At 38.6% G+C, this 144,179-nt stretch overlaps 4 protein-coding genes and 1 long non-coding RNA gene across 6 annotated transcripts; 2 read left to right on the top strand and 3 right to left on the bottom strand.

Moving 5' to 3' along the window:
* Positions 1-13,483: 13,483 nt before the first annotated feature.
* Positions 13,484-22,713, bottom strand: LOC107780383 (uncharacterized). Its single transcript, XR_012701782.1, has 3 exons — positions 22,538-22,713; positions 15,184-15,284; positions 13,484-13,860 (listed from the first exon to the last, which is right to left on the bottom strand). It is a non-coding gene; the product is annotated as an uncharacterized LOC107780383 (long non-coding RNA).
* Positions 22,714-75,323: 52,610 nt separating this feature from the next.
* On the top strand, positions 75,324-86,242 carry LOC107830273 (succinate--CoA ligase [ADP-forming] subunit alpha-2, mitochondrial). Of its 2 annotated transcripts, XM_016657788.2 has the most exons (7): positions 75,324-75,852; positions 77,945-78,154; positions 80,315-80,485; positions 82,637-82,760; positions 83,441-83,502; positions 85,150-85,231; positions 85,800-86,242. In XM_016657788.2, the coding sequence occupies exons 1-7, from the start codon at positions 75,622-75,624 to the stop codon at positions 85,934-85,936; spliced, it is 1,017 nt and encodes a 338-aa protein (XP_016513274.1). In that variant the 5' UTR covers positions 75,324-75,621; the 3' UTR covers positions 85,937-86,242. The 2 variants fall into 2 exon arrangements, with proteins under 2 accessions (XP_016513274.1, XP_075093154.1); XM_075237053.1 differs by lacking the exons at positions 83,441-83,502; positions 85,150-85,231; positions 85,800-86,242 and adding an exon at positions 82,985-83,264 and having other exon boundaries at positions 75,389-75,852.
* A 657-nt stretch (positions 86,243-86,899) lies between these two features.
* On the top strand, positions 86,900-93,343 carry LOC107830272 (nicotinamidase 2). Its single transcript, XM_016657787.2, has 2 exons — positions 86,900-87,395; positions 92,910-93,343. Exons 1-2 carry the CDS (start codon positions 87,056-87,058, stop codon positions 93,158-93,160), a joined length of 591 nt encoding a protein of 196 aa, XP_016513273.1. The 5' UTR covers positions 86,900-87,055; the 3' UTR covers positions 93,161-93,343.
* A 13,839-nt stretch (positions 93,344-107,182) lies between these two features.
* Positions 107,183-108,658, bottom strand: LOC107764941 (protein DETOXIFICATION 30-like). Its single transcript, XM_075237052.1, has 2 exons — positions 107,952-108,658; positions 107,183-107,839 (listed from the first exon to the last, which is right to left on the bottom strand). Exons 1-2 carry the CDS (start codon positions 108,036-108,038, stop codon positions 107,294-107,296), a joined length of 633 nt encoding a protein of 210 aa, XP_075093153.1. The 5' UTR covers positions 108,039-108,658; the 3' UTR covers positions 107,183-107,293.
* Positions 108,659-109,115: 457 nt separating this feature from the next.
* LOC107819654 (F-box protein At1g70590-like) lies at positions 109,116-114,616 on the bottom strand. The gene is made up of 4 exons (XM_075237051.1): positions 113,927-114,616; positions 112,792-112,925; positions 109,864-110,046; positions 109,116-109,544 (listed from the first exon to the last, which is right to left on the bottom strand). The coding sequence occupies exons 1-4, from the start codon at positions 114,456-114,458 to the stop codon at positions 109,377-109,379; spliced, it is 1,017 nt and encodes a 338-aa protein (XP_075093152.1). The 5' UTR covers positions 114,459-114,616; the 3' UTR covers positions 109,116-109,376.
* Between the last annotated feature and the right edge of the window lie 29,563 nt (positions 114,617-144,179).

The raw sequence follows: 144,179 nt of genomic DNA, 5'->3' as shown, positions 1-144,179 counted from the left end.
AGTGGTAAGGGCGGCCTCATCTGATTTGACTTACCCCTATATTGAGAAACTGAGGCCCTGAAATTCTGACTAGACCATGAATATAATGAACGATCAAATCTCTTACCGCCAAACTAAGGGGGCGCGCTAGCCAATGGCTGGGCTAGATACCTCGGGTACTGTTACCTCTGACCACCTCGAAACTCACCAGAAGGACCCGAAGACCTCACTCTCTTATTCTAGTCCCTATCATGTTCACGATCGGCCCTCTATTTCTGTTTACACTCATCTACACCCTGAGCGTATGCCTGAACACGAGAAATATCCATGTCTAGTTGAAGTGAGACTGATATACAATCGTTAAGTAAGTAAGACTCTAATCCCATCACGAACCGGTGAACCCAATCCTCTATCTTAGATACAATAGTGGGTGCATACCTAACCAACAAATTAAACGAAAGAATGTACTCTCGAACACTCATGTTACCCTGCCGAATGGTCATGAACCTATCAACTCTGGCCCGTCTAAGCTGTGGTGGCAGATAATAATGAAGAAAAGCTTCCGTAATCTCCTGCCATACTACTGGATGGGTATCCTCACCTCTGGATAATTCCCAAGACTCGTACCAAATAATTGCAACATCTCGGAGTCTATAGGAAGCTAGCTCAACTGACTCAGTCGTAGTGGCCTTCATTACCCGTAACGTCCTCTGCATTCTATCAATAAATTTCTAAAGGTCCTTATTCGGATCTGCCCCAGTGATTACCGGAGGGTCTAAATTAATGAAGTCACAAACCCTCGCACTAACGGACCTATCTGCATGACCAATACCTATTTCCTGACGCTAAGCCTGCGCTGCTACTAAATGGGTTAATAGCTGAATAACATCTCTCATCTCCTAACTCGGTGTATCTAGCTAAGGTGCTAAATGTACAAGGGTGGGCACTGGAGCTGGTGCCCCTCGGAGCTCTTTTGGAAAGGGCGGGGCATGTGAAGTTTGAGATGGAACCTCAGCAGGAGTCCCCGAGCCTTGGTAACTTATGGCACTCGACTAGTTGTCTCACAACCACGGACTTTCCCTTCTGGGTGGCCGTACTCTTTGGAAGCATCGCTGAAAATATAATATATCGTTAGGAACATGAATTCTTGTATCGCACGATTGGAGATAAAAAGAGAGGATAACGTCCTATATGTCCTATAGCCTCTTGTCTATATGTGTGGTGCACAACACACCCATAAACAAGACTCTACTAGACACGTTCTATAGACAACCCTAGGACAGAACTACCTTGATACCACTTTTGACACGACTCAGATCGATGGGCCGCGACGGGTGCCCGAGTCGTACCTGTCAAACACCCCTAAGCATGTGTCTAATATATAAACTTGAATAACATCTGCTAAATTACGAGAATAATATACTTGAAGGAAACCTGCCCAAAAGGCATACATACATATACGTGCAACATACGTAGGGCGAGCCGACAAAGCTGCTATAGGCAACTATATACCTCAAAATTGGAAGCCGGCAAGGCCACATACTATCCAACTAGACATATTATCTACAGACCTCTAATAAAAATATAACTGTATAAATACGGGAGTGAGCCACGTCATACCCATATATATATACAAACATATCGTACCAAAATCAAAAGCAGCTCCAGATCAAGTGGAGCATGCCAACTCTTGCTGATTAGGGATCCTAAGAAGGGGGACCGTCAGCTTGCCTATCTGCACCTACGGGAATGAAACGCAGGCCCTGTAAAATAGGGCATCAATACGAAAAATATACTGAGTATGTAAGGCATGAAAATCTGTATGTAAAAGGCATAGATGAAACATGGAATAAAGAAATCCATCTGTAAATGTGAATAATTTTGTAAATTCTGAAACATTTATAGTGTTATGCGCGTGTATATAAATGTCGTGTCATGCATGGATATAGGTGTACATAACATTATCATGCCACTGAGGGCATCTCATCATATCATCTCGGCCACTATGGGCAACATCATCAATATATACCAACTGATCAAGTGGTGGTGCGTATATAACGCCGCAATCTTTTTCCTATATCCCATATACATAAATATATACATATAAATACATGTATTTAACGTTGTCTGGTTATGGGTCAATGTACATGCATAAATAAATAAAATGCATGAAAATACGTAAAAAATCTCAATATTATTTTCGGATAAACTTTATCAGTTGCGTATTATTTTGAGACCCATGAACAGAAGATATAATAATATGTCACATGGGGAATCAAGAGCACAGAGACCCCTAGTATTTCTATGAATAGAGTTGTTTATGAAAACTTGTATTTGCTCATTTCTTCTGTATAATTGGACCATGCCAAAAAGAAGAAAGGGGTAGCCTTAACATACCTAGAGTAGGGAAAACTCCGTATAATATTCTTAGAGAAGATTGCACCGTACTCTTTTAGAACTGCAAAATTTTACGTTGTTATTATTCCAACAAATTCTCGTTGGAAGCTTTTGTGAATCGAATTTTGCTTCTGCTCCTAACGTATTTGAACTAAGAAAGAATTTCTTCTGCTCCTAACGTATTTGAACTAAGAAGGAATTGCTTCTGCTCCTAACGTATTTGAACTAAGAAGGAATGATAAAACTTATAATCAAGTCTTATTTTGATCCTAATGGACATTCTGAGATAAGACTTATATTCAAGTCTTATTTAAATTTTTATTTAACCATAAGTAGCCACATGGCATAAATGACTAAGAGTCATTCTTAGTCATTGTGGCTTTGTGCCACGTTTTGGGGGAGGTGTAATTTATAAATTTTTTTCCACTTATTAGTTAACTGGGTAATACTCCATTATCCGATAATTAACTAATTACCCGCATAATTTAAAAATTGCCACAAATTACTTAAAATTCTACTTATTTTTAATATATTTTTATAAATTATACTACCGTGGTCATATGGTACCTTGCATATATATATATATATATATATACACACACACACACAACCGTGGTCTTATGGTACCTTGCATGGTACTAGTTCATAATTATCGGGTATTATTGCTCGACCCGTATTTTATCTCAAATTGTCCACTTTCAATGAAACTCATTTTCTTTAATTCGTGTACCCTTTATCCTTTATGACACTTATTTATCGCTTGTCATAAATAGCGTAACTACATTAACCTCAAGATAATCTCACCCCCAGTCTGCGTTAATTAACTAAAGATGAAACTTTTAGCGTACGAGAACGCGAGATATAACAAATCTGAGTTTGGAATGCAGTGCGGTAGGACCATAATGCATCATCCAATTTTCAAGCCCAATCAGTCCTAGTAGCATTTACGGTTCTTGATTTCTCTATTTGACGCCTCCACTTGTCTACTTGTTTGTGGGTGTTACAGAGTGGCAACCTTATGGCAAACACCATATTTCTCCAATAACTTTGCAAAGGCTCGGTTGCACAAGTGGGTGCCTGCATCATTGATGATCTCTCTCGGAGTACCAAATCGGATAAGGATATTTTTTCTTAGAAAATCAATAGCTCCATTTACATCATTTGTTGGGAGTGCCACAGCTTCTACCCATTTCGTGAGCTGACAAATGGTTCCATGAAATCAATTCCTCATACATCAAATGCTTCCACCTCTTTGAATTGGGTTCATGGGCATCTCATGTCAACAGAAAATATTCCCCGTCCGTTAGCACTCATCACAGCTCTTTACCCAAAAGTGTGCATCTTTAAACAATGTCGACCAATAAAAGCCCAACTCCAGCACTTTGGCAGCTGTCCTTACTCCTCCAAAATGGAATCCAAAAGGCGAAACATGACATGCCTGCAAAACAGAAGCTTGGTTTATCTCGGGAATGCATCTCCAGATCATGTTATCAATACAAATCTTAAACAAATATGGTTCATCCCAGAAATACACGTGACAATCACAAAAGAACTTTTTCTTCTGCATAGAGGACAACTTATAAGGAACAATACCGCTCACTAGGTAGTTTGCAATATTTGCATATCATGGCGCTAAGGATTGTGGCTAAAAGATGTTCATCTGGGAAAGTCTCCACAATCTCTTCCACCTCAACCCTTTTTTCAGCTCCTTCAAGCCCGGACAAGTGATCGACAACTTGGTTTTCCATTCCCTTTCGGTCATAGATTTCCAAGTTGAACTCTTGCAGCAGCAACAACACCCATCAAATCAGGCACGACTTTGACTCCTTCTTCCCAATAGGTACCTAAGAGCAGCATGGTCAGTATAAACAATTACCTTTGAGCCTATCAGGTATGACCTAAACTTGTCAAATGCGAATACCACTGCCAATATCTCTTTCTCGGTCACTATGTAATTCAGTTAGGCACCACTCAATGTTCTACTTTCATAGTAGATTGGATGCATGACTTTATCTTTTCTCTGCCCAAGTACTGCTCTCATAGCGTGGTTACTTGCATCACACATCAACTCAAAAGGTTGTTCCCACTCAGGAGCCACTATGATTGGTACAGTCACCAGTCTCTTCTTCAACTCCTCAAAGCTACCATGTAGCCATAAGAAAACACAAAAGGGTGATCTTTTTCAAGCAAGTTACACAAAAGGTTAGCAATTTTGGAAAAATCTATTATAAACTGCATGTACAAGATGGCTTGACCAAGGAAACTTTTTATGGCCTTGACGGAAGTGGGTGGAGGTAACTTCTCAATTACATCAACCTTAGCACGATCTACCTCAATTCCCATTCCTTTACTTGACACTAGGTGTCCTAAGACTATACCTTCCTATATCATGAAATGACACTTTTCCCAGTTCAGTACCAGATTAGTCTCCATACACCTCTTCAATACTCTTTTAAAGTTCATAAGCCAATCATTGAATGAGTTCCAAACTATTGAGAAGTCATCCATGAAAACCTCAATTATTTCATCTACCATATCTGTGAAGATGGCCATCATGCACCTTTGGAATGTGGCGGGTACGTTGCATAGGCCAAATGGCATTCTCCGAAAGGCATAGATGCCATACGGATAGGTGAACGATGTTTTCTCTCTATCCTCCGGGGCAATAGAGATCTGGTTATACCCCGAGAATCCATCCAGGAAGCAAAAGTGGGACCTCCCCGTTAATCTATCTAGCATCTGATCAATGAATGGCAGTGGAAAATGGTCTTTTCGGGTGGCATTGTTCAATATTTTGTAATCCATGCAGATTCGCCATCCCATGACTATTCTAGTTGAGATCAACTCGTTGTTCTCATTTTTCACTACAGTCATTCCGCCCTTCTTTGGCACACACTGAACGGGGCTGACCCAGTTATTGTCAGAGATGTGGAAGATGATTCCCACATCTAACCACCTGATCACTTCTTTCATATTGGGGTTCATCCTTCTTTAATGTTCTCCAGAAGGTTTGTGCCCATCTTCCAGTAGAATCATAAGCAAACAAAATGTTGGGTTGATACCCTTTATATTTGTAATGGTCCACCTAATTGCAGTCTTGCACTCTTTCAGAACCTGCATAAGTTATTCTACATGTACATTTAACAAACCAGATAAGATAATAACACGTAATGTCGAGCTAGGTCCCAAGAAGGCATACCTGAGGTGAGACGGTAACGGCTTTAGCTCCAACTGTGGTGGCTCTTCAAATGAAGGCTTTAGCTGGAGGGGTCTTTCTTTCTTCTAAGTGTAAAGGCTCGAATTTGAGCTCTCTTTTACAGTACCCTTGGCCTTCAAGGTCCAAAACCCACTCCGCGAAGACCTCACCATCTACCTCTTCTGAGTTCATTAGGTAGGCTGCTAAGGGGTCATTTGCATTCAGCGCCTCATCTTCCTCCTCTAGAATCATATCCACAGCTTCGATCAGAGAGAAATTAGCAAACTGACTGGGTCGCCGCATAGACTTACATTAAATGTTATTTCTTCATCGTTTAGTCTCGTCTTTAGATCCTAGCTTCACAATCAATCAAAGCTCTACCTACGGCCAGGAATGGCCTTCCCAAAATTATGGGAATCTCTTCATCAACCTGGCAGTCTAGAATAATAAAATATACCGGAAACACAAACTCTCCAACATGTATAAGTACATCATCAAGTATACATGATGGCCTCTTCATCATTCAGTCGGCTAGTTGTAGTAACATGGATGTGGGTCTTGCCCATCCAATGCCTAACCTTTTATAGATAGACAAGGATATCAAGTATATGCTCGCCCCCAAATCACACAATGCTTTGGCAAAAGCATAGCTCCCGATGGTGCACAAAATTGTGAAACTCCCTGGGTCGGATAGCTTCTCAGCTATAGGTCTTGTCACGACAACACTGCAGGTCTGATTTAGTGTCACAATCGGCAAGTCTTGAAAGTCGAACTTGCGAGACATCAAGTCCTTCATTATTTTTGCATAAGCAGGCATCTTTCTCAAGGCATCAATCAGTGTAATGTTCACCTAAATCTGCTTCATCATCTCCATGAATTTCTTATACCGCTCATCCTTTTGATATTTGGCCAATCTCTGCGAAAAGGGTGCTGGTGGTCGCTTCTTTCCTGTGACTTGAGTTGGATCCTGCTTAGGCATTTTTTTTCTAATGCCTTCTCTTGCACTTTCTCAGTATCATTTGCAACCTCTTTCTCTTTGCTTAGTTCCTCCTCAGCTGGCTGCACTCTTACTTCTGTTAACTTAGTTGATTGATCTACCTTAATTGGTATTTGCACAAGTATCTCAGTTAGTCGGCTTTTGCGAGCAATTTCTTGCTCTAGATCAAGATCTCTAGCATTTCTCAAACTCACAACCATCAACTACTTCGGGTCGTGCTCTTTCTGGTTAACATGTATGTCAGCAGGTAATGTCCCTTGAGGATGATTGTTAAGGGCCATTGAAATTTGCCCTAGTTGAATCTCAATGCCCTTGACAGCTGAGTCGTGTGATACTACATTTTCGTGCATCTGGTGTGCCTTTTCTTGCATCTGGTGGACTTTTTCTTCCATTTTCCATTGGACCCAATGAGTTATTGCAGCATTCCTTTAATTTCAAATAACCCATTATCTCGTCGCACTATTTGTTGCTATTGAGGTTGTTGATAAGCTAGTTGCTGATTCTGCTGATTGTACCTTTGTTGCCTTTGATAAGGCACAACCTGACCTTATGATCGTGCAACTCCAACATTATTATTATTATTGTACTGTTGTTGTACTGGCCTATATTATTGATTCTGCTGTCTCCAAGTCTGACCACCTTGTCTCTGGTCTCCATGGTTGCCCATGTAGTTCATATTCTCTTGATAGTTCTGATTGTCACTCTCACCACTCCACGAGCACATATATGGATGATTAATGCATGGTGTGCATAATCCTCCATTTGTCGTGTCAACTATGTGCACCTGCTTCTAACCAAACTCATCAATTGTTTTGGTTAATATACTCAATTACGTCATCATAATACTTATATTCTCAGCCATAGAGTTGTTTGGTTCTAGAGCTACTGAGTGAACTACAGAAGTGATTGTAGAGTCTCTTGTCATCCATACCGAGTTTTGAGTCATTTTATCAAGTAAGACCTTACATTCTCTTAATTATTTGCTAAAAAATGCTCCACATGCTGAAGCATCATCATTGGCCTTCAAGCTGTCTGCCAATCCCATGTAGAACCTTTGCCAAAACATCTGATCAGGAATGCCATGGTGTGGACACTTAACCAATATCCCCTTGAACCTCTCCTACGTTTCTTGCAGTGTATCAGTTGTTTTCTGGATGAATCTCAATATCTCATCAACTTGCTTGGTAGTCTTATTGGGTAGGTAGAAATTATTCAAAAACTGCTTGACTAAATCCTCCAAAGTAGTGATGGAGTTTATGGGGAGCAAATTGAGCCAAGTCTGAGACTCTCTCGTCACTGAGAATGGAAACAACAACAGTCTTATTGCTTTCGGTGTCACATTCGGTTGCCTTTATGTGACACAAATCGACAGGAAATTTTCAGATTTTGCTGTGGATCTTCAATGTAATACCTCGAGAACATACCCTTGTTCTGCAACAAATGTAGCATGTTGTTTGTAATTTGAAATGACTCCACTTATATCGGAGGGACTGCAATTGCGGTTGCTAGGTTTTCAATGGTGGGTTTCACCCAATCATACAAGGCTGCTTATAGCATAAGAGGTGTCACACCCTGATTGTTCGTGTCATTCAAATTGTTTCTGTTTTTGAGTTGTCTATTACGTCACCCATGTCTAGTTCAATTCGTTCTGTTGAGTTCTGTTGTCGTTGTCTTTCTTATTTACTCGATTTAGTGCCTTGAAAGCTTTCTCATGGTCCGGTAATGCTTCGTAAAATTCACCATTTCTTGAGGAGTTTCTAGGCATGCACCTGTAACACACAAAACTGCAAACGTTAGAGTTTCAGTATAATGAATTTCAAGTCAAGAAAGCTGACTAAACTAAGAATTCTAACAATTCTTTTTGTTGTAATTAATAACACTGTTAATTCCTCGGCAAAGGTGCCAACAGGGGGTGACCTGACTATTATGCGGTATAGTGGTGAGTATTCCCGCCTGTCACGCGGGTGACCCGGGTTCGGTCCCCGACAACAGTGCCAAAATTTGATCATGCTCAACTATGTCTTCCAAGAGGTCTAGCGATCGTTTCAAATATAATTCGGTTTACAAGTTCGGAGTTGAATCTCACAGGGAATTAACTTACTAATTACAACCACTAGTTTTGCACGAATTCAAGTAATCAACCTTCAGAAATATTAAATAATGATTTGAATGTTTACTAAGTAAGATCAAAGTAATTAAAATGCAGTAATTTATAACTAATAAAGCAAATGTTGTGGACAAGATTTCGAAAAGTCTAGGGTTATGATTTCCCTTATTATCGGAATCCTCTTCGTTACGTTTACTATAAATTCGTCTAAGTATTCTCTACCGATCGTGAGTACTTTGGGTGTCGTAATTCTCTTTCGAGTAGCTACCACAATTTACTTGACGTATTCTTCCGTACGACGCTAGCTGACACTAATTTACCGCTCACTATGATCGCACCAAGGTTTCGCTATTCCTAATCCCATCTTTAAACCTTTCATATTGATTCCTCATATACGTTAGGAGTGATGTTGTTCAACAACTACCTAAATATATACCCTTTTTCAAGCAATACACACTAAATAGGTACAGTCAATTGAGAGCTCTTCAATCAACAACAATGAAAACGTAGTTGAACAAGTAGAGAAAAATCAAAGGCTAAATAATATTAAACGTAATAGAAAATCATCCTCCAATAGGTTCCATCAAACCCTAGATTAGAAAGTTTAGCTACTCATAAATGTATCAACAATCATCATTATATTCAAAGATAGTAAACTACAAAGTAAAGAGATAAATGGAGGGAAAACTCATTTGATTCTTGCTCCACAGTGCTTTGTAGCCTTTTTCGTCTCCAAAATATCGTGTCCAAACCCTTCTCACCTCGTTTGGGGAGTATTTATATGTTAAGCCCGAAATACTTGAGTCCAAATCCGGGTTGGAGTGTTTTAACCAACAACTTTTAATCACCGGGCTATAGACCTCGCGAGGCCAGGCTTATAGCGCGGTCAACCTGGCTATAGAGCTGGCTACGCCTGGCCTATAGCGTGGTCAAGCTGGATATATATCTGGCTTTACTCGATCTGTAGCACGGTTAGGCAGGCTATAGAGCTGGCTTTACTTAGTATGTAGCACAGTTTGGGTACTTGATGATTTTGTGCTTTTTTCTTGCATTTTTGTCCTCTTTTCGACAACTTTTATCCAACTCTTTCTCCCGATGTTACTACACATAAAACAACACAATTTAGCTCAAATATCGCACAATTAGTCACTAAACCATCAAAATATGAGGAGAGTAATATACTAAAACTATATTATTTTGGCCAAACATCAAGATCCATAAAGAGATTGTTTTTGGTAGTGAAGATCGTTGAATATGCTAAGTAATGGATAACGTTTTAATGGTCAAGATTGAAGTAGTCGTGCGCGGATAAGAGTTTTCGGCAAGAGAGTAGTGTCCGAGTAGTTTAACAGACACTGACTTTCACAGTGTCTTCTATGTCCATGATTTGAGGTGTGAGGAAATTGAAGGTTTTTTCTGAAAGATCATAAAAAGTTTGTCGAAGAAATATTTTTGTTCAAGCCATCATTCGCTACTTTAGGTGTAGGACAGAGAGGAAAGAAGCAATTAATATGAAAGACGGGTGAAAAGAAAAAAAAGTGGAAGAAATATAATTTGGCATTAGACACGTAATAGGGCGTATAATATACATTTCACCACATAGAAGATTTTCGTATTTTCAAGAGAGTATTAGACTAGCTTAGAACCAGTATAAGGGGTTACACTTACTAGTCATGATTGTTAACACGACCCAAGTCTCAAATAAAATAATTGCCTTGTCATATTACGAAGTTTTTTGTGTTTTTATTTTTTGCTAACATTGGTTAATCTCGGATTTGACCAAAGCATTAGCAACTTATAAAAATCAAAATAAAATTACTTCTGGATTTACATTTAACAATTGTTTTAGTTTAACTCATAAGAAAGCTACCTATTTAAAACGTAGGAAAGGAGAGTCGCAGATCTGAAAATTGATTACTTATTTCATAATTTATTTAGGGAACATTTGGTTGAAAATTTGAAACAATAATCTCAACTTAAACTTTCGCATAAAAAGAAATTATATTTAGATAAATGCATGAGAAAATTAATTATTACATAACTTATACAATGTTTCTGTACTAGGAAAAGAAATTCTTGACATCTTATATTAAGTTATGTGAAAATTTATAAATTATTATATTTTGGGAGTATCCTTAGGTAACTAAGAAGGTAGGTTCTGATGCCTAAAAACTATATGTGTCGTGCAAAGATGGTCGTGACTATTGGTTTGGCTCGAAACAAATTATATTATGAGGGTTATAACCCGTGTATTAAAGGGGGTGGATATTAAGATTTTTTTACAATGCTGATTCATACGGGACGATCGTGAAATGACTTATCCGATTTATTTTGTACCCATATTAGACTTCATACTGTACATATAGTGAATTGAATTTATATCAATCTCTATAAGTGCGCACCCATTAAAGTTATGATACATGTTATATTATGAAAAAAGGCTAAGACCACATGTTTAATTTTTTAAAAATGTTTCAAGTCTTTAAATGTTTTCAAGATTTATGAAATGCCTACTTGGTTTGAATTGCACATCAATTGCATGATATATTTTAAAGTCTTATCACCGTATTAATTTAGGGAGTCAATAATACTTTTTGAGTACGATGCGGATGTACTTAATCTTGCTTGATAACATCCATGCTTTCCATTTATAATTGAGATTGAACATTTAAATAAGAATTTGGGATTTGACTCTTCTAGAAATTTAGGATGAACTCGTTATTATTTCAGTGGGTATCGTTATACTAGTCTCTTTTATATAATTATTCAGTCAATTCGAAGCTCTATACATACTCTGGATTATATATTTATATTCAGAATGGCATCATTTGTACTTTATGTATTGAGTATAAAAAGTTATAAATAATTTTAGGCTATTAAGTCAAATGTTGATGATTTTTACTTATGAGATTTTCTTTATCACGAAGTATATATAGCTTATGAATGTTTAGGAATGTATAGTTGGTTCACTCTGTCACACCTCCTTTTTACCCGCCTGAGGGGTGTAAGAGAATTTTTCTAATTAAAGTGACATTATTTGAAATGAGATTATTTAATTTAATTTTTTCAGAATCGCCACTTTGAATATTTTAATTGGTGTCCCAAGTCACTGGTTTATTTTAAATCCTAAATCGAGAAAAAATCGACTTTCCTTTTGAAGTCTACGAACCAGAAATTTTGAGTAAGGAATTCTGTTAACCCGGGAGAAAGTGTTAGGCATTCCCGGATTTCGTGGTTCTAGCACGGTCGCTTAAACTATTACAATTGGCCTATTATCTGATTTTAAAACATGTTTCAACCTATGGTATATTCTTTTGACTTATTAGCCGCTTTTAATTAATTTTAGGAAAAATCAACATCATCTAAAACACGTCTTGAACTACGTCACATGAAATGTACCCTCGGTCCACGACACATTTTATCTAACGTTGTTGAGGTTTGGATTTGGGTCACATGAAATGCACACCCGAGTTTAGGAAATTAATTTTTAAAAATAGCGCGCCTAAAGCAACTACGCACTTTCAAGTTTGCGAGAGCTATGAAAAAATCAACTAAATGGCACGTCTCGATTTCTAAGGATTAAAATTAATTAAATGAGGGCCATGAGTTTTGATATTTTATTTGGCATGACGCGCCTCGATTATTCTAAAAGGATTGTATTCAATTTAAAGCAAACTACAAATGTTCATGATTATGTTTCTTCCTAAAACTATTTTGAGATTATTGTAAGGTCATGATTTATGAATATGAAATTATTATTGGAGAAATATAAGATTTGAGTTATTATGGACCTAATCATCCATGTCGGTATCAAATTTGCTATTCACTTAACATCCTTTAATTTGGATCCAAGCTATTACATCGTTCTCTCTCTATTTTGAATACATCTTCCTATCTTTCCCTATGAACTACAATCTCATTGAAGAAACTCATTCTGTCTCTCACGAATTCTATTTTTTTTATGCTCTTCCTTCATTTTTTGTTCATATCTTTCAAGTTGGTAGATAAACAAAATATAATATACAAATCAAAAGGAAATCTGGTGAAAGAAAAATAATGGAAACATTGGTTAAGAAAAGAATGAACCATTTATAGATGAAGATCTTATTCAATACATATGGAGCAAAAACCATCAAATTTAATGTGCAAACGAACCACAATCAGAGGCAACGAGCGGAAACCTTTCGAACCGAACTCGACTTCGACCTCTTCGGGCTAGTATTTTGGGATATCTTTTAAATTGAGTTTGAAGCTTTTGGATTTGATTTTTGGTGTGATTTAGCTCCTGTTTTTGAGGTATTTTTTTATGTCTTAAACAAGGTAATGTATGGCTATACTTTTTTTTTTAAAGAAATAGGTAGAAAGAATGAAAATAGTAGAAATTCTATTTTTGCATAGAAGAAGAAAATATGTTTTCTCTCAATTCTCTCTACTCTCCCCACATTTTTTCTTCAAATATTTCTGTAGCAACCCCATTGGGAGGGTACTACTTAGGAAAACAAATCTAATTTCCTACTTACAAAATATTAAAAGAGATATTAATAAAAATATTTAGAATAATTTTAGTAGCGGAAGTAGGCCCATGCGAAAAGGTTCAAAGTGCAATATATATTTCTTTTTTTGGAAATACACCATAATTCTATTTTAAATGAAATACAATGTCAAAATATTAACATATGGTGATATAACCCTTCTGGATTAATCAACAAATTAAAGCAACTTCCTAACAGACTTATACAATCATTCAAAATCACTACAAGTTTATATTGTACATAAATTCCAAACTATCGGGTATATATAAAAAAACAAAGGAAACTAGTTTTCTCCTTTTCTACATATTTACAAAACAAAGTGTAAATTCAGCATATTACAAGACTTGAGTTATTAAAACACCCTAATACAATAAAATAGGTTACAAATTCAAGCTACAAGATTTTGGTCTTTAAAATCCAACAAGCCTCCAAATAACATAAGTGTGACATATATATATATATATATATATATATATATATATATATATATATATATATATATATATATATATATATATGTATATATACTGTATATCATGTACATGTCCCAAAACTATGCAAATCAAGGTGCATATGCAAATGTGATCTCCATAAATTCTCCCAAAGAGACTACTTCACCCTGGCCATCTTCAGATTTCATCATGAACATTTCCTACGATAGAAAACAACTATCGCTAAGCATAAAGCTTAGTGGTGTATAAACTTTAGGCTTGGAGTCATTAAATTCTCCAATTTCCCCTTTTCAGTCATAGTTAGCTCAATTTAACGTAATTTAAAACAAGTGAACAAATATATCAAACATATCAATATCAAACTTTGAAGTGTTTCCAAATATCAATAACAATGTTCAAGAGTCTAGAAAGTGTATACTATCAAGCTAAGAGAGTATACCAAATATCCAATTTTTTTTTCCGCCCAATATGTACGTCATGTCATCACACTAAGCATAATCAGATATCAAGATGGACCGAAGCCCCAAATCAAGTAGGGTCAAAACCCAATAGACAAGAGAATCAAGAACCATATTAAAAATGGCTTCCTAGTTCGTACTTAACACGGACAAGTTTCATAATTCAAGACGAACTACAAATCCAAAGTCAAGATGGCAAAAGATCCGAATCAAGAGGCATGCCAAGTGAGTGACCAAGTCACTGCCACAAGAAGGACAAAGTCCCAACAAGAATGCAAAATGATCAAACAATCCGTACGAATGGGCGATTTAGCAAATTCTTACAAGACTTGATATAATACGAATATAACAATATAATTCGAAGACAAGAAAAATAAAATATCAGGTTATTTCAACATATTTCCAGCAAGCAAAAAGAGTACAAGTTTATACACAAACCTTGGTGTTTTACCACAAAACAGTTCAATCACAACTTGGGGACGTTCGAATCGTCTACGCCGTAAACAAACCAAATCTGTCCACTTCCTCAAACACTTCCCCTTTGATTTTTTTCAAGGGTTTATATACCTTAAATACATAATCAAATATCTAAATAAGTTCAGTGATTTAACAAGTCAACTAAACATGATATTGGTGAAAATTACCCAAAAACGTTTGAAACAGAAATTCTGGACAGTATCACTGTTCCGAGTTGTGACTCAGTTTTGAAGATCTACACTGACAAACTAGACTTTCTGATCTTCACAAAAGTTGTAGATCTATGTCTTTTAGAACATCTTGAATAACCTCCATATCAATTTTGAACAAAAAGTTATGCTAAAATTACTAACAACAGTACATGGAGTATTTCTAAAACTGGAAATCTGGATAGCACCTGCCCTGTATTTTCTGATCCTTTTTCAGGTAAATACCAACAAAACTAGATTTTGGTTCCTTCATAAAAATTATAGATTTATGAAATACCTTTCTAGAAAGTCCTGGATCACTTAAATCGGAGCTCTGTACAAAAAGATATGTAAAACATACTAGTAGGTGTCTAGTATAAAAACGAATTTAGAAACTTACCAAGAGGAGCAACTTGATCTTCACCAAAAACGAATTTTGTGCGTTGATTTAGTAGAAATCCATGAGTTTTTTTTTTTTGATGAAACTTCAGCTTCTTGTTCCTATGGAGGAGAGAGAGAGAGATATAGAGAGATAGAGATAGAAAGAGAGAGAGGTAGATAGTTATTCTTCTTTGTTTCTGAGGAGTAAAAGAATAGGGATTTTATGGACAGATATGAAATAAAATGGTTCCCCAACTACTAAATATTCTTAGATAAATACAAAAGGTTGGAAACCCAAAACTTAATTATATACTATATTTACTAACAACTCGTCAAAATAATATTAAGTGTTACATATAGCAACACCATGGAACTTCATTGCCAATATTAACACAACCTAAAGTAATAAATTTTCATATATTGACTATTCTATATTTAGGAAGTGCAAAGTAAAATATTTCCTCGTTATAAAAAATGCTCAATCAAGAATGCAAATATTGTAAAAAAATTTGGGGTGTTACAACTCTCTCTCCCTTAAAAAAAAATTCGTCTCGAAATTTACCTTGTACTAGTCCCGAAACAAATGTGGATATTGAACTCGCATATCCTCTTCTCGCTCCCAGGTGGCTTCTTTGCCTGAATGATTTCTCCAAAGAACCTTTACTAATGGGATTCTCTTATTTCTAAGCTCTTTTATCTCATGCGCTAAGATTTGGATTGGTTCTTCTTCATATGTCAAATCAGGATTAACCTCAATAGACTCAATAGGAAGAATATGAGATGGATCTGAGCGGTATTTTCGAAGCATAGAAACATGAAAGACGTTGTGGATCTTACCTAATTCAGGTGGCAAAGCTAGCTTATATGCAACCAGACCAATTCTTTCGAGTATTTCATAAGGTCCAATGAATCGAGGACTAAGTTTACCTTTTTGGCCAAATCTCATAATCTTCTTCCATGGAGAAACCTTTAAAAATACCTTATCGCCCACCTGATGCTCAATTTCACACCTTTTAAGATCAGCATAGGACTTTTGTCTGTCTGAAGAAATTTTCAAACGATCCTTGATGATTTTTACCTTATCTTCAGTTTGTTGCACAATCTCAAGACCCACAAATTTTCTTTCACCAACCTCATTCCAACAAAGAGGCGTTCTACATTTTCTCCCATATAAAGCTTCATAAGGAGGCATGCCTATACTTGATTGGTAGCTATTATTGTAAGCAAATTCTATTAGGGCTAAGTGTTTGTCCCAACTACCCTTAAACTCAATAATGCAGGCTCGAAGCATATCCTCCAAGATTTGTATCACCCTTTCAGACTGGCCGTCGGTTTGTGGATGGAAAGCGGTACTAAAATTCAACCTGGAACCCAAAGCTTCTTGCAAGCTAGACCAAAATCTAGATGTAAACCTCGGATCTCTATCAGACACAATAGAAACAGGGATTCCATGCAGCTTCACAATCTCTTTAATGTACAATTCTGCTAAACGTTCAAGTGAGTAGTCCATTATGATTGCTAAGAAATGAGCACTCTTAGTTAGTCTATCTACAATGACCCAAATTGCATCATGATTTTTTTGAGTGTGTGGAAGTCCAGAAACAAAGTCCATCGTTATCCTTTCCCATTTCCATTCAAGTATTGACAAAGGTTGCAGTAGACCAGTTGGGACTTGATGTTCGGCTTTTATTTGTTGACATATCAAGCATTTAGAAATGAACTCTGCAATGTCTTTCTTCATACCACTCCACCAATAGTGCTCCTTAATGGTCCGATACATTTTAGTACCTCCAGGATGCATTGCATAAGGTGAACTATGTGCTTCAATTAAGATCTGCTTTCTCAATTCATCATCATTAGGAACACACAACCTATTTTTATAAAATAAGGTACTATCTTTCCTTAATGAAAAATTTGATTCTCTTCCATTTTGGACTTCTTCAACCCGTTTCACAAGCTTCTCATCTAACTTCTATGCTTCTTGGACTTGCTCAAGTAAGATTGGCTTGACTTGCAAATTAGCAATGATAGAACCATTAGAATTAAATGAAAGACAAACATTCATGGCTCTTAATTCAAGAAGCAAAGGCAATGTACTTAGAGTTAAACTTACAAGGGAATTACGACTCAACGCATCTGCAACCACATTGGCTTTACCAGGATGATAATCAATCGTGCAATCATAATCTTTGATGAGTTCAAGCCATCTACGTTGTCGCAAGTTTAACTATTTTTGTATACCCAAGTACTTCAAACTCTTGTGATCAGTGAATATGCCACACTTCTCTCCGTATAAGTAATGCCTCCAAAATTTTAAGGCAAAAACAATGGCAGCAAGTTCAAGATCGTGAGTGGGATAATTCAACTCATGTGATTTCAACTTTCGAGAGGCATAAGCAATTACTTTCCCTTCTTGCATCAAAACCCAAGCCACAATGAGATGCATCACTGTATACCACATAATCTTTTCCTTCAGCTGGCAAAGAAAGTATTGGAGCTTGTATCAATAAGGATTTGAGCTTTTCAAAGCTCTCTTGACACTTGTCATCCCATACAAATTTGGCGTCTTTCCCCAAAATTTTGGTCAAGGGAGAAGCTATAATAGAGAAGCCCTTCACAAACCTTCTGTAATATCCTGCCAATCCCAAGAAACTTCTTATCTTAGTTGGAGTTTTAGGGAGTTTCCAATCAACAATAGCTTGATACTAGGATCAACCTTCACACCTTCAGATGATACAATGTGCCCTAAAAAAGCCACTTCATTCAGTCAGAATTCACATTTGGAAAGCTTCGTGTAGAGTTGTCTCTCTTTCAGAATTTGCATGACAATTCAGATATGCTTATCATGATCTTCTCTATTCTTGGAATAGACTAAAATGTCATCAATAAACACCACCACAAATTGATAGAGATAAGGCTTGAATACACGGTTCATTAGATCCATAAATGCAGCAGGAGCATTTGTTAAACCAAATGGCATTACCAAAAATTCATAATGGCCATACCTGGTCCTAAAAGCAGTTTTAGGAACATCTTGCTCCCTCACACGCAACTGATAATATCCAGACCTCAAGTCAATTTTTGAGAATAAGCTGGCACCCTTCAGTTGGTCAAACAAGTCATCGATTCTAGGCAGTGGGTATTTGTTCTTGATTGTTACCTTGTTCAGCTGTCGGTAATCAATACAAAGCCTAAGAGTGTCATCTTTCTTTTTCACAAATAAAACAGGAGCTCCCCAAGGTGAAATACTGGGACGGATGAAACCTTTCTCAAGAAGTTCTTGCAATTGAGCCTTCAACTCTTTTAATTCAGCTGGAGCCATTCTATAAGGAGCGATAGAAATAGGAGTAGTTCCAGGGACAAGATCTATAGGAAATTCAATCTCCCTTTCTGGAGGCAACCCAGGAAGATCATCAGGAAATACATCAGGAAAGTCGCACACAGTTGGTATGTCCTTAAGACTTGGACTCCCCAATCGTGTATCGACTATATGAGCAAGATAGGCATCACAACCTTGACAAATCATCTTCCTTGCCAAGACCGCTGAAATAATATTAGATGTCAATGATCTTTCTCCTTGAACTACTATGTGTGAATGTGCAGGAGTTCTAAATGTCACTTGCTTCAACCTACAATCAACCACTGCATGGTGCCTATGGAGCCAATCCATGCCAACAATAACATCATAGTCTTGGAAGGGCACAATCATGAATGGACAATCTCGGTAAATCCTGTTAATAATAGCCTGATGACCTAATGGACTCGTGACCAGCACATTAAAGTCAAGTCTCCCAGATTTAACGGTATCAGGAAATGCAAGTGATGAGCAAACATAAGAGTACGAAGATCCAGGATCAAATAGTGTAACAACAGATATGCCAAATAAGTGAAATTTACCAACAACCACGTCTGGGCCATCCTGGTCATTCTTCTGTCTCATAGCATAAACTCGTGCAGCAGCTCTCGACCCACCAGCCTGATTAGCTACACTCTAGCTCGTTGCTTGCATATTTTGAGGTTTATCACTACTATTAGCTTGAGAATGAGTAGTGATGGGCTTTTGAACTGATCCTTCTGTATGTGTATAAGAAAGAGGATTAGGATTAGGACAATCCTTCACTTTATGATCCATACTTCCACAATTAAAACAAGCACCAGAAGCTCGTCTACATGCACCATAATGATTCTTCCCGCACTGTGCACAAGTAGGTGTATGAGTTTTGCCTTGGCCATAACTTGGAGTACTGGCAGTAGAAAAATTTGACTTATTCTGCTTATGATGTAATGATTTATGTGTACTCTCGGTCTTGGAATAGTCAAACTTTCCCTTTTTGGATGGACCGCCATATTCTGAATTACCCTTCCTAAACTTGTTTTCTCTCCTACTAGCTTCTTCCTTGTCAATTCTTTCCCAAGTAAGTGCAGCTGAAATCAGCTTGGAAAAATCATCAAGTTGTAAGATTGCCACTGATTTTCGAATGTAACCATTCAAACCTTCTTCAAATCTTCTGCACTTGTCTCTTTCACCATCAATAATACCTTTAGCATAACGAGAAAGCCTGAGAAAGTTTTGTTGATACTCTGCAATAGACATACTCCCTTGTCTTAAATTCATAAACTCTTCCTTTTTAGCATCACAATAGACAGGGGGAACATATTTTGCACGAAATGATTTCACAAAGTCATCCCAAGTCAGCACCGGAGGTTTCGCTTTTGCATTTGGCACACTTACCCACCAATCATAGGCATCTTTTTGTAAAAGAGAGATAACATACTTAAATTTGGCAGCATTAGTACACTCCAGTTGTTCAAAGACCCTCTCCATGCGCTCGAGCCATTGTTCAGCTACCGTGGGATCTGTAGTGCCTTCAAATTCAACTCCGCCCATTTTTCTCATCTTCTCAAAATTCATTTCACTAGGTTCTGACATTGTCCCAGCTAAGTGACGAAAGAATTCAGCTATCTGCTGGAATGAGGGAGTCATAAATGGAGTATTATGATTCATTGCTCTTGGATTACTGTCCATTTCATTTCCACTAACACGAGGATGATTTAGGTCAGACAAGGGTTCCTCATTTCCTCCCTGAAGGTGAGGCATGGCATTATACTGGGCATGACTTTCATCAACGGATTCAACAGCTCTATTCGAAGAAGAGACCATATTAAAAATCTTATAAAAGATAAGATTACACTGCACTAGGGACATGTACATGATGCATATGCATACAAAATACAATAAATTGAATTAAACAAGTATGCAAAAATTTATAAACTCCAAGTAATTTTAAAGAAAGAAAATAACAACAAATACTAGATACTATCACAACAAAACAAATCCTAGAATCACAAACCGTGGCTCTCATACCAAAACTTGTAGCAACCCCTTTGGGAGGGTACTACTTAGGAAAACAAATCTAATTTCCTACTTACAAAATATTAAAAGAGATATTAATAAAAATATTTAGAATAATTTTAGTAGCGGAAGTAGGCCCATGCGAAAAGGTTCAAAGTGCAATATATATATTCTTTTTTTTGGAAATACACCATAATTCTATTTTAAATGAAATACAATGTCAAAATATTAACATATGGTGATATAACCCTTCTGGATTAATCAACAAATTAAAGCAACTTCCTAACAGACTTATACAATCATTCAAAATCACTACAAGTTTATATTGTACATAAATTCCAAACTATCGGGTATATATAAAAAAACAAAGGAAACTAGTTTTCTCCTTTTTTACATATTTACAAAACAAAGTGTAAATTCAGCATATTACAAGACTTGAGTTATTAAAACACCCTAATACAATAAAATAGGTTACAAATTCAAGCTACAAGATTTTGGTCTTTAAAATCCAACAAGCCTTTAAAATCCAACAAGCCTCCAAATAACATAAGTGTGACATATATATATCCTGTATATCATGTACATGTCCCAAAACTATGCAAACCAAGGTGCATATGCAAATGTGATCTCCATAAATTCTCCCAAAAAGACTACTTCACCCTGACCATCTTCAGATTTCATCTCGAACATTTCCTACGATAGAAAATAACTATCGCTAAGCATAAAGCTTAGTGGTGTATAAACTTTAGGCTTGGAGTCATTAAATTCTCCAATTTCCCCTTTTCAGTCATAGTTAGCTCAATTTAACGTAATTTAAAACAAGTGAACAAATATATCAAACATATCAATATCAAACTTTGAAGTGTTTCCAAATATCAATAACAATGTTCAAGAGTCTAGAAAGTGTATACTATCAAACTAAGAGAGTATACCAAATATCCTTTTTTTTCCCGCCCAATATGTACGTCATGTCATCACACTAAGCATAATCAGACATCAAGATGGACCGAAGCCCCAAATCAAGTAGGGTCAAAACCCAATAGACAAGAGAATCAAGAACCATATTAAAAATGGCTTCCTAGTTCGTACTTAACACGGACAAGTTCCATAATTCAAGACGAACTACAAATCCAAAGTCAAGATGGCAAAAGATCCGAATCAAGAGGCATGCCAAGTGAGTGACCAAGTCACTGCCACAAGAAGGACAAAGTCCCAACAAGAATGCAAAATGATCAAACAATCCGTACGAATGAGCGATTTAGCAAATTCTTACAAGACTTGGTATAATACGAATATAACAATATAATTCGAAGACAGAAAAATAAAATATCAGGTTATTTCAACATATTTCCAGCAAGCAAAAAGAGTACAAGTTTATACACAAACCTTGGTGTTTTACCACCAAACAGTTCAATCACAACTTGGGGACGTTCGAATCGTCTACGCCGTAAACAAACCAAATCTGTCCACTTCCTCAAACACTTCCCCTTTGATTTTTTTTCAAGGGTTTATATACCTTAAATACATAATCAAATATATAAATAAGTTCAGTGATTTAACAAGTCAACTAAACATGATATTGGTGAAAATTACCCAAAAACGTTTGAAACAGAAATTCTGGACAGTATCACTATTCCGAGTTGTGACTCCGTTTTGAAGATCTACACGGACAAACTAGACTTTCTGGTCTTCACAAAAGTTGTAGATCTATGTCTTACCGTTTCATAACATCTTGAATCACCTCCATATCAATTTTGAACAAAACGTTATGCTAAAATTACTAACAACAGTACATGGAGTATTTCTAAAACTGGAAATCTGGACAGCACCTTCCCTGTACTTTCTGATCCTTTTTCAGATAAATACCAACAAAATTAGATTTTGGTTCCTTCATAAAAATTATAGATTTATGAAATACCTTTCCAGAAGGTCCTGGATTACTTAAATCAGAGCTCTGTACAAAAAGATATGTAGAAAATACTAGTAGGTGTCTAGTATAAAAACGAGTTTAGAAACTTACCAAGAGGAGCAACTTGATCTTCACCAAAAACGAATTTTGTGCGTTGATTTAGTAGAAATCCATGGTTTTTTTTTATGAAACTTCAGCTTCTTGTTCCTACGGAGGAGAGAGAGAGAGAGATAGAGATAGAGATAGAAAGAGAGAGAGGTAGATAGTTATTCTTCTTTGTTTTTGAGGAGTAGAAGAATAGGGAGTTTATGGACAAATATGAAATAAAATGGTTCCCCAACTACTAAATATTCTTAGATAAATACAAAAGGTTAGAAACCCAAACTTAATTATATACTATATTTACTAACAACTCGTCAAAATAATATTAAGTGTTACATATAGCAACACCATGGAACTTCATTGCCAATATTAACACAACCTAAAGTAAGAAATTTTCATATATTGATCATTCTATATTTAGGAAGTGCAAAGTAAAATATTTCCTCGTTATAAAAATGCTCAATCAAGAATGCAAATATTGTAAAAAAAATTGGGGTGTTACAATATCTCTTCTATTTATAGGAGAATTTTCGAAAATTTTCAGATTTTTTTAAAATATTTTATTATTTTTTATTTAAAAGAAATCCCACTTACATTTTGCTTTTCTTTTTTTATAAAAAGAATTCCCACCTTTATTTACTTTATTTTTAAAATTGCAACTTTAATTACTTTTATCTTATTTAAAATTCCACTTTTTTTACTTTTTTAAAAGAGAATTCCACTTATTTTACTTTTCTTAAAAAATAATCCACTTTCTTTTGCTTTTCTTTTTTAAAAATTTTTCTTTATTTTACTTTAAATTTTTTTAATTTTCAGCTACCTTTATATTTATTTTATAATTCCAACTTTCTTTTACTTTTTAATTTTTTTAAATTTCCACAAAACTTTACTTTTATTTTTTTAATTTTCCACTTTCTTTTACTTTTTAAAAGAGAATTCCACCTACTTTTACTTTTATTTTTTTTAATTCCATACTTCCTTTTTTCTTATTTTTTCTCATTAAAATTAAAAAAAAAAATTTTTGGATTTTTTTATTATTTAAAAATAAAAAAATAAAAAAATTAATATTAATAGTAATAATTCACCTTCTAAAATTTTGTATTTTTAACTTATAATAAAAAGTGTAACAAAGCTAAAAATTGTAGGTTAAAACCCCCTAATATATTTACATAGAAGAAGCGACAAAAAAAATTAAATATTGTCAAAAATTAGGTGCTCACAGCTGCCCCTCTTTGCTTGGAAACATGAAAAGTTTTCAAGCAAAGTTAAGGTGAGCCATGTGACTTATTTTTGGACATATCTTTATTCAAAAGAGAAGAAATAAGGATAAAAGAAAAGAGAAAGGGTGCAACTGAGTCTTGGTTTTGGACAGCCTACATATCCCGGGTTATAAGGGAATCAGGTTCGCGTGTAGTTCAAGAAAAAATGATGGAGTGATGAGTTCGAGAGTCGAGTGAGGTCCCGTCGAGGCTCCGATCCGTGGTCCTGTAATTACATCAAAATCAAAAAAGACTAACTAAGCTTATCAGCTACGAGTTAAAAGATTCCTATCTATGAGTCTTCTGAAGCTTGATCTTAAGTCTTGGCTGGTTCTTCATGCAGACTCTGATCTGAATCTCGATGCTCAACAGCTGTAGGTGCTGGTTCTTTCTTCTTCTGATTTTCGGATCAAGGCAGGACATGCGAAGCTTCTAACTTCAATCATATCTTGAGCAACTCGCATCTTTATCCGCTTCCACACCTTGAGTTCACTTCTTCTTCTTTTTTGTTCTTTTTCTTCTTTTCTTTGTTTTGGATTGAGACTCATTCTTTTGGTCATCTTGAACCCTGTGCCTCGAGGTAAAACCTTCTCAGACACCAAAAACAAACAAACGAACGAAATTTTTCTACCCCAGTTTTCACGAGGAAAATTTCGTGAGTTATTGTAACAAACCCTACACTATTTCTCTATTGAAAGCAATAAAACAAGGATCGTGTATCTTTATGAGAAATAGATTAGGGAGTGGAGTCCTATATCTATAAAAACTTAAACAGGGAGTGGAGACCCCGTGTTGGAAGGCGACTAGGGGATTGAGACCCTATGTCTAAAAATAATCTCAACTAGGGAGTGGAGACCCTACGTTGGCAAAAGGCGACTAGGGGATGGAGACCCTATGTCTAAAAATAATCTCAACTAGGGATTGGTGACCCTATGTTGTCAAAAGACGACTAGGGGATGGAGACCATATGTCTAAAAATAATCACAACTAGGGATTAAAGCCCTATGTTGGCAAAAAGCGACTAGGGAATGGAGGCCCTATGTTAGAAAATATCAACTAGGCTCTATGTCTAAAAATCTCAACTAGGGGTTGGAGACCCTAGGTTGGCAAAAAGGCGACTATGGAATGGAGGCCCTATGTCTAAAATCTCAACTTAAGGATTGGAGCCCTAATGTTGGCAAAAGGTGACTAGGGAATGGAAGTCCTATGTCTAAAAATCTCAATTAGGGGTTGGAGACCCTAGGTTGACAAAAAGGCGACTAGGGAATGGAGGCCCTATGTCTAAAATCTCAACTTAGAAATTGGAGCCCTAATGTTGGCAAAAGACGACTAGGGAATGGAGGCCCTATGTCTAAAAATCTCAACTAGGGGTAGAAGACCCTAGGTTGGCAAAAAGTCGACTAGGGAATGGAGGCCCTATGTCTAAAATCTCAACTTAGGGATTGGAGCCCTAATATTGGCAATAAGGCTACTAGGGAATGGAGACCCTATGTCTAAAAATCTCAACTCAGGGATTGAAGCCCTAATGTTGGCAACAAGGCGACTAGGGAATGGATGCCCTATGTCTAAAAATCTCAACTTAGGGATTGTAGCCCTAATATTGGTAACAAGGCGACTAGGGAATGGAGGCCCTATGTCTAAAAATCTCAACTAAGGGATTGGAGCCCTAATGTTGGCAAAAGGCAACTAATTGAGGCCCTATGTATAAAAATCTCAACTTAGGGATTGGAGCCCTAATGTTGGCAACAAGGCGACTAGGGAATGGAGGCCCTATGTCTAAAATCTCAACTTAGGGATTGGAGCCATAATGTTGGCAAAAGGCGACTAGGGAATGGAGGCCCTATGTCTAAAAATCTTAACTTAGGGATTGGAGCCCTAATGTTGGCAAAAGGCAACTAAGGAATGGAGGACCTATGTCTAAAAATCTCAACTCGGGGATTGGAACCCTAATGTTGGCAAAAAGGCGACTAGGGAATAGAGGCCCTATGTCTTAAATCTCAACTTAGGGATTGAGCTGTAATGTTGGCAAAAAGGCGACTAGGGAATGGATGCCCTATGTCTAAAAATCTCAACTTAGGGATTGTAGCCCTAATATTGGCAACAAGGCGACTAGGGAATGGAGGCCCTATGTCTAAAAATCTCAACTCAAGGATTGGAGCCCTAAGTTTGGCAAAAAGGCGACTAGGGAATGGATGCCCTATGTATAAAAATTTCAACTTAGGAATTGGAGCCCTAATATTGGCAACAAAGCGACTAGGGAATGGAAGCCCTATGTCTAAAAATCTCAATTCAGGGATTGGAGCCCTAATGTCGGCAAAAGGCGACTAGGAAATGCAGACCCTATGTCTAAAAATCTCAACTTAGGGATTGGAGCCTAATGTTGGCAAAAGGCGACTAGGGAGTGGAGGCCCTATGTCTAAAAATCTCAACTTAGGGATTGGATCCCTAATGTTGGCAAAAAGGTAAAAGATTGATATTGGGGCTTCTAAACTAACCTTTTTTTTATTTTCTTCTTATTTATTTTCTTTCAGTTCAATTCATTTTTTTAGTAAAAAAAAATGTTGAAAAGAATTTGGAGGAGACTTCCCTTTTGGGTTGATTATTGTTGCAAAGCTATTTCTAGCGCTTGCACATTTCTTTTTCCATTTTGGTTGCACATCTCTCTCCTAAAACTGAGGAACTCAAATTTCTAAACTTTCCATATGACGGTTCAACCACGTGGGGCTTTGGTTTTTTCACCTTATTCTGCCTCTAGGGGTTTTTGACTTTGATTTCTTTTCATTTTCAATGACTTTGATTTCAAAGCATCGGCCATCATGGCCAGTCAGGATCGACTTGATGCACCCGCTGAGGCTGAGTACTTTTCTTTGAACTTGACTTTTGTTAAGCAGAACCCGGTAAGACCAATCTTGCCACCTTTTCTTTATATTAGTTTCAGAACAGAGTTAGACCGAAAGGGATTCAAAGAAAAATAAAATAAAGGACAAGAAAGTGAATTTAAGAAGAAGTGTCCCTTTCAGGGAGGAAAGAAAGACTTATTTGGAGCGCATACGGACTTCAATAGACATGACATGCTTCTTGGACTAGATACATGATCTGCACAACTATATAACTTCTCATAAACCCATTACGACCCGTGTTTTAAAACCAAGAAACTTTGCCAGGACTCTTTCAGTACCAATGGTGGTGAGGGGTTTCTTCTTTTCGATCAACAACGCCCTTTGCGGGTTTTCGCCAATCAACCTTTCTCATTTCTCTTCTCACTGTCGCCTTATAGTGCTCTTTACGAGTTTTCACTGACAAGACTCTTTCATTTTTAATTTCTCTGTTCACCGTCGACTTATGGTGCCCGTGGGTTTTCACCAATAAGACTCTCATTTTATTTCTCTCATCTTGATTGTATCGGATCCAGACAGCTGCGTTCTTCGATTTTGAAAACCTTTCGCCGATTGATAGGAAGGATTGAATAAGGTTTGGGTAAAAAAAAGTTGGATCGAATTACAACTTTGGAATCGTTCAGGCGGGATCATCATCGAACCATTATAACATCTACCCAAGTTTCACTTTTGGGGAAAATTTGATTTTTGTTTTGGTGTGACTGAACCCCAGGAGAGAGGCTGCCTACGTATCCTTTCGGAATCAAGTCAAACGTAGTTCAGGGAACTTTGTTTTTGATTTTCTTTTTTTCGAGTTTTAAAGAGGGTAATGAAAGAAAAGTAACCGGCTCAAAGGGTTAGCAAAAGGATTGGAGTGTTTGGGGTAGCGAGAATGAAAGCCTTCGTCATCCCAATCGGATAGTGCTATTGCTGCAGAAGGACTAGACATAGTATCTTTTGACCGCGTCTGCGTTCACAGCTGCCTCGGGGTCGTTTCTTTCGATATCTTCCAGATATAACGCTCCTCTTAGTAATATCTTTCGGATAATGTATGGGCCTTTCCAGTTAGGAGCAAATTTCCCTTTTGCTTCCTGATGATGAGGAAGAATACGCCTTAAAACAAGTTGTCCCACTTCAAAATTTCTGGGCCGTACTTTCTTGTTGTAAGCACGGGTCATTCTTTGTTGGTAAAACTGCCCATGGCAGACTGCGGCCATTCGCTTTTCATCAATCAGGGTTAACTGTTCCAGACGAGCTTTGACCCACTCACTGTCTTCAATTTCAGTTTCAACAATGATCCAGAGAGAAAGGATTTCAATTTCCGCAGGTATTACGACTTTAGTGCCATAAACCAAAAGGTACGGGGTTGCTCCGACCGACGTGCGCACAGTAATGCGATACCCCAACAATGCAAAAGACAACTTTTCATGCCACTTTTTGGAACTTTGAATCATCTTTCTCAAAATCTTTTTGATGTTCTTGTTTGCTGCTTCGACGACACCATTGGCTTTAGGCCGATAAGGAGTAGAGTTCTGATGCGTTATCTTGAATTGTTCGCATATCTCCCCCATCAAATGACTATTCAAGTTTGCAGCATTGTTTGTGATAATAGTTGCAGGAATGCCAAAATGGCAGATAATATTGGAGTGCACGAAATCTACCACAACTTTCTTGGTGACAGATTTGAGAGTGATTGTTTCAACCCATTTCGTGAAATAGTCGATGGCGACCAATATGAATCTATGCCCATTTGAGGCTTTTGGCTCGATTGGCCCAATGATGTCCATGCCCCAAGCAACAAATGGCCAAGGCGCTGACATGGGATGCAGTTCTGTGGGAGGTGCATGAATCAAATTACCGTGTACCTGACACTGATGACATTTCCGAAAATAATTGAAGCAGTCTTTTTCCATGGCCCAACAGTAATAACCCGCTCGAAGGATTTTCTTTGCCAAAACATACCCGTTCATGTGAGGTCCGCACACTTCTGCGTGCACTTCGTACATGATTCTTCTGGCTTCTTCAGCGTCAACACATCTTAACAAGTTGAGGTCCGGGGTCCTTTTGTACAAGACATCACCACTCAAAAAGAAACCACTTGCATGCCGTCTAATGGTTCTCTTTTGGTCTCCACTAGCTTGCTCGGGGTATCCTTTGTTTTTCAAAAATATTTTGATGTCATGATACCATGGCTGAATATTTGGTTCTGCCTCAACCGTATTACAGTAGCCATGCCTTTCCCTGATTTGGATTTCCAAGGGATCAATATGGGCATTGCCTGTGTATGGCAGCATCGAGGCTAAAGTAGCAAGTGTATCGGTCAGTTCATTGTGACAACGAGGGATGTATCTAAACTCTATTGACTTGAACCGCTTGCTAAGATCTTCTACATATTGCCTATTGGGAATAAGTTTGACATCTTGAGTCTCCCATTCTCCTTGGGCTTGTCAGATAATCAGATCTGAATCTCCCATGATTAACAATTCTTCGATATCTTGGTCAATTGCCATGTTCAAACCCATAATGCATGCTTCATACTCGGCGGTGTTGTTTGTGCAGAAAAACCAAAATTGGGCCGTGGCTGGATAATGCTGACCAGTGGGTGAGATCAAGATTGCCCCGATTCCAACACCTTTTGCGTTTACCGATCCATCAAAGAACATTTTCCAAGTATTAATATCTTCGGATATTGCCTCAACTGAATTTACCTCTTCATCCGGGAAGTAAGTGCTCAAAGGTTGGTATCCATCATCAACTGGGTTTTCAGCCAGGTGATCTGCTAATGCCTGGGCTTTCATTGTTGTGCGAGTGATGTAGACTCTGTCAAATTCTGTGAGCAGGATCTGCCACTTCGCTAACCTCCTAGTGGGCATTGGCTTCTGGAATATGTATTTTAAAGGATCCAACATGATTATGAGGTAAGTGGTGTAGGACTGCAAATAATGCCTCAGCTTCTGAGCGACCCAAGTTAAAGCGCAGCAAGTTCTTTCCAGTAAAGTGACTTGGCTTCATAACTGGTAAACTTCTTGCTCAAATAGTAAATGGCCTGCTCTCTCTTTCCGGTCATATCATGTTGATCGAGGACATAGCCGAAAGAATTTTCCAAGACGGTCAGATACAGGAACAGAGGCCTCTCTGGCTCAGGTGGGACCAACACTGGCGGATTCGACAGATATTCCTTGATTTTATCGAAAGCTTCTTGGCACTCGTTTGTCCATTTGATCGCCGCATCTTTCTTTAACAACTTGAATATGGGTTCACACATGAAGGTCAACTGGGCAATGAACCGGCTGATGTAGTTCAATCTACCCAACCAACTCATAACATCCTTCTTGGTTTTTGGAGGAGGCAAATCCCGAATGGACTTTATCTTTGTTGGGTCTAACTTAATGCCGCTTCGGCTGACTATAAAACCCAAGAGTTTGCCAGTTGGGACTCCAAATACGCACTTGGTAGGGTTTAGCTTCAAATCATATTTGCATAGTCGCTCAAAAAAATTTCTCAAGTCCCGAACATGGTCATCCTGAGTTTTGGATTTGATGATTACATAGTCCACGTATACCTCTATCTCTTGGTGCATCATATCATGAAAAATGGCAGTCATGGCCCTCATGTAGGTTGCCCTGGCATTCTTCAGACCAAATGGCATGAGTCTATAACAGTATGTACCCCAAGGTATGGTAAAAGCTGTCTTTTCTGCATCTTCTTCATCCATCAACACCTGGAGATATCCTACGTAACAATCCACGAAGGACTGTATCTCATGTTTGGCGCAATTATCAACAAGGATGTGGATGTTCGACAAAGGGAAGTTATCTTTGGGACTTTCCTTGTTTAAATCTCTGTAATCCACACACACCCGGGTCTTCCTGTCTTTCTTTGGCACTGGAACTACATTAGCTAGCCATGTGGTATACCGAACTACTCGGATCACCCCCGTTTTCAGCTGTTTCGTGACTTCTTCTTTAATCTTGTCACTGATGTCAGTTTTAAACTTTATTTGCTTTTACTGGACAAGGGGGTAGTCGGGGTAAGTCGGCAACTTATGAACCACCAAATCAACACATAGTCCTGGCATGTCATCATATGACCAAGCAAACACATCTTTGAACTTAAACAAGAGTTGGATTAATGCATCCCGGGTTTTTCCATATGTGTGAATGCTTATCTTGGTTTCCCTGATTTCTTCAGAACTACCCAAATTAACCGGCTCGATATCATTTAAGTTCAGCTTAGGTTTATTCTCAAATTGTTCCAATTCTCGATTTATTTTCCTAAAATCCTCTTCTTCATAGTATTCCGGTTCTTGGTTCATTATTTCACAGTTAGACAGCGTGTTTGGATCTGGGCATGAAGTCCGCAAGCATGTCATGTTATTTAAAGCCGCATTATTAGAACTAAAAGAAGAAATAAAAGAGAAAAATAACCGAATCAGAAATAATAAAGAAAGATGAACGATGAAATATTGATTTCATTTCATTGAATTTGAAGATAACAGGGTTTACATTGGAAATTAAAAGACAGGAAACTAAAGAAAACATCCAAGTTACACCCTGGAATAACTCGTGATGTAGAAAAAGTGGCAGGACAGGTCTACCGGGACTCCCGCTTGATTGGGAATGGCGTGGCCTTCCAATTCTGTAGTTTGGCATTAGGTCCCATATACAGCACCTCAGCGGTGCTTGAGCCTTCCCCTGGTTGAACCATGTGGGCTTCATACAATATCTTCCTCATTGACCCACAGATTTCTTCAATTTCTTCGGTCGTAAAGGCCTTATCTTACTCTTCCTCATTGTATTTCGGCTTGACAAATGTTCTGTACAGATGCGGCACCAGCTGAGGCAAGACCCAGCCATCATTCTTTCTATCATCTGCCCATTTTACATCAGCTAGAGTAGGTCGGAGGCCTACCCCAAAGAACTTTTCACTGGCGGTCAGGGTGATAGGTTCATCTATTCCTTGCAACGATTTCCCAAGCTCTTTCCTAGGTTTGTAGCCGTGCCTAATCATTTCTTTAGCCACCATGATTGATGTATTAGAAAGGAATGGTTGAGGGCAAGGTTTTCATTCTTCACACTGATCAGCGACCACGATTTCAAAGGCCTGATAGACTATGTGCTCGGTCCCCTCTCTTTCTTCAAGACACGGGACTGATGGGTCCCAATAAATTGATTTCTCACCTTCCCCGTGGACCACAATCTCTTGATCCTCGTGCTCGAACTTCACCATCTGGTGAATAGTAGAGGGTACAGCCCCCGCTGCACGGATTCACGGCCTTCCCAAAAGAAAGATGTAGGATGTGTCCATGTCTAGAACCTGGAAGGTTATTTTAATGTCTACTGGGCCGATGGTCAGAATTAGATCAATCTCTTCAATTGTGTCCCTTTTGATAGCATCGAAGGCACGTACACAGACGTTGTTGGGTCGGATTCTTTCGGTACCAATTTCCATACGCTGCAGAGTTGAGAGTGGGCAATTGTCTACCCCAAAGCCTCCGTCCAATATAACCCTTTTCACGTAGTACCCTTCGCATTTGACTGTCGGTGCAGGGCTTTGTTATGTGCGGCCCTTCTGGGGGCAAGTCATTTTTGCTGAAGGAGATCTGGTTGATTGCAAAAAATCTTTCAGCCATTCTCTCCAACTGCTCTACAGAAGTCTCAACAGGCACATATGCTTCGTTAAGGGTCTTGATCAATACCTTTTGATGTTCGGTGAAGTTCATCAACAGAGATAACAAGGAGACTTGTGTGGGAAATTCTCGAAGCTGGTCGATCACCTCATAATCCACCATTTTCATCTTTCGAAAGAAGGCCTCTGCTTATTCGGCACTCACGGGCTTCTTAGATGGGAAGCGCTTTCTAGTGGCATTGTTCACCTCTTCCAAATTGAAATACTTTTCAGCCGGGTTATTTTCTTTAACTTCTCCCGAGATTTCTTTGCCTTTGTGAGTCACCACTGATTTGTTGTAGTTCCAAGGACACAGCGGTAGGATCCATCATGGGCTTTTGTGATGCGCGGCCAATAACCACGGGCTCACTCAGCCTTGGTGGATTAATTGGCCCCCATATCACATAAGCTCCCTTGGGCACATACATTTGGGTTGTCTTATTCAGCTCGAATCTCTTGGGAGGACTCAAAGTCATCTGTTTTTCTTTGCGGCCTCGAGGGGCATAGAGAACAACATCTTTGGGAGGCATTGCCCCAGTTTCAACTTCAACTTTCTTCTCTGACTTTGGAGGGGTGGTTTTGTTCTTTTTCTCCCCTTTGTCTTGCTTCAGGGCAGCTTTTGGTTTCTTTTCTACATCAGCAATGGCAATGATGGCCTTCAAAGCTGGGTCGAATTCCTTGTCCTCACAAATCATTCCAATTACCGGCCCATTGTTGTAGGCCGACAGTGGGTTGTTAGTTACATTGGGAATATCTTTATCCCTTAACACTACCTTCCTTTGTTCTATCAAGTTCTCCACGGCTCTCTTCAGAGTCCAGCAATCATCTGTGTCGTGCCCTTCTTCCCCTAAGTGATAAGCGCATCGGGTACCGGCTCTATAAGCGAGTGATACTGGATTTTGCCTGGTTTGAGGAACAGGTTGTAGCAGACCCATTTGAACAAGCTTTGGTAATAGGCTGGAGTAGGTTTCGCCAATTAGTGTAAAATCTGGCCTCTTGGGTGGTTCACGAGGGTGGAAATTGTTTTGTGGAGACCGGGGGTTGTAGTGGTTTTGGTAAGGAGGCTGGTTTCTAGAGAATGGAGCTTGGTTCCGGTTGGCTTGTTGTTGTGGCCGAATATAAGATTGAGCCTTCATGACCGTGTATGGCTGAGGAGCATATGTTACATCTTGGTGGGGGTAATAGTGTTGCGGGGTCCTCTCTAAGAAAAGGGATCTGGGAGTACGGTGTTTTCTTGCACCCGACCCTGCCATGGATATTTCTTCCTTTTTCTTGCCTTTCGCTACTCCTCCAGACCCACCCTGAATAGCTTGGGAGGTAGCTCTAATGGCGGATTGTCTTAGAATTCTATCCGTTTTCAACCCATTTTCAACCATTTCGCTAATCTTGATGGCTTCAGCGAGCGATTTACCCATTGTGGACATCATATTTTGGAAGTAGTCAGCTTCCTGAGCTTGGAGAAAAATTGTGACCATTTCAATCTCATCCATCGAAGGCTTTACCCTGGAGGCATGTTCACGCCATTTAATTGCGTACTCTCGGAAGCTTTCCGAGGATTTCTTCTTCAAGTTTGTCAATGAGTTCCTATCTAGAGCAATATCAATGTTGTACTGGAACTGCCTGACGAAATCTCTAGCAAGGTCATCCCAGATATACCAGCAGGACATAGCTTGGTCCATGTACCACTCAGATGCGATGCCAATGAGACTTTCTCTGAAATAGGTCATGAGGAGTTCTTCCTTCCCACCGGCTCCTCGCAGCTGGTTGCAATTTCTCTTGAGATGAGCAATAGGATCACCGTATCCATCATACTTCTCAAATTTTGGGGTTTTGAATCCCAATGGCAGATGCACATGAGGGAACATACATAAGTCGGCATAGCATACACTTTTCTGTCCACTCAAGCCTTGTATGCTTTTGAGACTCTGTTTCATACTCCTCATCTTCTTCGAAATCTCTTCTTGCTCAGGGGTTTTGGTGGCTTTCTCTTACCCTGCGGTGAACTCATACCAGGGTGGTTGGGAGTAAGTATAGGTGGGAAACTGTGTAGGTTACAATGGGAAAGATGGTGTTTGGAAGATGAAGGATGATGGGTCAAAGCTGGGTCTGGGCAGTGTAGGTTGTGTTGTAGCCGAGCAAGGCGGAACAGCGAAGATATTCGAAGCTGCACCTGAATCTAACACCTGGGGGCGAGCCTTAGAATGTGTTCCCACAAAGTTGGAGGAAATAGTAGGGTATCCTAGTGGGGTATTTGGATAGTTTATGGGGATGTTGGAGGTCCCACTTGCCCTGGGAAAAAGCTCGGGAAATCTAGGGATTGCACTTGGCAGTTCTCTTCAGTTTGCCCAGGCGTCCCACATTTCTATCATGCGGAGACGCAATAACTTGTTTTCCTCGGCAGCTGCCGATTTTGAAGTTGGGATGCCCAAGATCGGACTCTCATCCGTAATAGGAACTGTTGGCAGAGTCATTTCTGAAGATATTTCAATGCTTCCCTTCGACCTCGTGAAGTATGGATGCGAAGCCAGACTACTACAAAACCAACCACCTTTCTATAAAACCTTGACTTAACAGTATACAATAAACCGGTCAGTTTGAAGCAAATAACACATAGGTAATCGCATGTTGGGGTGTGATGCACCTATACAGCCAAATGTGTTTCTATGTGTATCGCAACGGTTGCATGTTTCATACCGGCTTTACTTATTTTCCCCGATTTTCTCTTCTTTCCACTTCCAATCTTCCATTTTATTCTCTTTTCTCACTCTTTTTTCTCATTTTCCTTTGATTTTCTTCGGCTCTCTTTTCTTCCTTTTTGGGTTTTTCTTCTGGGTCTTTCTTTTCACATCCCTTTCTTATTGGAGTTATTTACAAAATCATGACTGGATCCGATGAGGATTGCCTACGTATCATGACGCTGCGTGAATCAGATCATTACGTAGTTCAAGAAAATAAATGCGAAAAATAAAGATTTTTTTTTGGGAATTTTCGATTTTCATTAATAAAAACTCCTAAACTTTTCTATTACAAAAGACTTCAAACTACTCATTTTCTTGGAACTGCGAACAGACTCAAAATAAACCAAAATACAGACTCGACAACTGAAAAATTAGGAATACATTAAGGCTTCGACTCCTAGGGTCCGTGGGACATCATTCGGTCTCGCCACGAGCCTATATGCGAGATCCCGTTGAAGTTTCTCCAAATCACTCATTATCTGGCAGACAAATATCATCACTACAACGAAGAAAGTGGTTCGAGTCATGTCCTCACATGCTTGGCATTTCATGACAATGTAGTTGGCAATGGCTCTAACCCTCTCTCGGATTCTACCCTTTTTCCTGAAGCAGACGCCCGACCTGCTGAGTCCTGGATTCTAACACTTGAGAGTCGTGAAGGTGTTGATTTTGCAATTGTTGCATTCCTTCCTCCATCCGACCAACAAATCATAACAGTGTTCCTTGTCAGCTTTGAAATCTTTAGCCTGCTTGGCTGTCTCATTCTCAAAAGTAGTTACCTTTCTTCTCAGGTTGGTGATTGTCATATTTTCTCTTCATTTGTTGCATAAACTGTGTCCGACCTTTTGCATTTTCCGCTAATTTAGCCCGGACTTTTGCTAGACTGGACTCAGACTTTTCTAGGTCATCTTGACACTTAAGGGCTTTCTTTTACAGACTGCTTATAAGCCTTTCATCCGGTCGGCTTCTTTCCGGGTTTCTAGTAGCTATTTTCATCTTCCGGATTTGAGCTTTGAGGGCTTCATTTTCTTGAGTTAGTTTTTTTCTTTTCTCCCTCATCTGCGGCGGCTTGCAAACCATTTTCAAACTGAAGGTCCATGACTTGCCTTTCCAACTGGCTTATTTTAGCCCTGTAGCTTTCTTCTTTTGCCAACCAGCCCCATCGCTCATGCGAGTCGCTAGTAAATTGTTGAACGTGGGCTCTCTTAGCAGGTCTCTCAGGAATCTGAAATCTTTTACCGAACCAAACAATGTACTTAGGGTCCACTTCACCTCTAGCTAGATCTTGCACCATGGTCTTAGGTTCAAGAAATCTATATTCATTACACACCTGACGAATTCTCCCTTCTGGAAATACGGCTTTTGGGCCCAATTCAATGACATGTTTACTCAAATCTTCGTCATGGGGGACGGTTTGAAATCTTCCTAATTGGCGCAAAACCCTGTGGGGAGCATACGGCTGGATGCTCCGGATGCCCATCAGAAGGAGATAACACACTTCAGCTGACACGTATACTACTTCGGTGACAAGAAGCCATCCGAATGCCCACTCAATTTTATTGGCAGTCAAGGAGCTCAAATGTGCAAGCCAAGCTTCAGTCCCCTCGGGGAATTCAATACCCACTACTCGGCTTTCAAATTCTTCAATGCAACTTAAACTGGTCATACCGTAATTCATATACCCAACCCGGTGGCAAAGATGTTCATGCATCCATAATTTTAGTAACAGATTGCAGCCTTGGATGAACTTTCCCCTTCCTGACGGATAGTCAAGGCTCGGTAGATTTCAGATAAGATCAGGAGAATCACAGTGCCGTTGGCTTTCTTGATTGCAACATCGATCATTCCTACGAGACCTACCTCTATATTACCATCTTTTCGCGGGCAGACTACAACACCCAAGAATGCTACTATAAAAGCCAAACCCCGCCTTGCCTCCAATTTGTCTTTATTCCCGGCATGGGTCAGACCAGTGTTCGGCTCTTCAAAACCTCGGGAGTTACCATAAGGTTGATACAAGAACTGGAGAGTGCAATAAACTTCCATCCTAGATATCCCGATTAATACTCAGCAGATCCAGAAATCTGTGGGGAGATACCGGTCTTGGTGACACTGGATATCAACTTCTAAGGTTTCCATTAAGGACCGCATAACTCGCAACTTCCTCCAGCGTGGGTGTGAGCTCAAAGTCAGAGAAACGGAACACATTGCGAGTTGGGTCCCAAAAAGGTACTAAAGTTTCAATTATGTCCAACCTTGGCTCGATGTTCAACAGTCCGACGAGGCCTCCCAAAACCTTTACCACAGTTTCTCTACTGCCTTTTTCTAGATCATTCCACCACATGTGGAGCTATAAGGGGATCTCTTTAAGGGCTGTGAAGGGTTCAATTTTATTTGTGCTCATCATGCACATTATTTAAGGTGATTTAATAAATTATTTTGACCCAAAAGAGTAACACCATTTTTTCAAAATTTTACTTAAAAAGAAAACCCGATTTTGCAGATACGACCTTTTAGCACTTCGGGAAAGAAGATTTTAAGGTTGTGCCTACTAATTGGTCGAAAAATAAAAAAAAATGACCAGAGGTGGCTATTCTTGCAAAAACAGCCTTCTAGTGCCCTTTTGGGGACATTCGGCTTATTTTAGACAAGAATGGCTTCACCCTGCTTATTTGTGACAAAAACTAAAATTTTGTTATTTTTTGGCTATTTTTGCAAAAGGGAAGTTGGACCCGATGAAGGTTGCCTACGTATCCCACATCCAGTGAGAATCAAACTGGCGTAGTTCGGGAAGATTGAGAATGGAGTAAAAAAGCTAACTTTTTTTTTCCTTTGGTTACTTTTATAAACTCCAACCATGAAAGCTTAAAGAAAAAGAAAGACATTTTTTTTTTGAAGTTTTCGAAAGTTTGATTTTGATTCCTTTTTTAATTTTGGAAATAAGACTTCTAAAAAAACAAAATATTCTTTTCTCTTGATTTGAACTTTGAGAATTCCAAAAGTAAAAGAAACATTTTTTTTTGAATTTTCATTTGTTTTATCTTTTTCTAATGAAGAAAGAAAATATTTTTGGACCTTTTTATTTATTTGAAAAAGTACTTCAAAAGAAAAGCAAAAATATTTTTGGACTTTAATTTTTCAATTTTTTTTAACATTTACGAAAGGAAGACTTCGAAAGAGAGAAAATAATATTTTTTTTTGGATTTTTGTTTTGACTTGTGGATTTTCGAAAGAATGACTTTTAAGAAAACATCTCGAATTTCTGAGTGTACTTTTAAAGAAAAGCGAAAATATTTTTGGACTTTAATTTTTCAACAATTTTTTTTGACATCTAACGAAAGAAAGACTTTTAAACAAGGAAAATATTTTTTTGAATTCTTTTTTTTTTTGAATTTTGTTTTAATTTTTTTTTTGAAAAAATAAATATTTCAAAATAACGGAAACTCGTATTTTGGATTTTGATTTTGATTTTTTTGATTTTTCTTTTTATTATTTTTTAAGGAAAGATTAAATATTTTTGGATTTTTAAAAATTGGGGTCGGAACCGATGAGGTTTGCCTACGTATCTCACATCCGGTGAGAATCAGACCCGCGTAGTTCGTTCAGTTTTGACAGAACAGGGGAAACATGGCACTTGACAATTTTGGCTCATTTTGAAATGACTTTTTTTTTCCAGAATTTCGGCAGAGTTTCAGAATTTTCTAAATACCTACCTCTCACTCCTATTTTTGATTTTTGTTTTTTTTCTCTTTTTTTTCTCTTTTTTTTTGATTTTCTTTCCCTATTCTAAAAGCCGGCCAACATGCAAGTCGAAACAAACAGATGCGCAAGTAGCACGTAAGATGCATCAGGATGGTCTTTTTAATTCGGGTACACCTGTCCTGGACGGACCCAACCCTTGTGTTAAGTCCCCAAAGTCAAATGCACGTGATGCAAACAAATGTTCCTATTAGGGATCCGACATGAGGTTGTGTTATTATAGGTTTATAAACCTAGGTGTATTGTTCTAGACTTGGCTTACCCGAGCGGACAGCTCGAGCCGAGGGGGGCAGCGTACCGGGAATACAGAAGCTTCACCGGCTTTGCAACTTGTCCGAACCTCGTTCTAAAATTGGGATATGACTCTAACAGAAAAGAAGTCACACGAAGTGCACACTTCCCAGATGATTTAGAAGACTCAAAGAGAAGAGGGTTTCATAATAGTTTTATATACAATTCAAGCAATATCAAAGCGGTAAAAAGCAGCATTTAGCATATTAGGCTCAACACGTAAAATCAGATAACACAAGCCAAGTATAACAGTTATTCTAAGCTCGAATTCTTGAACCCTGAACCAAAAGTTCTGGGTTATGTCCTTAGCAGAGTCACCAGAGCTGTCACGCCTCCTTTTTACCCGCCCGAGGGGGTGTAAGGGAGTTTTTCCAATTAAAGTGACATTATTCGAAATGAGATTATTTAATTTAATTTTTTTAGAGTTTCCACTTGGAATATTTTAATTGGTGTCCCAAGTCACCGGTTTATTTTAAATCCCAAATCGAGGAAAAATCGACTTTCCTTTTGAAGTCTACGAACCAGAAATTCTGAGTAAGGAATTCTGTTAACCCAGGAGAAGGTGTTAGGCATTCCCGGATTTTGTGGTTCTAGCACGGTCGCTTAAACTATTACAATTGGCCGATTATCTGATTTTAAAACATGTTTCAACCTATGGTATATTTTTTTGACTTATTAGCCGCTTTTAATTAATTTTAGGAAAATTCAACGTTATCTAAAACACGTCTTGAACCACGTCACATGAAATGCACCCGCGGTCCACGACACATTTTATCTAACGTTGTTGAGATTTGGATTTGGGTCGCATGAAATGCACACCCGAGTTTAGGAAATTAATTTTTAAAAATAGCGCGCCTAAAGCAACTACGCACTTTCAAGTTTGCGAGGGCCATGGAAAATTCAACTAAATGGCACGTCTCTATTTCTAAGGATTAAAATTAATTAAATGAGGGCCATGAGTTTTGAGATTTTATTTGGCATGGCGCGCCTCGATTATTTTAAAAGGATTGTATTCAATTTAAAGCAAACTACAAATGTTCATGATTATGTTTCTTCCTAAAACTACTTTGAGATTATTGTAAGGTCATGATTTATGGATATGAAATTATTATTGGAGAAAAATATGATTTGAGTTATTATGGACCTAATCATCCATGTCGGTATCAAATTTGCTATTGACTTAACATCCTTTAATTTGGATCCAAGCTATTACATCGTTCTCTCTCCATTTTGAATACATCTTCCTATCTTTCCCTATGAACTACAATCTCATTAAAGAAACTCATTATGTCTCTCACGAATTCTATTTTTTTGATGCTCTTCCTTCATTTTTTGTTCATATCTTTCAAGTTGGTAGATAACCAAAATATAATCTATAAATTAAAAGGAAATCCGGTGAAAGAAAAATAATGGAAATATTGGTTAAGAAAAGAATGAACTATTTATAGATGAAGATCTTATTCAATATATATGGAGTAAAAAACCATCAAATATAATGTGCAAACGAACCACAATCAGAGGCAACGAGCGGAAACCTTTCGAACCGAACTCGACTTCGACCTCTTCGGGCTAGTATTTTGGGCTATCTTTTAAATTGAGTTTGAAGCTTTTGGATTTGATTTTTGGTGTGATTTAGCTCCTGTTTTTGAGGTATTTTTTTTTGTCTTAAACAAGGTAATGAATGGCTATATTTATTTTTTTTGAAAGAAATAGGTAGAAAGAATGAAAATAGTAGAAATTCTATTTTTGCATAGAAGAAGAAAATATTTTTTCTCTCAATTCTCTCTACTCTCCCCTCTTTTTTTCTTCAAATATTTCTCTTCTATTTATAGGAGAATTTTCGAAAATTTTCAGATTTTTTTTAATTATTTTATTATTTTTTATTTAAAAGAAATCTCACTTACATTTTGCTTTTCTTTTTTTATAAAAAGAATTCCCACCTTTCTTTACTTTTATTTTTAAAATTGCAACTTTAATTACTTTTATCTTATTTAAAATCCCACTTATTTTTACTTTTTTAAAAGAGAATTCTTATTTTACTTTTCTTAAAAACAATCCACTTTCTTTTACTTTTCTTTTTAAAAAATTCTACTTTATTTTACTTTAAATTTTTTAAATTTTCAGCTACCTTTATATTTATTTTTTAATTCCAACTTTCTTTTAATTTTTTTTTTAAAATTTTTACAAAACTTTACTTTTATTTTTTTAATTTTCCACTTTATTTTATTTTTAAAAGAGAATTTCACCTACTTTTACTTTTATTTTTTTAATTCCATACTTCCCTTTTTCTTATTTTTTTAATCTCTCCCGAAAATAAAAATAAAAAAATATTTTTCGGATTTTTTTATTATTTAAAAATAAAAATAATAATAAAAAATAATATTAATAGTAATAATTCACCTTCTAAAATTTTGTATTTTTAACCTATAATAAAAAGTGTAACAAAGCTAAAAAATTGTAGGTTAAAACCCCCTAAAATATTTACATAAAAGAAGCGACAAAAAAATTAAATATTGTCAAAAATTAGGTGCCCATACACTCGATCACAAATAACATACTGAGTGTCAATCATACGCTCACTCGAGTGTGACACAATTATAGAAAAATAAGAAAGAATAGAATCAAAATTCTAATGGAGAAGAAAAGGTAAATATGAAGTATTATAAATAGGATGAAGATATGAAATAACAACTACAAAGGAAGAAAAAAGCTCTAACTTTGAAAAGTTCTAAAATTACTTTCTGTGCCATGTGGCGTATCGAGAGTTAAGGCTTTCGTATATCCAAGTAAAGAAAGACAATTAATGTATGTACTGTGTATTGTTACAAATAGGAGTTCTTGTATTGTAGTTAAATACATCAATAATATAAATTTTGGTGTATCATTTCTCACATAGTATTAGAGTATGAGTGAAACACACCAAAAAAAAGTTGGACAATTGTCGTGCATCAAATTCCGGCGACATGCTAGGGGTGATTTACATCAAATTAGTCTCTGTTGGTGTTGTGCAAAAACCAAGACTACCCCAGGGTCCCCAAGCCTTTCGCGACCAAACCCCAAAAAAGATCTCACGCAAATGACCCCTCGCGCTCGGATCAGAAGATAGGAATTTTGGCGAGATCTATTTCGGCTATTTTATGAAAAAATTTCTTTGGAACAATGTGGTAGCCTACCTTTTCCGAGCCTACCCATACTATTTTATTTCACTTTGAAAAATTCTTGGTAGCTACAGTATTTTTTCGACAGTTATACAGTATTTTCTGGCAATTACAATTGATTCTTTGTGTTATTTGGTGATAATTTGCTAGACCTATTTTCAATCCAATGATGTATTTGGGATTTGATGTTTTTGGGTCTAAAAACATAGGTTCTGGAAGTTCCGGTATTATGATTAACTCAACGCCTTTAATGGAAAGTTCAAACTTCCTAACTAGTACTTTATCTGTCGAGTTGTGGTGTAAAGTTCAAGGTATTCAAGTCATTTAACCAAAAAGGCTAGCGAAGGAGATGAAAAGGCCAAAGCACTTTGGGAGAAGATCAATGCTCAATTGTGTAGTATCTTATGGCGATCTATTGATTTCAAGTTGATGTCCTTGTTTTGTCTTTCCACACATGTTATTTTGTCACGACCCAAGTTCGCCCTCCGTGAACTGCCGTGACGGCACCTAGTCTCTACGACTAGGTAAGCCTAAGAATTGTGGAAAAAGAAACAAAATGCGGAAAAACTAATAAAAACTAAAGATAAGCAAATATAGAAGCGTTTAAGATGCCGTTTGGCATACACTAATACAAGATCTCAAAAAAAAACTGAACAACTTCCCAAAACCCGGAATCTCATGAAATCACAAGCTGTTGAATAACTACAAGTGTCTAACTCCAGAATATCTAAACAAAAGTAAATACAGAAGGGCTATAACTATAAGAGAGAATGGAAAGGGACTCTTTGGTCTGCGGACGCGGCAGATATACCTCGAAGTCTCTGGAGAATTGCCTCGCCTCAAGGGTGGTAGGGCTGAGTCGAAGTACCTGGATCTGCACATAAAAAACATGCGCAGAAAGGGCATGAGTACACCACAGTGGTACTTAGTAAGTGCCAAGCCTAACCTCGGTCGAGTAGTGACGAGGAAGGTCAGGGCCCTACTGATTATAGCTGAAAAACGAGGTAAAACAGTATAGAATACACAATATAATTAAATGTTAACAATATGAAGTAACACAGGATAATAAGAATAACAACTACAACATAGACAAAATAATCACAGAAGGAATACAACTCAACACAGAGATAACAACCGGAGATCTCCCAGGATACCGTCATGTAGTCCCCAAATGTAAATATCCAGTGGATCTCCCGGGTGTCGTCCCGTAGTCCAACTCGTAGTGCGTGGGAATATACCAAAATCCCGATCCGTAGTCCCAAATGTAAATACCCAGTATTGGGGGAATCTACCGGGTGTAGTCCCGTAGATCTAATATAAAAGTGCAGTAGGATCTACCGGAATACAAATTCGTAGTCACAAAGTAAACATGCTGGGGAATCTCCCGGGATATCGTCCTGTAGTCCCAAAGTAGATACACAACAACAACACGAAGAATATTCAGTTCAATCCAAATTTCATGCCGAGATAAAACATGTATTTCTAACCTAGCATGCTGCACAGAATTCAAATAAGACAGTTTGAGCAAATAAAGTAATTAAGTCAATCAGACATGCTTCCCTAAGCTAACAGTAGGCGTAAATTGCAAGTGGTATAAACAGGAAAGGAAACACAGTTATAGTTACTTAATGAAAATAGGATTTTCAACAATTAGCACAAGTACGCACTCGTCACCTCACGTATAAGGCATTTCAATTATCAACAATACCAAATCCTAAGGGGATTTCCCCCACACAAGGTTAGGCAAGCTATTTACCTCGAACCGGCTCAAAAATCAACCCGAAACCACGCTCTTGCCACGAGTACTCGACATCAAATGGCCCAAATCTATTAAAATCAATTGCATAATGTAAATATAACTTCAAGTAACTGATTCAGCTAATTAATTCGAAGCTAACACGCGAAATTGAGAAAATTTTCTCAAAAGGTTTCCTGGGCCCACATCTCGGAATTGGGTAAATGTTACGGATTATGAACCCCCATTCACTCACGAGTCTAACCATACCAAAATTATCCAAATCCGATGTCGAATCCCCAATCAAAACTCGAAAATTAGGTCTAAGAACTTTTCCAGAATTTTCCCCAATTTCTCACCCCAAATCCAAAATTAGATGATGAATTCATATTTATGTTAATGGGTTATAAGCAAAAAGGAGATAAGAATCATTACCTGCAAACTCCCTCCGAAAATCTCTCCAAAATTCATCTCCTACCGAGGTCTCAATTCAATTTTGTGATATGAACTCAAAACCCTCGATTTGAACTTTATGTTCTGCCCAAACACAACCTTAATCGCGATCGCGGAAGCTCCCTCGCGATCGTGAAGAGCAACCTCACTGGTCCCTCAGATTTACCCTACGAGAATGCGATACTCCCTACGCGAAAGCGATTGCACTGCTCAGCTCTACGCAATCGCGATTGAGCTCACATGATCACGAAGAGCAACCTCCACTCCTTAGCTGCCTCACTTCTTCCTCTTCGCGAATGCGGCGTAGCCCACGCGTTTGCGATTCAACTTCTGCCAACACTATGCGTTCACACTCCCTTTCCCGTGATCGCGTATAACAAAATCCCATCTGCCTCATCTAAGCCTTCGCGATCGCGAGCCTCCTCACGTGATCGCGGTGAAGAAAAATCTGCAACAAAAACCAGCAAAAAATTGATCCTTCTCCAAGTCCAAAAATGGTTCGTTGAGCATCCGAAACACATCCAAAGCCCCCAGGACCTCAACCAAACATGCCAGCCAATCCTAAAACATCATTCAAACTTGTTCCAACCTTCGGAACATTCAAAACAACATCAAATTACAAATTTAACATCAGATTCAAGCCAAAGAATCCAAAAAGTCTCAAATTACGCTTTCGATCAAAAAGTCTATCAAACCTCATCCGAATGACCTGAAATTTTGTAGGCACATCACATTCAACACTACAGAGCTACTCCAACTTTCGGAATATCATTTTGACCCCGATATCAAAATCTCACTATCGAACCGAAAACTTCAAAAATTCAACTTTCAACATTTCAAGCCTAAATAAGCTACGGACCTCCAAAACACAATCCGAACACGTCCCTAAGCCCGAAATCACCCAACAGAGCTAACGAAACTAACAGAATTCCATTTCGAGGCCATCTTCACACTGCTCTGACTACGGTCCAAGTTCTAAAGCCTATGCTCTCTTTTAGGGACTAAGTGTCCCAAAACACTCTGAAACTCAAAACCAAGCATCCCGACAAATCAAAATAGTGGAAACAAACACGGGGAAAGCAGTTAATAAGGGATCGGGGCATTAATTCTTAAAACAACCGGCCAGGTCGTTACATCCTCCTACACTTAAACATTCGTTCGTCCTCGAACGAGCATAGAGACATACTAAAGTAGTGAAAGATGAGGGTAACGACTGCGCATATCCTGCTCGGTCTCCTAAGTCGCCTCCTCGACCGTCCGACCCCGCCACTGAACCTTCATTGATGCAATGTTCTTTGACTTCAACTTTCAAACCTGCCTGCCCAATATCTCCACTGGCTCCTTAACATAAGATAGATCCTTGTCCAACTGGACTGAACTGAAATCCAACATGTGCGACGGATCACCGTGATACTTCTGGAGCATCGAAACATGAAATACCGGATGAACAGTACTGCCAAGCTGGGAGGTAAGGCAAGCTCATAAGCAACCTCCCCAACATGCTGCAATATCTCAAAGGGACCAATAAACCTCGGACTCAATTTCCCTTTCTTTCCAAATTTCATAACGCCCTTCATAGGCAAAACTCGAAGTAGAACCCGCTCTCCAACTATATAGGAAATATCACGAACCTTTCGGTCCGCGTAACTCTTCTGTCTGGACTGAGCTGTACGGAGTCTATCCTGAATCACCTTAACCTTCTCCAAAGCATCCTAAACCAAGTCTGTGCACAATAATCTAGCCTCACCCGGATCAAACCAACCCATGGGGGATCTGCACCACTTACCATACAAGGCCTCATACGGTGCCATCTGAATGCTAGATTGCTAGCTGTTGTTATAGGCAAACTCTACCAGTGGCAAGAACTGATCCCAAGAACTTCCAAACTCCATCACATACGCACAGAGCATATCCTCGAGAATCTGAATAGTGCGCTCGGACTGTCCGTCCATCTGGGGGTGAAATGTTGTACTCAACTCCACCCGAGTACCCAACTCCTGCTGTACAACCCTCCAGAACCGTGATGTGAACTAAGTACCTCTATCTGAAATGATAGAAACTAGAATACTATGTAGACGAACAATCTCCCGGATATAAATCTCCGCTAAACACTTCGAAGAATAGGTAGTACACATAAGAATGAAGTGCGTGGACTTGGTCAGCCGATCCACAATCACCCAAATGGCATCAAACTTTCTCAAAGTCCGTGGGAGCCCAACTACGAAGTCCATAGTGATCCGCTCCCACTTCCACTCCGAAATCTCTATCTGTTGAAGCAACCCACCCGCTCTCTAGTGTTCATACTTCACCTGCTGACAATTGAGGCAACCGGCTACAAACCCAACTATGTCTTTCTTCATCTGCCTCCACCAATAGTGCTTCCTCAAATCCTGGTACATCTTCGCGGCACCTGGATGAATGGAATACCGCGAACTATGGGCCTCCTCTAGAATCAACTCCCGAAGCCTATCAACATTGGGTACTCATACCCGACCCCGCATCCTCAATAACCCGTCATCACCAATAGTCACATCTTTGGCATCGCCATGCAGAACTTTATCATTGAGGACAAGCAAATGAGGGTCATCAAACTGACACTCTCTGATACGATCAAATAAGGAAGACCTTGAAACCACACAAGCTAGAACCCGATTGGGCTCCGAAAGATCTAATCTCACAAACTGGTTGGCTAAGGCCTGAACATCCATCGCCATGGGCCTCTCTGCTGCTGGTAAATAAGCCAAACTCCCCAAACTCTTCGCCCAGCGACTCAAAGCATCGGCCACCACATTGGCCTTGCTCGGGTGATACAAAATAGTGATATCATAGTCCTTCAGTAGCTCTAACCACCTCATCTGACGCAAAATTAAGGTCCTTCTACTTGAACAGATGCTACAAACTCCGGTAATCAGTATAAATCTCACAAGGCACACCATACAAATAATGACGCCAAATCTTCAAGGTGTGAACACTAGCAGCTAACTCGAGATCATGGACAGGATAATTCTTCTCATGTACCTTCAACTGTATGGATGCGTAGGCAATCACCCTACCGTCCTGCATCAATACCACTCCAAATCCAATCCTCGAGGCATCATAATAGGCAGTATAAAACCCCAAACCTGTAGGCAATATCAAACCTGAGGTCGTAATCAAAGCTGTATTGAGCTTCTGAAAGCTCGCCTCACACTCTTCCTCCACTGGAACGGAGCACCCTTTTGGGTCAGCCTGGTCCTAGGTGTTGCAATAGATGAAAATCCCTCAATAAATCGACGGTAATATCCCGCCAAGCCAAGAAAACTGAGGATCTCTATAGCTGAGGATGGTCTGGGCCAACTCTACACTGCTTCCACTTTCTTCGGATCCACCTAAATACCCTCACTCGATACCATGTGGCCTAAGAATGCCACGGAATCCAACCAAAACTCACATTTCAAGAACTTTGCATATAACTTCTTTTCCTTCAAAGTTTGAAGCATTATCCTCAGGTATTGCTCATGATCTTCCCGACTCCGGAAGTACACCAGAATATCATCAATAAAGACAATGGCGAATGAGTCAAGATATGGCCGGAACACACTGTGCATAAAATGCATAAAGGTTGCTGGGGCATTGGTCAACCCAAATGACATAACAAGGAACTTGTAATGACCATACCGAGTCTTGAAAGTAGTCTTCGGGATATCTGGCTCCCGAATCTTCAACTGATGGTAACCTGAATGCAAGTCAATCTTAGAAAACACTCGTTCACCCTGTAGTTGGTCAAACAAATCATCAATACGAGGCAAAGGATAATGGTTCTTCACTGTAACTTTGTTCAATTGGCGATAATCAATGCACATATGCATAGAACCATCCTTTTTCTTCACAAACAAGACAGGAGCACCCCAAGGTGATACACTGGGCCGAATAAAACCCTTATCAAGCAATTCCTATAACTGATCCTTCAACTCCTTCAAATCAGGAGGGGCCATATGATACGGAGGAATGAAATGGGCTGAGTGCCCGGTAATAGATCAATGCCAAAATCAATATCTCTATCGGGTGGCATGCTCGGAAGATCAGCTGGAAACACATCAGAAAAATCCCATACTACTAGTGTTGAATTAATTATAGGGGTATCAATACTGACATCTCTCACATAAGCTAGATACGCGTCACACCCCTTCTCAACCATACGCTGAGCTTTAAGGAATGAAATAACTCTACTGGAAGTATGATCTAAGGTACCCCTCCACTCTACTCGAGGTACACCTGGCATAGCTAACATCACAATTTTGGCATGACAATCAAGAATAGCATAATGGGGCGACAACCAGTCCATGCCCAAGATAACATCAAAATCTACCATCCTGAGCAATAATAAATCGGCTCTGGTTTCAAAACCACTAAGAGCAACCATACACGACCGATAAACGCAATCCACAACAAGAGAATCTCCCACAAGAGTAGAAAAATAAACAGGGAAAATCAAAGAATCCCGAGATACACCCAAATACGGGGCAAAATAAGAAGAAACATAAGAATAGGTGGAGCCTGGATCGAATAAAACCGATGCATCTCTATGACAAACCAAGACAATACATGTGATGACAGAATTGGAAGCGATAGCATCGGTACGGGCAGGAAAGGCATAATATCTGGCCTGGCCTCCCCCCTCTAGGGCGACCTCTATCTCCTCGACCTCCACCTCTAGTTGGTTGAGCAGGTGGGGTAGCAACTGGTGCTGTAACCATAGCCTGAGAACTCTACGGGGCATACTGTGGCTGAGAAGTCTATGGAGGTGCACCCTTCCTATGTTTGGGGCAATCCCTCACCATATGGCGTGTGTCACCATACTCAAAACAAGTTGTGGAAGGACGTGGCGGCTATGACTAGCTCGGGCCAGGTTTGTTGGACTGACCACTAAAAGCACCCCACACAAGAGGCGCACTAGATACTAGAGGTGCATAATAAGGCTCCTAAGGCCTAGGAGGAGCTGGAATACCACTGGCTGCTGGAAGAGCTGAATGAACGGGGTGACACATATAAGCCCTACCATGACAAACTGCGGCTAGAGCACGGGCACCAGAATAATGGCCCGACTCTCGAGACCTCTTGGCCTCCCTCTCCTCTCTATCCCACGCATGCATACCCTCCACTCTCCTAGCAATGCTCACCACCTGCTGATAAGAAATATCCATCTCCAACTCATGAGCCATGCTAGACCTGATGCTAGGAATGAGCCCCGCAATAAACCAGCGAACCCTCCCGCGAACAGTAGAAACCAAGGCTGGGGCATGTCTAGCCAAGCTAGTATAATGGACAACATACTTTGAGACAGTCATAGCACCCTGGCGCAAATGCTCAAACTCTGCGCGCCATGCGTCCCTGAGGCTCTGAGGAACATACTCTCTCAGGAACATATCTAAAAAATGAGTCCAAGTCAGGGAAGCTGCCTCATCCGAACTTTCTAACTCATAGGTACGCCACCACTCATAGGCGGCTCCTCAAAACTAGAAGGTAGTGAAGGAAACCCCACTCGATCCTGATATACCCATGGTACGGAGGATACGGTAGCACTCATCTAGAAATCCCAGAGCATCATCTGATGCTAGACCACTGAATACAAGAGGCTTGTACTTCTTGAACCTCTCAAGCCTTAGCTGCTCATCCTCGGAAGCCGCTGCTCTGTCCTCGGGCTGATCTGGGGCTGCATGCTGTACAAGAATAATCTCTAGGACCAGATCAACATGCACTCACTACTTAGGAGTGCAGGTGGTGGGAGTCTGTGCTCCTCCCCCAGCCTGAAATGCGGCTGCAGCAATGGGAAGCAACCTTGCCTGAGCCAGAGTGGTATACATGCTCATGAACTGTGCAAGAGTCTCTTGGAGAGCTGGAGTAGTAGTAGCAGTAGGCGTATCGGGTGCCTGGACTCCGACTGGAACTACTGGTGGCACCCCAGTGGCAGTTCGCGCGGGTGCTCTGGCTACACCACGTGCGCGTCCTCGGCCTCTACCCCGACCCCGACCTCTGACGGCTTCAGTAGGGGGCTTGATTATCTGTGGTAGCACATGTCCTCACCATCTGCGAGAGAATAGAAGACAAAAATTTAAAATTGTGATATCAAAATCCCGCACGACAAGGAAATCAAATGAAGTGGAATTTTCCTAAAAGTTACATAGTCTCTCGTAGATAAGTACGGTCGTCTCCGTACCGATCCGCGAGACTCTAATAAATCAGCTTGTGATTCATGACTCCTATGAACCTAGAGCTCTAATACCAACTTGTCACGACCCAAGTTCGCCCTCCATGAACTGTCATGACGGTACCTAGTCTCTACGACTAGGTAAGCCTAACAATTGCGGAAAAAGAAACAAAATGCGAGAAGACTAATAAAAATTGAAGATAAGCAAATATAGAAGCGTTTAAAATGCCGCTCGGCATACACTAATACAAGATCTCAAAAAAACTGAACAACTTCCCAAAACCCGAAATCTCATGAAATCACAAGTTGTTGAATAACTACAAGTGTCTAACTCTAGAATGTTTAAACAAAAGTAAATACAGAAGGTCTATAACTATAAGAGAGAATCGAAAGGGACTCCTCGATCTGCGGACGCGAAAGATATACCTCGAAGTCTCTAGAGAATTGCCTTGCCTCAAGGGTGGTAGGGATGAGTCGAAGTACCTGGATTTGCACATGAAAAACATGCGCAGAAAGGGCATGAGTACACCACAGTGGTACTTAGTAAGTGCCAAGCCTAATCTCGATCGAGTAGTGACGAGGAAGGTCAGAGCCCTACTAATTATAGCTGAAAAACGAGGTAAAACAGTATAGAATACGGCAATATAATTAAATGCTAACAGAGAAGTAGCATAGGATAATAAGAATAACAACAACTATAACAGAGACAAAATAATCATAGAAGGAATACAACTCAATACAGAGATAACAACCGGGGATCTTCCAGGATACCGTCCTGTAGTCCCCAAATGTAAATATCCAGTGGATCTCCCGGGTGTCATCCTGTAGTCCAACTCGTAGTGCACATGGATCTACCAGAATCCCGATCCGTAGTCCCAAATGTAAATACCCAGTATTAGGGAATCTACTAGGTGCAGTACCGTAATTCCAATATAAAAGTGCAGGGGGATCTACCGGAATACAAATCCGTTGTCCCAAAGTAAACATGCAAGGGGATCTCCCGGGATGCCGTCCCATAGTCCTATACACAGCAACAACACGAAGAATATTCAGATCAATCCAAATTTCATACCGAGATAAAACAGGTATTTCTAACCTAGAATGCTGCACAAAATTCAAATAAGGCAGTTTGAGCAAATAAAGCAATTAAGTCAATTAGACATGCTTCCCCAAGCTAACAGTAGGCTTAAATTGCAAGTAGAATAAACAGGAAAGGAAACACAATTATAGTTACTTAATGAAAACAGGATTTTCAACAATTAGCACGAGTACGCACTCGTTACCTCACGTACAACGCATTTTAATTATCAACAATACCAAATCCTAAGGGGAGTTCCCCCCATACAAGGTTAGGCAAGCCACTTATCTCGAACTAACACAAAAATTAACCCGAAACTATGCTCTTGCCATGAGTAATCAATTCCAAATGACCCAAATCTATTCAAATCAATTGCATAATGTAAGTATAATTCAAGTAACTGATTCCACTAATTAATTCGAAGCTAACACGCGAAATTAAGAAAATTGTCCAAAAAGTCCCCCGGGACCACGTCTCGGAATCGGCTAAAAGTTACGGATTATGAACCCCCATTCACTCACGAGTCTAACCATACCAAAATTATCCAAATCTGATGTCAAATTCCCAATCAAAACTCGAAAATTAGGTTAAAGGACTTTTCCAAAATTTCCCCCAATTTCTCACCCCAAATTCGAAATTAGATGATGAATTCATGTGTAGATTAATGGGTTATAAACAAAAAGGAGTTAAGAATCATTACCCGCAAACTCCCTCCAAAAATCTCTCCAAAATTCGTCTCCTATCGAGCTCCCAATTCAATTTTGTGATATGAACTCAAAACCCTCGATTTGAACTTTATGTTCTGCCCAAACACGACCTTAATCGCGATCGCGGAAGCTCCCTCGCGATCTCGAAGAGCAACCTCGTTGGTCTCCCAGATTTACCCTATGCGAACGCGAAACTCCTTACGCAAACGTGATGTTGCACTACTCAGCTCTACGCGATCGCAATTGACCTCACACGATCGCGAAGAGCAACTTCCACTCCCCAGCTGCCTCACTTCTTCCTCTTTGCGGACGCGGCGTATCCCACGCGTTCGCGATTCAACTTATGCCAACACTATGCGTTCACACTCCTTTTCTCGCGATTGTGTAGAACAAAATCCCCTATCCCTCATCTAAGCCTTCACGATCGCGAGCCTCCTCACGCGATCGCGATGAAGAAAAGTCTGCAATAAAACCAGCAAAAATCCGATCCTTCTACAAGTCCAAAAATGGTCTGTTGAGCATCCGAAACACACCCGAGGCCTCCAGGACCCCAACCAAACATGCCAAACAATCCTAAAACATCATTAAAACTTGTTCCAACCTTCGGAACGCTCAAAACAATATCAAAATACCAATTTAACATCGGATTCAAGCCTAAGACTCCAAAAACTCTCAAATTATGCTTTCGATCAAAAAGTCTATCAAACCTCGTCCGAATTACCTGAAATTTTTCATGCACATCACATTCAACACTATAGAGCTACTCCAACTTCCGAAATTTTATTTCGACCCCGATATCAAAATCTCACTATCGAACCGGAAACTTCAAAAATTCAACTTTTGGCATTTCAAGCCTAAATAAGCTACGGACCTCCAAAACACAATCCAAACACGCTCCTAAGCCCAAAATCAACCAACAGAGCTAACGGAACCGATGGAATTCCATTCCGAGGCCATCTTCATACTACTCCGACTATGGTCTAAATTCAAAAGCTTATTCTCTCTTTTAGGGATTAAGTGTCCCAAAACACTCCGAAATGCAAAACCAAACATCCTGGAAAATCAAAATAGCGGAAACAAATACGAGGAAAGCAGTTAATAGGGGATCGGGGCATTAGTTCTTAAAACGACCGTCTGGGTCGTTACATATTTATTTTGGGAAAAGACTCACACTTTATATGCTAATGACATATCTCATTTCTATGATGTGATATCGTGGATGATAAATTTAAAAAAATATGAATTAGATATGTCTACTTACTTGGGACAAGTACAGTTAGTCATGAAGGAATTTGGGAAGTTGATTCCAGTTTCTGCTAGTGTTGAAAAGAAACAAGAGCAACGATAGAAGATATTTCTAGTTCTTATCCTTGTTGGACTTCCTAATTACCTTAATTTAGTGCGCGACCAGATTTTGGCTAGTCTGACTGTCCTTACAATTGATGAATTACTCTCTAGATTACTTTGCCTCGCTGCAACGCCCAGTCACACAGTATTATCATTACAGATAACTAACTCATCTGTTCTCGCATCCTAGGCAGTGCAAAATCAGGCACCTCAGACTATGGAGAATAGACGAGGAGGTCGTGTTAGAAGAACTTGACCAAATTGTTCTTATTGTAATAAGTTTGGGCACACTCGTGAGTTTTGTTACTCTCTACATGGTCGACCACATAGAAATGCTCATGTTGCTCAGATCGAGACTGCAGGTAACCACGAGTTTTCGTTATCTGAAGGGGAGTATAATGAGTTCCTTCAGTATCGAGCAACTTAGCAGACACCTCCACAAATAACCTTTATCGCTCAGATTGATACTTTTACTGTTGGTAATTCCTTTGCTTGTGTTTTTCAGTCTACTACTCTTGGACCATGGGTCATGGACTTAGGCGCCTCCAATCATATTTATTATAATAGGTCATTTTTGTTGAATATTATTTATTCACAGTCCCTTCCAAATACTACTTTAGCTGATTGAGTCCAAACAAAAGTAAACGGAGTTGGATAAGCTAATCCCATGTCTTCTGCCACTTTAGATTATGTTCTTTATGTACCAGTTGTCCTTTTAATCTTGCATCTGTTAGTCATTTCACTCGTGCCCTCCATTGTAGCATATATTTATTGATAATTCTTTTATTATGCAGGACCGTAGTACGGGACAGACAATTGGCACAAGGCGTGAATCACAAGGCCTTTACTACCTTAACTCACCCAATCCCTCTACATCATGTCCTATTACAGAACCTCCAGACCTAATTCACTAACGTTTAGGACATCCAAGTTTATCCAAGCTTTAAAACATTTAGCACATTAGGCTCAAAACATGTAAAAATCAGATAAAGCCAAACATAACAATTTATCTAAGCTCGAATTTCTAACCCTGAACCAGTGGTTCTGGGTCAAAGTATTCCCCAGCAGAGTCGCCAGAGCTGTCACACCTCCTTTTTCCGCACCCGCGAGGGTGCAAGGGAGTTTTTCCAATTAAAGGACAATCGAGACGGGATTGGTTTATTTATTTCAGAGTCGCCACTTGGGAGATTTAGGGTGTCCCAAGTCACCAATTTTAATCCCGAATCGAGGAAAAGAATGACTCCATATTACAGTCTGCGTACCAGAAATCCGGATAAGGAATTCTGTTAACCCGGGAGAAGGTGTTAGGCATTCCCGAGTTTCGTGGTTCTAGCACGGTCGCTCAACTATTATATTCGGCTTGATTATCTGATTTTATACAAATATGAACTTATGTGCAAATTTTATATTTTAACCGCTTTATTATTATTGTTTTTAAAAGAAATATGAACATCGCTTAAAACACGTCTTTGGACTGCGTTACATGAAATGCACCCACAATCCGGAACACGTTTTATTTGATGTTTTGGGATTTGGATTCGGGTCGCATGAAATGCACACCCAGGCTTAAGAAAGTAAAATATTAAACACGCGCCTAAAGAGACTATCGCGTTATTATTTTGGGGAAGACCGTGAAATTCGCTAAACGGTCCTTCCGAATTCTAATTAAATCATACATTTTGTGAGGGCCCCGCAATCTATACGTTTTATTTGGCAAGGCTCGTCTCATTTTTATTTTTAAAGGATAAACCTACAATGACTATATTTTCTATTAAGTTCGTCTCTAAAATAAAAGAAAATCTCTTAATTATTTACATGCTGAAAAACGTAACTTATTAGTTATTAGTTTACGGCTAATGCGAATGGAAAATTGCGATCGAGTTTGTACAAAGAAAAACTGCTTTCATTTTATATTCTGTTATTCAATAATACTAGAACATGAGATTGACCATAATATCAAAACAGATTAATTATTCTCCGTAATTTAAACTAACATTATTAGATGAAGAAAGTATACATATGCAACCTCATTATTCATTAATCATTCAACTACATCTTTATACGAAGAAAGAAAAATTATATTCAACCACAAATCTAAACAGGAGGAATTCAACAGGAACAAAGCCTGATTAATATTTCATTTTTTGCTTCAAGCCGAGATTGTACAAATGTGTACCTGGAAACAGCAGTACAAGAACAAAAGAAGGAGAAGTCAGCAGCAGTAATAACACAGCAACAGCAGATTCAGCAACATCGCAAACCAGTACAGTAGGAATAGCAGAAAACCCAGGAGACTATAAACGACTCCAAGTATAGTGAAGAAGTAAAAGGTAGGAAGGTTCTGACTATTTCAGATCTTAAGCGAGGCAATGAAGCAGTAACTATTCTTTTTCAACTTCAAAACTCTCCAAAATGAATTCTGCCCCTGTATATTCAGTGTATCCAGAATGTATATCGGGTGTATACTTCTCACTCCGCCCCCTCTTTTTTCTTCTCTCTATCTAGTTTTTCCTCTCTTTTTTTCCACACTTCTTCCTAAATTTTCTCTTCTATTTATAGCAAAATTTTCGAAATTTTAAGATTTGTTTTTTATTATTTTATTATTTTTTTAATTAAAAGAAATCCCACTTACAAATTGATTTTATTTTTTTAGAAAAAGAAATCCCACCTTTATTTACTTTTATTTTTAAAATTCCAACTTTAATTACTTTATCTTATTTAAAATCCCACTTTTTATTTTTTTAAAAGAGAATCTCACTTTATTTAACTTTTCTTTAAAAAATAAACCACTATCTTTTCTTTTTCTTTTAAAAATGCTACTTTCAATTACTTTAAATTTTTTAAATTTTCAGATATCTTTATATTTATTTTTTAATTCCAACCTTCTTTTACTTTTAAATTTTTTAAAACTTTTTACTTTTTTTTTTAAATTTTCTACATTCTTTTACATTTTTTTATTTTTTTATTTTTTATTTTTTTAAAATCATTTCCGAAATTACTATATATATATATATATTTTTTTTAAAATAAAAATAATAAATAAAATAAAATATTTTCGGATTTTTTTATATATATAAAAAAACAAAAAATAAAACTATTAATAGTGATAATTCACTTTTTATTTTTTATTTTGGTGGACAAAAATGAAGAAGGGGTGTTGGGTTAATGGACTGGGTCGACCCAGTTCGAAATGGACTGGGTCGTAGGGAAGATTGGGCCATTTTTTGGGCCTATAGCTTGAAATTGAAGAAGAGGCCCAATTCCGACTTTCTTTATATTTTCGCTCTCTTTTCTTCTTTTATTTTTCTAAAACTAAATTATAAAAATACTTAAACTATTATTAAGAACTAAATTAAGTTATAAAGGCGCAAATTAACTCCCAATAACAATTAACGCACAATTAAGTATTAATTAAGCATAAAATTGTATATTTGGACATTAAATGCTAAAAATGCAAACGATGCCTATTTTTGTAATTTTTAATTTTTGTAAAACAATTTTAATTACTAACAATTGTAGAATTAAATCCTACATGCAAAATGCGACATATTTTTGTATTTTTTATTAATTTAGCGAATAAACACGCACAGACAAATACAAATAATTCTTCAAAATATCACAAAATTGTACACCAAAGAAAAATCATTTTATTTTTGAATTTTTTGGGAGTAATTCTCATATAGGGCAAAAATCACGTGCTTACAGCTGCCCCTCTTTGCCCGGAGACACGAAGGGTTTTCGTGCAAAGATAAAGCGAGCGATTTTTGCCCATCCGAGTACTCCGTTGAAGCATTTTTTTGAAAAAGATTTGACCGAACCTTTGCTTCAAAGGTTTCCTACATATCCTGGGCTAAACAGGAATCAGGTCAATGTAGTTCGAGAAATTTTGGTAGCTGGGACTACCGTTGGACTGCAATGTTACTGTTGTTGCATGTTATTACTACTGCTTACCGATCTCCTTGTTACACCGTGCTTAAAAAAAACAAGAAGCTAGGCTAGAGTACAATTTGTTTTTGTTGCCTTGCTTCCTTGTCTGCTTGCATTTCTTTCGGTGCTTTACTTCTTTTGACACATGTACTTGAGTTTGTACTGTGACCTCTTGTTGCAACCTTCTGTTTCCCGGTGCCGGGGAATTTTATTGTTTCCTGCTGGGGATTCCTATTGTAACCCTCTGTTTTATTGTCCTCTGACTTGATTTTGAAATGTATGCCTCTGTTATCTGGGCGGGCTCCCAATTTTAATACTTGAAAATTAAAGACTTGAAATGTATGCCTCTGTTATCTGGGCGGGCTCCCAAGTTCAATGCTTGAAAATTAAAGACTGAAATGTATGCCTCTGTTCTATGGGCGGGCTCCCAACTTCAACAACAACTTTAAAAATGAATGTCATTCCTCTCTTCAACCAATACATCGCCATTCTGTTCTTCAGAGGGGGCTCCTGATTTCAACAACTTTAAAAAATAAAATCCTATTCGAGGGCGGATGAACCCAAAATATCCTATTCGAGGGCGGATGAACCCAAAATATCCTATTCGAGGGCGGATGAACCCAAAATATCCTATTCGAGGGCGGATGAACCCAAAATATCCTATTCGAGGGTGGATGAACCCATATATCCTATTCGAGGGCGGATGAACCCAAAATATCCTATTCGAGGGCGGATGAACCCAAATATCCTGTTCGAGGGCGGATGAACCCAAAATATCCTGTTCGAGGGCGGATGAACCCAAAATATCCTGTTCGAGGGCGGATGAACCCAAATATCCTATTCGAGGGCGGATGAACCCAAATATCCTATTCGAGGGCGGATGAACCCAAATATCCTATTCGAGGGCGGATGAACCCAAATATCCTATTCGAGGGCGGATGAACCCAAAATATCCTATTCGAGGGCGGATGAACCCAAAATATCCTATTCGAGGGCGGATGAACCCAAAATATCCTATTCGAGGGCGGATGAACCCAAATATCCTATTCGAGGGCGGATGAACCCAAATATCCTATTCGAGGGCGGATGAACCCAAATATCCTATTCGATGGCGGATGAACCCAAAATATCCTATTCGAGGGCGGATGAACCCAAAATATCCTATTCGAGGGCGGATGAACCCAAAATATCCTATTCGAGGGCGGATGAACCCAAATATCCTATTCGAGGGCGGATGAACCCAAAATATCCTATTCGAGGGCGGATGAACCCAAAATATCCTATTCGAGGGCGGATGAACCCAAAATATCCTATTCGAGGGTGGATGAACCCAAATATCCTATTCGAGGGCGGATGATCCCATTTTCAACATCTTGGAATTGTCTTACCTCCGACTGTTTTTCTCCAAATCTTGTTGTCTTGCTATCTCTTAAAACTCGAATTGATTTCCTTGTTCTTCTGAGAAAATTTTCGACCATGGCAGAAAATCTTCTGCCCCAGTTTTGATGCTTTTCCTTGTTCTCCAGGTGGACGCCTGACTTCTGATATTTCAACTGTTCTTCCTTGTTCTCCACGTGGACGCCTGACTGTTAATTCAATTCTTCATCCTTGTTCTCCAGATGATTGCTATTTCTTTTCTTCATCCTTGTTCTCCGGGTGGACGCCTGATTGTTGTTTCTTTCATTGCTCTTCCTTGTTCTCCAGGTGGACGCCTGATTTCTGATATTTCATTGCTCTTCCTTGTTCTCCAGGTGGATGCCTGATTACTAATACTTCAACTACTCATCCTTGTTCTCCAGGTGGATGCCTGATTGCTGTTTCTTTCATTGCTCTTCCTTGTTCTCCAGGTGGACGCCTAATTTCTGATATTTCATTGCTCTTCCTTGTTCTCCAGGTGGATGCCTGATTACTAATACTTCAACTACTCATCCTTGTTCTCCAGGTGGATGCCTGATTGCTGGGGATAATACCACTGGGGGAGTCTCCTTTCTTTCCTTCCTTCAAATTCAATTTTTTTTCTTTTTTATTTTTTTTTCTTTCTTAACACTGCTGGGGATAAAAGTGTTATCTTCTTGGGATAACGTTGTTGAGGATAACGCTGCTGGGGAATTTTATCCCTTCAAATCGATGCTTCATTCTTCTGGAAGCTGCTGGGGAGGATAATGGCTCTTTGCTTTTCTGAGCACAAATGTCATCTCTTTGTTTTGTCTGCTGGGGATCAACTTCCTCCATTGGAAGCTTATTATGTTGGGGGAAACCCTGGTTCAAAGACCACTTCCTTGGTGCTATCTTTATTCTTCCCCAAATGGGTACCTGATTTCCAGAAAATTTTCTAACTGAAAAGAAAATTTTCTGCCCCAGTTTGCATTTTCCCTTATGGTCTTCACTGCCATTCCATTTACCTGTTTCAAACCAAACAAAATTTGTTAGTTTAAAAACCCGGTTGGTTATGATACTCCTACTGGGATGGTTTTTTCCCTTTCTCCCTTCCCCACTCTATGTTGTCCGACCCTCTTGGAACTTGGTCGAAAATCTGTTGGGGATGCTCCTACATCTCGATGATCTGTCGGGGGCCCTCTTGGAATTAGGTCCACAATTTTCTCAACTGTTGTTTTCCTGTTTTTCTCCAACTTCCCCTGGAAATTTGGTCCTATTGGGATCTAGGCCCCTTTCATCATTTGGTCTTGCGACCAACTTCTTTTCTCTTTATCGCCTTATCTTTGGCGTGTCCTATTCGCATTTTGCTTTGCATCATTTTGGCAACTGGTAGTAAGCTCTGAAAATCCTTTTCAAAAACAAACTGCTGGGAAGGTAAGTCTTTTAAACCAAGAAATGAAAAAGTGATGATTTCAAAAAATAGAAAAAAGAAGAAGTCTTTCTGAACAAATGCTAGGGAAAAGGAAAGAAAAGAACTTATCTGAATGATATAACCGATTCCAACGATCATGTCGCGCATTCCGGATTAATCAACCCAGTCTATTTGTATCAATCAACCTTCCAGACGGCCTCATGTTGCTGGGGATAAACAGGCACTCAACTCTTTGCGGATCCTTCCCGCCAATCTTGTTTTGTCGCCTCATAGTGCCCTTCGAGGGGTTTTCACTAATAAGACTCTCTCATTTCTCTCAACTCTTGTCGCCTTATGGTGCCTGTGAAGGTTTTCACCGATAAGACTCTCTCATTTTATTTTATTTTTCAGCTGGGAATTGGAGTGTTGCCGATATGACTCTCTCTGTTGGGGATTCTTTCGGCTATCAATTCAGTTCCAGCTTATGATCTTCTTCTTTGCTGGGGATCAGAGTGTTATTCCCGACTTCCATTTGCATTGACTTAGCACTTCTCAGATACTGATCGGGAGGTCTTTTTTGGACATCAATAGGGATTTTTATGTATGGCTGAAAGGAGAAGGGGGTATCAAAAGTTCAAAAATAATTTTTAGGGGTAAAATAGTACAACTCTTGGAATCAAACTTTCTTGCCAAAATTACAAGCGCCAACTTCTGCCCCAGTTTTTCTTGCTTGGGGATTTTTATTTTGTCACAATATGTTACCTTATGCACACTATGTTACACTATGACCGAGCCGTGAGGCACCTACGTATCCTTCTTTGAGGAATCAGGTCAAACGTAGTTCCCATTCCTTTGTTTTTTTTTTCTTGACTTTTCTTTTGTTCTTATTATCATTACTTTTTTCGTTTTCATTACAGATTCCAAAAGAGGGGTATGAAAGAGTAAATAAGGCTCAAAAGGGGAAGCAAAGGTCAAAGTGTTTGGATAGAAGAAAGAATTGCCTCCGTCATTTCATTCTCTGATAAATGCTAAGTACAAACAAACAACAATTACAATTACCAGAAATCATAATATCTTTTAACTGCGTCAGAATTGATAGCCATGTCGACGCATTTCCCTTCGATATCTGTGGATCATAAAGCATCGGGCTTGCTCTGTTTAGATTGCGATGATCAACACATACCTCGGATTTTCCGTTTTTTTTTTTGGCACCACATTAGCCCACCAATCAAGATATCGAGCGGCCCGAATAACCTTAGTATTCAGCTGTTTGGTCACTTCTTCCTTAATCTTCCCACTCACGTTGGTTTTGATCTTCCTGAATTTTGCTGGACGGGGGGTAATGCCGGGTCAGTGGGCAATTTTTGAACCACTAGATTGGTGCTTAAGCCCGGCATGTCGTCGTATGACCATGCAAAATGTTTTGAATTCAGTAAGTGCTTTGATTAGTTCTTCCCTGATGTTTGGTTCCATGTGGATGCTTATCTTAGCTTCCCTGATGTCATCCGCATCCCCTAGATTGACGGCTTCCGTGTCATTTGAGTTGGGCTCTTTTTTTTTTTTTTAAACTTGGCTCAACTCTCTGTTAATTTTTCTGAAGGCTTAGTCCTCATCGTATTCCGACTTATCATCACAATCTTGTACTATAAGTTCGAAATCAGATTGATTGATTTCTTTTTTTAGACTAGGTTGAAGATCCGTCGTGCATGCCATGTCATTAGAATCAGTAGAAAGAGAACTGTTCAGAAGACAAAAATAAGAAGAAAAATTAAAACAAATAAGGAATGAGGGAAAAAAACTTTCACTTTATTAAAATACGGGATAGCAAGGTTTCACACTTTGGCGAGCACAAGAAAGATTTGGATTACAACCCTGGAATAATCCAGACAACAAAAAAGAAAATCAGAGCCCACTACCAAGACTCCCTTCGTATAGGAAGAGGAGTAGCCATTCAATTGTTGATTTTTGCTTTCAACCCCACAAACTGTACATCTGCCTCATTGGACCCTTTTCCCAACACCATAACTGGCTTGTTATCCACCTTTTCCAACTATACCACCGTTTTCCCACTGGTTAACATTTATTTTGAACCGACACGGATTATCATCACTGTTTGTGAGGGTTTCTTTAGCTTCCCTCCTTCGTGCATTAGCTCAATCATGTGGGTTTCAAGTTGTGCCGGCAACGGGTTCTGATTGATGTTGGGTGCCTCTGGTGTCTGAACCTCAATCTTGTTGGTGTCAATAAGATTTTGTACTGCATGTTTCAACTTCCAACATTTCTCGGTATCATGACCGAGAGCCCCCGAACAATACTCACAGCTTACCGAGTGGTCCATATTTTTGGGAAAGGGATTTGGCAATCTGGGCTCAACAGGACTCAACAAGCCTAACTGCCTTAATTTGTGGAACACGGCAGTATAGGTTTCCCCTAACTCAGTGAATGTTCTTTGTATTTTTTCATTTCTGAAAGCCTGATTTCCCCGGAAACCTACCCCTGGAGGGTTCTTGTAGGCTCTTGGTGGTGAATAGGTGTTTTGTAGTGGTGTATGTGTGTTCTGGGGAGCCGGTGCGCGCCATTGCGAGCGAACCGGAGGCTGAGTATATGTTTGGGCTTGGTTAATGGAAGAATGGGGCTCTGTAAGGTGATAGTAGTGTTGGGATGAATTGTGGTGGTAAGTTGATTGGCGAGGTCGTTGTTGATTATAGTAAGGCGGTGAACCTCTGGGTCCCGACCAAATTCCTGAACCAACTACCGCTGCTTCCTCTCTCTTCTTTCTTCCGATTTCTCCTACCCTGCCTTGAATAGCTTGAGTAGCTGCCTTAATTGCTGAATAGCTCATAATTTTATTTGTCTTGAGGCCTTCTTCCACCATACCTCCCATCTTCACTACCTCGTTGAATGATTTCCCTACCGCTGAAACCAAATGGGCATAGTAAGTTGGTTCCAAGGCTTGGAGGAAGTAGTCTACCATTTCACTCTCCTTCATAGGAGGATCCACTCTTGCTGCCTGTTCTCTCCACCGAAAACCATACTCTCTGAAACTTTCATTATGTTTCTTCTCAAATTTTGTCAAAGATAATCTATCTGGGATGATTTCCAGATTGTATTGGAAATGGTATGTGAATGCCTGTGCCAGGTCATCCCAGGTGTACCATCTCCCATGGTCCTGGCGTGTATACCACTCCAAAGCTGATCCGCTTAGACTTTGACTGAAGTAAGCCATCAATAATTCATCCTTTCCCCCAGCTCCTCGCATCTTGCTACAGAAACCCCTTAAGTGGGCTACTGGGTCGCCGTGCCCATCGTATAGGTCAAATTTAGGCATCTTGAAACCAACTGGTAATTGTACATTTGGGAACAAGCACAAATCCTTGTAAGCTACACTGACTTGCCCACCTAATCCCTGCATGTCTCGGAATGATTGTTCTAGACTTTTGACCTTCCTGAACATTTTTTCTTGTTCAGCATTTTTGGCTGGCTTGTCAATTTCGGTTGGGATATCAAAACGAGGAGCAGTTGAATGGATTTCGGAGGCTTTGAGGGTGGGCTCCGGGGGTAATATTGGTTGTCCTGGGCCTGGAATGTAGGCTCACTAGGAGATTTGTGGAATGTAGCCGGGGGAGGTGCTACGAAAACAGGAGTCACAGGTGGAGGAAAGTATGAAACTGGTTTTGGAGGTGGAGACTGCGGTGTTTGAGAGGTGCTTCCTCGGTAGTGTTGGTAAATGGGGAAATTTGGGGATAATTCAGTGGTAATATTATCCTGAGTTTGGGTCATTGATGGAGCGGGGTTAGTTGGGTAAGATAGGGGTAACTGCCCTGTAGACCAAGCCTGGTACATTTCAGCCATTTGTTGTTTGAGTTTAAACATCTCTTCTTTCATTTTCCCGACATCCATCTCCTCTAGCTCAATACCTGTGTCAACATCTGGGATAGACATACTTTCGGGTATTCGTCCTTTTGATCTCGTGTGATAATGATAATATGCCAGTATACTCTTTAGAGAAACTAACTGCTTGAATTCTGGAAATGAACAAACTTGTTAGTTTTGAGAATTTAACACATATATAATTACACGTTGAGATGCAATGCTCCTAGACAAATATTCCCTTTCTATTATGCATTTGCTCGACTGCTTGTGTCGTCCCAGTTTTCTTGAAAATTTTATTCACTTATATTTTATTTTATTTTATTATATATATTTTATTGTGGTGGTCGAATCTTATAGAGATTGCCTACGTATTATGCCCCTGCATGAATCAGACCTTGCGTAGTTCGGACCAATAAAAGATAAGCAATACTAATCATTTTTTTTTCAATTTTCATATTGGGTTTCAAAGGTTTAAAAATGACCTACAAACTAGAAAATCAAACGACCCACATATTATAATCAAAAGTTTTACAAACTCCAAAACAAACGGCCAGCTTCCTTTCTCCGTTTGACAAATGCAACCAAACGGTTATTTTTGCAAATGTGGCCCCGTCCAAATTTTGAGGCCGGAGGATTATTTTATGACACTTTACACACTTGTCCGTTCTTTTATGAAAATAGCCTTTCGACAACTGAAAGATACTCTGAGGTTATTTCGGCAAGAACGGTTTAAGACGCGGCCGAAGCTGGCTCGGCTTATTATGACAAAATTCAAACGGTATTCACCTGACCGCCGACTATTTTTTTTATTTTTTTTTAAATTACAATAAAAACCTGGTGTTGCAAACACGGCCCTTCAGCGCCTCGGGGACGAAGATTTTTAAGGCTGTGTGGGTCAACTAGACCAAAATCCTAAACATGACCCAAAAGGTGGTTGTTTATGCAAAGTCGGCCTTCTGGCGTCCCATTCGGGAACATTCGGCTATGTCTTGATAAAACAACGTCACCCGACTTCTTTATGACTCTTAAAATTCGACATATTTTTTTTTGGCTATTTTGTTTTAGCAAAAAGTGGAGGCTGGACACTGCCCGACTTATTTATGAAAAAAAATTAAAATTTTGACATGTTTTTTATTTATTTATTGGTTTTTGGCTATTTTAGCAAAAATGGGGGTTGGACCCGATGAGGGTTGCCTACGTATCTCACATCCGGTGAGAATCAAACCCGCGTAGTTCGGGCCGGTCATGAATAAAGTAAATAAACTGATTTTAAATTATGATTTTTTTTTGTAAAAGAACTGCTTTAAAAGAAGAAAGGAAGTATTTTTATATTTTTTTTGGATTTTTGATTGATTTTCTTTTTGAAAGAAAGATTTCTAAGAATTCCTTTTCTTTTGATTTGAACTTTGAGAATTTCAAAAGTAAAAGGAAGATATTTTTTTTTCTTATTCTAAGAAGAAAGAAAATATTTTTTTTTTGGAATTTTACATTTAATAAAAGAAACGCTTTCTAAAAAAAATATTTTTTGAATTTTGAATTTTCTTTTCAATTTTTAAAGAAGAAGGAAAATATTTTCGAATTTATTTTATTTTATTATATATATATATATTTTTTAATAATTAAAAAGACTTTCTAAAGAAGTCAATAACGGAAAAAAAAATTTTGGATTTTTTTTTTGTTTTGAAAATTGAGAGTCTAAAAAAAACTTTTCTAGACTTTTGGCACGACAAATATTTTTGCAACAAATAAAGATATATATACATTTTTTGGAAATAAAGAACAACTTTTTTGGATTTTTTTATATATACATATTTGCAACAAATAATAAAACCACTTTCGACGCGACTCTTTTTATTTTATTAGTTATTTTTATTTTGGTATCTAAACAAATAAATAAATAAAAACTCATTTTAAAACAAGACTTTTTTTCATTTTCATTTTTTTTATGGCAAGACAAACTATTTTTTTTCTAATTTGTTTTTTAAAAACAAGACAGAACAACGACTCTTTTTTTTTCTTTCTATTTTTCCTTTGCTTTTAATAAAATAAACTAATAAAATATTTTTTTTTTCATTTTCTCAAAATTTCGGCAGAGTTTTGACAGTTATTTGGGCATTGTTTTTTTTTTCAAAAATAAACAATCAATTCCCTAACCGCTATTTTTTTCAATTTCAAATATTATTCCTGATATTCAAAAGTCAGTCAACACAAAAGTCCGAATCAAATAAATGCGCAAATAGCAGCAAGTAAGATGCATCAGGATGGTCATTTTCATTTTTTGGTACACCTGTCCTAGACAGACCCAACCCCTGTGTTGAGCCTCCAAAGTCAAATGCACGTGATGCAAACAAACGTTCCTACTAGGGATCCGGCATGAAACTGAGTTATTCTAAGTGAAAAAAAACTGAGGCATATTGTTCTAGCCCTGGCTTACCCAAGTGGACAGCTTGAGCCGAAATGGGGGCAACGTACCGGGAGCACGAAAGTCTGCCCGGCCTAGTTACTTGTCCCAACTTCGTCTTATTTGGTATGACTTCTAACAGAAAGGTGGGTCACGCGCACGTGTACACCATAAATTTAGAAGACTCAGAAAGAAGAAGAGTTTCGTAGCAGTTTTATACACAATTCAGATAATATTAAAGCGGTAAAAGCATCATTTAGCATATTAAGCATAAACATGTAAAAATCAGATAATAAATAAAGCCAACTATAACAGTTATTTTAAGCTCGAATTTCTAACCCTGAACCAGTGGTTCTGGGCCAAGTCCCCAGCAGAGTCGCCAGAGCTGTCACACCTCCTTTTTCCGCACCCGCGAGGGTGCAAGGGAGTTTTTCCAATTAAAGGACAATCGAGACGGGATTGGTTTATTTATTTCAGAGTCGCCACTTGGGAGATTTAGGGTGTCCCAAGTCACCAATTTTAATCCCGAATCGAGGAAAAGAATGACTCCATATTACAGTCTGCGTACCAGAAATCCGGATAAGGAATTCTGTTAACCCGGGAGAAGGTGTTAGGCATTCCCGAGTTTCGTGGTTCTAGCACGGTCGCTCAACTATTATATTCGGCTTGATTATCTGATTTTATACAAATATGAACTTATGTGCAAATTTTATATTTTAACCGCTTTATTATTATTGTTTTTAAAAGAAATATGAACATCGCTTAAAACACGTCTTTGGACTGCGTTACATGAAATGCACCCACAATCCGGAACACGTTTTATTTGATGTTTTGGGATTTGGATTCGGGTCGCATGAAATGCACACCCAGGCTTAAGAAAGTAAAATATTAAACACGCGCCTAAAGAGACTATCGCGTTATTATTTTGGGGAAGACCGTGAAATTCGCTAAACGGTCCTTCCGAATTCTAATTAAACCATACATTTTGTGAGGGCCCCGCAATCTATACGTTTTATTTGGCAAGGCTCGTCTCATTTTTATTTTTAAAGGATAAACCTACAATGACTATATTTTCTATTAAGTTCGTCTCTAAAATAAAAGAAAATCTCTTAATTATTTACATGCTGAAAAACGTAACTTATTAGTTATTAGTTTACGGCTAATGCGAATGGAAAATTGCGATCGAGTTTGTACAAAGAAAAACTGCTTTCATTTTATATTCTGTTATTCAATAATACTAGAACATGAGATTGACCATAATATCAAAACAGATTAATTATTCTCCGTAATTTAAACTAACATTATTAGATGAAGAAAGTATACATATGCAACCTCATTATTCATTAATCATTCAACTACATCTTTATACGAAGAAAGAAAAATTATATTCAACCACAAATCTAAACAGGAGGAATTCAACAGGAACAAAGCCTGATTAATATTTCATTTTTTGCTTCAAGCCGAGATTGTACAAATGTGTACCTGGAAACAGCAGTACAAGAACAAAAGAAGGAGAAGTCAGCAGCAGTAATAACACAGCAACAGCAGATTCAGCAACATCGCAAACCAGTACAGTAGGAATAGCAGAAAACCCAGGAGACTATAAACGACTCCAAGTATAGTGAAGAAGTAAAAGGTAGGAAGGTTCTGACTATTTCAGATCTTAAGCGAGGCAATGAAGCAGTAACTATTCTTTTTCAACTTCAAAACTCTCCAAAATGAATTCTGCCCCTGTATATTCAGTGTATCCAGAATGTATATCGGGTGTATACTTCTCACTCCGCCCCCTCTTTTTTTCTTCTCTCTATCTAGTTTTTCCTCTCTTTTTTTTCCACACTTCTTCCTAAATTTTCTCTTCTATTTATAGCAAAATTTTCGAAATTTTAAGATTTGTTTTTTATTATTTTTTTATTTTTTATTTTTTTAAAATCATTTCCGAAATTACTAAAATAAATATATATATATTTTTTAAAATAAAAATAATAAATAAAATAAAATATTTTCGGATTTTTTTATATATATAAAAAAACAAAAAATAAAACTATTAATAGTGATAATTCACTTTTTATTTTTTATTTTTTTGGTGGACAAAAATGAAGAAGGGGTGTTGGGTTAATGGACTGGGTCGACCCAGTTCGAAATGGACTGGGTCGTAGGGAAGATTGGGCCATTTTTTGGGCCTATAGCTTGAAATTGAAGAAGAGGCCCAATTCCGACTTTCTTTATATTTTCGCTCTCTTTTCTTCTTTTATTTTTCTAAAACTAAATTATAAAAATACTTAAACTATTATTAAGAACTAAATTAAGTTATAAAGGCGCAAATTAACTCCCAATAACAATTAACGCACAATTAAGTATTAATTAAGCATAAAATTGTATATTTGGACATTAAATGCTAAAAATGCAAACGATGCCTATTTTTGTAATTTTTAATTTTTGTAAAACAATTTTAATTACTAACAATTGTAGAATTAAATCCTACATGCAAAATGCGACATATTTTTGTATTTTTTATTAATTTAGCGAATAAACACGCACAGACAAATACAAATAATTCTTCAAAATATCACAAAATTGTACACCAAAGAAAAATCATTTTATTTTTGAATTTTTTGGGAGTAATTCTCATATAGGGCAAAAATCACGTGCTTACAATAGGGTCTTAGTAGAGTTAGTTACACATTAGGTTTTGTTATTTTGTTAGTTTCTTTGATGATTACTCAAGAAGTACAAGGATTTTCCTAATGAAAGATCGTTCTGAGTTATTTTCTATACTCCAGAGTTTTTGTGCTGAAATTAAAACTCAGTTTGGTGTTTCTGTTTGCAATTTTTGTAGTTATAATGCCTTAGAATATTTATCCTCTTAGTTTCAGCAGTTTATGAATTCTCAAGGAATTATCCATCAGATATCTTGTCTGTATAATCCTCAATAGAATGGGTTATCAGATAGAAAGAATAAGCATCTCATTAAGACTGCTCTCACACTTCTCATTGAGTCCCATGTTCCACTCCATTTTTTGGGCGATGTAGTTCGTACAACTTGTTACTTAATTCATCAAATGCCTTCATCTTCCATTCAAAATCAGATTCTACATCCAGTATTGTTCGCTAAGTCATCCTTATATTCCCTTCCTTATCGTATTTTTGGGCGTACATGTTTTGCTCATGACTTAGCTCCCAAAAAAGATAAATAGCTCCCTGTGCTCTCAAATGTGTCTTCCTTGGCTATTCTTTGGTTTAAAATGGGTATCATTGCTACTCACCTGATCTTCATAGGTATTTTATGCCAATCTATGTCACGTTCTTTGAGTCTCAACCTTAATTTACTTCATTTAATCATATAGATATATTTGAGGCCTTACATGTACCTACTTGTGAGGAATCTATTGTTCCTTCTCTTACATCCCCATCGACGTCCAAAATACTACCACAACCACTCCTACCTATACCAAGTTACCAACTTCATAAGAGTCTATAGTTGCTCCTCCTACATCTCCAGCCATAAAGCCACCACTTTTGACTTAGCATCGTCGTCCACGTCCAACATCAGACCCATATGATTCAGCTTCTGCACCTACTGCGGACTTATCTCCTCCTAGTCCACTAATTACACTTCGGAAAGGTGTATTATCCACACTTAATCCTAACCTCCATTATTTTGGTTTAAGTTATCACCGTCTGTCATATTCCCATTATAATTTTTTATCATCTTTGTCCATTGTTTTCATTCCTAAGTATGTAGGTGAGGCACTATCTCATCCATGATGGCAACAGACAATGATTAACGAGATGTATGCTTTACATGCGAGTGGTACTTGGGAGCTTGTTCCTCTTCCTTCAGGTACGTCTACTGTTGGTTGTCGTTGGGTTTATGCTGTCAAAGTTGGTTCGGATGGCTAGGTTGATCGGCTTAAAGCTTGTCTGGATGCAAAAGGTCATACTTAGATATTTGAGCTTGATTATAGTGACATCTTCTCTCCCATGAATAAAGTCGCATATGTTCATCTTTTTCTGTCCATGGTTGTTGTTCGTCATTAGCCTCTTTATCAGTGGACATTAAGAATGTCGTTCTCTACGATGATCTTGAGGATGAAGTTTATATATAACAACCACCTAATTTTATTGCTCAGAGGGAGTCTAGTGGTCTTGTATGTCGTTTACACATGTAACTTTATGGTTAGAAATAATCTCCTCGAGCCTAGTTTGGAAAGTTCAGCATAGTTATTCAGAAGCTCGGCATGACTCGTATTGAAGCTGATCACTCAGTATTTTATCGGCATTCTGCTCCTAATCTGGTTATCTGGTGGTTTATGTTGGTGATATTGTTATCACTAGCAATGATCATGATGGTATTACTAATTTGAAGCAACATCTCTTTCAACACTTCCAAACTAAGGATCTAGGCAGATTGAAGTACTTTCTAGGTATTGAGGTTGCTCAGTCTAGCTCAGGTATTGTTATTTCACGAAGAAAATTTGCTTTAGACAGTATTGAAGAGACATGAATGATCGGTTGCAGACCTGTTGGCACTCATATTAATCCAAATGCTAAATTTCTATCAGGACATGGGGAGCCTATTAGCGATCATGCATGATATAGGCGGCTGGTTGGAAAATTGAATTACCTCATTGTGATTAGACCTAACATTTCATTTTCTGTGAGTGTTGTAAGTCAGTTTATGGACTCTCCCTGCAATAGTCATTGGAATGCAGTTATTCGCATTCTTCAATATATAGAATCAGCTCCAAGCAAATGACTGCTATTCGAGGATCGAAGTCATGAGCAGATTGTTGGGGTACATAGATGCTGATTGGGCAGGATCACCTTCTGATGGAGGTTCTACGTCTGGATATTGTGTTTTATATGAGGTAATTTGGTCTCTTGGAAAAGCAAGAAACAGAATGTAGTTACTCGATATAATATAGAAATAGAATATCAAGCGATGGCTATGGTAATATGTGAGCTAGTTTGGATCAAACAGTTGCTCAAAAAGTTAAAATTTAAAAAAAATCAGCCAAATGGAACTTGTATGTGATAATCAAGATACCCTTTATATTGCATCAAATTTAATGTTCTATGAGAGGACTAAACACATTGAGATTGGCTGTCACTTCATTAAAGAAAAGATTCTCTCAGGAGATATTGTTACAAAGTTTGTAAAATCAAATGATCAACTTGCAGATATTTTTACCAAGTCCCTCACTGGTTCTCGTATTAGTTATATATGTAACAAGCTCGGTACATTTAATTTATATGCATCATCTTGAGGGGGAGTGTTAGAGTAAGTTCATGTAAATAGTCATAGTCCTATATGGAATAGGAGTGATGTATGTATTATGTATTGGTATAAATAGGGGTCCTTGTATTATAGTTAAAACACATCAATAATATAGTTTTTCGGTGTGTTATTTCTCACAAGGATTTCACATAATTTAAAGAGAATTAATAATCCAAGCCAAATTTTGGAGAATTTTTGTGAATTCTGCCCCTTTTTGCTTTGAGTAAACATTATTCTAGCATCTAGATGAGCTAAAGGAGTAATCTTTTTAGACTTGTAGTCAAAGACCTTAGGGGAGAAAAATTAATATTTGTATTAGCTATGGTATTATTAATCTCTTGTTTGGTAGTGTTTTATAACCTATTATAACAAATAACTTGTATTAGTTATATACCATTGATGATAGGCTATAATTACGTATTTTAGTCAATTATTACACTCTAATTTACTGCACTTTAGTTGAGTTTGCGCTTTAATCGCTACTGTTTTGCACTAATTGTGTGTTTTATGCCGTGTAGGTGTGATTCCGAGCTATATAGATGTTATGGAATAAATTTAAGTGGTTTGGAGCTTTGAAGTCTGAGTAAGAGCTCAAGGAATTAAGCCGGGATCGCGTTCGGGGATCAACGAATGATAAAACAACAAAACGAAAGCTCGAAGAGGCATATTGTGCACTGTCTAGTAAAATAGACATAACGTTTTACTCAGAACTCCATTTGGGCTCCACAATATATGGTTGGAAAGTTAACTCAAAGGGATACAACTTTCATGTTTTACATTTTTCCAAATTACAAACTAAACAGGGTCAAAAACCGCGACCGCGGCATAACCACGGCAGAGGGCAGTCGCGGACAACTGAAGAATCTGAGATGGTGTTTGGCCGCGGTTCCGGCGTGACCGCGGTGGAACCGCGGCAGGATGCGTAAATTTCAGGGATCAAGGTGAAAAACACAGGATTTTAAGCCCTAAACCCTATATTAAACCAAGGAAGCCAGCCAAGAAAAGGATTGGACATATTTTTTACATAGGTTTGACCTAAGGAGGCAGAGACACAATAGGAGCAAGGCTTGGGAATTCTTCTACAAGTTTTTTCTTTCCTCTTCCTATTTTTCGTTGTTGGTTATGACTTTTAGTATTGTAGTTTTACATACTATTATGAATAGCTAATTTGTTATCTAGAGTTTTGATAGAACCTTTTGTAGGATAAATTCTTGTTATGTTTTTATATAATTGAGCCGTAGTATAATCTCTATTTGTTCAACTACGTTCTTATTGTAGTTAATTGAAGAGCTCTCAATTAGCTGTGCCTATTTAGTATGCATAATTCGGGAGAGAGTGCATATTTAGGTAATTGTTGAACAACACCACTCCCAGAGTATATGAGGGATCAATAACCGAGGGTTTAAAGGCGGGATTAGGGATAACGAAGCCTTGGGTGCGATCTGAAGTGAGCTATATCAAAAGCCAGCTAGCGTAGCTCGGGAGAGTGCGTCTAGTAAATTGTCGTGATTACTCGGGAGAGATTTATGGTAATAAGAGTGCTCATGATCGGTAGAGAATACTTAGGCAAAATTATAGAAGATATAGCGGGAAGGATTCCGACAATTGGGGAAATCATAACTCTAGACCTCCTTAATCTTATCTCTAACTCTTAGTATCTTTAGTTGTTAATTTATTATTTTAATTTGTTAATCAATTAGTTAAACACAAGAATCTAAATATCTATAAGTTAGGAACTGTTCAAGCTTGTCTTCTTGGTGATAGTGAACAGCTGTAGCTAAGTCTTAGTTCTCTGTGGGATTCGACTCCGGACTTGTAAACCGGGTTATATTTGCAACGACCACATTGTACTTTTTATAAGGCATAGTTGGGCGTGATCAACCATATTCAGTACTATTCTTATACACAGTAAACTATGACATTAACAATACCATAATTTATAGCACATGGATAAGCATGTATAAAATCAAAACTGCCCTTTCAAAAACCTTTTCTAAAATCCTTTCCAGTATTTTTTCAAGTTTGCGAAGAGTTTTTTTGTAAACAAATAAAATGATGCAATGCATATTTTTTTAAATACATCAAATCAAACAATCAGATAACAAATAATTCTAACATAACTAATTACAATATTACTAAAACCATAATACATTCGTTTTTTTTTGTTTTTATATTTTTATCTTTTGGGAAGCATCAATACAACAACAACATAACCAATATTATCCTACACTGTGGGGTCTGGGAGGGTAGTGTGTACGTAGACCTTACCCTTACCTTGTGAGAATAAAGAGAATGTCTCCAATAAACCCTCGGCTCAGGAAGTCATAAGCATCACATTAATGAAAATATAGCCAAGAAGGGACAGTACGAAAAAACCATATAAAAGTAGAATAATAACAAGATAGTAAGGTGATCAACAATGAAAGCAAACAACAGTTAGTCATAAAAACCTACTACCAACAGAAAGCGAGACTACGTGTCAATACTACTGTTATGAACACTCTAGACTACTTACTCTACTACCCTAATCCTCGACCTCCATACCTTCCTATAAGGGTCATATCCTCGGTCAACTGAAATTGCGTCATGTCTTGCCTAATCACCTCTCTCCACCTCTTCTTTGGCCTACCTCTACCTCTCCGTAGGCCCTCCAATATCAACCTCTCACACATCCTCACCAGGGCGTCTGTGCTCCTCCTCCTCACATGACCAAACCACCTAACCCGTGCTTAGCGCATCTTGTCCTCAATAGGGGCCTCACTTACGTTGTTGCGAATAACCTCATTTCTGATCCTATCTAACCTGGTGTGCTCGCACATCCATCTCAACATCATCATCTCTGTTACTTTCATCTTCTGGACATGAACGATCTTGACTGGCCAACACTCAGCCCTATACAACATCATTGGTCTGACCACCACTCTGTAGAACTTACCCTTAAGTTTTGGTGACACCTTCTTGTCACACAAAACACACACCGGAAGCGAGTCTCTATTTCATCCATCCCGCCCCAATACGATGTGTGACATCTTCATCAATCTCCCCATCCCCTGAATAATAGACTCAAGGTACTTAAAACTTTGTCTCCTAGGATGACGTGCGAGTCGAGCCTCACCTTCCCTTCCCCTCCCAGAGTTTCACCACTGAACTTACACTCCAAGTATTCAGTCTTGGTACTGTTCAACTTGAAACCTTTAGATTCCAAAGTCTTGCCTTCGTACCTCTAATTGCATGTTGACACCGTTTCATCATTAAATACAATATCATGTGCAAATATCATGCACCACGATGCCTCTCCTGGATATATGTGACGCGTCAGTACGTCTATTATCATAGCAAACAAAAAAGGGCTCAATCAAGGAAACAAAGGCAAGACCCGATTCGAAATTGGGTGACAAGTGAGACCCATCACTTTCGCCCCGAAGAATATTCCTCGGTCGCCTTTTCAAGTTCAACTTTTCCGATTGAGAAGACTTTCACTACTTTTGCCGCTCCATTACATATACAGAACGCCACCAAAAAACGCCACCGTAAATCGCAGAAAAGAGAAGGTTTACAAGTAAGAGCATCCATGGCTCGCCAAGCCACCAGAGTGATTGCAAATCTGTCAACAAAGCTGAACTCTAGCAGCCCCACACCCTCTGCATCTTCGTCCTTGTGGCAGCAGTACAGATTCTTTGGATCGCCACTGCCTCCGCCGGCTGTATTCGTTGATAAGAACACACGTGTCATCTGTCAAGGCATCACCGGCAAGAACGGAACTTTCCATACCGAACAGGCCATTGAATATGGCACCAAAATGGTACTCCTCCCCTCTTTCATTTTATCTGTAACGTGTCTACACATTACAGTTTTGTTTGTGTAACAGAGGTGGATCTTAAATTTTAGACCAGTGAATGCATTAGTACCATAACATCACAATTTTAGTATAATTTTATACTATGTTTTTACAGAAACTCAGTTATATATTTATAGTTTGAGCTGAAAGCAGCGGGTGTACCCGCACCTGCTACATGCTGGGTAACATGACGTTTTTGTTATTCCTTTTTTGATCCATGTAAGAGGACATAATAGTGAAATGAAGAAATATGATTTACTGTTTCGAATTTCTTTGAAGTCCAATTTTGACGATCTCACGCACCCACTGTTCTATCAAATGAGGGCATAACGGATCTCATATTGCTGATGATTAGTTGAACTTGGTTTACTGCTTGTTCATGCTTCAGATAAGCCTTATCATTTTTTTTTGGAAAATTGAATAGAATATGACCTTTTTCTTAGTTACATTTGAGAATGATCTAAAATTTCAGTAATTATTCTTCAGTTTATATTTAAAGGATCATGTAAGTAGTTTTTATCTTATCCTCAGTCATGATGGTCAAGTCTCTTTCAATATTGATGTACAAGTGGCTGCTGGTTCGTTTGTTTAAAGTTCTCACTATCTGGGGTCGGCAACCTTGTAAAGTCTGGATTCCTGGACTACAGTAGTCTGGAGTTATATTTTACTGAAATGGGAATTGTTATATCAACTTCAATGTCTTTCAATTTATATGGTCATATAATTCACTGGGAAGATACCTGCAACTATTTGACCTTGGGATATTGACAAGATCCTAAATTGGATAAAGTATCTTAAGACTGAGCTCTCTTTCATTCCACCGAGTGTAGTATTAAATATTAATTGTATAATTCTGTTAAACTGTGATTTTGTGTGGATAATGCTACAATTTCAGTCAATTGATTCTGTTTTTTCTTTCAAGATGAAACAAGTTGTTTTTTAACATTGTCTATTTCTTATGTGCACATTAGAGTCCATTAATGTTATACCTGCTTAGGTTACTGATAATGTCTGAATATTTCATTTGAAAGCACTTTTAGGTGCTACGCTCGCATTAGGGAAATGCAGAAACGCGGACAGCCAAAAGCAAAACGTTTTCCAAGTTGAAGCTCTTTCAAAAAGTTGCATAAGGCGTATGATTATTAGAGATTATCCTTGAGACGTCCCAATCTGTTCCGAGGATTAGTTTTCCAATAAGCAGTTGCATCTCATGTCATCCTTTCTGGCACATTCTTGTGATAGACAGCCTAGCCATAATAGTGTTAGCTTAGCCCTTTCTTCTGGCTTATTTGTTAGCAGTTCTTTAAGGATGTCTATAATAGTGCTTTCTTCCTTTGGAAATGATTCGTATTGTAAGCATCATAGTTCTTTCACTCATACTCATATCAAAAGTTCATGTATGATGCACATCTAAGGGTGTGACCTAGTGGTTAATGAATAGCCTAATTGTCAATTAAGTGAGATGAAAACCATGGGAGACTAGGACTCATATCCCAGTAGAGTCAAAAGATGCTGAGTGATTTCTTTTCATCTGCTTAAGCCTTGGTAGGCAGAATTACTCGGTACCTCTGCTGGTGGGAGGTAATAGGTGTCCAGTTAAATAGTCAAAGTGCGCGCAAGTTGGCCCAAACACCATCGTTATCCAAAACAAAAGTTCTTATGATGTTTTAAACTCCTTGTGTCTTCAAGTTCTTCTCTTCGTTTTTGTTTTCTAATGTTTCCTTGGGATTGTCACTGTTAGTAATGCTGCTAACTTGTTTAAGTTAGTTGGTATTATTTGCAGCCTTCAGATTGATGTCATTTGAGCAAGTATTTAAATTCCTTTCTATTATTGAGCTCCTTATTGATTTCTATCCCATGAAGAAAATGTGATTTTTTTTGTATGATCTGCGCCTATTGTAGACAGTTCGTTCTTTAATGAAATTATTTGGAAAGTTTGTTGTTTAATCATAATGGATATCCGCCCCCCTCCCCCCAGTCTTCTCACTCTCTTTTTAGAGACTTTGGAAAGAGATAGTTCTGTAGTGCTCATTTTGACTTTCCTGTGCTTAAATAGGTTGGTGGAGTGACACCCAAAAAGGGTGGTACAGAACATTTGGGGCTTCCTGTTTTCAATACTGTTGCAGAGGCAAAAGCAGAAACAAAAGCTAATGCTTCAGTGGTCTATGTTCCTCCACCATTTGCTGCAGCAGCTATTATGGAGGCCATGGAGGCTGAATTGGACTTAGTTGTCTGCATCACAGAGGGAATTCCTCAGCATGATATGGTAAGATACAAATCCATTCTACTGGAACTCTCCTTTTTTTTTTCTGATTGAAGATAAGTGAATTGTCTTTAAATTATAGCTGGAGACTAGAGCTGGTGAATGCATTCTACTCTACCCTTGCACAAGAATTTGGAGATCTACAATTCAATGATTTAGAGACATACAAAATCTTTTTGGAGAAATATACCACAATGCAGTAATACATAGTTTTTCTTCTTTTTACATTTCACTCTTCGGAAAGGAAGCTGCCTCGATATTATATAGAAGGAAGTTGTCTTGAAAAACTTACAATCATTTGAAATCACTAGACTTAACGAAAGATAGGGCACAATGGAAGAACAACATTTATGTAGGCGATACCAATTAGTTGAAAATATATTTTAGTCATGTTAATATATTTCTTTGATAACCTAGTCATGTTACTATGTTTACTTTAGGTCCTATGCTTTTTAGGAGTCTTTTAGGGTGATACCTTAGTGGCCCAACATTCATTGTATCTAATGACTTAGGAGTGATGAAGTGTTCTTTTAATGCAATGGCGTTTGTCGTTCTGGCATTGATCATGTAATGCATTTCTTAGGAAGATGTGGTCTTAGACCGTTCAGAGGGTCCTAACTACGGATTCAAGTTAAAGTGTGTAATAGGTTGCCGGAAGGAAAATTTTTGTGAAAGGAATTTTAGTGCTAGTTGGAGGGGATAGTATCTATTGAGCCATTAATGTTCCGCATATACTATAAACCATGGGACTTAATCCTGTTTGTTGTTATTTACCTCATCCATAACTAGGGGAAACAAGTACTAGCCTAATGCCAATCTCTTGTGTAAACTCACGGATATGGGAACCTTATTTGTATCTCCCACCACTGTTCTCACACTACTAATAACTCCTTAGTACATATTTTTTGTGACATTTATATATTTGATATGTATTTTTTTCTTTTTTAGTATGTATGTCTTTTTTGCCAACATCCCAAAGGCACCTTATCATACACTTTCTCTAGGTTAATGAACCTTCTCCTTTGCCCGCTCACTATATAATTTCACCATCTTAGTAAGAATAGCGACTTCAGTATAGATCTACCAGGCATGAGGTTAATCAGGTTCGTACTGTACTTAGGTCTATGCTCGATCATTCTTAGTTTTTATTTGGCTCATAAGTTTAGGCCCAGAAGAAGTTCAGGAATAAATTATCTGAGGAAGAAAAGACCCATATATGAGCAAAATGTAAGAAGTTTAGGAAGATAGAAGGCAGGAATAATTTCTTTGCTGGTGACTAAATAGTAAATACACAATGCCCAAAACTAAACTGTTCATCTACAAAGCGTGACAAGGGGTTAAGAATGCGGAACTAGACAACTGCAGCAACTTTAAAGATTGACAACAAAGATTATCAACGAAGGCTGAAATCTAAAACTTTTTGTCATGATGGATGTGTTAAGATGCGCAAATGGGCTGACTGATCCCCAAAAAAGAGCAAATGGGCTGAAATTGTGTTAAAATGGAAAGGAACATCTCACGTTAACATTTTTGTTCACCCTTCGTCATTTTTATTTGTTCAGCTTTAGTCATTTTGCTCGTGTATTTTATGTGTCAAACATTGGTGCCATTCTTGTTGATTTATGTATTATTATAGTCATTAGGGGCAACATCGATATTTTTCTTCATCATGCAGGAGATGAAATGGTGAAAGGGGTTTGATCCCTTTCAATGTCCATTTAGAAACGTAAAGAATGTTTTTGCCATAAGGCATTTATAACATTTGTTTCACTACTACTTGGATTAGCTTTGAAGCTGCAGTCCTAAGTATTGAATGCATTAAGATGGGTTCTTGACAACTAGATTGGACAGGGTTTCTCAGAACTGAATGCTCAACTTTAAGGTTTAAATTCTAGTTTCCAGCTGCTCGACTCAACAAGAAAATACGAGTAAAGGGAGATTACAATAAGCTAATTTGATTGCAAGTAATAATCCCTTAGATGAGTTTATTTTCAGGGTTATATAAATTGTTTTTGGGGGTTATGATCCTTTGTTTTTGGGTTGATTCAGTAAATGTTATAATTGGGATTAGCTTGTTAATTGAGCTTGCACCTTTTTGTTTTTTCACTCTGTTATTCTCTCACTGGCTTGTTTTCTTTGCCTGGGTTTCCCATGCAATTACAGGTTCGTGTAAAAGCAGCTCTCAAGAAGCAATCTAAAACTCGGCTGATTGGTCCGAATTGTCCAGGTATTATAAAACCAGGAGAGTGCAAAATCGGTATTATGCCTGGATACATTCACAAACCAGGACGTATCGGAATTGTTTCTCGATCTGGTACGCTGACATATGAAGCGGTAAGATTTATTCTCTGTAAAAATTGTCTATTAAACTTGTCTAAACTGTACGTATTATGTTGCACCCCTCATATTCATGATGAGCCGCTAAAGATTTGGAGGCTTAGAAGATTCTGCCATATTTCCAAAAAATAAAGAATCTCTCAGATATTTGCTTTTTCTAAAATCCTACCTGTTTTCGAAAACCCTCACTCGTAGGATTTGAAGGCGAGAAATATGCGAACGCTTGAAGGTATAGGAACAGCTTCATGTTTTTAGTGATTTTTGGTGTACACATGAGGTTCTCGTTAGACAAAAGATTGATGTTTTCCATAGTGGCCATTTTTTGTGTGTAGCTTTTTTACTTCATGCTTGTATACAGGAGCTTTTTCCACATCAATAAAATTATATACCTTATTCAAAAGAAAAAAAAGGTTTTAAAGCTGAGAGGGGAACGGGGGACACTACCTGTCGCTGTGAGAGTGGTAGGGAATCTATGAGCAATTCTTCTGGTGCCAAGAGAACATAGTTGTGGTTAAAATGTTAAAAGAATCTAGCTGAATGCAAACTTTGTGAAACATGAATAGGATATTATTTTTATTTGGTGTTCTATTATTGATCCATAAATCCCAGTCTCATTGCTGCTTCTAGAAGACATTGTGCTAATAGGTCATTGTTTAAACACTTGATGGAGTTGTTTCTGCCGCTTAATTTTGAATGTATATCTAGCAAGACTGTGCCTTGAAGAGAAGAATTGAGAGAATTCAGATTCCCTTTATGGTTCTCAAAGAGAGAGGGGTTGTTGGGTGCATTAACTGTTGCAGCAAAAGAAAAACCAAGTCTTGAAATAGTATCACTTTTGGCACCATTTAGAGGGGCAAAAAACTCTATTTGATTGAATTTTTGGCACCATCACTAGAGGGGACAATAAATGTAGTTGGCTAAAGATGTTTTGGTGGTCTGAAAAGATCCAGTGTCATTTATGTCTAGGGCATAATTTTATCAGTAGTTTATTAGCTAAAAAGTTAAAACCTTATTTCGAGTTTCTTTTTCCTCTTACTTTTACAATTATTTCTATGGGAAAAAGTAAGTCTCTTGATAAATATGATCTTAAACCTTTTAATATTTAGTGATGGTTATCGGTTTGAAGTGTCTATATTAACATTGTTAAAAGTGCGCTTAAGCTTGGAATCTGGTGCAATGGAAGCGAGGTGTTTTGCCTGGCTTATGTGTGTGCTAGGCACACTTCACGAGTTTGAATCCTATCTAGTGCACACGCTCTTGGTATTTAAATGGAAAAGGGTAGAGGGGTGGACCATTAACCATGGAGTTTCGAAGTTGGAACAATGGATTTCTTGGTTATAAAGAAATGAATGTGTTATGTCTAGTCATTGAATCTGAATTAAAAATTAAAGCTGTATCTTTGCATCTGAATTTTTAAATTTAAGTGGATGATATTGTTTTTACTTCATATATTTCACATTGCAGCTTTTCTCTATTATTTTGTCCATATAATTAGTGCTTGTATTTGTAGTTATTTTTCTTGTTTTACATATACTTTTTTCTCATTTTTTTCTTTTTTCAATCTGCTTTTTACTGAAACTGCACGATCTTTTATGGCGCTTTGCTTATAAAGTCCAGCAGACTTGATGTATTTCTGTGCCTTTCCCCTTTGACCATGTTATTCACTAAACATTTATGTGTTGGAATGTTAATAGGACTGGCTATATCTAGGAAGTCATCGGTCCTTGAAATAAATTTTCCAAGTCAATAATGCTGTTATTGCATGCTTTATCAAAAATAAAATAAAATGCGGTTATTGCATGTTTTAACCAGACAGAGGTCGATCTGTTTGTTTTCTATGGTTTTCTCATTGATGAGATTTAAGGTTCTCATCATTGAATTCTCTATGTGTAAATGTGCCCTGTCATTGTGAATGTTGGGAAGACAAAGGGATAATAAAATGTAGGAAGCGGTACCTAAAGAAGTCAAAACGATCCAGTTTCAAAAAATCTAGTCCCTGCTTGTGAGATAATTTGGACATTTTTCTCTTAGAAAATGACATTGGGAATCATCTGATCTTCCTGGGGAATAGTAATCTACTGTATATATATGCTCTTTTTTATAAGCATTTTTTTTCCTGAACTATTCTTTTTGATATTTGTTTTTCAGGTTTTTCAAACAACTGCTGTTGGCCTTGGGCAATCATCCTGTGTAGGGATTGGTGGGGATCCTTTCAATGGTACAAACTTTGTTGATTGCTTAGAGAAATTTGTTGCTGATCCACAGACAGAAGGTAAACCTTATTGAAGGATTAATTAATCCAAGTATTACAGATGATGGCCAGGAATGACATGTTTTTCTTCTGTGTGGTAGTGTTATATGCATATCTTAGCAGAGAGTAGATGACAAAATAAGATGGTTACTTATATTTTCCAGAATTATCAGATTTCTTGATTAAACTTAACATCTGTTACAACCAGAGTGCAATAGTGTACGGTAAGCAACACGATTTTGTAGGGGAAAATTTGCTAAAGGGCTTTTATAAATGGAGGTGGGCCAGCCCCAGATTGCGGGAAGAAGAAAATTTTCTTACTATTTACCTTGACGACCATCACCAAGCGCCCAACCCAGGGAAAGAACTCTTTTTAATCCTTTATCACATTTATTGTCTCTAGAAATGGTACTTCTTTTTCTTTTCCATAGTGTTGTTAGACCTTAGGATTATTCATTTACTTTACTATCTTTTCTTAATTAAAATTTGATGGGTTGCGAATGTTTTTTACTTTTCCCAGACTTCTCTGCTGCCTTTACCTATTGTTCCATTTATAAGGAACTGACAATGACTCACTTATCAAAAAAGAAAAAGTATGGAACTGAGAATTAGATGATAAACGGAAGTTAGAAGATCTATGCATTATCCTGAAGGGAGATTAGGATCATTCGATCTAATTATAAGTGCCCGTCGTATGACAGGTATTGTTCTTATTGGTGAGATTGGTGGCACAGCAGAAGAAGATGCTGCAGCCTTCATAAAGGTTCGTGATGATTGAAATATTTATGTCAGAGTAAAGTATCCCAATGTCAGGATTATACTTTTGTATATGCTGGCTCATTCAGCATTTTTATGGAATAAATCATATGCTCTTTCATGGTAGTCCTGTGGTGATGTGAATTTCTGTCCACCTTGATTTGGAAAGTTATTTATGATAGAGTCCTAGCCATATTTATGAGTGCCAAGCTGTTACTGCGATACTGTCAAGAGTAACAGTTTTCTTATGGTAAGCTATGTTGCGCGGACTCTCCAAAATGTAGCCGCACCCGTGTCGGATCCTTCAAAAATGCACTACTTTTGGAGGATCCTACACGTATCCGGCCACACTTTCGGAGAGTCCGAGCAACATAAGTGGTAAGTACCAAGGATTTCCTTCATATCCAGCACTATAAAATTTTAATGAGATGTATTTGGTATTTAGGAACTGTATCATTCAAGGTATGCAGTATAGTGTTTATACTGCATCTCCATTGAAGTTCACTGAAATAATTTTTAGTGATGATTGATTTATCAATATTCCAGAATTTTGTCAGATTTAGGTAATATATGTAAATGCGGTTCTTCTTTCTTCAGAAATATTTCTATACCACTTAAGTCTCATGGAATAGTAGGAGTAAACTGTATCACTCACATTCAAGTTATTCAATCTCTAGATTTTATTTCAAAAGAAAACATCTTGATAAAAAATACCAGAAATCCTATCCATGTTGAGGGTGCACCCCACCTGGTAACATTCAGCGTTATAAGAAACTATGCAAGATGGTATTTGTTCCAATAGGTACAAAATTCCTTCCAGCAGAGGATGTTCTTCTTTGCCAGCTGTCAAGGTAAAAGAAGTAAAATAACGCTACCTCTTGATCATGCTTCTTGATCTCTTGTCTTAGTCCGACAACCATATCAGAGATTTAACATCTTGCCATACACCAAAAGTACACACTTCTTTCTATTATCTTTTCAACTGTGGTTTAAATAAAAATATCCCCTCGTTTTAGGTGTCCCTTGCACAACTTGGAATACCTTACCAGTGAACTCATTTATCTTGTGACTGAAGATTTGCTATCTCACTTCCGATTGGAATCTCCACGTTTCTATCTGCTTCCTTTTTATTGTGCTTTTTGAAAGGCCTAAAGTACCTCCAGACCCACACCATTATGTTTTTGGATTCAACCTGTGCAAAGAGAACATTCTTAAGCCCAGATGTATTTGTGCCTTCTTTGACTGGCTCTTTTGTTGAATAACTTTTCTTGGTTCATCATTTTGATTTCCTTTCCACGTATAAGCTTATGGTTCAATCCTCTACACCCTTAATTTGCCCTAGATTGTCTAACAGGGATCAAACCAATAATTTTAAGCTTTTGATCCTGCAACTGTATGCACTGCTCTATCATTCCCTTGTATGAGAATTACGAGAAAGTTAATGATGTGGCTGCTGGAGCATAAGAAGAAGATACTCTGTTAGCTTCTCGTATTTTAGAGAGGATGTTCAGAATCTTTGGCTGATTATTATGCTAGAATTTCTTAACATCCAGTTCTTGCCATGTCTCTGGGTTTAATAGCATTTTAAGCTGAGCTGAATAATATTTGTATTCATAGGATTTGTGCGGTTTTATGTATTTTGCTCCTGAAACAGGAAAGTGGAACTCAAAAGCCTGTAGTTGCTTTTATTGCTGGATTGACAGCTCCTCCTGGACGGCGAATGGGTCATGCTGGAGGTACTTTGTTGGCCAACAACTTGCATGCATTAAATATTTTGACTCTGTAACCTTTGATATTGATAGTTACATTGATCTGGGAACTGATTAAATTTGATTTTGGTTACATACAAAACAGTCTTATGGGAGAATTCCTCATTGGTCAAAATCGTATAATGGGTTGATTCTATGTTAATTCTGAACTATGCCTTCCATTCCCATGCCCCTTAAACCAAAAAATAATGGGAGAAAATTAAAAAATAGATCCAAACTGTTTCTTGTCGATACTCGTGAGAACAATCTGTTGGTTATTGATATTCGGAAGTACTAGGGATACTATTGCACAACCTGGCTCTGCTCTCTTTTTATCTGCCCATTCAAGCTAGTCTTTTTCTTATCTCTTGAGTTTATTAGGAACGGGTATGGCCGCTTTTCTGCTGTGTTATTCTGATCTATACTGAGTTTGCTTTGCTGCATTATCATGAATCATGATGATGAATGAAATTGCATGAGCTATAAAAAGATGTGTCATATTACCTGCTGTCATGCCTAGAGTAATTGTTTAATTCTGATCTTTTTGGAAGTGCAGCTATTGTATCAGGGGGAAAGGGAACAGCCCAAGACAAAATCAAGGCACTAAAGGAAGCTGGTGTTACAGTGTGCGAATCTCCTGCAAAAATTGGAGCCTCAATGCTCGATGTGTTCAAACAGAGGGGTCTTGTGTAGGCCTGTGGCATGACATTTTCATTTGGAAACTTTTTTGTTTGCTTGTTCGTGGACATGCTAAATGATGTCCGGTTATCCACCATTACCCATGGAAGATAATAACAAAGAGAAATTTGATGGATATACTTGTTTATCCAGGAACGGAGAAGAAACTGCAGAAGGGTTTATAATGTTGACATTTTAGAATTCACTGTTATTAGGTCCTAATTTTCATGTTATGACAGGACGTTGCAGTAATGCAATTTATGTTAACAGCATGTTTTTGGACCAAAGCAAACTCACAATCCAAATCTGTGATATTCCCTATCATTGCTCCTTTTGTATTGCTATAGCAATTTTTTTGTGTAAACCAAATGGCTAATAATCTGCCCGTCCGTGGGATCCTTTCATTTTCCCATTAATTGTCACATTTCTATAATGTCATCTTGCACAAATATTTCCCCCTGTTCTGGGTGTGATTTTGGTTCACTACCTCTGTCGTGCGTCGAGTATTATTACGTGGGTAGTAGTTTTTTTCTTCCAAGCGAAGCGTTGAGAGTATTGGTTACCAACATTCAGGGATGATTACAATGTTAAACAATTACAGAGCAAATATTGAAAGGGTTTACGTATCGATGAAAGAGACAATGCTATTCGTATTTGAAGAAGTGTAATAGCGCCATTGACCTTGTTAGCATAACAAGTCATTCCAGTTACTTCATCGTTTAGACTGCTACAATAATCTTGTGCGCGAAATCAAAGGATTCACGATCAATAACATTTCTTTTCACCTTGAGCAAAGAATGTATAAATGCTAGTATTTCCTGTTTGTTTAACCATTTTGAGTTAACACTAATTCGCTAAATTTATCCATTATTGGCTACTACTATAACAATTACCTTCAGTTCAATGAATGATTAGAAGACATGAAATTACCATGATTTCGAGTCACAAAAACAATATTTAACTACGTACTATTTTTCCAGCAATCCTAGGGCCAAGGTCGTACCAGTGTCTCAACTAGTTGGTGAGTGGTCACAATCACAAGGTCCAAAATTTACTCCTACTGTTGTGATAGAAAACGACTAATAACAGGTGGAATCTCGTAATCTCTATTCCCGTCACTCTGCATCTTTATCCATGGCTTCCTCATCATACAGGAAATATGAAACCCGAAAGCGAAATCCAGACCCGAAATCTGCGGTTCTTTTAGTGATAGACATACAGAACCACTTCTACTCCATGGCCAAGCCTATTCTCCCCGCTATCAACACCACCATCGACCTCTGCCGACAGGCTTCCGTGCCTGTGATATTCACGCGCCACCGTCACAAGTCACCGGATGACTACGGCATGCTCTACGAGTGGTGGAACGGAGACGTCATCAGAGATGGCACCATTGAAGCTGAACTCATACCGGAGTTGAACCGGAGAGATGCTGACTTGGTGGTAGAAAAGCACACTTATAGTGCCTTCAGAGGTAATTTCCTACCCCTTCCATTTCCATTTCAGCTTATGTGAGGGCGTTTTTTCGTGTACAGAATGGTCCAACACAAATCACATATATTTGTGTAGCTATAAATAATAAATTAGAGTAAAATGAACAATTTAAAATTATAATTGATGAAGGCAAGAAAAAGGAGAACTAAGGATCGTGAAGAGTCTTGGACTAGTGGAGAATATTATTTAGGAGATTACAAATAAAAAAGGATAAAGGGCAGCCCGGTGCACTAAGCTCCCGCTATGCGCGGCGTCCGAGGAAGCGCTCGACCACAGATACTAAGCTCACACGCATAGTGGGAGCCTGCCCTTTATCCTTTTTTATTTATAATCTCCTAAATGATATTCTCCCCTAGTCCAAGACTCTTACTTCACAATCCTTAGTTCTCCTTTTTCTTGCCTTTCTCCTAAAATAATAGTTCATGTATTATTTCATGGAGTAACAAACATATATAGTTGTACAGGGAGTCCTAACTATGGAAAGGAATAAAGAGGCTATACAAAGAATTCTAACTATGGAAAGAAATAAAGAGGAACATCTTACAGATTTATAATCAATCCCTATGATTGATTATGCTATCTATATATAGTACAAGGAATATGACTACATTCATTCTTTAACACTCCCCTCAAGCTGGAGCATAGACATTGATCATGCCCAGCTTGTTGCAAAGATAATCTACTCGAGTTCCATTCAACGCCTTTGTGAACAAATCAGCTGGTTGCTCTCCTGTCTTCACATAGCCAGTGGAGATCAAGTTTTCCTGAATCTTCTCACGAATAGAATGACAGTCAACTTCAATATGCTTAGTTCTTTCATGATACACCGGATTGACGCAATATGGAGGGCAGCTTGATTGTCGCACCAGAGTTTTGCTGGTATTGGATGCTCCAACCCAATTTCAGTCATAAGATGATGTATCCACATAATCTCACACGTAGACTGTGACATAGCTCTGTATTCAGATTCTGCTAGGGATGTCAATGGATATATAAAAATCGATTAAACCGACCGAACCGTACTGAATCGATTTTTAGGTTTCTTCTAATAAAATTGTAGATTTTTATATAAATATATAACCGTATCGATAATTAGGATAAGTTTTTATTTTATGAAAATAAACCGAAAAAATACCGAACCATACCGAATAAATTTACATGTGAAAAATATATTTATATATTAAGTTTAAATGTCAGTAAGGCATTAAATATTTCTTTGGGTCTTGGAATTATGAAAACAGTTACAAGCCAACAAGTAATTAAACTCAAAATCTTAATTCTCAAACCTATTATGCTACTCCTATTTAAACTAAATTATTTCCAGCATATTCACTAGCAAACTAAGACACAAGGTATTGTAGCAATTATGAGTAGTAAACTACAATGTATTGAATATGTTTCCTTTCGTATGATTTAGATTTATCTTTTTGAATATTCAATTTTCTATAGATTTTATTCTTGAGTCCCAGTCGCGGCTTGGTTAATATCTTTCCACTCGTGTGATTTATATTCAATTTTCAAGGAACGCATTCTTGATATCTAGCTGATGTAATTCTTGGAAGCAACTAAAGAAATAAATAAGCAGATAGAAGTGAGTTTGGCAACCGGGGAGAAGGTGTCTGAATAATCAACCCCATAAGTTTGAGCATACCCTTTAGCCATAAGTCTAGCCTTAAGTCTTGTCACAGAACCATATGGATTAACTTTAACGGTGAAGACCCACTTACATCCCACTAGTTTCTTTCCCTTGGGTAAATCCACCAAATCTCACGTGTGGTTACCCTCTAAGGCATGTATTTCCTCAAGCATTGCATCAGATCATTCAGGATGGTTCAAAGCCTCCTTCACTGTTTTAGGTGCCAAGATGGAGTCTAAAGAAGCAATCATAGATCTAGACGTAGAGGATAAACGAGAAACGAAATTAGCAATAGAATATGTGAATTTGCAAGTACGTATACCTTTGCGAAGAGTAATAGGAAGGTCAAGGTTTTCTGTAGGATCAAGTGGAGGACAGTCTAATGACGAAGGAATTGTTGCAGGACATATATCATTCGTCTCTCGCCTCCGCGAGTAAACTTGAACAATGGCAGTCTTTCTAACACAGTTGGAGCAGGTGCTGAAGGCACAATAGTCAATTGGTGCTCAATAGAAGAACTAGGAAAAGGAGGAACATCATCTGGTTGTTCTGTCAAAGCACGGGTAACCTGATATACTAGCCACTCATCTTCCTCACCTTGACTTGTAGAATTGGGAGTTGCATAGAAGAATGGTGTCGTCTTTGAAAATACCACATCGGTTGACACCAGATATTTGCTAAGTTTAGTAGAATAACACCGGAACCCCTTCTGGAGGCGAGAATAGCCCAAGAAAACACACTTCAATGCCTTGGGATCCAACTTGGTAATAGATGGTCGAACATCTCGAACATAACATGTGCATCCAAACACCTTAAGTTCTAGCGGAAATAATGACTTGTTTGGGAAGAGAACACTGTAAGGCACATCACCACCAAGCATAGTAGATAGTGTGCGATTAATGAGAAAACAAGCTATAGAGACTGCATCAGCCTATAATTGTTTAGGAACTTTCATTTGGAACAAAAGTGCTCGAGCTGTCTCAAGTAAATGCCTATTCTTCCTCTCAACAACTCCATTTTGAGAGGGTGTATCAACACATGAAGACTGATGTAATATACCATGTTGTCTCATGTAGGACTGAAATAACTCTAACATGTATTCTTTAGTGTTATCACTCCTTAGAATATGTACGGAAGCATTGAATTGAGTTTTAACTTCAGCATAGAAGACAAAAAAGTGAGTAAACACTTCAGAGCGACTCTTCATAAAGTAAATCCAAGTCATTCGAGAAAAATCATGTACAAAAGTGACAAAATGCTTATGCTCAATTTTGGAAACAATAGAATATTGTCCCCAAACATCAGAATGACCTAACTCAAAAGCTGACTCAACTCACTTATTAACCCTTGGACCTAACGAGATGCGATGGTATTTTGCAAATCGACATGACTCACAATCCAATGAAGAAATATTCTAAAACTGAGGACAGAGCTTCTTCAACAAAGGTAGAGAGGGATGTCCTAATCGACAATGTGCTTCAAAAGGAGATACAACACTGGAGCATGCAGCAGGCCATGGCTCCCACTCATCAAGGATGTAGAGATCACTAGATAAATATCTTTACCAATAACCTGCTTGTTGTAAGATCTAGAAACAGACAATGATTGGGAAAGAACGCGACACAACAATTAAGGTCTTTAGTGATTTTACTAACAAAAATCAAATTAAAGGCTAAGTTAGGTAGACTTAATACAGATGACAGAGTAATAGAAGAAGTTGCTTTAACAGTTCCAGATCCAACATTACTAGTAGTTGATTCATCAGTTACAGTAACTAGAGAGCGTGCTTTGTGTGACCAAAAGCTAGAAAAAATCTTTGGATTACCTGTTATGTGATTTGTGGCACCTGAATCAATCACCCATTTATTTGAAGAGCTGATAATACATGTTTTATCTGACCCAACAAACTCAGTGACTGAAGATTCCATAATTGATTATGATATTGAAGAAATTTCAGAAACTCATTTGAAATCAATATTGTTGGACTAGGAGCTGTACAAATATTAGCCGTGAGTTAACTATCCAACAGTAAATTGACAAAACCAACAGAATCCCAGCAGCCTCACCAATAATAATAGTCCACGAAATCAGTGCACAAAAGTAGTTTCACAAATCTGACCACAACCAGAAAAAACAGAAGCACCACTCTAACCAAGAAGTCCAATATACAGAAGTCCCAACACACTATCAACAACAACTACCCAGTAAAATCCCACATAGTGGGGTCTGGGGAGGTAATGTGTACGCAGACATAGGGGCAGAGATACTGTTTCCGATAGACCCTCGGCTCAGAAAGACGAAAATAAAATAAAAAACAAGAAAAAAAACAAAAAAAAAAAACAAGAAAAGAGAATTCATTAGTAACTCCAGTAGAAACCGTAATAGTAACAGAAGTATAAAAACCAAAATTTATCGAGCCTCAAAATTTAACAGAACTGAAATGACAAATTTGAGGTACTTAAATTTGGTCAAAGTAAATTGCGGATAGAAATGGAAGGACAAAACTTGGTATAGGCCGACATAAAGGAGCCACAGATCTCTCCCAATAACTGAGTTACCAGAATAATACCAAGAATTGTCGAAATGGAGAAGATGAATCTACACTGTTGAACAAGCTTTGTTGCTGCCAGTTCATGTGCTTCCACAAGCCGGTGTTTGGTGAACAATCGCTAACTTCAAGTGGCGCGTGAGATCACGCTCTGGCAACACAGTCCCCGGAGATGCTGTCTCTAGACCGAAAATCTTCTTCCACCTCCTTATATGGTGAATGTGAGACAAACCAATCACTCCCAGGGGTGACCCAAAACGAGACTGAACCCTCTCTCCTAATACAGATAAGGGACTTGATTTTCCCAGCAAAGTTTTGAGCTATAGTGGCTCTGATACCATGTAATAAACAAGGTATAGGAGAATAGTTGATGTATTATTCCATGGAGTAACAAACATATATAGTTGCACAGGGAGTCCTAACTATGGAAAGGAATAAAGAGGCTATACAGAGAATCCTAACTATGGAAAGAAATAAAGAGGAAAATCCTACAGATTTATTATCAATCCCTATGATTGTGCTATCTATGTATAGTACAAGAAATATGACTATTCATTCTTTAACAAAAATTAAATGATTTCTAAATATACAATATGTCTTTTTTTGGGAACAATACGATTCAGAGTGTTATGCGGAAGGTTTTTTGGGGCTCCGAGGTTCCTTTTTGTTCAATTTAACCATTTGTTACGGGTGATGAACTGAACTGACATTATAACTTATGGTATTTAGTAAGGTTGTTATTATAGTATGGAACTTATCAATGTAACTAAATTATGTGACATGGACAAAAGTTAATCTGATGGTTTTGTGTTGAGCAATTATACACTCTTTTCCTATCAACTAATTAACAGTCAATTCTGCTTTAATTTCAAATTATATATATATATTCGCAATATTTGTTTACTCTGCTGGTGGGAGACAACAAGTATCCAAGTGAAATAACATCATTCTTTTATATAATAAAGAACAGGGAACATGCAAGATTGGGGCTGCTTCAAGTGGCACGGCCACTTTCACCCCACTCCCTACTTCCCCCCAGAAAGTTAATATGAAGAACAACCCCCCTGGGATTAGTCTCATGGTAACAGTGCAAAACGTTCAAACCCCACAGACAAACCGTGGAATTCAAGTGGAGAAAGGTAGAGGGTCAGACCCGTTTATCCACCGAATTTCGAACCGTGCGCCACTAATCCTAGGAGATTTCTTGGTTATGAAAAAATTAATATCGAGAACGGATCCTTAAGAATCACTTCTTTTTTGTTCCTGAAACTATAGTAATGCTACTAATTTCTAGTGACAAACATTTTCAGATACAAGCCTAGAGGAGAAACTGTTGGAGATGGGGATAACGGAGGTAATAGTGAGTGGAGTAATGACCAACTTGTGTTGTGAGACTACAGCCAGAGAGGCCTTTGTGAGAGGGTTCAGAGTCTTCTTTTCCACAGATGCTACTGCTACTTCCTCAGCAGAATTGCATGATGCTACACTGAAGAACTTAGCTTATGGTTTCACTTATTTGGTTGACTGCAAAAGGATTCAAGATGCGTTTTCAAATTCCTGAGCACTCAGGTATCATATAACTATGACAAAATATTGTGAATTAGGTGATATTGTAACTAAAAGATACTAGCGGGTGAGGACCGTGGAGAAGCACTAGCGAGTAAAGATTTTGGAATAAGTAGATGTAAGAATAAATGCATGACAAGTTTATTCCCCCAGATGAAAGTGAAGTTAGATTCCGCAATTGTGGTGTATAAATCTAAACAATTAAAATATTTACATTCAGTGTTTTAATTAAGGAGAATGCATAGTAGATTAATTAAGAGGTAGCGCTGAATTAGAATAGGATGGTCGAAATAAACTAGTGTTAACAGAAACTATGTGAAAAGGAGATACTAATTAAGTGAAATGTAAGTTGAGACCAATAACGCTATTTGAAATATTGTGCATTTGTTGGACAAAATTAGAAATGATAACACTTAATAAAGGATGCTCGTAAAATGGCGTCTGAGGTTATTTGATCATATGCTGCATACAGCACAAGGTGCACTTTTTGACTTGTTTTGTTGTTTGACAAATACCAAAAATGTTTAAAAACATTTGCTATTAAAAAAAAACAAGTAAAAAATCTAAAATTGGGAGTTTTCAGCCTGGAAGCACTTGAAAATCTATAATTGGGAGTTTTCAGCTTAGAAACACTTGTGATTTGATCTAGTATTTTATCTAGTACTAGAGCCATGGAAATAGCCTCTAATAGAAATGCAGGGTAAAGCTGCGTACAATAGATTCTTGTGGTCCAGCGCTTCCCCGGACCCCACGCATAGCGGAAGCTTAGTGCACCAGGCTGCCCTTTATCCTTTTTTATTTGTAATCTCCTAAATAATATTCTCCACTAGTCCAAGACTCTTACTTCGCGATCCTTAGTTCTCCTTTTTCTTGCCTTTTTCCGGTAAACTTTTGCATATTGTTTCAGTGATAGTGATCCATTGCCTTGACTTGAGTCTCCACCACATCTATTTCCTGCCCGCTTGTAGCGGTTGGTTAGGCTAGGCCGGTTAGAACCTCTCCGCAGTTCTCGATTCTGATTGAACTAGGTCCTTGAACATAGAACATGAAGTACATTACTCATATGTTTACTTACCTATCCAGATTTATCTAGTAAAATCATGTTTCTTATGTTTGTAATGTAAAATTCACTTATCTATGAATATATCAATTAAAAAGTCACTTGGCTAGATTTTTCAAACTTGCGGTGATCAAATACCTATTTTCCTGCATAGCTTCTATCACTTTGTTGATAAACTTAAAAGCTTCTTCTTCATTACCCTAATCGAAGAATGGTACTACAAGTGCAGATTGTATTATGTTTCCCAATAAAGATTCAGGCAGTGGTGGATCAGTTTGTCTTATATATCGTCTATGTAAGTTCACTGAATATGTCACTGCGTAAATCTTGTTTGGATCCTTTTCAGCATGAACCGTCTCCCTGAAACGGCTCCATATAAAAGCCGATAAAGCTAGAATCCTATAAAAAGAGCATCTTGTACTGTCGAATTACGGATCATCATCTCCTCGTGAAACATGACACAGCATCAGCTAGCTTGTGAGAAATAACTATACCAATAGCCATTCCTCCGCATTCGAAAAAGTTTGCTTGTACTACTAAGCCAAGATCTTTGACACCATCCAACTCGCAAGGAATGAACTTGTTGAATTCTTTAGTAATTGGATTTTTAGTGATATAAGAGGGCTTACATTTGAACGCCCTCGTTGTTGCAGTTGACATAAAGGTTGTTCACGACACGCCCTGCTAGAGGGTAAAATTTGGTGAAGGCCTTGGATAAGGATTTCTTTTTACCCGGTGTAAACCTTCTATGTTTGAATACTGGTGGCTGGCAGGGTAAAAATACACTAGGGGTATGAAAATTGATCAAGATATGAAAGGCTAGAATGCCAAACTTCATCTGGGGTTGGAGAACATGGCTTCATTGTTTCCTTGGATATTACCTCTATTTCAACCTTCGCCCCCCCCCCCCCCCAAAAAAAAAAAAAAAAAACAACCTTTTTTTTAATTTAATTTCAAGCAAAAAAATAAGTCTAATTGTTGGAAAACTAATTCAAATTTGTAGTAGGAAACTTCATTTGTTTAGGATTTGGTATTTGCAAGTTTATTTGACTCATACCTAAATAGAATTTGTAGTCAGAATTACTATAGGAATAGACTTTCATTTTTTGTAGTTGAAATATGTTTTGTACATGTTTGCAATAAATTTTCAGCATACGAAAAATAAACTAAGTCACAAAAGAATAAAGCGATTTTATTGATAAATATTGCGGGTTACAACTCTGTGTATCCCTTGATTCTTCCTCCGAATTGTTCTCCGAGATTCGAGGGCTGGATCATCGTATTCTCAAACATAGGATAATAGAGACCTCTCTGGATTATTTAATCTCCATGAAAGTCGATCATTGTACGAATATTCTTCTTGAAGTATTTGATTATCAAGAAGAACATCTATTGATCACGACATTATTTTATGCCTTGATCCCTTTGTGAATATCCCGAGAATTTATGGGATTTTTTTTTGAGACGCCTCTTCAAGGGAATATGTATACCTTTATATAGGTGTGCATTAGGGTTTAGGGTAGAGTAACCTCCAAGAAACCCTGATAGACTCCTAGGATTTCAAGAGTCTTGTAGGATCTTGAATTTTTGATTTAGCTTGATCTGTTAAAATTTCGATGTCTACAAATGCCCCCTACTTCAAGGTTTGTCAGGGTGTAGGCTTGCCGAAACTTGAAGACGAGACTTGAAGTACTCGACCATCGCAACAAATGATTTTGAAACTTGGAGTTTTTGATTTACAGGAGGAAGAGATGAAGGGCAGAACTGGTCTCACTGAGCATGCCAATTTATTTGCAACAAATTATTTGTGATACAAAAATGAATTGCAACCACAATATAAATATGAAGAAACATAATTTTATTGATAAAATGACGCGGGTACAATTTTGTTTGTTCCCTTGATTCTTTTCTCTAGATCGTGCTCTGTGATTCGAGGGCTTAACCAGGGTATTTCTTGAACGTAGGATGATGCGAACTTTCTTAGGATGTATTTGATCCCCAGGAAAAGGAAGAACATCCATTGATCACTTTTGGGGGTTTTGAGAAAGACAATATTTGATGTCTTTGTGAATATTCCATGAATTTTTATGGAATTTCGAGATGTTTTCAAAGTGAATATGTAGCCCCCATTTTATAGGTATAGCTTGGGTTTTGGGTAGAGTACCTTCCAAGCTAGAGTTTCAGGTAGCCAAGTTAGGGTTTCAAATAGAGTAGCCTCCAAGAAACCTCGATGGACTCTACTTGTAGTATCTTAAATTTAGGATTTTATCCAAATTTCATATGGATTTGTCCGATAAAATTTTGTTGTCTACAAATGCCCCTTACTTCAAGGCTTGTCGGAGCGTAGATTTACAAGATCGTCGTAGACGAGGCTTGAAGTACTAGCAAAGAAGACACCACATTCTATTCACTGTGAGAGAAGAAATGAAGGGCAGATTTGGTCCCATTAGGCGTGCCAATTTGTTTGTAATAAATTTGGGCAGAAAAATAAAACTGCAATCACAAACAACTATAAAGAAAAAAGGATTTTATTGATAAACATTGCAAGTTACAACTCCATTTATACCTTGTTTCTTCCCTCTGATTTATTCTACGTGATTCGAGGGCCTTAACGGCGTATTTCTCGAACGTAGGACTTTAAGCAAGACATATTTGACATGTCTTTGATCTCTTAATGAATGTTCCAAGAGTTTCATGGAATTTCAGAGATTACATATTTGATTTCTTTGTGCATATTCCGAGAGTTTATGGAATTGCTGAGATCCTCTTTGAAGGACATATGTAGCCTTATTTATAAGCATGGCTTAGGCTTTGGGTGGAGTAGCCACCAAGTAACCCTAATAAACTCTTAATAAAATAGTTGTCTTGAATTTAGGATTTATCTTGATCTGTTAAAATTTCAGTGTCTACAAATGAATTTGTTTGCAATAAATTTTCAGCATACGAAAATAAACTGCAATCACAAAAGAATAAAGTGATTTTATTGATAAATATTGCGAGTTACAACTCTGTTTATCCCTTGATTCTTCCTTCGAATTGTTCTCCGAGATTCGAGGGCTGGATCAACGTATTCTCGAACATAGGATGATACGAACCTCCCCAGACCCCACTTGTGGGATTTTACTGGGTTGTTGTTGTTGTTGTTGTAGGATGATACGGACCTCTCTGGATTATTTAATCTCCATGAAAGTCGATCATTGTATGAATATTCTTCTTGAAGTATTTGATTATCAAGAAGAACATCTATTGATCACGACATTATTTTATACCTTGATCCCTTTGTGAATATTCCGAGAATTTATGGGATTTTTTTTGAGACGCCTCTTCAAGGGAATATGTATCCCTTTATATAGGTGTGCATTAAGGTTTAGGGTAGACTAACTTCCAAGAAACCCTGATAGACTCCTATGATTTCAGGAATCTTGTAAGATCTTGAATTTATGATTTAGCTTGATCCGTTAAAATTTTGATGTCTACAGTACTATTATAAATAGGGGTATTAGTAACTTATTTTGTGTGCGAAGAAGTGTGGAGATTTGGGATCTAATAAAATACTTTTCCTTCACTAACCAAGTTGCAGAAAGATGGTGATCTTGAGCATTTAAATAGGCTAGGGAATTGAGAAACACAAAATATAACTGTTTCTCTGTATGGTGAAAATTTACGTTTGTGTTGGTATATTTGAACTTAGTAAGAAGAAAGCTCTGTCCGCTTGGAAGCTAAATATGGTAATGCTCGTTGAACAATTTTGTCTTAACAATTAAACGACAAGCATTGTGATCCCTGGCCATCAAATACTTAACAAAATAGAAAGGCAGACAAAATGGAAAACAAGAAACAAGATTCTTAGAACAACAGTATTGACTAACCAAAAGTGCCACGCCGAAAGGTTGAGTAGAAACTATTTGAACTCGGCATTTAATTGCTTAAATGGATTTAGTATTCCATTCCCCTAGTTTATATACTTTACCCTTCTCAATTATAATATTAAATGGATTTAGTATTCCATTCCCCTAGTTTTTTACCCTTCTCAATTATAGTATCGTTAATCCCAAAAATCTACTCGATTAATGTTTAAGATAAACGTATTAAAGATTCATTAAGTTTTTGAATGGCTTCCAAGGGATAGGTGATCCTTCGATTTATCCAACCTCATGGAAGTTCAAACAATCACAATTGTAGAAGAGCTAGTCCTTTTCTTTTTCTCCTCCTTGTTAATCTGTCTGACTTGGGTCGTTTCTTGTCTGGTTAATTTGGGGTAATCACCTTCTGTTAATTGTTTCCAATTCTATTTTGAATTCCTTTGTTTTTCTTTTTTCGTTCTGTTGTTCTTGCTATTTCCATTAAGTTGGAGTTGCACTTCATTGACATTCTGTATCTGGAAGTCAAACTTAAAATCAGTTCTGAAAACGAAAAATAAAGGTTTTTTTTCATTTTTATCCTGACGGCTGAAAATAATTAGAGGCGTTAGTTCAAATATACAAAATATATACAATAATTATGTATATTTATACTTAATATACAAAACATATATATTTGCATGCTATTTTTTTTGGACGGCCAAAAATGTAATTATCCCAAAAATAAAACCAAATCGAAATAGGCTTTACAGTTAACTTAGAAATGGCCAATATTGAAAGAAATTAAAATAGGACATAACCAGGCGTTAACATTAAGCTGCAACATGGTACTAACAAGGATTAACTTGCATCAATTGCTTTAGCCAACGAGTCTCCTCCCCATTGTTTTATCCTGTCTCCAGCAAGGGAAGCCTGTAATTTGACAGACGAATTCAATGTCTTAATTAGTATCAATTTTGCTGGATGTGTTATATGGGTTCATTTAATTTCTACAAGCTTGAATTGAGGTTATTACTAAGTATTGGAATCTAATAGTTTATGCAAAAAGTTTTGATCATCCTCTTTGAGAAAGTAGTGGAGTTAGTATTTTCACTAAAACTTAAAGAAATAAATACACGAGGAAATCAAATGGATTCAACAGTGTATTTTTTGACGAAGCCCTTGGAGCTATGTGGCTCCGCCACTGCTTTGAGAAAGCAATATTCTGAAGTGTGTGTGCGCCTTTGAGCAGACAATAATGGGAGAAATTAAAAAATAACCAGATTTACAAGTGGTCATTCAAAAATAGCCACAACTTCAAAAGTAATCGAAATTTAGTCACTTTTCATGTAAAGATAAATCTGAACGAAAATACTGTTCAAAATCTGAAAATATACTCCAGTATGGAGTTCCAGCATATTATGCTGGAACAACAATACGCGGAAAGTTCCAGCATAATATGCTGCAAGTTCATACACAGGGACACCAATCTCCAGTATATTATGCTGGAACTTTCCGTGCAGCAAAATAGTGGTTATTTTTCAATGACTTTGCAAACGCCGACTATTTTTGAATGAGCAGCCCGAAAACTAGCTAGCCCGTGCTATTTTTACAATAATAATGGAGTACCTCCTTATTCCAGTTTGTTCTGAGGACCATCGCGATTAGGACAGCAGTCTGAAGACTGGTACCTCCCAGCATTCCAAACCAAATGCCCTACAAAATACAGCACAATAGCAGTGTCACTGAAGCTTTTGTACTTGTTGCTGTCTTGAAACTCAATACCAAAAGGATTTCTTTTTCTGGTATAGAAAGGTTAGACCACTATATGAGAATCTTACACGAGAAAAAGGTGAAGAATATAGAAGCAAAGAAAATAAATGAAATAAGATTCATTTATGTGAATTTGTTTGACTGCCACGAAGTTTAAGAAAAAAAGAAAAAAAGACTCTGGAACTTATGATCTTAAACATACCAAGATATTTGTATAGCTATAGAACCATGTCATTAAGGATTAAATAACTAACTATAAGAAAATATCATTCTTTTTTTTTAAATAAGAAGGAAATAGCGTCGCATAAACTGGAACAAAGGAAACAAAATCTTACATTGACGCCCATGTTGAAGAGGAAGCCAAGGATGAGACCAATGATGATGTCCATCTCATTGAAGAAGTATTAGACATGTGCCTAATAAGAGTTTTCTTTGGTTTGGTAGCCAACCTTGTTGACTTGGTTTGGTTGGTAGCCAACCTTGTTGAATTAGTTTGGTTTGATAGCCAACCTTGTTGAATTTCTTTGGTTTGGTAGCCAACTTTGTTGAATTGTGAAAAATGCGTGTAAATTGTCAAATATTGTAGGCTTTAGAGGGTGAAACATTGGCTATAAAAGGAGAGCTTCAACTCTCATTTCTTCACACCAACAAAGAGAGAAAGAAAGAGTGAGGTTTCACAGACAAGGTATAAGAAAATAGTCTGTGAGGAAAATAGAGAGTGAGCGATATTGTAGTGAGGTGGGAATATCAAAAGAGGGTTATTTCTTTTGAGTGTTGTAGTGGTCTTTGGAGTATTTATCTCCAACCTACAAAGTGTAAAATTCCTTACTATAGTGATATCAGTTGCTCCTCTCGGGGTCGTGATTTTTTCCCTTATTCAGAAGGGTTTTCCACGTAAAAATCTTGGTGTCATTGTTACTCTTTTATTCTTGTTAATTACCGTATCTCGGTGCTACATTATTATTCCGCTTTATTACCGTGAATATTATTTTGGTAAGGGGTTTATTCCCAACAACTGGTATCAGAGCACAGGTTCTGCTCGTTCACTGAAATACTATTCACTGTCGGTAGTACTATACTTGGTGAAAAATAAAAATGTCCGGAGTAAAGTACGAGGTAGCAAAATTCAACGGAGATAACGGTTTCTCAACATGACAAAGAAGAATGAGAGATCTGCTCATCCAACAAGGATTACATAAGGTTCTAGATGTTGATTCCAAAAAGCCTGATACCATGAAAGCTGAGGATTGGGCTGACTTGGATGAAAGAGCTGCTAGTGCAATCAGGTTGCACTTATCAGATGATGTGGTAAATAACATCATTGATGAAGACACTGCACGTGGAATTTGGACAAGGTTGGAAAGCCTATACATGTCCAAAACGCTGACAAATAAATTGTACCTGAAGAAGCAGTTATACGCCCTACACATGAGTGAAGGTACGAATTTTTTGTCACATTTAAATGTGTTTAACGGACTAATCACACAGCTTGCCAACCTCGGAGTGAAAATCGAGGAAGAAGATAAAGCCATCTTGCTATTGAACTCGTTGCCATCTTCGTACGATAATTTGGCAACAACCATCCTGCACGGTAAGACTACTATTGAGTTGAAAGATGTCACATCGGCTCTTCTACTCAATGAGAAGATGAGAAAGAAGCCTGAAAATCAAGGACAGACTCTCATCACAGAAGGTAGAGGCAGGAGTTATCAAAGGAGTTCGAACAACTATGGTAGATCCGGAGCTCGTGGGAAGTCAAAGAACCGATCCAAATCAAGAGTCAGAAATTGCTACAACTGTGATCAACCAGGTCATTTCAAAAGAGATTGCCCAAATCCAAGGAAGGGCAAAGGTGAAACCAGTGGCCAGAAGAATGACGACAACACAACCGCCATGGTGCAAAACAATGATAATGTTGTCCTCTTTATAAATGAGGAAGAGGAATGCATGCACCTGTCAGGTCCAGAGTCGGAATGGGTGGTTGACACAGCGGCATCTCACCATGCCACACCGGTAAGAGATCTTTTTTGCAGATATGTAGCAGGTGATTTCGGCACAGTGAAAATGGGTAACACAAGTTACTCAAAGATTGCGGGGATTGGTGACATTTGTATCAAGACAAATGTCGGATGCACATTGGTTCTAAAGGATGTGCGGCATGTACCTGATTTGCGGATGAACTTGATCTCGGGAATTGCTTTAGACCGAGATGGATACGAGAGTTATTTTGCAAATCAAAAGTGGAGACTCACTAAGGGATCATTGGTGATTGCAAAGGGAGTTGCTCGTGGCACGTTGTACAGGACAAATGCAGAAATATACCAAGGTGAATTGAACGCGGCACAAGATGAGATTTCTGTAGATTTATGGCACAAAAGAATGAGTCATATGAGCGAGGAGGGATTGCAGATTCTTGCCAAGAAATCACTCATTTCTTATGCCAAAGGTACAACTGTAAAACCTTGTGACTACTGTTTATTTGGTAAGCAGTATAGAGTCTCATTTCAGACATCGTCTGAAAGAAAATTGAATATACTTGATTTAGTATATTCTGATGTTTGCGGCCCAATGGAAATTGAATCAATGGGCGGTAACAAATATTTTGTTACTTTTATTGATGATGCTTCATGAAAATTATGGGTTTATATTTTGAAAACCAAAGATCAGGTGTTTCAAGTTTTCCAGAAATTTCATGCTCTAGTAGAAAGGGAGACGGGTCGAAAGCTAAAGCGCCTCCGAAGTGACAATGGAGGTGAGTACACTTCAAGGGAATTTGAAGAGTATTGTTCAAGTCATGGGATCAGACATGAAAAGACAGTTCCTGGAACCCCACAACACAATGGTGTAGCCGAGAGGATGAACCGCACCATTGTGGAGAAGGTGAGAAGCATGCTCAGAATGGCTAAACTGCCTAAGTCATTCTGGGGTGAAGCAGTTCAGACAACCTGTTACCTGATCAATAGGAGTCCATCAGTTCCGTTGGCGTTTGAAATCCCAGAGAGAGTTTGGACCAACAAGGAGGTGTCTTACTCGCATCTGAAGGTGTTCGGTTGCAGAGCTTTTGCACATGTACCAAAAGAGCAGAGAACAAAGCTGGATGATAAATCTGTTCCCTGCATATTTATCGGATATGGAGATGAAGAGTTCGGGTACAGACTGTGGGATCCTGTAAAGAAGAAGGTCATCAGAAGCAGAGATGTAATCTTCCGAGAAAGTGAAGTTGGAACTGCTGCTGATATGTTAGAAAAGGCGAAGAATGGTATAATTCCTAACTTTGTTACTATTCCTTCTACTTCTAACAATCCCACAAGTGCAGAAAGTACAACCGACGAGGTTGCCGAGCAGGTGGAGCAACCTGGTGAGGTTATTGAGCAGGGGCAGCAACTTGATGAAGGTGTCGAGGAAGTGGAGCACCCCACTCAGGGAGAAGAACAACCTCAACCTCTGAGGAGATCAGAGAGGCCAAGGGTAGAGTCATGCAGGTACCCTTCCACAGAGTATGTCCTCATCAGTGATGAGGGGGAGCCAGAAAGTCTTAAGGAGGTGTTGTCCCATCCAGAAAAGAACCAGTGGATGAAAGCTATGCAAGAAGAGATGGTTCTCTACAGAAAAATGACACATACAAGCTGGTTGAACTTCCAAAGGGTAAAAGACCACTCAAATGCAAATGGGTCTTTAAACTCAAGAAAGATGGAAATGGCAAGCTGGTCAGATACAAAGCTCGATTGGTGGTTAAAGGCTTCGAACAAAAGAAAGGTATTGATTTTGACGAAATTTTCTCACCTGTTGTCAAAATGACTTCTATTCGAACAATTTTGAGCTTAGCAGCTAGCCTAGATCTTGAAGTGGAGCAGTTGGATGTGAAAACTGCATTTCTTCATGGAGATTTGGAAGAGGAGATTTATATGGAGCAGCCAGAAGGATTTGAAGTAGCTGAAAAGAAACACATGGTGTGCAAATTGAATAAGAGTCTTTATGGATTGAAGTAGGCACCAAGGCAGTGGTACATGAAGTTTGACTCATTCATGAAAAGTCAAACATACCTAAAGACCTATTCTGATCCATGTGTATACTTCAAAAGATTTTCTGAGAATAACTTTATTATATTGTTGTTGTATGTGGATGACATGTTAATTGTAGGAAAAGACAAGGGGTTGATAGCAAAGTTGAAAGGAGATCTGTCCAAGTCATTTGATATGAAGGACTTGGGCCCAACACAACAAATTCTAGGGATGAAGATAGTTCGAGAGAGAACAAGTAGAAAGTTGTGGCTATCTCAGGAGAAGTACATTGAACGTGTACTAGAACGCTTCAACATGAAGAATGTTAAGCCAGTCAGCACACCTCTTGCTGGTCATCTAAAGTTGAGTAAGAAGATGTGTCCTACAACAATGGAGGAGAAAGGGAACATGGCTAAAGTTCCTTATTTTTCAGCAGTCGGAAGCTTGATGTATGCAATGGTATGTACTAGACTGATATTGCTCACGCAGTTGGTGTTGTCAGCAGGTTTCTTGAAAATCCTGGAAAGGAACATTGGGAAGCAGTCAAGTGGATACTCAGGTACCTGAGAGGTACCACGGGAGATTGTTTGTGCTTTGGAGGATCTGATCCAATCTTGAAGGGCTATACAGATGCTGATATGGCGGGTGACATTGACAACAGAAAATCCACTACTGGATATTTGTTTACATTTTCAGGGGGAGCTATATCATGGCAGTCTAAGTTGCAGAAGTGCGTTGCACTTTCAACAACTGAAGCAGAGTACATTGCCGCTACAGAAACTGGCAAGGAGATGATATGGCTCAAGCGATTCCTTCAAGAGCTTGGATTGCATCAGAAGGAGTATGTCGTCTATTGTGACAGTCAAAGTGCAATAGACCTTAGCAAGAACTCTATGTACCATGCAAGGACCAAACACATTGATGTGAGATATCATTGGATTCGAGAAATGGTAGATGATGAATCTCTAAAAGTCTTGAAGATTTCTACAAATGAGAATCCCGCAGATATGCTGACCAAGGTGGTACCAAGGAACAAGTTCGAGCTATGCAAAGAACTTGTCGGCATGCACTCAAACTAGAAGACAATGCTACCTCCTCTGGATGAATGAGACTGGAGGGGGAGATTGATGATGTCCATCTCATTGAAGAAGTATTAGGCATGTGCCTAATAAGAGTTTTCTTTGGTTTGGTAGCCAACCTTGTTGACTTGGTTTGGTTGGTAGCCAACCTTGTTGAATTAGTTTGGTTTGGTAGCCAACCTTGTTGAATTTCTTTGGTTTGGTAGCCAACTTTGTTGAATTGTGAAAAGTGTGTGTAAATTGTCAAATATTGTAGGCTTTAGAGGGTGAAACTTTGGCTATAAAAGGAGAGCTTCAACTCTCATTTCTTCACACCAACAAAGAGAGAAAGAAAGAGTGAGGTTTCACAGACAAGGTATAAGAAAATAGTCTGTGAGGAAAATAGAGAGTGAGCGATATTGTAGTGAGGTGGGAATATCAAAAGAGGGTTATTTCTTTTGAGTGTTGTAGTGGTCTTTGGAGTATTTATCCCCGACCTACAAAGTGTAAAATTCCTTACTATAGTGATATCAGTTGCTCCTCTCGGGGTCGTGGTTTTTTCCCTTATTCAAAAGGGTTTTCCACGTAAAAATTTTGGTGTCATTGTTACTCTTTTATTCTTGTTAATTACCGTATCTCGGTGCTACATTATTATTCCGCTTTATTACCGTGAATATTATTTTGGTAAAGGGTTTATTCCCAACAACCAATAGGAAGGCCAAATAAATAGTAGCATGCTATGTTCACATATGCAACATAAGCTTGCCATCCTGCTCCAATGGCCACTCCTGCAATTTCAATAATTCTACCCAGTCAAAAACCATCACTACTCCTAATGAGTCCAGGAATTGAGCAACAAATTAAAATCAGCACCAAGATTTTAAAGAGGCAGTGAATATACCAGAAAGAGTAGGTTGAAGACTGTTTATGAACACGGTGACGGCTAACAAAGGTGTAAGTTCATGTACAACCGTCTGGACTTCCTTACTGTTTGTAAATAACGGGGGAAACTTGCTTCGAAAAACAAGCAGAACCAGTGCCAGGAACATACCGAGCAGAAGAGAAGTGAACGAGGCTACTATCATTGACATTTTCGCGGTTCTTGGATGCCCTGCCCCTAGTTCATTTGATACCCTTATGCTGCCATATGAACGTCCTTCCTTTCATATTGTACTTATTGATCTGAGAGTTGTGGGATATAACGAATATTTAAAATCTAAATGATATCATACCTTACTGCCACATTCAATCCAAAAGACACCATGAATGTCCACGCACAAATGTTCGAGCTGCAATAGAATATAACTGGGTGAATCAGAAAGAGAGCGAACGCCTTCTGCATGCACGTGCTGGACATTTTGTTTTCGTATATGAATGTACTTTTTGTCGGAACTGTACAAGTTTACCAAATTAGCAATATGTTCTGCTACCCTTTTTGGAGTAGCTAATCAGAAACACTTAGAATACTGATTCTTATGTTCTAAAAAATTCCTTTTGGAACAAAAAGTTTAATTAATCATACTTTAGTGAATAATCAATAGGAGATTAAACACGGATCATTATAGTCCAAAAGGAAATGACATTTTTAAATGACGTTTAAGCTCCATGTGGCCATCTAATAAAGGCATTTTGATGTGATCTCTCACCATATAGCAATTGCATCGACAGCTATTTCCGCATTCTTGAGATACCCAGTAAAGAGAATCAGCGCCATGTAATACCACATCTCTAAGCTGCACAAATCTTGAAAATTAGTTAACATCTAAGCCACTTGATTTGAAGCCTAATCATAACGAAGCAATACAAAAATAGGAAGAGTGAAGTGCTGATGAAGGAGAATGTGCAGGTATAAGATTATTTATGATGAGTTTTCAATGTCTTTGCCTTATGTTTCTTATGTTTTGATGATCTAACAAACTTACTGTAAAGAACCAGATAGGGAACCTGACTCACTTGGTACACATTTCAAATGAACGAAGTTCAGCCTGAGCTCCAGCTGAGATGGTCGTAACAATCTCAGGTTGTCTAAAATAACTTCGTGGTTGTTTGAACTATTAAACAACCTGATCTCGTGTTACTTAAACAATTCTCAGGGTTGCATGATTGGGATCATGGATGCCTTGACTAGAGCATGCACCGGAAAAGATCACAAAGATAAAAAAAAAGGGCAACCCGGTGTACTAAGCTCTCACTATGCGCGGGGTCTGGGGAAGGGTCGGACCACAAGGATCTACTATACGCAACCGTACCATACATTTCTGTAAGAGGCTGTTTCCACGGCTCAAACTCGTGACTTTTTGGTCACATGGCAACAACTTTATCCGCTATGCTAAGGCTCCCCTTCGGAAAGATCACAAAGATGAATAACTTAAAAAAGGCTTCAATTATCAAAGAAGCTTACCAGATCATGACTGCAGATGCAAAAGACAATTGGACAAATCCCCATAGATTTTGAAAAGCCTTGCAAGAAAAACCAGACCAAGCTCGACCACATGTCCCACTAAATATATACGCGAGATTGGCCACCACCATGAACCACGAGGATGCATTCAGCGCCAATGCAGCACCCGCCAGTCCCCATCCCATCTTGAGCATCAACAGCCAGCTAAACAAAGTATGCCCAACTACTGTAACCCCTGCTATAGCGGCCATCACCACGACCTTGCTCTGAGCTTGCAAAAACTTCCTGATGGGAAAGTTGATTGCATTGGCAAAGAGCTGCGGAATCATCCAAACTGCGAACTTCCCTGCCCATTTTGATATCTCAGGATCTTGACCGATGAGTTTTAGGAGAGGCGTGGCGAATATGTAAGGAAACATTAGCACCAGGGCTGTGGTACCTACAATAATCCAAGATCTCTGCATGTAAATCCCCAGCATTTCGAGCTGTTTTGCTCCATATGCTTGCCCACAAAGCGTCTCTAATGCACTTCCCATCCCGAACTGTACATTGTCACAAAAATGTTAATGTCATCATCAAAATATATATCACTCCATCACAAGACATACTATATATAAACAGTTAGCTAGATAGATGGGGGATAAATGATTATACCATGATTCCAAAGGCAAAACCGGCAATAACAGAGTTTTGAACGGAGATGGCAGCGAGTTGGACGGTTCCGACATGGCCAGCGAACATTTGAGTAATGCCACTAATTGAATACTGGCAAACCAAAGTAAAAACTGCTGGAGCAGCAAGGTACCACAGCTTCTTGGTCTCCCTCGAAAACTCACGGATCCGGCTAATGAAAATAGCAACAGAACAGAAAGACAAGACTCACACAAACAGAATGGAGGGATAGAAGGGTTTGACTAAATAAAACAAATAAAATCTGGATCACAACCCTGAAATAACCTAGATAATAGAAAAAACATCAAAACAAGCTACCAAGATTCCTTCCTACTGAGGAGGGAATGACTTTTCAATTGCTAGGCTTGACATTTAGCCACAAATTTGCTCATCAGAATTAGCAGAGCCTTCTCCAATTTCAACATCATTAACTTCAGTTAGCAAGTTCCCGAGAGGATTCTCATACTCCATGTCACTAGGCATCATCCCCACAAAGCTTGCACCATGATGTGCAGGTAAAGGATTCTGCGCCCATGGTTAGGTAATTCGATGTCATCTGCATCAGAATTACTTGATGTCAAAAGTGACACATTCGCTTCCTCCATTGATGCCCTGAGCAAGGCTTGGTGGAGGGAATCTGAGATAGCTACAAGTTTTGCTCCGTTTCTTATTCATCATCTAATCATGTTCACGACATCTTTTATTTTAAAATCTTCCTCTGGCAAAAAATATTCCGTTAACTTTTGCACGATGCTTTAAATATTTAAGGAATTTTACAAGTGATCTCATCATACTAATATTATTACGTGAGGGGCATTTGCTAGTATACCAGTTTATTTGATAAGAGGAAAATGTTTCCAGAGTTCTATTTGTCTCGTTGACTAATATTTGACAAATCATATTCTCAGTAAAAATGTTATCCTTTAGCTCTATCTATTTCCATAATTGTCACGTCGAAAATAACATTCGACGACATTTATACAGGATGAAACATGAATATAAATATATACAAACGACGATCGGCCCACGTGGCATGTTGTGCCGCAAGAAACTTAAGAGGGCGACAAACTTGATGATGTAGCAAGCAACCACACAGCCACATCGAAAGCACAGCGGTCTTGATGATGTAGCAGTCATACAACCACGTAAGAAATTACGAGCTTATGTCGTGTTGAGTTAACAACTATGGCGTTTTCTACAAGCGACATCAATATCTATTTAACTCTAAGCCATTGTTAATAGGGATGCATTGGCTCAAACCCTCTTATAGTATTAGTTATTGCAGTCTCACACAACGAACTAAGGAACATGCAAATGCGGGAAAAAAATCTTATAGTATTACACTTAAACTTCAAGAAGTTTAGTGAGACATTGATTAGGCTGTAGGAAGCTGACAATAGCAGCGTATCAGTGGGATGAAGGTAAAGCACGCCAATTATTGGCAAGAAGCACAACTCGATCACGAGAAGAATTGGACATCTGTTGAAATATAACGTTCTTCACGGGATCAGCTGCTGCCTGGCCAGCACGGCTGGCAAGTTCCAAGTACACCACAGCTTTCATCATTTCCCCTTCCTGTTGAATGTGCAGCATGAGTTATTAAAAGTTCACAAGCTGACGAGGAGAAAAAAAGGAAGGGATCTTTACACAAATAGTAGGCCGGATTCACTTTTTACTTTTCCTAGCATGTATACAATTATAAACAATAATACACATATTATAACATGAATTATACATATATTTTACTCTGCCGACTATTTTTAGTTTAAGGGGGGGGGGGGGGCCTTTTTTTGTATGCACCACACAGATGCATGGAATTATATGCTTCTTTAAACTTAGATATGGATATTGTTGCAAGAGAGAAGGGGAGGAGGAATATTTAGGCACTACTTACAGAAAACAGACTAAGCCCATGCTCAAGCTGGGCTTTGCTATGACCTCGATCAGCTGCTCTCTTCATCCATTTCCTTGCTAATTTGTGAGACTGCATTAAACCTTCTCCAACCGAGTAGCATAATGCAGTGTTATACATAGCACGGACATATCCACCTTCTGCTGCCCTCAAATACCACTTCGCCTATGCAATGATAGAATCCTTTAAGTGAAGGTCTCATTAGAACTACATCTGTAATGTATACAGGAAGCTGAAAAAAGAACAAGATTGTATGCACCATACAATTCTCAAGACCTATATCTGCAATTTATACAGAGAGTTGAAAACTTACGTGCCATAATGGTGCACTTAACTTTTGAATTTAACATCCCTATCCAAATTCAAACCACCCCCTTTCATTTGAAGATAAAACTTTTGCGAATTCTTCAAGTCTGGATAGGATCAGCAATCACTTCTCCAATAATCTATATATACATAATAGATTATTTACATAATATCCGACCATATTTATTGTTTACTTTTTATAGCTAATATAAATAGATGATATACCGACAACATACGATTATACACATATTATATATGTATTATATATAAATTACACATCATTCAATTTTTTAATTTAAGTGGCCGGATGAGCACCTATTTAGGCTGATTAGATAAAGCCAAAAGAAATATGAAATAATTTCAACCAAAGACTAAAAATATAATTAAAGTTCATATGTAGAAAAAATTTATTAAAACTCATCCTTTTTAAGTGAAATAAATTAATTTTTTGTAACAAAAGAAATAATGACATGAAAAATAAGATAAAAGAAAATAAATATTGAAAAAAATGTTAGACAAATCTAAAAACGAGAAATAAAAGATGACAACAAATTTCTTCTTATGTTTCATCTTTGTTGAGTATAAAAATTTTAAAAGTTAATCTCATCGATTTCAAGTATTTTTTTTCAACTCAAATACATAGATGATAAGATAAGGATATCTTAGAATATTTTTTTTAATTTACATTATGTGTCGTTTTTAAAATATCACTATTACTAACAAACTGATATGATATTTGAATTTGAATTGGAATGCAATTTGAGTAGTTTGCATTGAGGTTAAGCCAAGTATGGAGTCGAAAAATAAACAACTTGACAATTTTAAGACAATATATGCTATAATAATAATAATAATAATCAACAAATTTAACATTTAATGATTCAAAGAACAAATTTTTTGTATATATAGGGTATTAAAAATTTAAATTCTTGGGCTAGAGATATCGATAAACTTAAAGTGGAGTCATACTGAAATAAATTCGGCCAAAGAATCATTTAAATTTTTAGATAGCCGATTAAAGTGAATTTTAAATTAAGGATAATATCTTCACTTGCATCATTATAAAGATAATCATAATTATAATACATATAAAAGTTTTAGAAATTAAAATTTCAAAATAGAAATATTTTTTGAAAGATAAAATCATATCAAATAAGAGTGCAAGTCGTAGTATAAGAGTCACGTCGTAATCAAAGAATCGTTTATATCGTGTCAACCTTTGTGCTTTGCCATAAATATGAGTTATTATTTCACTTTGTGGCTATTTTTAGGTTCCAATGACACCTATGAGAATAGTGAAAAAATAAAATTATCACTACGAGAATTGAGAAAATGTTAGTCTTTTTTCATGTAGTGTTTCTTAATTAATATCTGACGATTATCTATAATTATTTAGATGGTTAAAATATTAAGGTTATTTACATATAATTCAAATAACTCATATATTTAACATGATTAATGTCAAATATCAAAATGGAGTAAAAAAAAATTCACTAGCTAAAGAATTTTTTATATTTTTAGATAGCCAAATAAGAGCTCAAGTAGTGGTAAAAGAGTTAAGTCTTATCCAAAGAATCATTCATTGTCTCAACATTTGATTATTTTGCCATAAATATGAGTTATTATTTTGCTTCCTGACTATTTTTAGGATCCAATGACACTGGCAAGAATGGTATCAAAAAAGAAAAATAGAAGAAATAGTTAATTTTTTCCATGTAGTTAATATCCAATGATTATCTATATTTACTGAGAAAGTGTAAATTTTAAGATTATTTAAATACAATCCAAATAACTTAAATATTTGGCATGATTAGTGTCCTCGCATCTGCGTGGGTACTAATACTAGTTAATTATTCTAACAAGCAACAACTCTAAAATTATCTTATACTAAATCTTGAAATATACTTGCCTCTTCACAATTTTAAAATAATGAATTCTGTTACAAACAACAGGTCCATCAACTTCAGAAACTAGAGCATCTGGACCTAAATTTTGAAATATATTAATTCAACTGAAAATGGAGCAGCAGGCATATGTTCTCTGCATACCTACAAGAAAACTAAAGCACCATTCAAATGCCTAGCAGTATATGTTTTTGACATAAGTATCTTTTCCAGTCCTACCATGAGAAGTATCCCTCAATATTCTTCATAATAGGCCTGTCCAGTTCAAAAAAACAAAAAAATGGACTCAAGGACCTTTTCCCCACTTCTTTCTATGTATGTAATTGAATATTTAAGGACTATACGTCCTGTTCTGTCCAAAGACACTTGTTAAGATGAACAAAACACTATCGAACTTATCATCTTCTACTACTACTTCTGTTAATCGAAATCCTCCTTCAACGCCTTTTAGAAACTAGGTAGGTACAAGAGGAATTTGTTAAAATAGATGTTAATCGTGATTTTTTTTATAGGTGTTTAAGCAGATTAATCTAAAATAATTTTCTTCTTAGATAGAGGTTGCAAAATCTCCTATTGCATGTTGTAATTTATAAAACAACAAGGAGATATAATTTACAATTGACATGGGAAATTCCAGTAATCCTGTGAAAGCTTTTTTTAAATATAAAGTAAATAACTTAAAGCAGGTAAAATCTCATACCGGTTCCTGGAGATTACTATTCAGGCCATGACCTTTATGTAAAGAAAGTGCTAGTTGGTATTGAGCTCGAACATGGCCAGCAACGGAGGCTTTAAACAGCCATTTAACAGCTTCCTCATGATCCGAAGGATTATCTACATAGAGTAAGAACTAAGAAGAGATCAAAAACACAATGAAATAGTAAACTAGTTACGCACTAATGAAAATTAAAGGTAAATGTTGTCAATGGAAAATGAAACTTTAACCATTTTCAGTCAGAAAGCTTAACCTAAAACTCTACAAAGTGCATATCAAAGGCAAATTTTCTGCGTGACGCTCTTTAATAACGCTCACATGTACAACGTAGGAGCAAGTTAACAACTGAGATCAGTGACTTCACTGGAGCCATGTTGACTATGTATATCTCTTTTTTTTTGGAGCCATGGTAACATTTATGTTTTGGAAAGTCCCAATGTATAAATTTTTATCAATTTTGGTAGGAGCCATGTCAACAATTGAACGCGAGGCAACAAGGTTCTAGAAAACAATTTATTTACAATACCGCCAACAAGAAGAACAAAAAGAATAATAACATCAATGAAAATTAATATTTTGACTAAACCTTTCAATTCCTGTATCAAACACATTTTAGTAATTAGCTCACGCGATTAAAGTTGCTAACATTCATTTATTCAGCTTAGTTTGATACAAATATCAATTAAGCATAATATAAAAGTTTGCTAACACACTTTCACCTTCTGAACCACAAGCTTACATTATTCTCAATGCTTCAGAATTCCTAGGACCTAGACTTAAATTGAATGTAAATAACTCAGTGATCATAGATGAAGAATCCAGAAAATATGATACTATCAACATTGCAAGCTAGTTCTTCCACTTAACCTGGGGAAGACACAGCATACAAGTCATGGGTTCATCCAAATCCAGTAACTTTGTCCTCGACTATGTTTGTGTTAAAAGATCCACTAAATAAGTATAAATAATAGATTTCAAACGCAATAAATCAAATGGGCGGTGGTAGTATTTCGAACTCACTAACCCATGAAGTTCAAATCCCACTTAACTACTAACAACTACAATAATAAACAAGCAATATTCACCCAATCTCAATAAAGTAATGCAACAATCTCAATACCTTGTAAGAGGGAAATCCCCAAATTGCATTGAGCAGCAGGGTCACCAAGTTCAGCAGCCTTTCTATACAAAGCAATCCCTTCTTCTCTTCTCCCCATCTCCCAATAAACCAAGCCAGCATCGACCATAGCTAGTGTGGACCCACGCGCGGCGCCTTTAAGGAAAGAATCAAGCGCTTTAGTTAAGTTGGGTTTAACCCCTCCACGGCCATGCTTAAATCTCTTGCCCCATCTCAGAAAAAGCATAGCTTCTCTTAAAGGTCGAAGTGCATCACACCAAGATTTGCACACTAGTGAAGATGCACGTAAGTTCGGCAGCGTAAAATTGGCCGCAATTTTCAAGAGAACATCGTATGGAAGTTGAGAAAAGTCGTGATGGTATTGATTAGGCTTGGACGATGATGATGAACTTGGACTGACTTGGAAATGAAAAATGGAGCGATTTTTGGTGGGACGAGTCTGTTTTTTGGCGAAAGGGAAAGCGGTGAAACGAGGTTGACCGTCCGATTTGGACGGCCATGTTCTCTGTTTCATTCAATTGGGGTTTAGGACTGGAGTAGGAGCGGAGGTGAACGGTAGGCAGTGGAGCAGGAGCAGGAGCAGGAGCAGCAGCTGTGTGCTCTTTTTGTATGTCGCTTGAACCGCATCGTTCACGCGTAACATCGGAGGAGTCGTGAATTGACCGACTGGGGATTGTTTTTTTTTCTTTTGCTGTTTGTTATTTGGATATCCTGTGGTCGGTTTTTTTTTTTTTTGGTTTATGAATATGTAAATGTGAATAATAAAAATAATAATAACAACAACAACAACAGCAATAATAATAACAATAATAATAATAATAATAATTGTCCATATTACAGCATCTGCATGCTAGGAGCTTGAGCAATAACGGTCTGTGCACCCCTCCCGCCTGAGATGTGGATGGGTCCGGTGGAAATCAACCAGCCTGGGTCATGGAATTCATGAACTGTAGCATACGACCCATAATCTCCTAAAAGCCTGGTGCTGACATGAAATCGACTGGGGCTGGCTCTGCTGCAGGCACCTCGCCCTGCTCCTCAATAATAAGATCCTCTACTGGATCCACTGATGGTATAACTGGAGCAACTCTGGGACCCTCGTCCCCTACCTCGGGCTGGTGCCCTCCCCCGGCCTCTGCCTCTGCCTCTAGCAATAGGGGAAGTATCCCCTCCCAGGTCTGGAACGTCCCCTGTGTGCGTTCTCACCATCTGTGAGAGAATAAGAGAAGAAACTTAGTACACCATCAACTGCATGATAAGAGATGAACAAAGAGTAGTTTTCTAACACCCTATAACCTCTCAAAGATAAGTACGGACGTCTCCGCACCAATCCGCTTGACTCCATTAGGCTTGCCCATAACTTGTGAGACCTATGTGAACCTAGTGCTCTGATACCATGTTGTCACGACCCAATTCTATTATAGACCGTGATGGCGCCTAGTACCGTTGCTAGGCAAGCCAACAATGAACAATCTTTTGATTTCCCTTTTTAATAGGTTTTCTAAGTAAATAACTTTCCTTAATCTAAAAGATTTAATGAATAACAGATTTAAGATAATTGAAACGAAAGCAGCTGAGTGCAATCATAGCCATAGAAATAAACTAAAACCACAAGTCTACTAGTGTATGTCAAGACCTGGTGTCACAAGTATATGGGCTACTAATAGAATATATAAAAGATTACCATTCTACTGTCTGAAATGAAATAGATAGAAAAATATGCAAAAGGAAGACTCCAGCTGCTGCAGGACGGGCTCGAAAGGCAGCTCACCGTGTAGTCTCGTAGGAGTGATCAAGTGTGCACGTCGGACTGATATCCAGATGCACTTGCCTCAGATCCTGCACGTTAAGTGTAGAAGTATAGCGTGAGTACATAAACAACATGTACCCAATAAGTATTCGTCTAACCTCGAAGAAGTAGTGATGATGGGTCGACTTTGACACTTACTATGGGATAATAATAAAATGTCAAGAATTATAACTAAACATGGATTACATAAATATAGTTGAAAACTCCATAACAGGAAACAATAACTTATCCTCTCACTAATAATAAATTTCAAGTTTATTTCCATCATTTAACAATTTATATATCAAGTCAATGAAGCAATATCATTTATAATTAGTTCCAAAGATTCAATATACACAATTATGCCGAGGTCGTACGGCTCGATCCAACATAAAAATATTTAAACTGTACGCTACAGGGGGTCTAACGGCACGAACCATAGATGCATCTATCTGCTACCGAGCCGTTTGGCCCACTTCACAAAAGAAAATACTTTAAAGAAACACAAATTCTCAACAACAGTAGTGTCACATTCACAACTTCAAATAAGTGAAATTTAACCTTTTACGTTTCTTTTATCAAATTTCATGTGACTTAAGCAATTAAGTTAACCGGTAAAGTACGAACATTTGCAAGTATAGCATGATATGGGTCCTAGACCACCCGGACAATAACATAATTAGTAGCTACGTACGGACTCTCGTCACCTTGTGCATATGTAGCCCCCACAAATAGGAGCACATATTAGTCAAATTTATCTATGGGGTTAATTCCCTCTTACAAGGTTAGAAAAAAGACTTACCTTGTCTCAAAGCCTACTTTCTCATCCAAGATTGCGCTCAGACCCTTAATTTGGTGCCAAACGACTCGAAACTAGTCAAATATTATATAAAATAGTCAATTTATATATGCTCAAAAGTTCATATCCTAATTATTAAAGTGATTACCCAACCCCAATTGAACAACTCCCAAAATTCACCCCGGGTCCACGTGCCCGAATTCCGGAAATTTTCGAAGGAAATTGTTACCCATAACCTCATGAAGTCAAATATATGATTTTCACCAAATTCCATAACCATTTTCGAGGTCAAGTCCCATTTTAATCCAAAACCTAGATTTTTCATCTAACCCTTAATTTCACCAAATTTTATATGTTAATCTACCCATAATCTATACATTTAACTTATGTTGTGTAGAAATTACTTACCTCAAAGTGCTAGGTGAAAATCCTCTTTCAAGAGCTCCAAAAAATTGCCCAAGAGATGAAAGAAAATGAGCTAAAGCCTAAGTCCCGCACTTAATAAAGTTGTGCACAGGTCGCAGATGTCGCATTCGCAACACCTGGTTCGCAAATGCGAACCTGGGCTCTCACTGCAGAAGTCGTAAATGCGACCAAAGAGTTGCAAATGCGAACACTATCAAGGTCACAGATGCGACCAAAGAGTCACAAATGCGAACACTTTCCAGCTCAAGCTTCTTCGCAATTGCGAAGCCTTCCTTGCAAATGGAAACAAATTCTCGCATTTGCGATACCTGCAACACCAGCAAAGAAACACCATAAAATCGAAGTTTTCTCAACCTTCCAATCATGTTCGAAACTCACCCGAGCCCTCTGGGCTCCACACCAAATATCTACACCAGTCTAAAAATATCATACGGACTCGCTCGCACGGTCGAAACACTGAAATAACATCAAAAACCACGAATCGGATGCCAAGACGCATGGATTAACTCATGAATGCAAAAACTTTTAAAATACTTCCGCACGTCCGATTCCTATCAAATCAACTCGGAATGATGCCAAATTTTGCGTGCAAGTTTTAAATCACATTACGGAGCTACTCCAATTTTCGAAACTAGAATACGAATTCGATATCAAAAAGTCCACCCTCGGTCAAACTTTCCAAAAACTTTAAATTTCAAACTTTCGCCAAATGACCTCGAAACGGCCTAGGGACCTCCAAATCCACTTCCGGACATGCTCCTAAGTCCATAATCACCATACGGAGCTATTCCCAGGCTCCGAATCCTAAACGGACGTCTATAATGCAAAAAATCCACTTAAATCCAAACTTATGAAATTCACCCAAAATGCCAATTTTGCTATTAGGCGCCGAAACGCTTCCGGGTCATCCAAAATCCGATTTGAGCATACGCCTAAGTCTGAAATCATCGTACGAACCTATTAAACCATCAAATCCCAATTTCGAGGTCGTTTACTCAAAATATTGGCCGAAATCAAACTTAATATTTTAAGCCAACCTTAAGGAACCAAGTGTTCCGATTTCAACCCAAGCCCTTCCAAATACCGAACTAACCATCCCTGCAAGTCATAAAACAGTAAAAGCACGTACGAGGAGTCTTATTTAGAGGAACGAGGTTCTAGAAAGCAAAAATGACCGATCGGGTCGTTATATTCTCCACCTCTTAAACAAACGTTCATCCTCGAACGGGTTTAGAATCATACATGGAGTGTTGAATAAGTGCGGATATCTTCTCCGCTTGTCCTTTCGGACTCCCAGGTCGCCTCCTCGATTGGTTGGCCCTTCCACTGAACCTTTATTGCGAAAATCCTCTTGGATCTCAACTGGTGAACCTGCCCATTAATAATGGCAACTGGCTCCTCCTCATAACCCATGCTCTCATCTAACTGAATCATGCTGAAGTCTAACACATGTGACAAGTCGACATGATACCTCCGAAGCATAGACACGTGGAGAACTGGATGAAATCCCATAGACTGGGAGGTAAAGCAAGCTCATAAGCAACCTCTCCAACTCATATTAATACCTCAAATGGGCCTATAAACCTTGGGCTCAACTTGCCCTTCTTCCCGAACCTCATGATCTCCTTTATTGGCGAGACTTTCAATAGAACCTTCTCGCCCACCATAAATGATAAATCATGCGTCTTCTAATCTGCGTAACTCTTCTATCTGGATTGTGCTATGGAAGTCACTCCTGAATCAACTTTACCTTTTCCAAGGCATTCTTCACCAAATCAGTACCATATAACTTGGCCTCGCCAAGCTCAAACCACCCAATGGGAGAACGACATCACCGACTATATAAAGCCTCAAATGGAGCCATCTCGATGCTGGACTGATAACTATTGTTGTAAGCAAACTCTGCCAAAGGTAAGAATTGATCCCACTGCCCTCCAAATACAATCACACATGCTCTGAGCATGTCCTCTAAGATCTGAACTGTCCACTCTGACTGCCCGTCGGTCTGTGGATGAAATACTGTGCTGAGCTCTACACGGGTCCCCAACTTGCCTTGTACTGCTCTCCAAAAATGTGAAGTAAACTGGGGGCCTCTATCTGATATGATGGAAACAGGCACACCATGCAACCGAACTATCTCCTGAATATAAATCTGGGCCAACCTCTCTGAAGTATATGTAATCACAACCGGAATAAAGTGGGCCGACTTGGTCAACCTGTCGACAATGACCCAAACTGAATCAAGCTTTCGCAAGGTCCGCGCCAACCCAACTACGAAGTCAATATTAATGCGCTCCCATTTTCATTTCGGTATAGTCATCTGCCGGAGTAGGCCACCTGGCCTCTGATGCTCATAAACTCTGTGCCTCCTCTAGAATCCTCTCCCTCAAACCATCGACATTAGGAACACATAGATGACCCTTGAGTCATAGAACACCATCATCGCTGATAGAAACCTCCTTGGCACTACCCTGTAGTACCGTCTCTCTGAGAACCATCAAATGCGGATCATCAAACTGTCGAGCCTTGATTTGCTCCAATAGTGAAGACTGGGCAACAACGCATGCAAGAACTCAGCTGGGCTCTGAAATATCCAACCTTACAAGGCTGTTAGCCAAGGACTGAATGTCCAAAGCTAGTGGCCTCTACTTTTCTGAAATGAATGCCAAGCTACCCATACTCTTTGTCTTTCTGCTCAAGGCATCCGCAACTACATTCGCTTTGCCCGGATGATAAAGAATGGTGATATCATAATCCTTCAATAACTCAAGCCATCTGCGCTGCCTCAAATGATCCCTTTGCTTGAACAAATGCTGCAAGCTGCGTTGATCAGTGTAAACCTCACAGGACACCCATAAAGATAATGCCTCCAGATCTTAAGAGCATGAACAATCGCGGCTAACTTTAAATCGTGCATAGGGTAATTCTTCTCAAGGATCTTAAACTGATGTGAAGTATATATAATAACTCGCCCCTCATGCATCAGTACACAACCCAAGCCAATCCGTGAAGCGTCGCAATACACCATATACATCCCCAAACCGGAAGACAACACTAGAATCAGTGTTGTAGTCAAAGTTGTCTTTGAGTTTCTAAAAGCTCGCCTCACAACCAGTGGACCAACAGAACGGAGCACCCTTCTGGGTCAATCTAGTCAAAGATGCTGCAATAGATGAGAAGCCCTCCACAAATCGATTATAATAACATGCTAACCCCAAGAAGCTCCTGATCTCGGTCGCCGAAGTGGGACGGGGCTAACTTTGAACTGCCTCAATCTTCTTGGTATCCACCTTAATACGTTCGCCTGATACAACATGCCCCAAGAATGCTACATAATCTAGACAAAACTCACACTTGGAGAACTTAGTATATAGCTTCTGTTTCCGCAAGGTCTGAAGCATCACTCTCAAATGCTGCTCGTGCTCCTCCATGCTACGTGAGTAGATCAAAGTGTCATCAATGAAGACAATAACAAATGAATCAATGTATGTCCTGAACACCATGTTTAGTAAATCCATAAATGCCGCTCAGGTGTTAGTTAAGCTAAAGGACTTCACTAGAAACTCATAATAGTCGTATTTAGAGGTTAGTGCGGCAAATTCACTATCACTAGCACGCTCATATTCTTTCAAGAATGAATATGTATTCTTAAATCACATGTTGACACATTTACATCATGAATGAACCATAATAAATCTATATGTGCTTTTACAAAATCTCATATCAAATCGATGACAAATATTACTTTCACTAAGTGAAGGATTATTTTGAGAATCCTTATTATTCTCATTATTGCAATGATGACGATTATAATTTCGTCTATTGTCACGTCCACATCTATTGATACCTCTACGGTAATAGTTTTTTTTTCTTTCAGACTTATTACGTATTGCTACCATATTCTCTTAAGAGAACGAGAGTGAAGCAATTCAATGGGATGAGTCTTCACTTCTTGTGCTCATAATCATACTTGAATTTGATCATGGCAAGATATAGAAATTTTACCATTTCGGGTGGTTATAATTTTTCACAAACTCTATTAGCGTTATAATCAAAATTTATTGTCATTGCTTGTATTTAAAATCAAATTACAGAATTTCAGGAATTTAAAAGAGAAAAATAAGGTAAAATACTTACCTTAAATCCAAAATTTATTCCCGGAGGAAGTTCATGGAGCAATTAACAATCATTATGTATAAGTTGAGCACTACACACGTATACCAAAGCCTCTACTCAATTGGTTGAAGTTTCGTGCTATAACGTGTTATGAAATAATAAAAGAAGAAAAGTATTGCAGAGAAAATAGGGAGAGCGAATTCTTATTGATTTGGGATTAATTATAATGGAATAGAACCACTCTATTTATAAGAGAAAAGTGACTTAGCCACAAAGTAACAAATCCTAAAATCTCTCTAAAATATAAACATTCACCTTAAATACAATTCTATTTATAACACCTTTAATGTACATATTGGCGAAGAAACTATAAATATTTTAGGTAGAAAAGCCAAATATGTTAAGTGCCCATCTGACTTAGTACTCCTTGAGAATAAAAACCAAAAAAAAAAAAAAAAAAAAAAGAAAAAGAGAAAAGATAGTAGTACTGAAAAATATTGGGTAGATAAACGTGAGATGCCTCCGGCATTTCTCCTTCTTCTAATGTCTTCTCTTTCAAAATTTTCTTTTAAAGCAAGGTTGACAGTCTTTATTTTCTGTCAAATTATTTTTTAAGAAAAAAACTAAAAAGGAAAGGAAACAAAACAAAAAATCAACTATATTTAATCGTTTTTGTACTATATTTGCATAATAAAAAATGACACTACTTACTCTTCCTATTTATGCCATAGTGTGATACATCATTCAGAAGATCATTTTTCGTGTACCGCAATTCTATTAATTAGCACTTCCCTTCTATAGTCACGTATTCCTCCCGCGGAAAGAAAACTATGGTGCTTGCCGGCAACCCTTTAATAAAGTCATCCAAGAGATAGATTTGTGGCAAAGATTTGGAATCTTTCAGAGGTATAGTATTTGCATTAGATAGAACTGGATATGCATATAACAAACACCAAAGAAAATTTAGGAGTTTGGGACATGAAAATTACATAATTATTGTCTTTCATAAACAACAATTATAACAACCTAATATAACCTCAAGACTTGTAAGGAAATTCTGCAGTAATGTATTAATAAATAATGAAATAATGTGAAGAACCTTGCTGTTACCTAGGTAGGTGTCTCTTCAACTTCTGCACATCTCATAGAAAAGAGGCGAAGGTTTGTAACTGTTGGAGTATAGAAGGTTGTAACGGTTGAAAGTAATGGTATTCCTTTCTGGTCTTAGCTTTTTGAATTTACAAATGGATATTGTATTGAGTTGGTAGAGGAAAAAACAAAAAAATTGACAAAGTAGATAAATACATTTCCTTGTCTATGAGACATGCCATGTCAGCACTCTTGTCCCTCTTGTATACATACATATATATATATACCCGCTGTCACACCTCCTTTTTGCGCTCCTACCCCGAAGGGTTAAAATGCGCGAGGGAGTTTTTCCTATTTAAGTGACAATATTCGAAATGAGATTATTTATTTAATTCAGAATCGCCATTTGGGAAAGGTTTGGCTTTTGGTGTCCCAAGTCACCGGTTTATCTTGAATCCCAAATCGAGGAAATTTTTCGACTTTTCCAAATGAAGTCTGCGAACCAGAAATTCTAAGTAAGGAATTCTGTTGACCCGAGGGAAGGTATTAGGCACCCTCGAATCCCGTCGTTCTAGCACGGTCGCTTAAATTGTTATAATGGCTAAATATCTGATTTAAATACATGTTATGACTTACGTGCTTTTATTAAGTTTAAACCGCTTTTATTACTATCATTTATTTTATAGAATTGCAACGTCGCGAAAACGCATCGCGAACCACGTCACAATCAATGCACCCGTAGTTGTTAACGCATTTCGACTCCGTTGAGATTTGGATTTGGGTCACATCAATGTGCACCCGAATTTAAGAATATAGTTTAATTAAGCCGCGCCTAAAGAGTCTAATGCGTTATTATTTTTGGAGAAGGCCATGAAATTCACTAAACGGCCTATCCTGAATTCTAAATATTTATTATGGTTAATTATTGAGGGCCCCGCAATTTGCATTTTTATTTGGCGAGGCTCGTCTCATTATTTTAGAAAAGGATATCCTAAAGCGACTACATTCCTATTATATTTGTCTCTAAAAATAAAAGAGAAAGACCAAACTTACTTGTTTAAGCAACTATATACTAAATATCTACTATATTTGACGAATCCGAATTTTGTTTGATTACCTAATTAGTTGTTTATGAAATGAGAATTACCTCAGGCCTTGTCTTCAAGGAGTGAATGAACTTTGTTAATTTGCTAAGGGGGATTGCAAGCAAACTAATAACGTACACTAAATTTACATTAAAACGACCTTCCGGTTTGAATTTCAAAATTAGCTCATTTGGGCTTGATAAATGAAATCAGTTGTTTATTAGGAAAACTACTGTTAATTGAACTCAAAAAGTAGTCGCATTATTTCGAAACAGTGAATCTATATCGAAACCCATATCGAACCTATATAGGAACAAGTAATCTAACAAGAGGGTTGGCATACATGGTCATCCTATCAACATAACACCACATGAGAATTAGCTTGGGGTACGTTTATCTTGAAATTAAATGGAACCAAATATAACAAATTTGACAGTTCAAAAGTCTAGACAAAATACGTACAGATGCTAGCCACGATTCTATATTATACTGTCATAGCTAAATCGAAACCTAATGGTTATACACATTGAAAATACGTCTGATCTAACAAACAATATTATCTGATATGTCAATCAAAATGTGCATAATTCATACAGAGCAATCGTGGTCGGAACTAACTTAAACAAATACAGACCAAGCTACCATTCAAACTATTTTTGAACACAAGGATTGTAAAGTAAACAGATGTTCATTTCTTTATTTCAGCTTCAAACTTCAAGCTTTCAGCCAACAAGGTTTCAGGAGTGTGTACCTGGGAATGCTTACAATCGAAGAAGAAAGGAAGTCAGTAGAATGACAATGGCAACAGAAACAGCAGCAGTAACAGCAGGTAACAAATAGAACAGCTCCCAGTGCAAGATACAGTTAGAGCCGATGGAAAAATGGCAGAAAGACAGCAGCAAACAATGCAGTAGAAACAAAACTCCCAGACAGACCAAATCCAGGAGAAACAAACAATGTGAATCAACCAATGAACTCAGCTGATACTTGGAAGAAAACAGAGTTGATTGAACAAGTTGAAACAAACTGAGGATCAACAAACAAGGAAGAAACAGTTGCTGATTTTTGTGATATCCCTCTCACTATCTCCTTTCTTTTCAAAATCCAATGTCGATTTTCAGTCTTGAAATCTATTTGAGCTATCAAAAGAATTCTTTTCCAGTTTTTCTGTTTTTCAGAACTTTAGTTCTCAAATATTTAGTCTGAGTTCTGTCTATCTCTCTGTGTGTTATTATCAAAAATGTCCTCCCTAAACTGATGGAAGTTCTCCCTTTTATAAACCTAAAATCAGCCCTTTATCAGCCTGTTAGACAATCAGAACACCCCTCCCATGTGCTATCTTCTTTTCAGTTTCCACTTACTATTTAAATAAAAACACAACCCCATGATATTCCCTGACAGACTTACCTTTTGAGTAAGGTTTATTATTTCTGAAACTAAAGCAGAATATGGGTAACAGAATGTAATCTGACAGCATATGCTGTCAAATTATTTTAATTCAAAAAGGGCCTTTATGCACATGTTGTGCACAAGTGCACATGCCATCAATTCAGATTGCAATTACAGACCAAACCTTAGATTTCTGAAATCAAATTAACAACTATAAGTAACTAAACTCAGTTCCTAATTGATTCAGGCAATGCTTAACAGAAGCAGGTCAATTGGTTATTGTTCGGACAACTGAAACTAATTGACGACATATGTCCGACTCGACTATACTAATCATAACATGTATCATCGAAACCATGATCAGACATTTAACAGTATCGAACACATGATTCGAATTGTACTGACTAAGCAAAATTGTACTCGAGGAATCAGTTAATCAGTCAAATTTGAAGTTCAACCAATTGCACAGCACATGCACATCTACACATTGTCAATGAATAGAAGAAAAACCCGATCAAACAACAGAGGTTCAGGCAAAGTGGACAGGACACAGTTGGTAAAAATTCAAAACACGAATTAAACAAGACATTTGGCCAACGAACAGATCTTTAATCAGCTCATGGATTAAAATAAAAAAAAAGGAAAACAAAAACTCACCTTAAATCCCGAAAAATCAAAAGTCTTAGCTTGGATTCGAACAGACCCTTCTTGGGGTTGAAAGGACTTTAATCAAAGTGTTTCTCAAATGAGAAACACTTAGATTAAGGTCCATTAGACCCTAATCACTCGGCTCAAACGGACACGGACCAGGCTTGGGGTTTCTAGGGTTCGTGGATGATAGATTTGGGACTTGGGCTTCCATGGTTAGATTCGGACCAAACCAAGCATGGTTTGGTCACGAGGGAGGTCCGGGGACTATCTGGTATGAAACTGGAGTGCATCAGTGTGGATCGAGTTTTGCTCGAATCTTCAAATGAAGATTCGAGAACCTAAGGGATGATTCGAACTAAACGGTCAACAGATCCATGTTCAGGGGGGTGAGGCGGTCCTATGGTGTTAAGGTGAAGGCCACCGGCGTTCATGCCGCCGGGATTAATGGTGAGGAATAAGGGGGCGGCTAGGGTTTCGTGGGGAAAGGGATGAGGACGACCTAAGGCAGAGGAGGGGGGGGGGGGTTTGGTTTAGGCGCGGGGTGAAGGGGGAAGGGTTTATATACGGGGTAGATAGTTGGGTCTGGGCCGTTAGATCACTCGAGATCAACGGCCTGGATCTAAAGATTAATCCAAACGGTGCCGTTTGGTTTAGTACCGTGGTCGGGTTGGTCCGGGTGTAATGGGTCGGGTTTATGGGCGTGTCCTAAGGCCGTAGGATGAGTAATGGATTAACGGATGGGATTAGAAGGCCTCATACGACGTCGTTTAAGTAAAGGATTGGCCAGATCTGGGCCGTTCCTTTGAATCTATCAACGGCTCACAGAGATGGTGCCTGTACGGCGTCGTTTGGGCGTCTTGCAGAGGGCCTGGTTGGACTGGGTCGTTTGTATTGGTTTTGGGCCTGATTTCATTTGAAATTATGGCCCAAATCCAATGTTTCCCTTCTTTCAACTTAAAAATAAAATTCCTAAAAAATAAAAAATAAAAAAAATCATACCAATATTAATTAATACTCAAAATAACAATTATCACTTGCATTGACATTTAATTATACTAAACACTTAATGACAAAATACAATGAAGGATGCACACATTTTATTATATTTATTTTTCTTTTAATAAACGGATTACGGTTCACACGACATATAGACATATATATTTTTTTTGTTTAAATAAAACAATCATGGGAAAATCACAAATAACTAGCAAAAAATGCCACGTAAAAATCCAACAAATGTACAGCAAGACCAATTGCTATTATTTTGTTTCTTTTGGAGCGATTGTTGCGCAAAACAAAAATCACGTGCTCACAGCTGTCCCTCTTTGTTCGGAAACACGAAGAGTTTTCGTGCAAAGATAAAGTGAGCGGATATGAGTGATTTTTGCCTATGGACTACTCCGTGTGAAGCATGTTTTGAAAGTTTTGACCGAATCTTGCTTCAAAGATTTCCTACATATCTTGGGCTAAATAGGAATCAGGTCAATGTAGTTCGGGAAGTTTCGGCAGCTGGGACTACCATGGGATTGCAACGCTTGCTGTTACTGCTGTTGCTGTTGTCACTGTTACTTTACTGACCGCCTTATTACAACCAAAGAAAAATTGAAACTGAACTAAATACTTATATGCATGTCAACTGCTAGTTACAAGATCCCTATCTATGATTCTTTTGCGACTTGATCTTGGGTCTTAGCTGATTGTGCTTGGAGACTTCGATCCGAATCTTGATGCTTGCGAGTTGCAGCGACTTGTTTAATCTCTGGGATACTGAGTGAGACGCGACTGGCGGAGTTCGGGACCTTAATCAAATCTTGGAGCGATCCGCCTTCCATTTTCTCCGGTGTCTCGGGACATCTTTTTTTTTGTCTTGTTCTTCTTAGATTCTGAGTTGAGACTCATCTCGTGGGTCGTTTCGATCCGTGTGGCTCGAGGTTAGACCTGCGGGAAAAACAAACGAACGAAATTTTCTGCCCCAGTTTCACTAGGAAAATTTCGTGAATTATTCGCCAGGAAGTTCATAAAATTGATGAAAGAAGATATGAATGCTTAGTTCAGGGTTGGGGCCCTACTACCGACTAGCTGGGGAGAAGTTCAGTTTTAGAGTTGAAACTCTAATACTGACCAACTGGGGAAAAGTTCAGTTTAGAGTTGAAACTCTAATACTGACCAACTGGGGAAAAGTTCAGTTTAGGGTTTAAAACCCTAATGCTAACTGAGAGGCAAAGTTCAGTTTAGGGTTTAAAACCCTAATGCTGATTAAAGGAAAAAGTTCAGTTTAGGGTTTAACACCCTAATGCTGACTAAAGGGAAAAGTTTAGTTTAGGGTTTAAAACCCTAATGCTGACTAAAGGAAAGAGTTCAGTTTAGGGTTTAAAACCCTAATGCTGACTGAATGGAAAAGTTCAGTTTAGGGTTTAAAACCCTAATGCTGACTGAAAGGAAAAGTTCAGTTTATGGTTTAAAACGCTAATGCTGACTGAATGGAAAAGTTCAGTTTAGGGTTTAAAACCCTAATGCTGACTGAATAGAAAAGTTCAGTTTAGGGTTTAAAACCCTAATGCTGACTAAAGGAAAGAGTTCAGTTCAGGGTTTAAAACCCTGATGCTGACTAAATGGAAAAGTTCAGTTTAGGGTTTAAAACCCTAATGCTGACTAAAGGAAAGAGTTCAGTTCAGGGTTTAAAACCCTAATGCTGATTAAAGGAAAAATTCAGTTTAGGGTTTAAAACCCTAATACTGACTGAATGGAAAAGATCAGTTTAGGGTTTAAAACCCTAATGCTGACTGAAAGGAAAAGTTCAGTTTAGGGTTTAAAACCCTAATGCTGACTGAATGGAAAAGTTCAGTTTAGGGTTTAAAACCCTAATGCTGACTGAATGGAAAAAGTTCAGTTTAGGGTTTAAAACCCTAATGCTGACTAAAGGAAAAAGTTCAGTTTAGGGTTTAAAACCTTAATGCTGACCAAAGGAAAAAGTTCAGTTTAGGGTTTAAAACCCTAATGCTGACTAAAGGAAAAAGTTCAGTTTAAGGTTTAAAACCCTAATGCTGATCAAAGGAAAAAGTTCAGTTTAGGGTTTAAAACCCTAATGCTGACTGAAGGAAAAAGTTCAGTTTAGGGTTTAAAACCCTAATGCTGATCAAAGGAAAAAGTTCAGTTTAAGGTTTAAAACCCTAATGCTGATCAAAGGAAAAAGTTCAGTTTAGGGTTTAAAACCCTAATGCTGATTGAAGGAAAAAGTTCAGTTTAGGGTTTAAAACCCTAATGCTGACTGCATGGAAAAGCTCAGTTTAGGGTTTAAAACCCTAGTGCTGACTGAATGGAAAAGTTCAGTTTAGGGTTTAAAACCCTAATGCTGACTGCATGGAAAAGCTCAGTTTAGGATTTAAAACCCTAATGCTGGCTGAATGGAAAAGTTCAGTTTAGGGTTTAAAACCCTAATGCTGACTGAATGGAAAAGTTCAGTTTAGGGTTTAAAACCCTAATGCTGATCAAAGGAAAAAGTTCAGTTTAGGGTTTAAAACCCTAATGCTGACTGAAGGAAAAAGTTCAGTTTAGGGTTTAAAACCCTAATGCTGACTGCATGGAAAAGCTCAGTTTAGGATTTAAAACCCTAATGCTGGCTGAATGGAAAAGTTCAGTTTAGGGTTTAAAACCCTAATGCTGACTGAATGGAAAAGTTCAGTTTAGGGTTTAAAACCCTAATGCTGATCAAAGGAAAAAGTTCAGTTTAGGGTTTAAAACCCTAATGCTGACTGAAGGAAAAAGTTCAGTTTAGGGTTTAAAACCCTAATGCTGACTGCATGGAAAAGCTTTAGGGTTTAAAACCCTAATGCTAGCTGAATGGAAAAGTTCAGTTTATGGTTTAAAACCCTAATGCTGACTGAAGGAAAAAGTTCAGTTTAGGGTTTAAAACCCTAAGGCTGATTAAAGGAAAAAGTTCAGTTTGGGGTTTAAAACCCTAATGCTGACCAAAGGAAAAAGTTCAGTTTAGGGTTTAAAACCCTAATGCTGACTGAAGGAAAAAGTTCAGTTTAGGGTTTAAAACCCTAATGCTGACTGCATGGAAAAGCTCAGTTTAGGGTTTAAAACCCTAATGCTGGATGAATGGAAAAGTTCAGTTTAGGGTTTAAAACCCTAATGCTGACTGAAGGAAAAAGTTCAGTTTAGGGTTTAAAACCCTAAGGCTGATTAAAGGAAAAAGTTCAGTTTAGGGTTTAAAACCCTAATGCTGACTGAATGGAAAAGTTCAGTTTAGGGTTTAAAACCCTAATGCTGACTAAAGGAAAAAGTTCAGTTTAGGGTTTAAAACCCTAATGCTGATTACATGAAAAAGCTCAGTTTAGGGTTTAAAACCCTAATGCTGGCTGAATGGAAAAAGTTCAGTTTAGGGTTTAAAACCCTAATGCTGACTGGCTGGGGACAAAATTCGAGAATACTAACTGACCTATTTTTTTGAATTTTCTTGTTTTAGTAGAAGATAAAAGGGAGTCTCGTGGAAACTTACCTTTCGAGTGAATTCTTTATTGCCAAAATATTTCTTGTATCCACGTACCTTCTGCTTTGGGCGACACCTGCTTCTTGCACGGTTGTCTTGGATTATACCTGTTTCAACTTTTCAGACAAAGAACAATTGTTAGTTCGGAAATGACGGTCGGTTTGGTGACCTTGATCGTTCCCGTTGCTTCAGTGCGTCCTTATTTCTGTCGCGAAGTCCTGTCATTGATTTGATTCAAATGGCGAAACCCTTTAGACTGCTCAGGCTTGTATTTCCAGATTCTGTGATGATTTGCCTCATAAGGCTCTTTTTTTCTTTTTTTTTGTATCCCATTTTGCTTGGAGATTCTCAACGGGGATTTTATTGGAGGTATTCTGTGGGGATTCGTACAAAAGGAAACTCTGTGGGGGGAATATTTGCAAAGTGGATTCTTTGTGTGGGTGTTTGTACAACGGGGCATGTTGGGGATTTGTTTCAAAGCGTGCTTTCTAGGATTTGTTGGGGAAAGCTTGTTGGGGAATTTTACAAAGGGACTCGCTGGGGACGTGCTGGGGAAATTCCATTATTATTATTTTTTTTTGTAACAAAGGGAGGAACCTGGGGGATCTGTACAAGGGAAAATCTATGTGGATTTCGCTGGAGCAGACCTTTTGGGGAATATTTACAAAGTGGATTCTTTGTGCGGATTCGTACAAAGGGAAGCCCTGTGGGGATTTGTCCGAGGCGGACTTGCTGGGGGAAATTTCTCTCGTTCCTCTTTACTTCGAACGCCATCAAACATCATGACTCATCAAGTTTGGACAGACGTACCAACGAAACGGGGGGTTTTCCTTCATGAAACGGAATTCCGTGAAACCAAACCTGCCACCTGCCCTTTCCGGTGTATCTGGAACTTGGGGTTAAACATAAAAGGGATTCGAAGAAAAACAAAGAAAGGAGAAAACAAATTTCAGGAAAGGAGTGTCCCTTTAGGGACGAGAAAGACTTATTTGAGGAAGATAATGATGGTTTTAAATGACATGACATGCTCTTTGGACTGGACGCCTGACCTTCCATGAACTTGCGTTTCCCTAAACCAAAATGGATCTGTGATTCCAAACCGGTGGAACTTTGTCGAGACCTTCTTGGGTGGAGTCATTCCTTCGGCCAACAGCGCCCTTTGCGGGTTTTCGCTGGCTGACCTCTCTCATTTCTCTTCCTGTCATCGCTTGATAGCACTCTTTGTGAGTTTTTACTAAACAAGCTCTCTTATTTCGGTCTCTCTACTCCCGTCGCCTCGCGGTGCCCGAAGGTTTTCACCGACGAGACTCTCTCATTTTATCTCTCTCAATTCAGAGTGTGCCGGTCTCCATTTGTGACGCTTATTGGCTTCCCACTGTCTTTGGTAATTGATTTGAAGGCTTGTGCTTGGTAAAGAGAGGTAGATGATACTAACTTCTAAACCGCTCGACGTGCCTCGATTTCAATTTCAAGGTGAATGGGATTTTATTGTTGGTGTGACTGAACCTCAGGGAGAGACTGCCTACGTATCCTTTCGGAATCAAGTCAAACGTAGTTCAGGCCTCAATCAATGTTTTGTTTCATTTTTTTTTAATTGATCGCCGAAGGGATGTGACCGGCTCAAATGGCTTGTAGAGAGAGTTGGTAGTGTTTGGGAGTAGTGGGGAATAAAACCTTCGTCATTTCAAATGTGTCAAGACCACTGGAGTATAATTAAAACGTAGTATCTCTTGACTGCATCTGCATTTACTGCTGTTTCGGGGTCATTTCCTTCGATATCCCCTAGATACAATGCTCCTCTCGGCAATATCTTCCTTATGATGTATGAGCCTTTCCAATTTGGAGCAAACTTCCCTTTTGTTTCCTGGTGATGTGGCAGAATACGCCTCAGTACCAGCTGACCTACTTCGAAATTCCTGGGTCGGACTTTCTTGTTGTAAGCACGGGCCATTCTTCGTTGGTACAACTGTCCGTGACAAACCGCGGCCATTCGCTTTTCATCGATCAAAGTCAACTGCTCCAATCGAGTCTTGACCCACTCGATGTCTTCGATTTCTACTTCAACAATGGTTCGAAGAGAAGGAATTTCTACTTCTACTGGTATCACAGCTTCAGTCCCATAAACCAATAGATAAGGGGTTGCCCCTACTGATGTGCGTACCGTAGTGCGATATCCCAATAATGCAAATGGTAGCTGTTCATGCCACTGTCGGGAACTCTGGATCGTCTTCCTCAGAATCTTCTTGATGTTCTTGTTTGCCGCTTCCACTGCGCCATTGGCCTTCGGCCGATAAGGAGTAGAATTCCTATGCGTTATTTTGAATTGTTCGCATACATCTCCCATCAAGCGACTGTTTAAGTTTGATGCGTTATCTGTAATGATAGTCGCAGGAATACCAAAACGACAAATAAGATTTGAGTGTACAAAATCCACTACAGCTTTTTTAGTGACCGACTTGATAGTGACAGCCTCTACCCATTTTGTGAAGTAGTCGATGGCAACCAGTATAAATCTGTGTCCATTTGAAGCCTTTGGCTCGATTGGTCCAATGACGTCCATGCCCAAGCGACGAATGGCCAAGGCGCAGACATGGGATACAGTTCTGTGGGAGGTGCATGAATCAAATCACCGTGCACCTGACACTGATGACATTTCCGAACGAAGCTAAAACAGTCCTTTTCCATGGTCATCCAGTAATAACCTGCTCGAAGGATTTTCTTTGCTAAGACATACCCGTTCATGTGAGGTCCGCACACACTTGCGTGTACTTCGTGCATGATCTTTCTCGCCTCCTCGGCATCGACACATCTTAGTAGGTTGAGGTCCGGGGTCCTTTTATACAGCAATTCACCGCTCAGAAAGAAACCACTTGCATGCCGCCTAATGGTTCTCTTTTGATCTCTAGTAGCATGCTCGGGGTATTCTTGCGTCTTCAAGAACCTCTTGATGTCATGGTACCAAGGCTGCGTATTTGATCCCGCCTCGATTACATTGCAGTAACCGTGTCTTTCCCTGATTTGGATTTCCAAAGGATCGACGTGGGCGTTGCCCGGGTAGGGTAGCATTGAAGCCAGAGTAGCAAGTGCATCTGCCAGTTCATTGTGACACCTCGGGATATACCTGAACTCTATTGATGTAAAGCGCTTGCCGAGGTCCTCCACATGCTGTCGGTAAGGGATAAGCTTGACATCCCGAGTTTCCTATTCGCCTTGGACTTGCCGGATAATCAGGTCGGAATCTCCCATAATCAGTAAATCTTCGACATCCTGATCGATTGCCATATGCATGCCCATGATGCAGGCTTCATACTCAGCTGTATTGTTTGTGCAAAAGAAACGCAGTCTAGCTGTGGCGGGATAATGCTGACCAGAAGGCGAAATCAAAATTGCCCCAATCCCTACACCTTTGGCATTCACGGCTCCATCAAAGAACATCTTCCAAACATGAGCGTCCTCCGAGACCACTTCTACGGTGTTTACTTCTTCATCGGGAAAGTAAGTACTCAATGGATGGTATTCCTCATCGACCGGATTTTCGGCCAAGTGATCTGCTAGCGCCTGGGCTTTCATTGCCGTGCGAGTGACATAGACTATGTCGAATTCAGTAAGCAAGATTTGCCACTTAGCCAGTCTTCCAGTAGGCATTGGTTTCTGAAATATATACTTCAAAGGATCCAACCTGCTTATGAGGAAAGTAGTGTGGGCTTGGAGATAATGTCTCAGCTTTTGAGCAACCCACGTCAGAGCGCAACATGTTCTCTCCAGCAGAGTGTACTTGGCCTCGTAGCCGGTGAATTTCTTGCTCAAGTAGTAGATTGCTTGCTCCTTCTTTCCGGTTATGTCGTGTTGCCCGAGGACGCAACCGAAAGAGTTCTCCAAGACTGTCAGATACAAGAACAGTGGTCTCCCTGGCTCTGGAGGGACCAAAACTGGGGGATTCGAAAGGTATTCTTTGACTTTATCAAAGGCTTCTTGACACTCAGTTGTCCATTTGATCGCCGCATCTTTCCTTAACAGCTTGAATATGGGCTCGCACGTGCTTGTCAGCTGGGCAATAAATCGACTGATGTAGTTCAACCTGCCCAACAAACTCATCACGTCTTTCTTCGTTCTCGGAGCTCCGAAAGCACATTTGACTGGGTTCAACTTCAAGTCGTACTTCCTTAGTCTCTCGAAGAACTTCCTCAAGTCTTGGATGTGATTATCCTGCGTCCTGGATTTGACTATCACGTCATCCACGTACACCTCTATTTCCTGATGCATCATGTCATGAAAAATGGCAGTCATGGCCCTCATGTAAGTAGCCCCATCATTCTTCAAACCAAATGGCATGACCCGATAACAGTAGGTGCCCCAAGGCGTGGTGAAGGCAGTTTTCTCGGCGTCCTCTTCATCCATCAATACCTGATGATACCCAGCGTAACAATCTACGAAAGACTGTATCTCATGTTTGGCGCAATTATCAACGAGGATGTGGATGTTGGGAAGTGGGAAATTATCTTTGGGACTTGCTCTATTCAAATCTCGGTAATCTACACATACCCGAGTCTTCCCGTCCTTTTTCGGTACTGGAACCACATTTGCCAACCATGTTGTATATTGGACTACCCGAATCACTCCCGTTTTCAGTTGTTTGGTGATCTCCTCTTTAATCTTGTCACTGACCTCAGTTTTGAACTTTCGTTGCTTTTGTTGAACTGGAGGACAATCAGGATGAATCGGCAATTTATGAACCACTAGATCAACACCTAATCCCGGCATGTCATCATACGACCAAGCAAACACGTCTTTAAATTCAAAAAGAAGTTGAATTATTGCATCTCACGTTTTCTTGTCCGTGTGAATGCTTATTTTGGTCTCCCGGATTTCTTCAGGAGTTCCTAAATTAACCGGTTCAGTGTCATTCAGATTTGGCTTAGGTTTATTCTCAAAATGTTCCAACTCTCGGTTTATTTCCCTAAAAGCCTCTTCTTCATCATATTCTGGTTCTGGGTTAACTAATTCACAGTTAAATAGCTCGTTGCGGTCTGGGCGTGAAGTCCGCAAGCATGTCATATTTAAAGCCGCATTATTATAACTGAAAGGAAAGATAAAAGAAAAAAATAACAAAAATCAGAACAAAAGAAAAAATGGGAAAGCAATGATTGATTTTTTTTCTTTATTTTTCTTTGGGAAGTTGGAAGACAACAATGTTTACAACTCAGGAATTCAAAACAACAATTGAAAGGAAGAAAACGTTCAAGTTATGTCCTGGAGATAACTTGTGACACAGGAAAGGTGGCAGGACAGGTCTACCCGGACTTCCGTCTAGTCGGGAATGGCGTGGCCTCCCAGTTTCGAAGTTTGGCGTTCGGCCCCACGTACAGCATCTCAGCAGTGCTTGTGTCTTCACCTGGTTGAACCATGTGAGTCTCGTAGAGCATTTCTCTCATTGCCCCACATATCTCCTCGATTTCCTCAGCCGTGAAGACCTCGTCGTCCTCTTCTTCGGTGTATCTTGGCCTGATGAAGGTTTTATATAAATCCGGCAATGGTTGAGGTAACTTCCAACCCTCATTTCTCCTTTTCTTTGCCCACTCTTCGTCTCCTAGAGTGGGTTTGAAACCGAGTCCAAAAGGTTTCTTGGTGACTGGCAAGGTGATGGGTTCTGTTATTCCCTGAAGGGTTCGTCCAAGCCCTTTCCCTGGCCTAAATCCGTGCCGGATCATCTCTTTGGCCACCATAACCGAGGCGTTAGACAAGAAAGGCTGGGGGCAGGGTATTCCCTCTTCGTGCTGCTCTGCCAGTACAATCTCGAAAGCTTGATAGACCGTATGTTCGCTCTCTTCTCTTGGTTCAAGATATGGGATGGATGGGTCCCGATAAATAGCATGCTCATCTTCTCCATGGACCACGATCTCTCGGTCTTCGTACTCAAACTTCCCCATCTAGTGAAGAGTGGAAGGCACAGCTCCTGCCGTATGGATCCAAGGTCTGCCGAGGAGAAAATTGTAGGATGTATCCATGTCGAGCACCTGGAAGGTTACTTCAAACTCGACTGGTCCTATGACCAACAAAAGGTCTATTTCCCCCATGGTATCTCTCTTGATGCCGTCGAAAGCCCTTACGCAGACATTATTGGGTCGGATTCTTCCGGTCCCAATTTTCATTCTTTGTAGCGTGGAGAGCGGGCAAATGTCAACACCTGAGCCCCCATCCAACATTACCCGCTTGACATAGTAGTCCTCGCATTTAACTGTTAGATGCAAGGCTTTGTTGTGTGCCGCTCCTTCTGGGGGTAAATCGTTCTTGCTGAAAGAGATTTGGTTGATGGCGAAGAATCTTTCTGTCATCCGCTCCAGTTGTTCTACAGAGGTTTCAACTGGCACATATGCTTCATTCAGGGTCTTCAGTAAGATCTTTTGATGTTCGGTCGACCTCATCAACAATGACAGCATGGACACTTGCTCGGGGCACTTGCGCAGTTGATCTATCACTTCGTAATCCGGCATTTTCATTTGTTGGAAGAACACTTCCGCTTCTTCAACGCTCACAGGCTTCTTTGGTGGGAAGCGCCTTTGTGTGGCATTGTTCAGCTCTTGGGTATTTGAATACCTTCCAATGAAAGTATTTTCTGGAAGTTCTCCCATGACCTCTTTACCTTTGTACATTACCAAAGTCTTTTGATAATTCCACGGCACTGTGGACGGGTTGGTCATCGGCTTTTGTGGCACGCGTCCGATAACCACTGGCTCATTCAGCCGAGGTGGTTGAATCGTCCCCCGGACCACATAGGCCCCTTTTGGCACGTACATAGGTTTTGCCTTTTTGATCCCGAAGTTCTGCGGCTTCTCAGCTCGACCTCGTGGTATGTAAAGAACTCCATCCTTTACCGGTACCACTTTCTTCTCCACCTTCTTTTCAGGCTCGCTCTTTATAGCATTGGCCTCCTCCCCCTTTTCTCGTTTCTGGTCTGTCTCAGGCCTTTTCCCCACGTCGACAATGGCGATTATAGCTTTCAGAGCAGGGTCGAATTCTTTGTCTTCGCAAATCATTCCGATCAGCGGCCCATTATTGTGAGCAGGCAATGGATTGTTAGTCACATTTGGGATCTCCTCGTCCCTTAGCACTATTTTCCCTTGCTCTATCAAATTCTCGACCACTCTTTTCAATGACCAGCAGTCATTCGTATCGTGTCCCTCGGCTCCTGAATGATAGGTGCATCTGACTCCAGCTTTGTAAGAAGGTGACGTCGGGTTTTGCCTCGTTTGAGGGATTGGTTGTAAGAACCCCAACTGGACTAGCTTCGGGAACAAAGTAGAGTATGGTTCACCGATGAGCGTGAAAGTCCGCCTTCTAGGTGGCTCCTGAGGGCGGAAGTTATTCTGCGGGGGTTGTGGGTTATAGTGGTTGCAGTAAGGAGGCTAATTTCTGGGAGGTGGAGCTGGGCCTCGGTTGGCTTGTTGCGGCGGATGGGCATAAGGCTGGGCATTCATGACCATATAGGGTTGATGAGCATATGCCAGATTTGAGTGGGGGTAGTAGTGTTGTGGGGTTCTTTCCGGAAAACGGGGCCTGGGATGACGATATTCCCTTGCTTCCGAGGCTGCCATGGTCGTTTCTTCCTTTTTCTTCCCTCTTGCCATTCCTCCGGACCCGCTTTGGACGGCTTGGGAGGTCGCCCTTATGGCTGCTTGACTCAGAATCCTACCTGTTTTTAGACCATTCTCCACCATCTCTCCAATCGTAATCGCTTCCGCGAATGGCTTTCCCATGGCTGACATCATGTTTTGGAAATAGTCAGACTCTTGAGCCTGGAGAAAGGTAGTGACCATTTCCACTTCATCCATGGGAGGCTTCACCCTTGACGCCTGCTCACGCCACTTAATAGCATATTCTCTGAAGCTTTCTGAAGGTTTCTTCTTCAAATTCGACAGAGAATTTCGGTCTGGTGCAATGTCGATGTTATACTGGAATTGTTTCACAAAATCTCTGGTGAGATCATCCCATATATGTCATCGGGACATTTCCTGGTCCATATACCATTCCGAGTCTATCCCTACTAGACTTTCCCCAAAATATGCCATTAACAGTTCTTCTTTTCCGTCGGCTCCCCGCAATTGGTTGCAATATTTCTTAAGATGTGCAATGGGGTCACCGTGCCCATCGTATTTCTCAAACTTTGGGGTCTTGAAACCTACTGGCAGGTGCACGTGAGGGAACATGCATAGGTCGGCGTAAGAGACGCTCTTCTGTCCGCTCAAACCTTGCATATTCTTCAAACTTTGTTCAAGGCTTCTCATTCTTTTGGCCATCTCATTTTGTTCTGCAATTCTAGGGTTCTGATCCTGCCCGGGTGCAAGCTCGCACTGAGGCGGTGGAGGAGTAGTGCTGGTAGTGAACCTATTTGGTTCCATTGAGAACGAGGGTGCTTGGAATGTAAAAGAGGATGAGTCAAAGCTTGGCTTATATGTAGCAGGCTGTGCCGTAATCGGGCAGGGCAGTGCAGTAAAGATGTTCATGCTTGCATCGGTGGCTGACATTCGGGGATGAGGCTCAGAAGGCAATCCAGCAGAGAAGGCTGAAGTGGCTGGGTACCCGAATGGGGTAGCGGGATAATTTATGGGGACACTAGAAGTCCCGCTTGATCTGGAGAATAACTCAGGGAATCCGGGGACGACACTTGGCGGTTCTTTTCCGTTATTCCAGTCGTCCAGCATTTCCAACATGCAGAGTCGTAGGATTCTATTTTCTTCCGCAGTTGCGGATTCAGGTGTGAGGACGGTTGAGATCGAGCTCTCTTCGGAAACAGGGATTGTTTGCAACGGAATTTCTGAAGACATTTCCACACTTTCTTTTGACCTGGTGAAGTAAGTGTGAGTACTGCTTCCGGTCTTAACAACAGGTAGTTGAACACTTCTCTTTGACCTCGTGAAGTATGAGTGCGAGGCCAGACTTTCACCAAACCAACCGTCTTTTCCAAAAACCTGGGAAAACTCAACGACAAACGAACGGTTAATTCGAAATAAATAACAGATAGGCAACCTCAGGTTGAGCATGATGCACCTATATAGTTAAGTGAATTCTACATGTTTGCGACGAAAGCATGCGTTATTCCGGCATTCTTTTTTAGGCTTCCCTTTTCTTATCATTTTTACTTCTCTTTGTTTTTTTTTCTTTTATGTTTTTTTATTTTGCGGTAAAAATGCGACCGGATCCGATGAGGATTGCCTACGTATCACGACGCCACGTGAATCAGATCATTACGCAGTTCAAAAACATAAATGAGCATAAAAGAAACAACCTTTTATTGTTGAAACGGTCTATTACAAACTACATTTTGCAAAAGAAAGAGCAAACTTTGAAAATAAACCTAGACTCAAAATGGACTAAAAATCACCCTGATGGGAAAAGCAGGCAGAAGATGCTAAGATACAGACATGACTTATGAGTACATTATGGTTTTGAAAATTTGTGTCCGCGGGGCATCGTTCGACCTCGCCGCGGTCCTAGGTGTGAGATCCCTCTCAAGTCGCTCCAGCTCATGCATGGTCTGCTTGACATAACTCATCACTGCCGAGAGGACGGTAACGCTGGTCATGTTCTCACATCGTAGACATCGTCTAGTGATGGCATGGGCAATGGCCTTGATCCTATCTCTGGTTTGCTTCTTCTATATGAGTAGGCGTTTTATCCGATCGCTACATATCTTGAATACCTGAGCATCCTGTATATTCTGATGCTTCAGTTGCCGTACTTCTAACTTCATCTGGGCCAACAAATCGTACCAGTATCTGCTCTCAATTTCGAAATCCTTGGCCTGATTAGCTTCTTTGATCTCAAGTGTAGCCATCTCTCTCTTTATTTTAGCAACAGTTTTCTCGTGGTCGCCTTCCAATTGATTCAAGTATCGGCGATGCTTATCTGCTCTTGTATCCCACTGTGCCCTGAGCTCTGCTATGACGTTTTTAGATTTCTCTAAATCCTCTTGCCATTCCCTGACTTTGCTTTTTAGCCTTTTTATCAACTGCTCATCTGATCGACGCCTTGGCTGTTTATCCGCATCCATCCTTATCTGTTTGATCTGGGCTCTGAGCATTTCGTTTTCCTGAATCAACCTGTTCCGTTCTCCCAGATCGGTAGCAACTTGCACGTTGTGATCATATTTCAGGCTTTCCACTTGTTGCTTTAACCTGCTGATTTCGGCGCAATAGCCTCTTTCTTTTGCTAGCCAATCCCACTGCTTTTGCGATGATTCGGCGAAATTCAGGATGTGGGGTCTCTTAGCCGGCCTTTCATGCTCAAGTTCCCTTCTATACCATGCAAGGTAACCTGGCGCCGTCTCACCTTTGGCTTGATCTCGCACGCAAGTATCTGATTTCAAATATTGACACTCACTCCAGATTTGGCGAATTTTCGCTTCTGGAAACTGTCCGTTAGGACTTATCTCAACTGCTTGAGTGCTAAGATCTTCCTCATGAGGTACTGTCTAGCATCTTCCGAGCTGTCTCAACACTCGGCATGGCGCGTAAGGTTGAATGCTCTTAAGCCCCATCAGTAAGAAATGATTTCTAGCTGCTGACATATATATGACCTCATCAACATGCAACCATCCCAGTGTCCACTGTATTTGGCTGGCAGTAAGAGCTTGAAAGAACGAGGTCCATGCCAGGACTCCTTTGGGCAAACTGATCTCTTTGGTTCTCGTGTAAAATTCTTCTATGCAAGTCTTTTCCGGGGAACCATGGCAGAGGTGCTCGGTCATCCACATTTGTAGGAGCAAGTTACAGCCTTCGAAGAAATTTCCCCCAGCTTTACAAGCTGTGAGAGCTCGAAAAATGTCAGATACCACCATAGGCGCAAGAGTGATGTCGCTTTGCGTGAGTAAAGTGCTGACGATCCCGGATATCTTCAAATCAATGTTTCCGTCTTTCCTTAGAAATACCAGTAGGCCCAGGAACATCATCATGAAGGCTACCCGTCTATGTTTGTCCCACTTCTGACGAATACCTTTGCTGCACAGTTTGTTGATTGGAATATTGAATCCCTCTTCATGACCGTACCTATCATATATGAAGCATGGAGTACAAAAACTGGCAGCCAGATCCGGGTTGTGGACCGTTCTAGGTATCTTCAGTGAATCTAGGAACCGATGTACCGTGACAGCTCTTGGGGCGACCAAGTATTTTTGCTTTAACGGAAGTTCAACATTTCCGATGTACCCAGCCATTTCTTCCAAAGTCGGGGTGAGTTCAAAATCAGAGAAATGGAAAACATTGTGCGCCGGGTCCCAGTAGGTAACCAAAGCTCTTATGATATCTCCCCGAGGCTGGATTTCCAACAAACCCACGAGACCTTTAAGATATTTCTTGACCTCATTTTGTCCTTCAGCACCTAGATCATTCCACCATAGCCGTAACTTGACAGGGATTTTGGTCAGAAAAATGTTCATTTTGCATCGTGCTCATCCTGCACATTTATTAAGGTGATTTTAACAAAAATAACTTGACTCAAAATATTTTACAAGGAGGATCAAGTTTTTGAACACGGCCTTTCAGTACTTCGGGGACGAAGATTTTGAGGTTGTGCGGGTCAATTGGATAAAAATCCCTAAAAAAAAAAGACCCGAAGGTGGTTGTTTATGCAAAGTCAGCCTTCCGGCGTCCCTTTCGGGAACATTCGACTATTTATGACAAAACAACATTACCTGATTTATTCGTGACAGAATTAAAATTTGACACATTTTTTTTAATTATTATTATTACTATTTGTTCCCTTTTTTAGTAAAAGGTGGGGTTGAACCCGATGGGGGCTGCCTACGTATCTCACATCCGGTGATAATCAAACCGACGTAGTTCGGTAACATCGTGAATAGAGAAAATCAATTAAACCCAGAAAGCAAGAAAATTTTTTTTTATTATTTTTTTTAAATAAAGAGATAAGGACTAAAGAAAATATTTATTTATATTTTTTTTAGGAAATATTTGGACTATTAGTCTGAATTTATAACGGAGGTATTAGGAAAGAAACAACATTTTTTTTGAATTATGAATTTTCCCTTTTTTTTACTTTTAAATAAATACCTTTTTTTTTTGATTTTGAAAGTGATAAAAAGAAAATTTTTACATATTTTTTTTATAATCAAACAAGAAGACTAATTTTGTTCTTATTTATTTTTAGAAAAAACTCCGGCGAGGTTTTGACACTACTTGGACATTAGTTTTATTTTTCCAAAATAAGTAATTATCTCCCTACGCTGCTATTTTCCCTTTTTAGAAACCGGTCAGCATGCGGATCCGAAGCAAATAAATGCGCAAAACAAATAGGATGCAGCAGGATGGTCTTTTCATTTCAGGTTGCCTGTCCTAGACAGACCCAACCCCTGTGTTGAGTCCCCTAAGTCAAATGCAACATGATGCAAATAAGCGTTCCTACTAGGGATACGGCATGAAATTTCGTTATACTAGGTTTATAACCTGGGTATTTGTTCTAGACTGTGCGCCCGAGCGGACAACTCGAGTCGAGGAGGGGGTTACGTACCGGGGACCCGCAAGATCGTCCGACTTTGTAACTTGTCCGCCCTCTTTCTTATTTCAGATATTGACACTAACAGAATAGGGAGTCTCGACCAGCGAGCTTCTCCCCGGAGGTAAGAAGACAAGGGTTTCGGCACAGTTTATATACAGTTCAGATAATATCAAAGCGGTAAAAGACAACATTTAGCACGTTACGCAAAAACATGTAATAAAGATCAGATAATAAAGCCAAATATAACAATTATTCTAAGCTCGAATTCTTGAACCCTGAACCAGTGGTTCTGGGTTACTTCCCCAGCAGAGTCGCCAGAGCTGTCACACCTCCTTTTTGCGCGCCCGCCCCGAAGGGTTAAAATGCGCGAGGGAGTTTTTCCAATTTAAGTGACAATATTCGAAATGAGATTATTTATTTAATTCAGAGTCGCCACTTGGGAAAGGTTTGGCTTTTGGTGTCCCAAGTCACCGGTTTATCTTGAATCCCAAATCGAGGAAATTTTTCGACTTTTCCAAATGAAGTCTGCGAACCAGAAATTCTAAGTAAGGAATTTTGTTGACCCGAGGGAAGGTATTAGGTACCCTCGAATCCCGTGGTTCTAGCACGGTCGCTTAAATTGTTGTAATGGCTAAATATCTGATTTAAATACATGTTATGACTTGCGTGCTTTTATTAAGTTTAAACCGCTTTTATTACTATCATTTATTTTATAGAATTGCAACATTGCGAAAACGCATCGCGAACCACGTCACAATCAATGCACCCGTAGTTGTTAACGCATTTCGACTCCGTTGAGATTTGGATTTGGGTCACATCAATGTGCACCTGAATTTAAGAATATAGTTTAATTAAGCCGCGCCTAAAGAGTCTAATGCGTTATTATTTTTGGAGAAGGCCATGAAATTCACTAAACGGCCTATCCTGAATTTTAAATATTTATTATGGTTAATTATTGAGGGCCCCGCAATTTGCATTTTTATTTGGCGAGGCTCGTCTCATTATTTTAGAAAAGGATATCCTAAAGCGACTACATTCCTATTATATTTGTCTTTAAAAATAAAAGAGAAAGACCAAACTTACTTGTTTAAGCAACTATATACTAAATATCTACTATATTTGACGAATCCGAATTTTGTTTGATTACCTAATTGGTTGTTTATGAAATGAGAATTACCTCAGGCCTTGTCTTCAAGGAGTGAACGAGCTTTGTTAATTTGCTAAGGGGGATTGCAAGCAAACTAATAACGTACACTAAATTTACATTAAAACGACCTTCCAGTTTGAATTTCAAAATTAGCTCATTTGGGCTTGATAAATGAAATCAGTTGTTTATTAGGAAAACTACTGTTAATTGAACTCAAAAAGTAGTCGCATTATTTCGAAACAGTGAATCTATATCGAAACCCATATCGAACCTATATAGGAACAAGTAATCTAACAAGAGGGTTGGCATACATGGTCATCCTATCAACGTAACACCACATGAGAATTAGCTTGGGGTACATTTATCTTGAAATTAAATGGAACCAAATATAACAAATTTGACAGTTCAAAAGTCTAGACAAAATACGTACAGATGCTAGCCACGATTCTATATTATACTGTCATAGCTAAATCGAAACCTAATGGTTATACACATTGAAAATACGTCTGATCTAACAAACAATATTATCTGATATGTCAATCAAGATGTGCATAATTCATACAGAGCAATCGTGGTCGGAACTAACTTAAAAAAATACAGACCAAGCTACCATTCAAACTATTTTTGAACACAAGGATTGTAAAGTAAACAGATGTTCATTTCTTTATTTCAGCTTCAAACTTCAAACTTTCAGCCAACAAGGTTTCAGGAGTGTGTACCTGGGAATGCTTACAATCGAAGA

Source organism: Nicotiana tabacum, chromosome 18 (genome assembly GCF_000715075.1).
Source record: "Nicotiana tabacum cultivar K326 chromosome 18, ASM71507v2, whole genome shotgun sequence".
NCBI classification, from domain to species: domain Eukaryota; kingdom Viridiplantae; phylum Streptophyta; class Magnoliopsida; order Solanales; family Solanaceae; genus Nicotiana; species Nicotiana tabacum.
The sequence above is the reverse complement of the archived record's forward strand: the minus strand, read 5'-3'. Positions and strand labels throughout refer to the sequence as shown.

Coding starts and splice junctions, on each gene's coding strand:
- LOC107830273 (XM_016657788.2), top strand. CDS start 75,622: ATGGCTCGCCAAGCCACCAGAGTGATTGCAAATCTGTCAACAAAGCTG. Junction 82,761..83,440: donor TGCTGATCCACAGACAGAAG/GTAAACCTTATT, acceptor GTCGTATGACAG/GTATTGTTCTTATTGGTGAG. Junction 85,232..85,799: donor GCGAATGGGTCATGCTGGAG/GTACTTTGTTGG, acceptor TTGGAAGTGCAG/CTATTGTATCAGGGGGAAAG.
- LOC107830272 (XM_016657787.2), top strand. CDS start 87,056: ATGGCTTCCTCATCATACAGGAAATATGAAACCCGAAAGCGAAATCCA. Junction 87,396..92,909: donor CACTTATAGTGCCTTCAGAG/GTAATTTCCTAC, acceptor AAACATTTTCAG/ATACAAGCCTAGAGGAGAAA.
- LOC107764941 (XM_075237052.1), bottom strand. CDS start 108,038: ATGTTCGCTGGCCATGTCGGAACCGTCCAACTCGCTGCCATCTCCGTT. Junction 107,840..107,951: donor GTTTTGCCTTTGGAATCATG/GTATAATCATTT, acceptor GACAATGTACAG/TTCGGGATGGGAAGTGCATT.
- LOC107819654 (XM_075237051.1), bottom strand. CDS start 114,458: ATGAAACAGAGAACATGGCCGTCCAAATCGGACGGTCAACCTCGTTTC. Junction 112,926..113,926: donor GGGGATTTCCCTCTTACAAG/GTATTGAGATTG, acceptor TACTCTATGTAG/ATAATCCTTCGGATCATGAG. Junction 110,047..112,791: donor ATAGTAATCTCCAGGAACCG/GTATGAGATTTT, acceptor ATCATTGCATAG/GCGAAGTGGTATTTGAGGGC.